Raw genomic sequence first — 143,095 nt, 5'->3', positions numbered from 1 at the left:
CTCTGTGAGAGGAGTGTATACTCCACTTGTGTCAGCATCTCTCCCTGGCTAGTTTAGACAGCTCCCTGCCTAATGGGTTGGCTTTTGTGGATTGCATTCTAAGGTGCCTTTCTCTCCCAATTCGTTGTGTAGGAGCCTTGGCACCTAACTCAGGCTTGCTGGATCCCAATGTTGTTCCAGTGACTATCTAGGGGCCTAATAGTTAGGTGCCAAATTCCTCTGTGGATCTGGACCTTTGTGGGTGGTTTTAGTAGCTCCTCATTTGTTATTCCTGGTTTAGATAAGCTTATTTGTTTGGTGTCTGAGCTTAAAAAGGAACCTGAATAAGGATACATGAATATATAATGTTCTATGCACCTATCCATCTTCACTAAAACTAAGCAACTCTGAAAAAACTTAGAGGCTAACAAATTTATTTGAGTATAAGCTTTCGTGGGCTACAGCCCACTTCATCGGATGCATGCAGCTGTAGCCCACGAAAACTTATGCTCAATTAAATTTGTTAGTTTCTAAGGTGCCACAAGTATGCCTGTTCTTTTTGCGGATACAGCCTAACATGGCGGCTACTCTGAAATCTGAAAAAACTGTTTGCATACTTGATGCATTATTAGGAAAAATATACTGTAGTGTCACTGACAAAACAAACAAAATGCTTTTGCTTTCATTCCTTTTAACCCACTCGATAAGGGAAGCCATTTCTGTACTCAGGTAAAATGGTGGTGTTGTCTGCTGTAACTCAGGCTGAATCACTCAGCAGCTGATCTGCATTTTAGAACTAGTTAGTAAAATTAATTCCCATTTTCTTTAATGGAAATTCTCTATTTCTTTCCCTCTCCTTTAGTCATTTATTTCTCATGCCTTCCTCCTCCTCTGCTAACTGTGGGAAAAATCTTCACTTTACCAGAGTATGCCATGCATTGTAAAAGTAATTCAATTTTACACCATAGCAATGACATGATCAAGGGAACTCTTAGAAGGCTTTGTGGCTAAGAGCATTTAACAAGTATGTGAAAAGCTTCCAAAGAAACTCCATGAAAGATAGATTATGACAATAGGACAGATAGTTTGATAGTAGCAAATTGAGTCATGGTAGTGACTCAAGCCAAGTTAGACAGAGAAAGAGCAACACTGCTATTCTCCCTGCAGGACTGGCTTTGGGGGCCTGCTCACACCAAGAATTGTTGAATGAAGGGTTGGAAAAATGTAATGATCCGTGTGTCATGGAAGGCCTGATCCTCGTCCAGAACAGGCCCTGCGAGACTAAAGAATGTGTAATAAAAAGGACAAATGTAGTTAGATTTGGATTTGGTAGCTTCAAAATGTAAGGCTGATCCATTAATCACTAAGCAACAATATTTTAGTTGACATCTAGGCAAACTTACAGGTGTTGAATTAGCTACAGGTAATCTTCCATTTTGTTCCCTGTATGTAATGGAAACCTAATGAAAATTGCAATGTAAGAAATATGGGGTTGCAAATGTGTAACTGAGAGCAGGAATATTCTGGCCCCACTGAAGTCAATGGCAAAACTTCCACTGACTACAATGGGGCCAGAATTTCATCCCATATTTACAAAAAGTCATGCAAACTGCACTTAATTTATTGAAGTGTGTGCATGTGATTGAGTCTGTGCAAAAACACTCACACATCTCTAACATGCAAACAAGTTTAAAAGAAGAGTTCAACTATTTTTTTTAATAACATCTATTCAAACAGCTATGTTAGAAAAATGTTTGTCTCTTAAACAACCAGTCAAACAAGGTACAACTAGGGCTAGGTTTGGTTGGGGAGAGCAGAGGTTTATAACTTGGCTCTTTTTCACATATGAAGTATTTTGGACCTGAATCTTTGCAATTGAGTAAAATCTACAGGAAGAGAAAATTAACACAGTGGCATATTGGCTGTTTTCTGCTTTATTTCCTCACAGCTTGAGTCTATTACCTAATAGAGATACTAGAAAATAGCCCATCTGTCCATGTTGAATAAATGTGCAAGGATTACTATACGGGGCTGGCTGGAAGAAGGGTTGCCTTTAAAGGACACCTCCTCTTTTTTCTCCCCTGTATGTTTTCTCAACAGTAAGTATAACTTGATACTAAAAGGCTAATTTGCTTAAGAAAACCAAATGTGACTTCTATAGTTAACTGATTATGGACAACCTGTGGGGACTGCATGCAGTCTGCATGGATTACTGAGTATGGCAACTAAAGCCAGAGTGAACCCAGATGCATCACTGGCTCAGAGGCAGGGCAGTAGCTCAGCAAACAGCTGATTAGCTCTCAGCCTGCTTGCCCTGGCTAGGTTTCAATACTGGGGTGGGAATAAGGATAAAGGTCAAAAATAGCCAGCATGGTGTTTGTTCGAACTTCACCATGGGACAAAGCCCCACCAAAGCACTGAAAAAATCAGATCTATTTCATAACATTATGAGCATCTGGAAACAGGGTTACCATGAGGGAAAATATGTTCTGCACAACTAACGGGGAGGTATCATTTGCTGGGACCATTACTGCTAAGGCCCTACTTGAATCAAGAGACGATTGTCAAATAATTGCAGCTGAGTTGCAGACAAGACATGGAAAATTGCGGAAAAGTCATAATGGGCTTTTATTAATTGCTGTAATTTGGAAAAGCCAGCCGTGCGTGGGGCTGCCGGCGGGGCTGACTATTAAAATGTAACATACACCTGAATTCCACATCAAAATTGTGGTGGAAACCTAATGTTGCGGGATCCACAATATAGTGAATTAAGTAGGGCCTTAATTATTGCCAATCCCAACTCTTCAAAAACAACCAGTCCGACCTGAAAACATGAGTGGCTTAAAAATCAGGAAGTTGTGGGGGGGTGGGTTTTTTGGTGGGGTGAAGGGGGTTAATAATATATGTTGTCTCTTGACTTGTCTCTGGGTTTTTGAACCTTTAAGCATCTCATTTTCTGCACAGCTGTAAGGGCTAAAAAACTTTTTTTAATGAAAAAGCTCTAGGAGCTGAAGCTTTAAGAATCCCACCCCCCTAAATATCACAAGACTGGTGGGAGTTAGTAACACTGCCAGAGCCAAAGACCTCAATCTGATAAAGTTGTCTCAAAAGGTTGGGAACAACTGGATTAGAGAAAAGATGCTCTTATCCATTCATATGTGTTGCCATTTTTGCTAATTATCTCACTTCTATGTTTTGTGTAGGAGGGGTGGGTGGGTGTGAGTTTGAAGAAAACAATATAACAATAAGGCTTGCACTGATTCTCTTAAATTTTCTACATGCTTAGCCTAGGTTGTTAGCTCCATGAGGCAGGGACTGCAGACAGGATATTTCAAATGTGACTAGTTATGCGGGGTGCTTCAGTTTTTGGTTAGACATCCTGACACCTTAAAGAAGCCTGACTTTCAGAAAGTTCGGATCACTTGCCCTCTGGTCCCTTTAAGATATCTCAAGTTGGGCACCCAAAATCACAGGCCAAGACTTTCAAAATGTATTAGGCTGTGTCTACACTAGCACTCTTGTCGGTCAGGGGAGTGAAAAAAACACACCCCGACTGACATAAGTTTCACTGACAAAAGCGCCGATGTGGTCAACGCTATGTTGGCAGGAGATGCTCTCCTGCTGACGTAGCTACCACCACACGTTGAGGGTGGTTTAATGATGCCAATGGGAGAGCTCTCTCCCATCTGCAGAGAATGGCTACATGGGCGTCCTTACAGCAGCACAGCTGTACCTCAAGGTCTGTAGTGTAGACATTGTGTTAGTCTCTTTACTGCATGTCTGCATAGTGGTTCTGCTGTGGAAGGACTGATCCTTGATTAGTTCTCCTATGTGCTAATTCAAATATAATAATAATGTGAATTTTTTTTAACTGCACAAAATTTGTCTGCCTTTTTATCAGCCTCTATAACAACTGCCTCTGTGCCTTCTTCCATGTGACCCCTTATGCATGGTTCATCCTCCCTGAATTGGTCTCCAAGCTCACTATCCTCTCCACTTTTAAGTCCCTCTTGAAAAGCCACTTCTGCCATATTACCTATAATGTGTCTTGGTGATTTGTATAGAAAATCCTTTTTGTTGTACCCTTTACTGATCTTTGTCTGTCAGTCCTCAGACTGGAGTCCTTGGGATAGGGATCATCCCTTCATGTATCTATTGGGTTTCCGGGAAACGGGGCGGGCAAAGCCCGCCCCATGCTAACGGATCCCCCCCCAGCCTAAGGGGAGGTTCCACAGGGCCTCAGAAACCCACTAATTGCGGGGGGACAACTAATCCCTTCATGTATGTCTGAAAAGTGCCTAGCACACATGGTGGGAGCTACTATACACAAATAATACTCTAAGCCACATGCAGAGTGTCCAGAGACTGAAGTCATACAAATGTCTGTAATAAATAAGTGAACAGTGCCACCTCTCTATCTGTAGAAAGCCATGACTTATCTCTTGTGCAGTGTGTGTATTTACACACACACACATTAATTCCATCAGCTCATTAACAATTTTAACAATGCTCTTTGTTTCATAAACACTTCTTCTGTTATGTCTCCAATAAGCAGGAGACTATCAACACTTTGAACTGTGAACTTTTATCTTCTTCCAGCCTCACCTTTGAAATGACCCATGAAAGAGGCCTTGAAGATCAAAGGACTCTCCTGTACTCCCCACCCCTCTCACTCAGATATTGATGGTATTTAGCACCCATGTGGGAATATGAATACTGGTATCCAGAGGAGGGGGAGGGGAAGAGAGGGTAGCCAAGGAGATGAATTACCTGGGGAGGGGGTTGTCCTAAACTTTCCAGTTGGGGTCTCAGTAACTGTCACAGCAAGGTGAGAAGTCAAAAGAGAAACTACTTCCTCTGTAGCAAATAAAGCAGTGGTTCTCAGCCAGGGGTCTGTGGCACCTTGGGAGGCCACAAGTCGGTTTCAGGAGGCCAAACATGGCTGGTGTTAGACTCGTTAGGGCCCAGGGCAGAAACCTGAAGCCCCACCATGAAGGATTGCAGCCCGAGGCCCTGAGCTCCAGTACCTGGGGCTGAAGCTGAATCATGAGCAACTTAGTTTCACGGTGCTCCTTGTAGCATGGGCCCATAAGCAATTGCCCTGCTTCCTACCCCTTAATGCCCCCCGTAGCTTTTATATGAAGAAAAACAGTTGTTGTGGTACAGGTGGGCTGTGGAGTTTTTATAGCATGTTGGGGGGGGAGGGGCTCAGAAAGAAAAAGGTTGAGAACCACTGAAATAAAGTGTGTGCTGCATTTTCACTCAAGTGGGTTAGTTTTTCACATATTTCCTCCTCATTCATTTTTTACTTGAAATATTAGCTAATTAATTGCTCTGTGAATTCTTGTCTTGCAAAGAGTATATCTGGAGGGCTTTTTCAATAGTTAAGTTTAGACACATGTCCACATGCTCTGTGTTTCACTGTCCAAACAAAGTGAGAAGAAAAAAGTGATTAAACAGCATATATTGGAGGGGAGGAGGGAGTATGAGGATTTTAATAATTCCTGCCTTTTTAATCATCTAGGGTATAACAGATTTGTCATTATTTCTATGATAAGAGGGGCACAGGTAAGAACAAGGGATTAGGAGTATTGCCTCTTGTGTGTTCTACTCCCATTCTGCCACTGATTTGATGGGTACCTTGGGCAAGTCACCTTGTTCGCCATGCCTGTGTCTACCCTACATTTATTCTTCTAAAATGTCCACCTGTTGCCACTGTTCTACTGGTGTTGTCAGCAAGAGCACTGGTGAAGACATTTAATCATTGTCACCTAACTCTGTCCAGGATGGACAACACAGTGGCTAAAATGCGGACAACAGCTGGCACCCTGTCTATGCTAACACTTCCTCCATTTCTACCAGTGGTAGCAACAGCTGGAAATTTTAGAGGTAGGGGAGAGTAGGCCGAAAACAGTAGAATTATGTTTGCAACCATGTTTAAGCTTGTCTGTAAGCCTTGCTGAAAGGCTTGTGTAGCTAGGGTCTTAGCTTCAAAAATAGGTATGTGTTTACATAGCAATAGCTCTCTCAGTGTAAAATTCTAGTGGAGACAAAGCATTGTAATTTTTATCTCAAGGTAAGTAGTGGAGATAAACCCCAATATGTGGATGGGATAGAGTTGACCTTGATTAGGGTTACCATATGTCTGGGTTTTCCAGACATTGCCTCTTCTTTGATCCTCTGCCCTCTCTCTGGGAGGATTTTTCAAATAACAGGCAATGTCTGGGTTTTTTGTAGAGCAGGCGTTGCAGCTCAGAAAGATTCCTGATTGGTCCCTCGCAGCTGCTGGATCCCACCCACCCAGGCCCCAGCCCTGGGGAGGGGGAGATTCCAGAAGCGAGGCACTGACTGATGGCTGTTGCTGCGTCCCAGGTCTGTACCTGCTACCATGACAGGGAGCAACACTTCCCCCACACCACACACTTCAAGAGTGATGCCCCAGGTATGCCCTCCAGCACCCCTCAAATACCCCCCAGTACACACATGCCCCTCCAGCATCCTCCAGCTATACCTCCTTTCCCCCTGTCCCCAGCAGTGTCCTCTTCTTGAGAACCTGAAACATGGTAACCCTAACCTTGACTAGCTACATTGAGGTCATAATTGCCTGTGCCTTGTCGCCACTAGAATTTTACAGTTATGACCTCAGTGTAGCTAGTCAAGGTCAACTGTATCCCACCCACATGCTGGGGGTTTTTTCCACTATCTATCTGGAGGTAAACATTACAGTGCTGTCTAGGATTTTGCATTGAGAGTTTAGGTATCTCAGTGTAAAAACACACTTAACCATAGGCTACCAATAAGTATTGTTAACGTACTTCTCTAACCCTGCCCACACGGGTCAGGGAAAACATTCTAGGATCCTGTTGGCAAACTACTGTGTACGCGGTGTTTAAACAAGGTTGAAGCTAGGATGTTCCTACTTCCTGTCAGATGCTTGGATAAAAGGTGTTAGTCAAGATAATAATATTGGCATTTCTCTATCTATTTAATAAATAGAAAGCTTTTTCTAGAAACTGCTCCTGTAAGTAAACACATAACATCAACAGATTTTTTTTAAAAAAGAGTACACAGGGAAAAGAAACCACTTGTTATTGAACAAGGAGAAATACACTGAGTTCTGCCTGGTTATTGAGATGTACTACCAGAGCTAAACAACTGGAATGGTAAATAAGTGTTAGTCATTATTTGTCTATTGTTTCAGTAACCACAAGCTCTATCTTGCGACATAGGCAAGCTAAGCAACCTGGGCCCCCCATTCACAGCACCCTAAAAAAGCTAGATTAGAACTAAGAATAATCCATGATGAAGCAGCTGTTATTATGAGATAAGGACTTTAGACTGCCAGTGTGCACAAAGTGGAGGGATGGGGGGAGGAGAGAGTTGTGCCTGGAATGCACCATCAGTGGGTTTTGGTTTTTTACTAGGTTTGTAGAATGAAGGCAAGAGAAACTCTTGGCTAGGTCTCAGTGTCACCAATAGCAAAGTAGTGTAATTTTTTAATAAAACACCTTTGTGATTAACAAATAAACCACTGTCCATCTCATACGCATCATCTGCAAATGATAAATCATCCGTAACCAGAGTTATTTTGGGTGGAGTTAATGTTTTAAATGTGATTACTATCCAAATGATCTACATGTTGTCAGAGCAGAGTGGTGCTTTCTGGTCTCTCTATTTTAATATTACTTTTTAAAGGGTGGATTAATTAGCTAATGTATTTATCCCCTTCTGTACCACTTATCAATCAATATTCAATCCTCCAAAAGCATAATGCAAAATGAAATATGAAATTTATACATAATAGTGATATCCTCTAGTTCAACCACAAATTACTGGACTTGGTGCAGGAATCATTGGGTGAATTTATTGGCTTGTGCTATGCAAGAGGTCAGACTAGATGATCATAATGGTCGCTTCTGGCCTTAATGTATATCAAAAGAACAAGAACATTTCTTAAAAATAAGAACACTTTATGGATTAAAAACTGCTTAACTGATTGCAAAAGTAATCATAAATTGGGAAACATTCACCAATGGGGGTGTTGCTGGTGGGATCCTGAAGGGATCTCTTCTTGGCCAAATGCTATTCGATATCTTTATCAATGATCTGGAAGAGGAGGAAGAGAGGAGGGTGATCAGGAACAGTCATCATGGATTCACCAAGGGCAAGTCATGCCTGACCAACCTGATTGCCTTCTATGATGGGATAACTGGCTCTGTGGATAGGGGGAAAGCAGTGGACGTGATATATCTTGACTTTAGCAAAGCTTTTGATACGGTCTCCCACAGTATTCTTGCCAGGAAGTTAAAAAAGTATGGATTGGATGAATGGACTATAAGGTGGATAGAAAGCTGGCTAGATTGTTGGGCTCAACAGGTAGTGATCAACAGCTTGATATCTAGTTGGCAGCCGGTATCAAGCAGAGTGTGCCAGGGGTCGGTCGTGGGGCCGGTTTTGTTCAACATTGTTATTAATTATCTGGATGATGGGATGGATTGCAGCAGACGTGATATATCTTGACTTTAGCAAAGCTTTTGATACGGTCTTCCACAGTATTCTTGCCAGCAAGTTAAAGTAGTATGGATTGGATGAATGGACCATAGGCGCCGACTTCCCCTGTTTTCCGTGAGTGCTCAACCCCTCCTCTGCCCCCAGCCCCACTCCCACTCTACCCCTTCCATGAGGCCCCACCCCTTCCCATCACTCATTCCAACCCCTTCCCCAAATCCCTGCCCTGGGCCTGCCTCTTCCCCGCCTCCTCCCCTGAGTGCACCATGTTCCCGGTCCTCCCCTCCGCCCCCAAGCATGCAAACAGCTGTTTGGCGGTGGCCGGTCGGGAAACGCTGGGAGGTAGGCAGAGGAACAGGGACACGGCACACTCAGGGTGGGAGAAAGAGGTGGGGTAGGGGGGAGGGGACCTTGGCTGCTGGTGGATGTAGAGTGCCCACTAATTTTTCTCTGTGGGTGCTCCAACCCCAGAGCACCCATGGAGTCGGCGCCTATGGAATGGACTATAAGGTGGATAGAAAGCTGACTAGACTGTAGTAGGTAGGTAGTGATCAATGGCTCGATGTCTAGTTGGCAGCCGCTATCAAGCGGAGTGCCCCAGGGGTCAGTCCTGGGGCCGGTTTTATTCTAGATCTTTATTAATGATCTGGAGGATGGGATGGATTGTACCCTCAGCAAATTAGCAGATGACACTAAGCTGAGGGGAGAGGTAGACATGCTGGAGGGTAGGGATAGGGTCCAAAGTGACCTAGACAAATTGGAGGTTTGGGCCAAAAGAAATCTGATGAGGTTCAACAAGGACAAGTGCAGAGTCCTGCACTTAGGACAGAAGAATCCCATGCACCACTACAAGCTGGGGACCGACTAGCTAAGCAGCAGTTCTGCAGAAAAGGAGCTGGGGATTACAGTGGATGAGAAGCTGGATATGAGTCAGCAGTGTGCCCTTGTTGCCAAGAAGGCGAAGGGCATATTGGGCTGCATTAGTAGGAGCATTGCCAGCAGATCGAGGGAAGTGATTATTCCCCTCTATTCGGCACTGGTGAGGCCACATCAGGAGTATTGTGTCCAGTTTTGGGGCCCCCCACTACAGAAAGGATGAGGACAAATTGGAAAGAGTCCAACGAAGGGCAACAAAAATGATTGGGGGGCTGGGACACATGACTTACAAGGAGAGGCTGAGGGAACTGGGCTTGTTTAGTCTGCAGAAGAGAAGAGCAAAGGGGGATTTGATAGCAGCCTTCAACTACCTGAAGGGGGGTTCCAAAGAGAATGGAGCTAGGCTGTTCTCAGTGGTGGCAGATGACAGAACAAGGAGCAATGGTCTCAAGTTGCTGTAGGGAAGGTCTAGGTTAGATATTAAGAAACACTATTTCACTAGGAGGGTGGTGAAGCACTGGAATGGGTTACCTAGGGAGGTGGTGGAATCTCCATCCTTAGAGGTTTTTAAGGCCCGGCTTGACAAAGCCTTGGCTGGGATGATTTAGTTGGTGTTGAGCAGGGGGTTGAACTAGATGACCTCCTGAGGTCCCTTCCAATGCTAATCTTCTATTATTCTATTATTCTAAGAAAATATAAAATAATTACTGGTGAAATTTGCCCATGACACACACATTTGTGAGAGTGATTAAATAATGGAGTGGTAAATAATGATGGTCTTCTAAATGACTAGATGGTTTTCTAAAACAGTGCTTCTCAAAGTCGTGCCGCCACTTGTTCAGGGAAAGCCCCTGGCGGTCTGGGCCGGTCTGTTTACCTGCCGCGTCTGCAGGTTTGGCCGGTCGCAGCTCCCACTGGCCGCAGTTCACCACTCCAAGCCAATGGGGGCTGCGGGAAGGGCGGCCAGTACGTCCCTCGGAACCACGCTGCTTCCCGCAGCCCCCATTGGCCTGGAACAGAGAACAGTCTAGATCCATCCTCTTTGGAACCCCCTTTCAGGTAGTTGAAAGCAGCTATCAAATCCCCCCTCAGTCTTCTCTTCTGCAGACTAAACAATCCCAGTTCCCTCAGTCTCTCCTCATAAGTCATGTACTCCAGCCCCCTAATCATTTTTATTGCCTTCCACTGGACCCTCTCCAATTTTTCCACATCCTTCTTGTAGTGTGGGGCCCAAAACTGGACACAGTATTCCAGATGAGGCCTCATCAATGCCAAATAGAGGGGAATGATCACGTCCCTCGATCTGCTGGCAATGCCGCTACTTATACAACCCAAAATGCTGTTAGCCTTCATGGCAACAAAAGCACATGTTCACTCATATCCAGCTTCTGGTCCACTGTAACCCCTATGTCCTTTTCTGCAGAACTGCTGACTAGCCATTCGGTCCCTAGTCTGTAGCAGTGTGTGGGATTCTTCTGTCCTAAGTGCAGGACTCTGCACTTGTCCTTGTTGAACCTCATCAGATTTCTTTTGGCCCAATCCTCTAATTTGTCTAGGTCCCTCTGTATCCTATCCCTACCCTCCAGCATATCTACCACTCCTCCCAGTTTAGTATCATCTGCAAACTTGCTGAGGGTGCAGTCCATGCCATCCTTCAGATCATTAATGAAGATATTGAACAAAACTGGCCCCAGGACCAACCCTTGGGGCACTCCGCTTGATACTGGCTGCCAACTAGACATGGAGCCATTGATCACTACCCATTGAGCCTGATGATCTAGCCAGCTTTCTATCCACCTTATAGTCCATTCATCCAGCCCATACTTCTTTAACTTGCCAGCAAGAATACTGTGGGAGACCATATCAAAAGCTTTGATAAAGTCAAGGAATAACATGTCCACTGCTTTCCCCTCATCCACAGAGCCAGTTATCTCGTCATAGAAGGCAATTAGGTAGTCAGGCATGACTTGCCCTTGGTGAATCCATGCTGACTGTTCCTGATCACTTTCCTCTCCTCTAAGTGCTTCAGAATTGATTTCTTGAGAACCTGCTCCATAATTTTTCCAGGGACTGAGGTGAGGCTGACTGGCCTGTAGTTCCCCGGATCCTCCTCCTTCCCTTTTTTAAAGATGGGCATTACATTAGCCTTTTTCAAGTCATCTGGGACCTCCCCCAATCGCCACAAGTTTTCAAAGATAATGGCCAATGGCTCTGCAATCACATCTGCCAACTTCTTTAGCACCCTTGGATGCAGCGCATCTGGCCCCATGGACTTGTGCTTGTCCAGCTTTTCTAAATAGCCCTGAACCACTTCTTTCTCCACAGAGGGCTGGTCACCTCCTCCCCATGCTGTGCTGCCCAGTGCAGTAGTCTGGGAGCTGACTCTGTTTGTGAAGAAAAAGCATTGAGTACATTAGCTTTTCTCACATCCTCTGTCACTAGGTTGCCTCCTTCATTCAGTAAGGGGCCCACACTTTCCTTGACCACCTTCTTGTTACTAACATACCTGAAGAAACCCCTCTTGTTACTCAACATCTCTTGCTAGCTGCAACTCCAAGTGTGATTTGGCCTTCCTGATTTCACTCCTGCATGCCTGAGCAATATTTTTATACTCCTCCCTGATCATTTGTCCAATCTTCCACTTCTTGTAAGCTTCTTTTTTGTGTTTAAGATCAGCAAGGATTTCACTGTTAAGCCAAGCTGGTCGCCTGCCATATTTACTATTCTTTCTACAAATCGGGATGGTTTGTTCCTGCAACCTCAATAAGGATTCTTTAAAATACAGCCAGCTCTCATGGACTTCTTTCCCCCTCACGTTATTCTCGCAGGGGATCCTGCCCATCAGTTCCCTGAGGGAGTCAAAGTCTGCTTTTCTGAAGTCCAGGGTCCATATTCTGCTGCTCTCCTTTCTTCCTTGTGTCAGGATCCTGAACTCGACCATCTCATGGTCGCTGCCTCCCAGGTTCCCATCCACTTTTGCTTCCCCTACTAATTCTTCCCTGTTTGTGAGCAGCAGGTCAAGAAGTTCTGGTCACCCCATCTCCAAAGACATATTAGAATTGGAAAAGGTAAATAGAAGAGCAACAAAAATGATTAAGGGTATGGAACAGCTTCCATACGAGGAGAGAATAAAAAGACTGGGACTGTTCAGCTTGGAAAAGAGATGACTGGGGGGGTGGGGAAATACAATAGAGGTCTATAAAATCATGAATAATGTGGAGAAAGTGACCAAGGAAGTGTTATTTACTCCTTCACATAACACAAGAACCAGGGGTCACCGAATGAACTTAATAGGCAGCAGGTTTAAAACAAACATAAGGAAGTACTTCTTCACACAGTGCAGTTAACCTGTGGAACTCGTTTCCAGGGGATGTTGTGAAGGCCAAAACTATAATGGAGTTCAAAAAAGAACTAGATAAATTCATGGAGGATAGCTCCATCAATGGCTATTAGCCAAGACAATCAGGAATGAAACCCCATGCTTTGGATGTCCCTAGCCTCTGACTGCCAGATGCTGAGAGTGGACACCAGGGGATGGATCACTTGATTGCCTGTTCTGGTCACTCCTTCTGAAGCACCTGGCATTGGCCACTGTCAGAAGACAGGATACTGACCTAGATGGACCATTGGTCTGACTCAGTATGGTCATTCATATGTAGAACCTATAGTTCTCTCCACTCCACACTTCTGCACTAAAGATGGCTGCAGCTCATAGGTGGCACTATAGATTTGTCTGCAGGTTTTTGGCCCACATTTCCACCAACCTGATGTATCTATTAATCTTTTATTCATTACGCTGTAGCTTTAATGAACTGAAATACAGTAACCAATTTTTTAGAAGATCAATCTGCATAGGTGGCCATTTCACCAGAATACTAGACTTGAGAGACTGCTGGCAGGATATTCATTCTCCATGAACCATCTCAACTCAATTTATAGTGTTCTATTGGTTTTTAATAGAGAAATGCAAGTAAGAGAGCATAGCAGTTATGTTCCTAACCCAGCTTGCCACTTTTGTGCATTTCCCCATCCCCAGCAGAGTACAATGGTTTCTCTAGCTGTGAAAATCCATGGGAAGCTGGTGGCTGACAATACTGTCCCAAAGTTGCTTTTTTTCTTTTTCTTTTTTTTAACTGATTAAGTTAGGAGTCACCATTTTTTTATCCCCTTTTCTTTTTTACCACTTTCCTCCTTCCCTTCTCCATACTTTATGTATGTATTTTCCTTGTTAGCACAGAGTTGCCACCTACCAGCTGTTGACAATTCCTTTACCCCTTCCACTTTTCAGCACCACGCCACCATGAAACACACTTAAGGGAAATTGCTTCCACTCCAGCAGGCTCCTGCCCATTGAGCTGATTTAATAAAAATGCTTTTCTCTGTCTCGCTCTCTCTCAAGCTGCCTTCTTGAAAAGCTCTTTCCTATCTTGGAGGGAAAGTTATTATATTTGCCATCCCAGCACAATTCAGATTTGCCAGTCTGTCATCCTTTAATTGATTTAGATTGATCTGGTGACTGTTTCTCACAGTCTGGGACTATTTGTCTTCCTCTCCTTCTCTCTCTAGTGAGCTGACCTCACTCACAAAGTGAACATTTGATTTTTTTTTAAAAGGTTTCTCCCACCAATTCATAAATTCAGTCTTGAGTAATTACATTTTTCCATGATGAAACTCTACCAATTATACATGCATTCCCATATCTCCAGTTAATGGTACGCAAATGAAGGCAAATTGGAGTAAAATTGCTAATCAACCAATTGCACTTTCCCATAGACACAGTAATATTGTCTACTGAAGACAGCTAGACCTGTGTGAAGAGCTAATGGCCTGATGCGGAGCAACCCCATGTCCCACTGAAGCTGATGGGAGTGGAGGTTGCTCAGTTCCTCCAAAGAATGTGCCCTTTGTTTTTTATCTGGGTTATTTATTCACTTTTTAAAGAAATTACCCCATGGTTTAATCCCTTCTTTTTCATTCTACTTCTTTAAGATGCCTCGGCCTAGTGAGATTACTTGCTCTATCTCCTTTGAGTACAAGAGACTTTGCCAGGCTCAACCCACACCTCACCAGATACACACCTAGATCCACAGTAAAGGATGCAGACTGTGTCTTCCCTGTCCGTCCTTTATGTCTGAAGCAACTTCATATATACCCAGAGAAATGAGTTATATCAGTACCAGCATAGATTCCCTTCCTCATTTGTCATGTCAAGTTTCATGTCAATCTTTAGAGCACCTAAGGCTTTTAATCCAGAACATTTTAAGAACACCAAATTCACTTAAAAACCATTAGATTTTGGGGCTTATACCCACCCTCCCCTCTGATCTGCTTACCAATGATGCCACTTCTTTCTTTTCCTATAGCTAAGGATCAAAACTAAGCATTGAAGGTTTGGTAGGCCTAAAGGTGAATGGAAATATAATTCAGAAGATATCTATGGTCAGGATAGAGCTAGTACTTTTACTGTCTTCCTTTGAAGTTATGGTCAATATCCATCATCTGGAGATGCTCCTAGAATAGAGAGGTTCGGATGCTGAATTGTGCTGTGAGAAGTAATTGACAGAGATGTCTCAGTTGTACGGTTTACTATAGTGTACCCTTTCCATAGGCTCTTACATAAAAAGATACTACTCATCTCAAGTAGTTTAATCTCCCAGTCCCTCTGTAAATTAGCAGCTTTAAATCATTCCTCGTGCTAAAACAGCATTGTTTGTTTTTTTTAAAAAGAAAACACCACCTTGGCTCCAAAGAGCAGCTTTGTAGAATTGCATTATTATTAGAAATGGAGCTGGAAATGCTGCCAGCATTCCCAAAACCAAACCTGACCGATAACAGGAATATTATAACAACAATAAGATATAGACGTTAGAGATGGAAAAGACTTATTGACACAGCTATGCCAAGGAGGAATTTTTGGTTGGGGGTTGAAATCACATGAAACTCAGAAATATTGCCCAAATTTCATGTAACAAAGTAAAACTGAGGAGGAAGGGGAACCCAGACAAGGTAAAAATAAAGATTTTTTTTTTTAAATCCTTGGCAAATAAAAACTCATGTGTTTCATACTGCTCAACCAATAGAGTCATGTAGTTCAGTGGCTCTCAACCTTTCTAGACTACTTTCAGGAGTCTGATTTGTCTTGCATACCCCCAAGTTTCACCTCACTTAAAATCTGTTTGCTTACAAAATCAGACACAAAAACACAGAAGTGTCACAGCACACTATTACTGAAAAATTGCTTGCTTGCTCATTTTTACCATGCAATAAAATAAATCAATTAGAATATAAATATTGTCCTTACATTTCAGTGTATAGTATATAGAGCAATATAAACAAATCATTGTCTGTATGAAACTTTAGTTTGTATTATCTTCGCTCATGCTTTTTATGTAGCCTGTTGTAAAACTAGGCAAATATCTAGATGAGTTGATGTACCCCCCTTGAAGACCTCTGCATACCCCAAGGGGTATGTATACCCCTGGTTGAGGATCACTGATTTAGTTCACCTTCTGGCTTATGCAGGATTGTTCTCTACAAAAGGTATGTGAGTGCTTTGTCTGTGAGGATGTGTGTTTTTGTTTCTTTAAAAATGCAGCAGGAGATAGGCCAGGAGGATGCTAGTGAAAGTTCTAAGCAGAATTTTCTCTGGTGAAGCACAGAGAGAGAGTTGCAGAGTTAATATGGTTTTCTTTAGTCTATTATTGTTTCTTGTTCAGTGTTAGTAGCACCAACCAAGAGCACTTAAAAAAAAATCATGCATCAAGACCCCAAAATCAGGAGATTGCCTTAAAAATCATGAGATTTTAAAAACAGAATATGCTTTGGGTTCTTTTATTTCCGTTCTGATTTTTGAGCCTTTAGGGCATCATACTTTCAACCTTTTCTCTACAACCATGAGGGCTAGATGCTTACACTTTTTATTTTAATAGAAGTTTAGATTCTCAAGTAATACGTGATCTTTGGAGCTGGGGCTCGAACAAAAATATTGAGTATCACAAGGGTTGGCAACACTACAACTGGGATATAAAAGGGTGATGGCATGCCTGTCTGAGAGGCAATGGAAACTGGCATTTGATAGGCAAGGCAGTGGAAAAAACTTAGAAACAAGAAAATGTAGGCTGAGATTTTTATTTTTTCCACAGTTGCTAAAAAAGCTACTACTGAGGTAAGCTGGGACTCTTTCTATAGTGCATGTGTATCTGTTTGGAACAGAATGGAAACGTCCCCTTGCTTTCAAGCATTTGTAGTCGAAGTAGTGACACTGAAACTAGATCGCTCAAGTATATTGTATTGTGCCCTGCATTAGGATGGAGTCTCCTTCCCTGTCCTGCTGCACTGCTCTTCTGGCACAGGCAAGTATAGCTGCCTGGAGCAAGCTCTGTCACTACATTTTCCCATAAGGAGGAGAGAGTTAAACAAGCCCTAAGCTGTTGGACTTTTCCTAGCCCGCGAGGCTTCGCTTCCTCCTCCCATCCTGTGAAAAGTGTAATCCACCAGCCTGCTCCCCTCCCACAACCCTCCTAGTAAACAGCATGTCCCCTGAGTGTAGGGGATCCTCAGAGGCCTCTTCAGCAGTCCTGCTCCTTGAGGGAGGGGAGAGCAGAGGCCCAGAGCCACAGGAGTTAGCAGCAGCAGCTAGGAACTCCTTGGGGACAGCAACAATGGGGCCCAGCAGACAGATATGACTAGGCCTAAAATAAGTATTTTAGGGAAGGGCAACTTCCTAAAAGTAAGCCCTGAGAAAAGCACTTCCTCTTGTTATAGGGGGAAACTGAGGCTTCCAGTAGGGAGCCCCATGCCTCATAGGCAGAAGGACAACATCAAATATATGAAAGCCGCTTGGAAACCAAATAGGATTTGGCCCACAGACTCTATTGACAGTTTGTGTTTTTGCTGTAGATAGTTCAAAAACTGGCGTTGTGTGGCAGGGATCTGATAAAATATGCAGATGCTGGACGCTATTTAATCCAGAGAGCATGATTTTTTCTTATTTCTATTACATGTATTTCTAATACATCTATAACATTATATGTAGCTTGTTGTCAGTTGTATTGCAATCTCTTGGAATGTTCTCACAATATTTGGTGGTGGTTTTCTTAAAGTCCCAGTTCTGGGAGCCGTATGATTGTGAGAATCTCAACTTGGATTTACAAAAAAAAAGAAGTTTTACTCTCATGTTTGTGGTGAAAAGCTTGAAAACATGAAGCCTAAAGGCTCAAACCAGTAGGGAAATAAAAAGGAACCCCAAATATATTTATTTTAAAATCTCACAATCTGGGGGGGCCTGACTCATAATTCTGAACATTTGGGGTTGGCAAAAGTGTATCAGACCAAGAGAAGACTATTTTAATCAAACTCATAATTCTTCTGTAGGGCCATTTATATGAGGACTTCAGGTGCTTTACAAACATTAATCAATTTATCCTTCCAGCATCCCAAAAATAAGTTTTGATTTTCGTTGCAGCTATCCTGAATTCTATAAGATGGGGCCACAATTCAGGAAAGCACTAAAGTACATGCTTAACTTTAAGCATGTGCTTATGTCTCCATTGACTTCAACAGAATTTACACATGTGCTTAAGTGCATCCCTGACCTGAGGGCTGGGTTTGGAAAACAAGTATCTTCAGGGATTGGTGTAACATCATCACATTATGAACTGTGTTGGCACTAAAGCTGGAATACTGCCAAAAAAAATCTATTTTCTTGCATTTAAAAATGAATTTGCCTCATCTTGGCTTCTGCTCCCTTTGTGTTAACTTCTTCCAAACGTTTGAATGATTGAGCTAAGGCTGTGTCTTCACTGCCAAAAAAGTGTGTGTTTACAGCGAGATAGCTAACTTGAGCTAATCCTAGTAAAGACACAGCTCAGGTAGTTTTTACCTCAGTGTAGCTAGTCAAGAGCAACTCTAGATAGCAGATTAGAGGTTCACTTACTCAGATAATCACGCCAGAAATGGTATAGTTTAGCTCTTTGGGGCAGGGTCCATCTTTTTGTTCTGTTTGTACAATGCCTAGCACAGTGGTGTCCCAGTCTATAACTGGGGCATTGTGGTAGCTGCAGTGCTACCACAAATACAAAGTATTAATAATATATGTTCTCTGAGATTGGACACAGCTTGACACAGTAGAAGACTTCCCAAACTGTTCCCCAGGGCCCTGGCAGAGAGGCATTTTAAAATAATTTCATATCGCCAATTCCGAGTGCTCAAAAATCATGAGTCAGGAACCAAAAAATCATGAGTTGAGAACACTGTAATGGAGACTAAGACCTAAGTGCACTCTTCATAGTTAGGATCATACACAAACACACAATATTGTTTGTGAACATGAGGTGAGGCAATTTTTGTTCAAGTTCTACTTCCAGATAATAAATCTTACAGTAGCTTCATTCTTCTAGGAACAACGCTACAGTAAAGACCTTGGACAAATAGTGCTAAGCACAAAGTATGAGGGATTTTTTTTCAGTAAGTGTTCAAGGAAATTAACTAATGCATCCAATCTCAAAATACTGCTATTTCCACTAGTGAATACAACTAGTGTGATGCCAACACTCTAGCCTACTAAAAAAATTGCAATATTTTTGCTAATTAAGACCAAGTTTAAAAAAGTCACTAGCAAACAGCAATACTTTTGTATTGAAACTGCAGTTTTGGCCCTTGAATGATCGTAAAGGGAGGTTTTTTTAATGGTAGAATATGGTTTGAATTAAGGAGCAAGAAAAAGCAAATTCTCTCTTTCAAAAGAGGGGAACATTTTGAAGTTGAAATCATGTTTGATTTTACTTTGCAGGTTTGACTATGAGACCATTGATAGGTCTCTTGTATTTTGTTCTTTGCACCTGGTTCCAGAAAAAAAATCAAATGCTGTTTAGATGGGGCAGCTGTTTCTGAGCTCATTTGCTAAGGTAAAAATGGGGTATTGAGGAGAGACGTAGAAGATTATTTTGGAGCTGATCCCAAATTCTTCACACAGCCACAACTCTCATTGGCATGTAGAGCAATTTGGAGTCCTTCCGGGTAAAAAGTGTCTCATGGGGTGCAGTTTCTACTTCACAGAGGTCTTGGGGTCAGAGTGTGTCCCTTTTGCTCATGTAGGTGAGCAGCTAGTCATCACACAAGTGAGTAATGAATCTCCAATGTGAGTAAGGAGTTCACAATCTGGCCTTGAATGTTTGTACATTGCTCTGAACACTAGCATTTATTAAATGTGCAGTATAAAAGTAAGATGATACTAAAAATATTTTGATATGCTAGAGCGAAGATTTGTCATCAGCTTCTTTAGTACACTGCAGTTTCTCCTCTCCCTCTATCCCCCACTATCCGACCTGATAGAATGTTCTGAATTTTCCATATCTACTTTTTTCTTTTTGCCCCTTTTGTCTTTCGGTAACAGTGTTTGGCATTTCCTGGACAGCCCGTTCTCCATAAGGCCTCAGTGTTTGAATGCTAGAACGGCTTGAACGTTGCCTGCTGAGACCGAAGAAGAACTTGAGTGAAAATAATCCTCTCCTTTGTTCCGCTTGGTTTGCTTTTTGTTTGCCTGACAGATGTTCAGCCCCTGTGCGTGTGCATGGAACGGCTCCTCCGAAGAGTCGCCAGGCTCTGTGATCAGTCAGCTTATTGATTTCTGCATATCCGTGTTGCTTATCATCACTTACACATGCAAGGGCTCCGAGGCTGAAACCTTTCTCCCTCACACACAAATAGGGAGAGCTCCTATTGTGAAGATACTGAGGAAAGCAGATCTCTCTCCCCGCTTGTACTATTGTGCCAAATCTAAACAAGCTTAGAAAAAAGGGGAACGGGATAGGAGGACGTTCTGTCAAACAAGCAGATGTGATGCTGCATTTTGATGTCATGACATGTAATGTCACACAGGTGAATGAGTATAAGGGAAGGCAATGTCCTGGGTGCCTTATGACTCTTACATTTTATTTCAAGTTTAGATTTATTTCACTTGACTGATGGGTGTATGGGTCAAAGACATAGCTAGGGATCATCTCATAACCATGCCGCTGGTATCCTTGTATGTTTTCCATTGTGTTGCTGTTTGCTGCCCCTTATTCTGATTGGCCATTGCTTCTGGTTTGTAATGACATGAGTGCTACTATTACAAGATTTACTGCACTGCCAACTTGCACTTTGAAGTTAACCAACACTTATCTACCTGTATCCTTTCCTTTCCGCTGTGTTCATGAACGGCTTGCTTAACTGTGCCACCATTGCTGGCTCTGGATTGAGACTTTTCTCTTGTCACTAGCGGCACACTGAATCCAGAGTTAAACAGTGAGCAGGGCACATCTGATTGCCTTGCATAGATACACACTGCTGGCAGTTGTCCAAGTTGGGACCCCCTTGCAAAGTTTCCTCTAGGGAATATCCTTTTTCTGTGTATGTGTATGGGGGAGTTGGGGAGGTTTTGGTTTTTTGCCCTTGTCTCTGCATGCGTTTGAGCTTCTATAGACTTTTGCATAATCCATGTAGGAATAAAATCTAACACCTTTGCCTCGGCACCGTGACCTTCTCACATGGGATAGACAAATGCTGGCTAACCTGTAAGTAGCAATCACTTACCCTGCTCTTTAGGCACTTAAAACAATCACAACTGTTCATCAGTGTCCAAGACTTTGTCTACATTATGGGTGGACTATCACTGGACAAAGTACATCCAGTCCCCAGGAAGTGGGACTGGGGACTACTCTGTACTGTGCATAGGGCTAGAAATACGGCTCACTGCACCTTTGCCTTGCATTTTTCCTGGAGTAGAGGTTAGGTGCGAGTTGCTACATAGATTTGGGGTAGGGTGACCAGACAGCAAGTGTGAAAAATCAGGATAGGGGGTGTGGGGTAATAGGAGCCTATATAAGAAAAAGACCCAAAAATTGGGACTGTCCCTATAAAATCAGGACATCTGGTCACCCTAATTTGGGATATGTTTGCCATTTTGTTGCCAACCCCTTAAAACTTTTTCCCATCGACAATGAGAATTTGCTCCATAGACCAGCTTCCCCTTGGAGGCATATCATATTCCATCGACCTCTTTTCCTTACAGCATATCGTTTATCACGAAGCTTTTAGGAGTCCCAGTATTATGATTATTTTGAAGTGGAGGAGGAGGAGGGTTTCTTTTCAATTTCATTAATGTGATTAGCATTTTACGGTCATTTAATACCGTAGTAGCTCACCATTAGTTATGAAAACAGAGTAAAGTCTGTATTAATGACCTGTTGCTTGACAAGATCTCTTACGCGGTAGAAGTAAATGCAAACATGTTTGGTGCTTTGAAGTTCATCCATTTTTTGACTGAAATGTTGTTATTGTTATGCAAAAGTCTGAATTCCATACTCAACTTTAATTCAGTCCCTTTTCAGGCAAACCTGCCACTGGCCTGAGCAGGAGTTTGCCTGACTTCATTGAGAGCTGGCCTGAGTAGATGTAATCCCTAATCCACCAGGTAGCATAAAGTGATGTGTATGGGGGCTTGAGTTCGTAGATTGGTGTGGCATTGGCCTGGTTTGTGGTGCTGCCTGGTGGCAATTGAATCTAACATAAACCATTAGTGGTGCCAAACTCTAGCTTTTGGTAGGTGTTACTCTGCCTCCAAGAAAAAATATCAAAGTGCAGTATATCTCACCTTGAAGCAGTGGTCTTGGCCACTCTAAGTGCTGACAACAGGAGAGCCACCTGTCCTTCAAGATTCTGGAGCTGCTTTTTGAATAGTCGCTGGATCCTTGAGTTCTGGCACATAGCCCCAGGTAATAGGCACATGGCAGATATTCCCAAGGCCTCATGATTTTCCTCTTCCAGGATTTCTCTCAGAAAATAGGAAGATGTCAGGTGTTTCCCTTCACTCTTGTAAGCAAAGTTGGGCCAGCATAAGTGCTCCTCTCAAGGCCTAGTCTGGTTTTGAGATTTTCCTCACCATTACTGTAAGTGCCGATGAGACTTGAGCAGGTCAGGGGATGTTAAAGAAAATAGCTGATTGTGCCACTGGGTTTTGGAGGTGACAACAACTTTCATTTACCTATAGTTGTCAGTTTTTGGTCCTCACTGAGCCATGTTAAAAACTAGCAAGGGAGGCACACTCTAAAAGAATAATAGTGGCCTAAAAGGTTCTCTACGAGAACTGAATGGTGCTTCACTGAACATGTAGGACCAGGTGACAGAAATCTTTTTAGAACTTGGATCTCCAAGAAATGGACATAGTCATTGCTATAGACTGCTGTAATGAGATCTACATAAATTGCTGTCATGCAGTTTATACATTGAGGCCACTCCCACACTAAAGCCACCGGTTGTGCAGAATGAGACAACCTGCTTATTAAGTGGAATCTTACTCTGGGAGCATGTTACACTAGTGCTTTGTTAACTGCCCTGGCTGCCAGTACATTTCTGGGTGGAGTTCAAAGTGTTGATTTTAACCTATAAAGCTTTGAATGGTTTGGGACCATGGGCTGAAATCTCTTCTCCCCCTTTGTTTTTGCTGACATGTTTAAGGTCAGTGAGGAGGCTCAGGCTGGAGCTCCCTTGACACAAATGTGGGTGGGTGGAGTGAAGGAGGACTGCTTGCAAGGCTTTATTTGTGAGGAGTCTTGACTTTGGAATTTGCTTCCCTTTTGGTTCCCCAGAGGCCAGATTTGTTCATCTTCTGGAGGCTGTGAAATGCCCACCTCTTTTCTTAGCCTTTTAGGCAGAAGGTGGGTTAAGGATTTGTAGGATTCATTCTTTTATGGGTTTATTTTAGTATGTAGCTGCTGGTGGATAGATATCTATGCTTTAAGGTAGGATGAGCAACCTTTTATATTCTTCATTGCATGACTATTGAACCATATAAATGGGATTTTCAAAAGGCTGTGAGCCCAGTTTTTTTTAAAGATACTTTGGTGTTGCTGCACTCAGCATGGCCCTGTCTGCAGGGCCAGCTTTAGGAAGTGTGGGGCCCAATTTGAACAGTTTTGACGGGGCCCCAGCAGGGATGACTTAAAAAAAAAAGCACGTGGGGCTTGTACTCACTGGGCGGTGCTCCGAGTCTTTGGCGGCAGATCCTTCACTCACTCCAGGTCTTCGGTGGCACTGAAGGACCCGCTGCCGAAGTGCCACCGAAGACCCGGAGCGAGCAAAGTACCCGTCATCGAAGTGCCGCCGAAGACCCGGGGCGCCGCCAGGTGAGTAAAAATTAAAAAGGTGCCTCTAGCCAGGGAAGGGATTCTCGCTGGGCGCGGGGCCCTCTTAGGTGCGGGGCCTGATTCGGGGGAATTGGTGGAATAGGCCTAAAGCCGGCCCTGGCTGTCTGAGTCTCGTTTTCAAAAGGCATTTAGGCACTTTGGAGCCTAAATCTCTTTTGAAAAGTTTTCACTCCTAATTCAGTTAGGTGTTGCAACGCTGAGTGTAGCAGTGCGTAAATACCTTTAAAAATCTGGGTCATGGTCTAACTCTGCTCCAGTTGAAATCAGTGGTAATTTTACCGCTGACTTCAATAGGAGCAGAGTTAGGCCAGCACCGAGTCCTTTTTGAAAATCCCACCACATATATGTGCCTGGCGCGTAAGCTGACACACATTGAGAGTTATTAACTGAAATAAAACACATACATCAGACACTGAATTAAACTCCCTTTTTGTGTTTAGATAGTTCAAGGAGGAAGGAAGGCTGGTAAAGGAAAGAAAATATCTATAAATCTAGAGGCTATGTTTTGTGGGGGGGTGTTAACTTTATCTTTACATAAATCTGCAATATGGTTAGTAACTGATATTCTATGACTTTCAGTGTTTCTTTGAAAAACTGTACTAAAACCAGAAGAATGTGGTCTCTTTTGTGTAGCTGTTGTGATGTTTCACCAAGCAATTTGATTGGGTTATTTCAGTAAATGGGTGAATTTAATAGAGGTGCACCATCCTATGGCCCACTCCTACAATTAGATCTTTGTGGGCAAATCTCTGTGCTGGTCAGGAGTGACAAACTCCTAAATGGGTGGGGGGAGGTACCAGTGCCTGAACAGTGGCCCCGCCACCTTGTACCACCTCTTTCCCCCAAGACCCTTCCCCACACTGCTTGCCTTTATGGCGGGTAATAGTGATGGGGTCCTGGGCCCCTTGGCCCCCCATTCCAGCACCCCTGGTGCTGGTCCAGAGCCCCACTGGCTTATGTGGAGCTCAGTGTAGATGGCATGGATCTGCTGGAAGGAGCTAGTTGATTATATCTGTACAATCATTCCATCTTGCTGAGGTCTGTGACTCCAGGAGTAAATGGACCGATCCTGGCCTCACGCCAGCATTAAATGGGGAGGTGACATCCAGTCTGTGTGACCGCCGAGCAGCGGAAAGCACATAAGTAAACAGACAGGTCAGTCCTGGTGTCATGCAAAACAGTGGGGGACACCAGTTGGCGGATTGCTAGTGCAAATGAGTGGTGTGTGCAAACAAACATTAGTCTGCACTAACTCAATATGCAATGAAGTTAATTCACTTTCAAAGTAGAATATAGAATACATATTAACTGGCCAGTTGGTCCACTTTAAGCTTTTGGGACACATAGACACAGGTTATTGGAGTGCAGGCTAACTAAAGCTAGCCCAGACTCTGCCCTCTATGTAGACAATCCCTAAAACTATTAAGTATACATGATATTTTGACTTTATTTTAAATTGCCTGGATGTTGCCAGTAATGAGAACTACTAGCGTACTGATACAATACAATTTTAAAAAGGGGGGGTGGGATTCAATTTGAAATAAAGGCTAAAGGCCAAGATTTTCAGGAGATGCCTTTCTGAAAATCAGGCCTCTTCAAGTGCTGAGCACAACCCTCTGAGAATCAGATACCTGGGGATGTCCCAACATGACAGGCCTTAAAGAGAGAGGTGCCCTTTAATCACTGTTGAAAATCTTGGTGTAAAGTTTTAAAATTTGAAGGAAAAGAGGCTGCAAGAAATGGGCTAGTTTGGGCATTTACTAATCCAATTCAAATGAATGGGGTAACTCCAAATTGGAAGCCGTCTATTAAAAGGGACAATACATGGCATAGGTTAGGGCTTTTCAATAGGTGATGTTAGAACAGTTTAAGTTCAGGTAGTATTTTTTTTTTAAACAAACGTCGTTAAACTGGTGCAAAAGGCTGAATGGACACTTCTATTTCAGTTTAAACCAGGCTTATTTCAGTTTGGTGTAAGTCAGTTGTGAACGGGTTACAATAAGTAAGCCAGTCTTATTTTGATGGAAGTGTCCACCTTGGAAGTTTGCGCTGGTTTAGTTAAAGCAGTGGAAGTTTGCCCTAGTCACTGTGACTGCTCAGAATATAGTGCCATGGTTTCCAAGGTCTGGTCTAGGTATAATTACATCACTCAGGGGGCATGACAAATTCACACCTCAAAATGACATTGTTATACCAACCTAACCCCCGTGTAGTCGGTACCATGTCAGCGGCAGAGCTTCTCCTGTTGACGTAGCTACCACCTCTGAGGGAGATGGATTAAGTATGCCAATGGGAGCATCTTCATTTAAACACTACGGTGGTGCAGCTGCAGCCGCACTGATGCAGCATTTTAAGTGTAGACCTGCCGTGAGTGACCAAACAACTTTGGAATAGGTTATTTCCTTGCTGGGAGAGAAATGTGTTAATACAGCCAGAGGGCACCATGTCCTAAACTAATTTATTTACAACTGTGTACGCTCATGAACTGGGCTATTAGATGACAAAGCACAATACAGCTTGTAACTCAAATGTAGTGCACTGCTGCAAGAACCGACAGTCGGGGCTAGATTAAGCATTTTACAAGCTGTGCTGAAGGTGAATGAGGGGAGGGCCGGCCCATCAGCAGTGTTCTCCTGCACTGCCTCTCATTGAATTTCTATGAGTCAGGAGCTCTGTGGGCAATATGACAAGGTGAGTGGTTGAGGGCTGCTGGCCAGAATGCCTGGTATGCACTAACACAATTCCCTGTTGGGTGTTAATGGATGCAGCTAAACCAACGTACAGTGCAATTTAACTGCAAGTGGAGCCAAGGTCAAACCATGTCCAGCATTGATTTATGTGATTGGTCCTTAGCTGCATTTGCACCTAAACTCTGAGCACCATTTCAGCTGCATCTATCGCTAATGGTGTGAATAATTTTACTAAGGTTAGACAAAGCTTTCCTGGTCCTGTACATTAGCTCAAGCACTGAAGGGGAATTATTAAACTGAAATATTTTTGTTTTTTCAATTAAATCTGACATAAAACCCCATCTAAATGATGAGCCTAAACCATTCACCGGTGTTCCTTCAAATATTGTTTTCACCCCAATTTTATGAATTACGCGAAGGGAGAAGTCTCTCTGCTTTTGTGAAGCAACACAAAAAAGCCAGAAGTTTTTGTGGCTTGCTTGAAATCAGTGAATGAACACATTCTGCAGAAACTCCCTTAAAAAAAAAAAGTCCCTCTAATTCTGGTTAGTCAAGCAGCTCCTAAGTACACAAGAGGAGAGAGAAATGAAACATTTTGACTCGAACAACTGTCAAAACTATCAACCAGTTTCAAAATACTTGGCAAAAGTTGTAACTATAGCACAACTAGCAAATAAAAACCTTCCATTCCAAAAGGTTTGTTGCTGTGAGTACTGACGGAGAGTGTATTAACTCTTCTGCTCTTAATCTTCCATTCCATTATACTATATTTAAAAGGACACGTCAACATGAACAAATCAAGTGTAAGGGCTGCCAACCAATGCGATCCAAAATGCAGCTTCACTTACAATACTGTTTGTCTAAAACCTCATAAGAATAAAAATCTTGTAATGTTTTTTCTAACTTAATGAAAGCTTCTTTTTTATTTAAAAAGTGTTATTAACCCAAATGGGAGAGCGGTGTGCATGGCAATAAGAGGGAGATAAAGATAAACAGAGTGACATACACCAGTTTTGTTTCACTAATCAGGCTGACTGAAGTGTAAAAAATATAACAAAGCACAAATCCAATTAAACTATAAAGCCTTTGGGCCAGTGGATTGTGTTATACCACCTAGCCCAATGGGGCCAAAATTGTGGTTTAGCTTTTGGGGACTAACACAATACCCCAAAAAAAGGGTGAAAACTAAGAGCCAGATTGTGTCCCACAGATCCAGATGTGTATCTCCCAGGTTTTGGATGGAATAGATGGAGCATAGCTATTTCTGCAACACTCCCCTCCCCCGCCCCAACCCTTACACCAGATCCTTGTGGAGAGCTCTCTGTGGGATGGGAGGATCCCAGCGTGGGGAAGGGACATTGATGCATCAATCTTGCAGGGATTCCACCAAAAAGTTTGGGCAGCTTGAATCTGCATGCAATTTCCAGCGGCGCACACGCTGTACTGTGGAACCTCTCCCACCTTAGGGCGGATTCTAGGAGCAGTAGTAGACCACAATGCTGCTAGTGAACGGGTGCAGAGGAGCAAGGGTTACAAAATAGAAAAAGCTACGCCAGTGATCTTGGGGAATCCCCAGACCTCGGGGATCCATGGGCTTGGATAAGCCAAATCCCTTTATTTTCAAGAAGGAAAATTCCCCCTTTCCCTGCTGGAACAATATCACCACAGTTTTCCACCTCCTTCCCCTTTCCCACATCTCCCTCACCAGATGGGGTATTCAGATCAGACATTTTATATGTACAGTTCTGTTATCTTTAATAAATGTGAATAACAAAGACACTAACACAGATTTATTTTTGTGCCATAATTCTTTGCAGATGATGCACAAATTGGGGGAGTGGTAAATAATGAAGAGGACAGGTCACTGTTACAGAGCAGTCTGGATCAGTAGGTAAACTGGGCTCAAGCAAACAATATACGTTTTAATATGGTTAAATGTAAATTAATACATCTAGGAACAAAGAACGTGGGGCATACTTACAGGAGCGGGGACTCTATCCTGGGAAGCAGTGACTCTGAAAAAAGATTTGGGGGTTGTGGTGGATAATCAGTTGAACATGAGCTCCCAGTGTGATGGTGTGGCAAAAAAATGGCTGATGTGATCCTTGGATGCATAAATGGGGATTTTGAATAGAAGTAGAGAGGTAAACCTCTGTATTTGGCACTGGTGTGACTGCTGCTGGAATACTGTGTCCAGTTCTGGGGTCCGCAATTCAAGGATGTCGGTAAATTGGAGAGGGTTCAGAGAAGAGCCACAAGAATGATTAAAAGGTTAAAAAGTATGCCTTACAGTGATAGACTCAAGGAGCTCAATCTATTTAGTGTAATGAAGAGGACAATGGCTGACTTGATTACACTCTATAAGTACCTACATGGGCAACAAATATTTAATAAGGAGCTCTTCAACCTAGCGGAGAAAGGTATAGCACAGGGGTTGGCAACCTTTCAGAAGTGCTGTGCCGAGTCTTCATTTATTCACTCTAATTTAAGGTTTTGCGTGCCAGTAATACATTTTAACGTTTTTTAAGAAAGTCTCTTTCTAGAAGTCTATAATATATAACTAAACAATTGTTGTATGTAAAGTAAATAAGGTTTTTAAAATGTTTAAGAAGCTTCATTTAAAATTAAATTAAAATGCAGAGCCCCCCAGACCGGTGGCCATGACCCGGGCAGTGTGAGTGCCACTGAAAATCAGCTCGCGTGCCGCCTTCAGCACCCATGCCATAGGTTGCCTTCCCCTGGTATAGCATGACCTAATGACTGGAAGTTGAAGCTAATTTAGACTGGAAATAAGGTGTAATTTTAATAGTCAGAGTAATTAACCATTGGAACAACTTACTGAGCATTGTGGTGGATTCTGTGTCTGGATGTTTTTCTCATGGATACGCTCTAGGAGTTATTTTGGAGAAGTTCTGTGGCCTGTTATATGACATGGTCGGAATAGATGATCATAGTGATGGTTCCTTCTAGCCTTAGAATCTCTGAATCTTGGCCCTGTTCCTTTAACCTTTCTCTTTTTGCTGAAGAGTTAATTATTGTAAGTTACAGTGATGGGCTCCTTTTAGGAGACCCTTTCTCCCCACCCCTTTCTACTCCTCTGAAATGATCAGCATTGGATCTGAGACTTGCCAGCAAAGGGCCAGGAGCACCCAAACAAAAAAAGACACTGATAAGTTATTTACCAAAAAACCCAATTTTTAAAAACTCCTGACTGTTTTATTGCAGTGTCACACAACAAAGTGCCTACAATAGAATGACAACTTAGCAATGCAGTAGGAGAATGCAAAGCCTTGCCCAATCCTGCAGTTCTTACTCAATTAAAACTGCCTAGCCCATGTCGGTGGGAGTTGGGCCTGAGAAAGGAGTTCAGGACACAAGACTCTGTTAATGTCAGGCCCATACGTGCCATCTTGTCTGGTTTATGACTGCTCCAAATAGCCTGAAAGCATTAAACAAAGCAACTGATGAAGAAAGGAAAGAAGCGGGGTGGGGGAGAGGAAAGGGAATTTCTTTTTCATCTCCAAGTCCCAACACTTCATAGTCACTCTCACTTACGAGGTCTAGTCCTGAGCAGTGCTCAGCATCTCACAGGAGCAGGCCAAGAATAAGAAAGAGACTGTCCGTTTGTTTCTTAAATTGATTTTTGTTTAGATCTGGGGGAAACGTGACTTTCATTTCGCAGGGGTTTGTTCTGCAGTGGTTCTTGCCCCCTCAGTTTTAGGTGTAAACAAACCCCAAATCTCAAAGGTCAAACTCAGTTGCCCCCACTGAATTTCCCTGGCTTGATGACTGTTGGACTTCTGTTAAATGTGGGTATTTCAAGTTTGTAACTCACTTGGTATCAGGTTGTTTCATCCAGTTTCAATGGGAACATTTCAAACGGCTTTACTTTTAATGGCATTTGACAATTTCTGAGCATCTTATTCATCCCAGGAAATCACAAGAGAATGGAAGCAGTCCACTCATATGTCCCTGTCCCACAGCAGCTAGGGCATGGGCACAGGCACAGATTCGGGTTAACTGTAGAAGAAAAGGAAAAACTAATATGGGGACTGCTTAGTATTGTCCTCAACTTAAAAAAATAAACACCTTAAAATTCATCCCAGGAAAATCTTGGTTTTAGTTAAAATAATTAGATCAGCTGCATGGTGTTGTCTTTTCAAAGGACAAGGCAAAGAAAGATCTGTTGGGGGGTAAATAGGACATACGTATAGAGGTCTCAATCCTGCAAGGTGCTGTGTACTTTCACCTCCCACGATTTTAACCCCCCAGTATGCAAAATGTGCGTGCAGTGTATACAGTGTTTCCCAGATGCCTTTTCAAATCAGTCAAGTCTGTCTGTTTGTTTACTATAAAATTTTCATTACAAACATAGTCTTTGGGCCTTGAGGCTGATCTCACACAGACATTTATCAGTTGCTGCTGTACAAGCTATGCAGCAATATGCATCCATATGTCTGAGATCAAAATAAGGCCTTCAAAATTAGTAAGGCAAAGAATATCGCAGTAGGGAAGCCAGTAAAATACTCAATGGCTATTTTTACACACACAACATAATTGTTTTGAAGCCTGTGACGGCAACTAAATATTGCCATCTGATGGTTCCTCTTAGCACTGCCCCAGATGCAATCAGTTCAGCTCCATGTCTGAGAGCTGCTTCCCAAAACACATCTCTGCAATTTGCAGGCTCTGAGCAATGTGGCTAGAACCTGGGGGGCTGCTGGAAGTGTTGGGACCCAGCAAAGTGATCAGCTCAAAGAGCATTCGCTATCCAAAAACTAAAAGCACATACTTTAAAAATAAATAAAAGTTGTTCCAGTCTTTCTGCAGAAAGGGAGGCCTCGGTAAAACAGGAATTCTGCAAGATAGAGAGGAAGCAAATTTCCCCCTCTATTCATTTTGGTAAATAAATCTAATCCCCGGGCTCAAATAGTTAAATCTAACCCAGTCCTCTGCTATCAGCAAGCACTAGCTATATTCTGGTGCTTGATATGTCTTATCTTATTGTTACTCCTTTATGAGTACTTGTATTGCAATAGTGCCCCACAGCCTCCATTGCCTCCGTAATTCAAGGTGCTAGTCAAAGCACTTTATAAACATTAAACGCTTAACTAACACCACCATGCTGTAGCTGACAATTTCTTGTAGACTGAGGGAGAGAGCTGAGGGAGGCCACAGAGGACCGCGTCAGGGCCAGAGCTGCGACTAGAACTCAGGAGGTTCCTACCTTCTAGCCCAGTGGTTCTCAAACTTTTGTACTGGTGACCCCTTTCATATAGCAAGCCTCTGAGTGAGACCCCCCCCCTAATAAATTAAAAACACTTTTTAATATATTTAACACCATTATAAATGCTGGAGGGAAGCAGGGTTTGGGGTGGAGGCTGACAGCTCATGACCCCCCATGTAATAACCTCATGACCCCCTGATGGGTCCCGACCCCCAGTTTGAGAACCCCTGCTCTAGCCCTGTGCTCAGACCCATGGTTTTTTATTGCAGATACTTGAGGCACTATGGTCGTATAAAGGCCCCAGGGAGGATTGGAGATCCAATGTGTTGGGCATGGCACATAAATAAAAGCCTGCCATGGGAGACGTAAAATCTAAGGTAACTGAATAACCTTATGAACAAATTTGTTTTATTCAGTAATAAAAAGTGTGTGGGTGGCTGGGTGTGTTAGAAAACATGCTTTATAACTGTGATGAAATCGCTCCAGTGTTTACCTATTCTAGGATGAATGTTTAAATACAAGCAATTCAGACAATATAGCTGTTTATCAACCAGCTTTGTTTAAAAAGCAAAGGAAGCTGATGCAGCAGCTAGCCCCTTTAAGCAGGGCCCGCCCACAACATTTTGGCACCTGAGGTGGGGAGCTCAAATGACACCCCCATATCCCTTTGCTTGGGCCAAAACTTTGAAAGGTCTCAATTTTGCCTTCTTCCTATTCTACTCCTCTCATGGTACTGCTCTGCTACCTACCCCAATAAAGGAGAACTAACAACTTAAAATGCCTTGTTCAAAAATGTTAAGTAACACTTAACTTTCAAACTCCTGAACAGCAAATGTATCTTTTCTTGTCTGCATAGTAAACACTGGCATGTTTATCTGTTTGAATAATCGAAGTGGTGCTTTCCGTGCCTTCTTGGTTGCAAAGATTTGAACTGCTTCCTGAAGGTCCACAGTCTGAGCCAGCTCATGCTCTATTGAGATGTTGCAAGGCCGACCAGCCTCTCCTGTGTCATTGTGGAGTGTAGATGTGTTTTTATTAACTTCAGCTTGGAGAAGCTGCGTTCTCCACTGGCAACTGTTACAGGAAGTGTTAGAAGTACGCACAGAGCAACAAAAGCATTTGGAAAGAGGGTGGTCATCTTATTTGTGCACATATATTCCAGAACAGCCTTTGGAGTTGATCCTGCTGAAAGGTATTTTGAAAGGGCCTTCAGTTCATCACCTAAATCACTCGCATCGATATTGCACATCATCATGTGTCTACACTGTCTCTAGTGCCCTGCACTGATGGTGTAGGTCTTCTTCAGGTATAGTGAGGAGTTTTGGAATATCATAAAACATCCCAAATATACTGCTGTGTTCCTTGAGCTGCATGAAACGTTTTTCAATTGACTGTATTGCACAATCTAGCACCTGGTTAAAGAATTCAACTCTGAATTGTTGTTTGGGGTCTCTTATGGGATTATCCCGTGCCTTGTAATCAAAATGTCGTCTTCGGTGACTCTTGTATTCTTGAATGGGTGGGAAAATAGCTTCAGTGTGAAGTTCCTCTGCCAACTTCTGTGCACTCTTCAGAATGTTTTGAAATCCCTCATCTGACCGGTAAGACTGTAGATATGACTTTGCTTTGTCCAGTTGTTCCATTGCTCCAGATATATCAAGGTCAACACCTTGGAGTCTCTTGCTTACAACATTTATTTCAAACAGTATGTCATGCCACAACACTAAGCCACACAGAAATTTGAAGTTATGTATGTTTCTGGTGATTCCATTTCCCTCTGCCATTGTTCTCCCATGAACAGTTCCTGTCATAGCATTATCCTTCATAATTGCAACTATGGCATCATCTATCTTCCCAATTTGGTGTTTGATAGGCTTTATCGCCTCCACTTGACTTTCCCATCAGGTGGCACTCAGTGGTTTCAGTGTCAGAGAGGATGTTCCCAGATGTTGTTTCAAAATTTGCCATCAATGAGTTGATGCAGAGAAAAATACAGAGATGCTTTGAATTACATTAAAAAATTCAGCAGCCTCACTAGAAGCTGATGCTGCATCACTGACCACCAAGTTCAATGAATGAGAACTGCATGGGACAAAAAAAGCTCGAGGGTTTAACTCTTGGATCCATGTCTGCACTCCTCTGCTCTTTCCTCTCATGTTGGCACCATTATCGTATCCCTGACCTTACATGTCAGCTATCACAATTCCCGTATCTTCCAGCTTTTTAAGAAGCACATTTGTCATATCAGCTCCTGTAGTATCATCAATGTCAATAAATTCTAGAAAATGCTCTCTGACAGTCACCATTGCAGCGACATTTTCACTAGGTTCTGTTGTTGTTACAAAACACACCATTAAAGTCATTTGTTCCGTATGTCTGATGTCAAGTGTGCAATCCAGAATAACAAAGTAATACCTTGCTGACTTCAGATATGCCACAATCTTCTGTTTGACTTTTGTTGCCAGTAACTGTATAATCTCATTTTGAATTGTTTTTCCAAGGTAGTGGTATGTGTACATTTCTTAGGTGGTGACTCTTCTTAGATGCTCCTGGAGTACAGCATCAAACTGAGCCATCAGCTCCACAATTTTAAGGAAGTTTCCATTGTTTGGCACATACAGCTGTTCTGAATGGCCACGCAGTGCTAGGTTTTGGGTAGCAAGCATTCTCACAATGGCAATGAGCCTTTTCAGAACATTTTGCCAGTAAAGAGACTCTGATGCAATCTTCTCTTGATGGTGATCATCTATGGTGGCCTTTAACCTTAGTCTCATCTCAAGCTCTTTCCACCTATGGAATGCTCTCTGGTGATTTGCTGCCTTCTCATGGCATGCCAGATTTCTAGCCAGATTTTTCCAGTCCTTTGTTCCTGTAAACCCAGTGTGGCTGAAATGTTAGACTGGAAGAATTTGCAACAAAAACAGTATGCAGCATTCTGGGTATTTGAGTACATAAGCTATGGTCTCTCCACTTTGTCACTGTTGGGGATTTCATGCCAGTAATGTGTTGGATGGAAACTTCTATTTTCATTGTCTTTGGGGAACATGAAGTTTTTCACTTGCTGTGAACCATGCAGTACAAGGAAGTCCCTCAGGATACTACTCAAGTGGGTCCACAGTCCTGGATCATGTAGACTTAAGAAACTAAACTCAGCAGCAGCTGTTTCTTGTGCCTCCAACAAACTCTTCTCTGATCTACACTTTTCTTCAGGAATGTGCATGGTTACATCCATTTGAGATGGAGATATGGATGCTGCAGTAGCTGCCAGGTCACCTGCAGTCTGACTAACTGGAAGATCAGGCATCTCCTCACCACTCACATCCTCACTTGGGCCGGAAGGCTCACCGTGAACATTTGTGTCTATGTATCTCAAGAGAGCTCCTTCCTGCTTAGATAGAAAAGCTTCCTTTGCTTTCTTTCTTTTTCTTAATGCTGCCCCAGAGGGGCGTTTTCACCTTTCACTCATGACTGCTTTTCTGTGCCAGCTATAGTGGCTCTCAACACTCAGTTGAAGGGGACAAATAAGCAGGCTGGTAGCAGGGCCTGAGTGAGGGAAGATATCAGCGTCTTAAGGGCCTAGCTAGCTCCTACTACTTCAGTTGACTGCCTGTTCTCCTCAAATGGGTTCAGGGAAGCAGCAGGAAACAGGAAGCTCCCTGAGAGCTGGTGTTAATCAGTCCAGGCTCCTGGGGATGCTAGAGAGGTACATAAGAGGCTCCTCCTCCTCTCTCTCCCTGCAGCTCCTGCTGCTTTCTGTTATTGCCTCTCACCTTTTCTCCTGCCTGCCTGTTATGTCTCTTGTGCCCCAGGGCCGCCCAGAGGATTCAGGGGGCCTGGGGCAAAGCAATTTTGGGGGCCCCTTCTATATAAAAAAAGTTGCAATACTATAGAATACTATATTCTCGTGGGGGCCTGGGGCAAATTGCCCCACTTGCCCCTCCCCCCCCCGGCGGCCCTGTTGTGCCCTCCTTCCTCCAGCACAGCACTCCTCCATCCTTGTGCATCTAGAGCAGAGAGAATACATATGCACCAGCAGCAGACACAATTTTCTACACTCTGGGTCCTAGTGGAGCCCCCACACAGTCTGGCACCTGAGGTGGCCGCCTCAGTTCACCCCATGGTAAGGCCAGCCCTGTCTTTAAGGGATTTATGATCAGTGGATTATATATTGTAAATTCTTCTCTTGCTTTATTGTGTGTTTACTTGTATTGCACGCATACAATCTAAAAACAGCTGTAATCCAGCAAGGTAACCAGCTCACTTTTCTGACTGAAGAGTAACTTATGGAGTCCTTTCATTTACTTTTTCCTGGCAAACCTGTAAAAGCTTGAGCACGAGTGGTGATGTCATCAGGGCAGGGCTTGAACAGGGAAGCCTGACATGGTAATGTGATAAAAGGCCTTTCTACGTTACTGGATCAAATACTTCCTATAGAGGGAACAAATGCAGTGTTACCGTTTCCTGGCTGCTCAGCAAGCAGCATATGTGAAATGAGTTTGGTAGTCTCAATCCAGTTACCAGTGAATAAGCATCCACCACAACTGGTATCAATTGGTCCTTAGTTGAGCATTCTCAGGAGACTGGCTAAGGACTGAATGTGCATAGTTATTTCTAGAGATGAAGGGAACTGGATGTTCCCTGCTGGTGGCAGGGAAGTACAGTGAAGCTTGTGTACCACTATCTCTTACTGTATTTGTTCTCAGTATAAGCAGAACTTTAGGCCTTCTCTAGATCATCTGTTCTCAACCATGGGTCCGAGGCCCCCTGGTGGGCTGTGAGCAGGAACGTGCAATACAAGTAAACACACAAGCAGGGCTGGCATTAGACTCCCTGGGGCCCAGGGCAGAAAGCCAAAGTCCCACCTCCCCAAGTCCCACCACCGAGGCCTGTAGCCAAAGCCTGAGCAGCTTAGCTACGTGGGACCCACTGTGGCGTGGGGCCCTGGGCAATTGCCCTGCTTGCTACCCCCTAATGCCGGCCCTGGTTTTTATATGCAGAAAAACAGTTGTGGCACAGGTGGGCCGTGGGGTTTTTATCCCATGTTGGGCGGGGTGGAGGGAGGGCTCAGAAAGAAAAAGGTTGAGAACCCCCATGTCCAGATGACAAAGTTGCCCTGATATAATTTACGGTGCAAATTTAAATGGATACAGGTAAACTGGCACAAACATTTATTTCAGTATGAGTGTCTTATTGCAGTTCTGCTTAAATCTATTGCATACAAGTTTCAATTAATCCAAAATAAAAGTATAAACAGAGTGGTTGCACAGATTTTAATATATTAATTTACAAACCCAGTTCAGTTAAACCAGTGCAACTTTCCCATGTAGCCAAGGTCTTAGTCCCCAAGGCTATCAGGCATCTTTAATGCTCATTAAGTTAATTAATATACCATTTAAACAAGGGGAAACATTCCTTTCCTTCTGTCCTCACCTGTTTTTTATTATTAAATTATTTCAATATCTTAACCAAGGAAACAGACTTCTAGGTTACTAGTCATAGCAGTGTGTAACCCTTTCAACATGAAGCCCAGGTACATATGAAACTCACCTGGGTTTTGTTACAAACCTAGGATCCATCCAGCCCCAAATCATCAGTGTTCACTAAACTTTAATTGAATCTTCAATGATTTATGGTTTAATGTGAAAATTACACAACTCACTATTGCAGATGGATTAATATGAAACCACATAATGCTCAGCTGCTTCAACTGAATTGCACTTGGGTATTGGAGTTTGAATTTGAAACTCAGGTTAAAAAAAAAAACCACACTAATCATTGGTTCAAAACTCTGCAAACAAATTGTTACAGCTCTGTCCTAGCCAGCTGCATACATCAAAAATTATTGCAGTAACTTTAAATATATCAAATCCTTTCAGATGACTTTATCAGAATTAACTTTAAGAACCCTATTAACTTGCTTTATCAAAAGCTAAAAACCATATGTTTCAGTGAATAAATACTTGAAAGAATGTTTTTAATTCTGTGGCCATCTCCCCGCCCCACCAACACACATTTAGTTGTGGTAACATCAAGTGACCTGAGCTCTAGTATATTAGTCAGGTTGGTTGTCCTCCAGCCATAATATCCATGGATGTGAAATCTCTGCTTCTTACAAGGAACAAGAGTGGCACCCAGTGGTCAAGTGTTTTAATGAACTCCTTGAAGGATCACTGCATTAGTCAGACTTTGCCATTCACTAGACCAGGGGTTGGCAACCTTTCAGTAGTGGTGTGCCGACTCTTCATTTATTCACTCTAATTTAAGGTTTTGCGTGCCAGTAATACATTTTAAAGTTTTTAGAAAGTCTCTTTCTATAAGTCTATAATATATAATTAAACTATTGTTGTATGTAAAGTAAATAAGGTTTTTAAAACATTTAAGAAGCTTCATTTAAAATTAAATTAAAATGCAGAGCCCCCCAGACCAGTGGCCAGGACCCGAGCAGTGTGAGTGCCACTGAAAATCAGCTTGCGTGCTGCCTTTGGCACGCATGCCATAGGTTGCCTACCCCTGCACTAGACTTAAATATAGTGTGGCTGTGTTAACAGTTGTGGATGGGGGACTAGGCCAACATTCAGACTGTGACTTGAGGAGGCTGATAATGGGTAAAATGAATAACAAGAAACAGGGGAGTGAGTCAACATCAAGAGCAGGCAGACTAGGAGAACCAAGGTGTTTTTCTCTGTAGGGCAGAGATGTGCTGGCAACTGTGTAAATTGAGCAGAGCACAGCAATGGGAGGAAATGAGAATGGCTAGATATAGGCACCACCAAGAGAGACAGCAGAAAGCAGAGAAGTGTCATTCCTTTAGTGTTATTACTTTGGGTGTTTGTCTACCATTTGTGGACTAGTCATAGTGATTTGAAGGCTATGAGAAGAAACAACCCACTACAAACTAATTAAAACTTAAATCCTCAAGGCACTCACTTCAAAATCATTAATTTTGTATAATAATGGCCATGTCAGAGAAAGGAAAGTCAGGCTCTAGCTTAATGGATGTAGTTTTCTGTAGGAATGTGATATAGTACCATGTATTCTTTTTTTACACTGTCATTTTTCACCTGTATTTGACTGTCTAGTACTCACAAAAAAGCCGAAAGAATATGGGGGGGGGTAACGTGACAATCTGATCCTAGTAGTGCTAGTCTCACTTCATGGGGGGAGAGTACAGCTAATATTCAGTCCTGCTACATTTGACAAGAAACCTCCATTTTTAATTTAGAGGTAGGACATGGTCTCAGCATATTTTAGTAAAAGCACAGGCCATGGCCTGGAAGAGCTGTTGGCAAAAGACCAAGTTTTCATGTTAAGCTAGTCTGAAATTACTGCTTTGCTGACTCATACAATTCAGGTCTGCTATTGTTTACCTAAGACCTAGCAGCAGGTAAATGAAGAAATTCATTTCAGACATAAATGTAATGTATCAGTCCAAACTACTGCACTGAATGTGTTGATGTAAAGAATGTATGGATTGTGAAAGCATCCAAGAACATGCATGGTACACTGGGCTATATTTTGCCATTGAATATGCAACCTTCCACTGGAGGACAGAAGATTGAACTGCTCAGCCTTCAAACCAAATCATACAATTCCAGTTAAGGTTTTTGTCCCAGTAATCATTCCCAGAGGCTTTCACTTTGCTTGAAAGTATTAGTGAGACCACATCTGTGTCTTGCTGATTCATGGAGTCAGGAATGCAACAATCCTTCCTTAGCCTACATCCACACTTGGAGCTAGGGGTGTGATTCCCAGCTCATTAAGAAATACGCTAGCTCAATGAGAGCTAAAAATAGTAATGTAGCCATAGTAGCATGGACATCAGCGAGTGGCATCACAGGCTAACCACCCTGAGTATGTGCCCTCAGGGTCCAGGCAGGTTTGTACTCAGGGCAGCTAGCTTGGGCCATTGGTGCCCATGCTTATTTAGCTAGCGTATGTCTCTGCAAGCTGGGAATCACCCCTAACTCCAAGCGCAGATGCAGTCTTAGTTTCAATCTGTATACTGGATTGACCACAGAAGAGAAGTTATAACACGAAATACTCTGCTGTAAACAAAATTATTGCAATTTTAAATGCTTTTCAGAAAAGACTGAAAAACTCAAGAGTCAGCTCCCAAGTGGGTAAACATTTACAACTAATGATTTTTTTACATTGCACTAGTTTTCACAGTACTACTCAAACACTCTGTATTTACTAAATGTTATAGTTAGTCTGAGGAATCAAGCCTGGCACCTCACTCATTTAACCCAGTAAGTTTCCACAAGGTGGAACTCAATTTGGATGTTCAAACTTATTGAAAACAAGAACAGTGACCAGGACCACCACTGACTCCTTCATAGTGGAATATTGATGAGTTTGTCTAGTGCAGTGGTCCTCAACCTTTCCAGACTACTGTACCCCTTTTTAGGAGTCTGATTTGTCTTGCATACCCCAAGTTTCAACTCAACTAAACTACTTGCTTACAAAATTGGACATAAAAATACAAAAAGGTGGCACAGCACACAAACTGAAAAACTACTTACTTTCTCATTTTGTCTGTATGAAATTTTAGTTTGTACTGACTTTACTAGTGCTTTTTATGTAGCCTGTTGTAAAACTAGGCAAATATTTAGATGAGTTGATGTACCCACCTGGAAGACCTCTGAGTACCCCCAGGGGTATGCGTACTCCTTGTTGAGAATCGCTGGTCTAATGAAGTCATTTGATTGGAAAGACTAATGCTGATCAAGCCTGTATCTCACTTGTGTATTCTTTGAAAATACATTTGGAAACCAAAGTTGCAGGTGAAACTTTTTTTTTAAATTATAGCATGCAGTAATTGCAATATTTACTGTGGACCCAGACCAACATCCACAGGAGGCAATTGACAAATTCTTATTAACTAAAATTAGCTTTGCATTGGGTTGGGTTACCATAGGTGAGTTTGGAAATAAATGATGGTCATTTTAAACATGGATTAGCATCCTTATAACTGTAAAATGTTGTTAACCCTAACAAGTGAGAAGGTAATTCTTTGTTATATTTATGCTTTCTAGTTGATAGAGAAATTCTAAATTATACCTATCATTTATTAAATTAACAGAATTTACTTTAAAGCACTACTAAAATATCTGATTTTGTGACTACGGAGAGCCAAAGCTTGAAAAATCCACTCACTCCTGAAAAGTAGGATTCTTTTCCAGGCTAGTGCCATCAACATCTTTAGAACCTAGTTTTTGTTTAAAATTTCCAAGCCCTACCAGCTGTGAAGAGAACCTTCCAAACATGGACTTATTGTTAAACAATACAGTGCCATCTTCCAAATTCTGCAGAAGGTTGAAGTGCCTCTGCTGATGCTCAGAGCATTCCCAAGTTGCTGCAGAGTGAGAACACTAAACAGTCTCATCAGCTCCACTGATGCTATTCAGCAGGTAAATCAGTTGCTCTTTGGGAAAGCTCTGAACAGCAACAGGTGGCAAATGGAGCTACTTATGAGATAGGAGAATCCAAAAGAGAATAGTTTAGGACGTGTGTGTGATTGTGGAGGTCAGTGGTGGGCTTCAGACTTTGAATACTAACTCGTCAGAGGCACATGTGAAAGATGAGCCCCTGAGCAGGGTCAAGGAAAACACTGTTATGAATCCCTGCATCCTTCTCTCTTTCCAAGCAGCAGGGAGAACTGGCTTCTGGATAACAGGTTTACTCCTCTAGCTATCAGGTAAGATTTCCAAGCCCTGTATGGATGAGGATGGGCAGGAGAGATAAATGGCATAAATTAGAGGAGTAGCAAAGAGATTTTAGAGGAAAAGCAAGTTATATGGGCTATGGGGAGAAGGGGGAACACTGAAATCAATCCAACAAAGAATGTCATGATAGAGGAGGAAGAAAGAGGATAGATAAGTTTTTCATCCTGAGTAGTAGGCTTACTACTCTAACAACTGCAAAGTTAGCTCACAGAGTAAAACTGGCAACTGTAAACTGAATGGTAATTCAATCTATGACATGCTGTCTGTCAAATATTTGATCTGCTGTGCAGCATTCTTTCTGGTTTTTCCATTTATCAAACCAAACCCATATCCCAACCAGTGAACGCATGGGTTGCCCCAATTTCATTAGGAAACACTATCACTTTTCAAATCCCTTCAGTACTGTTTGAAGACCACAATCAACATTTTGATAGTTAACTTTTGTTAAGTTCTTTTAATAAGACAAATGTCACCATAATACAAGTAAATCAGACCGGTTACAACTTAGATTACATAATGCAGATTTAATTGACAAGTATTCAGAATTAGTCCTTCCGTAACTGAAGTGACTCCTCCTTAATACCATCTTTTGTGACAATGGTGATCTTAAGTGCATCTCCAGTGTATACATCTCTCTCAGCTGCAGAAATAAAGACATCTTTAACTAGTTGCATAGCCTTTTCCAGGGACAAAGGTACATGCTCCACATTTTGCATATTCTTGAAGCCAACCTAGGAAAGAAAGTGACATTGGATTACTTTTTGTTTCATGAGTTTTTAAAAATCCAAGTAAAGAGAAATGTTAAAATTAGTCAGACATCAGAATTGCCAGGCTTAAGTGCGAACAGAAATTCTAAAACATAGATCAATCTCTTCTGAACACCCAAACACTTGCAAAGGGATTTTGTTCAACAATTTAAACTTTGATGTAAGGCTGCTCAAAAGCTGGTGCATAAAGGGAGGTGTGCTAATAATTCTATTATACCTACTGAGTAGAGAGAGCAGGAAATTGGGCTCAGAATAAGGCAAGTATGTTTTTTCTCTTCTCCACTTAATATAGAGTAGTTTTATAGAAACCACAATGAACATTCAAACTGAACCAGTTCGTACAGAAGCTTCCCATTCTAGCACTGCTCAAGAGAGCTACCACACTCACAGCATTCTATACCGGCTCATCCAATAGAGCACAATTTGTTTACACGTTGCTTTGCAGTACTCCAAGAACATTAAGAATTTGCACAAGTGTGAACATTCGAGTTTCTAAAGGTTGTCCAAGACTTTCACTCTGTTACATTTGCCCTTAATAAAATGGCTCATGGAAAGAACCACCATTCCACAACTTAACTATGTTACAGACCTATTACACGGGAGCCATGGTAAAATTGTTCAGAAGGAATGAGACATAGGTTACCGAGATGCAAAATAAATACCGCCCCCCCCCCCCAATAAAAATCAAGACTTCTTTACCTGGTTGTCAAGTAGGGGCTGTAGCATGGCACTTGCTGAACCACCAGCTTTGAAAGCATCTCTCTGGTATGAACCTACTGGGTCAAAGCTATACACTGCTCCCTTCCCTTGAAAAGAAAAAAGTTTATATTAAATCTACATGCCAGAAAGTTATTTTCTTAATGATATACAAGATCTACTGCAAAAACACTACATATACTAGTTTCCAAGCCATCCTGAGACAAGATTAATAACTTGACCTCTGAAGAAAAGGTGATTAGAAGGATAAAGACCAGCTCTGATTCTTGGTCAAAGGGCTTGGCTACACTTACAAATTTGCAGCGCTGCAGCAGGGTGTGAAAACATACCCTCTCCAGCTCTGCAAATTGCGGCGCTGCAAAGCGCCAGTGTGGTCAAAGCCCCAGCGCTGGGAGCGCGGCTCCCAGCGCTGTACGTTATTCCCCACAGGGAGGTGGAGTACAGACAGCACTGGGAGAGCTCTCTCCCAGCGCTGGCGCTTTGACTACACTTAGCGCTTCAAAGCGCTGCCGCGGTAGCGCTTTGAAGTGCTAAGTGTAGCCACAGCCTAAGTCATAGAATAGAGGATCCTAACGGTATTGTGACTGGAGCTCAACGAAATAATTGGAAAAGCTTAAAAGCCAGTGATAAGAAGCATGCTTCTGAGGTGCTAAAAGTGACAGTTACCTTCCAAGTTTTATTGAACTACTACTTTTATATAATCTCCAAAGGTTTTGATTTGAAACAGTGTATTTGTTAATTTCACAGGCCATTTAGAAAAGGAATATGCTGCTGGAACAGCCCTGCCTACCAATAATGATGATAAAGGATCTGAAGGTAAAGTTGGCATTAAGATGTGAGTTGATAAATCATTTCACTAAAAATATCTCATCTTTAAACTAGATGTATATGCTTGGCCCCCAATACAGGCAAAGTCCTGTGAACAATGGCAATCCACTGTTCTGTACTGTTGCTTTTCCAAACAGCCTGAAAGACAAGCAGCGTATTCCAATCCACCTTAAAATATTAAACATGGAGACAGAAAGGTAGAAGTGTTTTAGCAAAGATGTTATTCCAGCTGTTTAAGTCATTTGAAAAAGTAGGATTTAGCCATCTTCAGATTTTGGAGTTCATACACACACAGACTCTTCAGAGACTGACAGCAGTAATATATCAAGATGATGATGAAAATTAAAGATTGTTTTAGTTTTCCTACTAAAAAGGGATTATAATACTTACCAAAGCTAATTTTATAAAGTGCTTTGAGATCCTCAAAAAAAAAAAACTGCAAGTGAAGAGCAACATTATTTTCACGTAAGAGAAGCAAGCATACAAACTTCAAACTGCACCACCAGTCTGCTTCAGCTGAAATGACTGCCCTTCACCTGCAGAAAGTCAGCCGCCTCTCCCTTTCTTGTGGAGAGCAAAGTCTAAGTCTTTACCTTCTTCATCGAGCCCACCAATGATGTTGTAAACGTAGTAAGGAAAGAAGCGTCGAGAATACAGGATTGTAGACAGCATCGCTGCAATAGCCCCAGTAGTCATGGTCTTGTTATTGGAATGCTTGTACATCTGCAATCACCAAGTGGTGCAGCACACAAACAAGTGGGTTAAACAGTAATATTAGAATAGTAAATGGACATAACCACTATTTTTATAACAAGTAAATTTCAAACTACATCTCACCAAGAAGAAAAGAGTGCATAGCAGGAGTATAATTCAAATACATTTAATATTATGGAAATTCAATTAGTAATCTAAACACTATCACGATTAAATGTTTGTGTACATATTGGGTTTCTTAAAGTAGTTTAGGCACAACATTTAGGTTTCATACAGAAGTTTTTATAAAAACAGGTGTCATCTGGTCACCAACACCACCAAGATATTAAAATTGGGGTTTTTTTAAATATGCCTTTACTCTTCACAATTTGTGTGTTCTAACTGGCTTTGCATTTTACTCAGTTTAGACAGTAAATACATATAAGTACACTTTCCCTTTCTTGTTCTTTCACTAGCAGTGCTACAATGTTTGGCGTATAAACACTTTAGGGGAATGTTTGAAACAAAACAGTTACCTGTACTTTGTTACATTTTTATTTGTTTCTTCACCTGGTCTAATTATTGCGCTCTTCTCTAATATTTTAATAAGGGTTTATTACTTTCATTTATACATAAAAATATCAAATTTAGCTACCTTTAGTCTTGCTTCGATAATTTTAGTCAGTGTAAGGCAGTCTCCATGAAAACCACTGCATCCAATGACTGTTTGATCTGTTCTGTAAAATGCAAAATTTGATATTTCAATAAGTTCATATTTTTAGTGCTTTCAACTACACCAGTTTCTTACATTGACAAAGACTAGGAAAGTACTGAATGTATTCTTATTTTTTAATGCAATGCATCACCGGGTAACAATGATCAGCTAACTCTCTATAGACTATTAGCAAGTGATTTGCAAATCAATATGGCTCTGTATACCAGTTTGGGAACCACTTATCTAGCAGTTAAGTGCAAGACTGTGAGAAAGGAGAAAGATTCTATTCTCAGTCCTGTCAGCTAATTTTGTAATACTATGGGTATGTGATTTAACCTCTGTGCCTCAAACTGTTCCAATCTAAGATTGGAACAACAGGATTTGCACACCTTACAGAGCTATTGAGAGGTTTAATTAACATTTTATAAAGTGCGTTGAGATCTCTGATTGAAGGAGCTATAGAAATGCAAATCAAAATATTAAACTTTTATATAAAAACGAGGGTCGATAGTCATTTCAAACCTATTTACAAACGATACCATCTAAAAATTGACAATATATTTTATTCAAAGCTGTTAAGTGTTATTAACTTTAATAACCTAAAGTGAAAGCTTTTTCTCTTACTACAAGATTACATTAATGATAAGCAGCCACCATATTTCAGCAGATTGAGATGGTACCAAGGTAACTCACCTCTGGACACTACCAAGAAGTTACTGATATGCTAAGGGGTTAGCCAGGAGAAACTTGAACTCATGTGAGCTGTCAAAGAGAGGATTTGCATCTGTAGCTGGTGGCAGTTTTGGAGTGTAAGTGAGGCATCTGTCACATTTAAAAGCATATAATAATAAACTTTTTAAAAGGGGACACACTCCAGGAGCACTGAAGGAAATATAGGAGGAATGTAAAAGAAGATTGATAAAGGAATTGCTGACCGATTCACTGCTGATCTCTGCTAGGGAGCTCTTTGAGGTGCCACATGGTCTACTGAAATAATAATGGACTACTGACATTCCTGATATACAGCCACCAAAGGAAACACTTTCGCACCCCAACTACTGGGTGTCAGGAACAGGCAAAGATATTCACAACAGCAACTCTAAATGCTGCTACAATTAGCTGAGCACTCTTAGGGGTGCCCATCAAAAAAAAAGCAGATCTACTTACCTTGTGTTTAGGAAATCAAGAACATCAGGTGTCAGTGAAATTCAAGCAGCAAAATACAAACGAAGAAACTTGATCTCATTTATAGCATCATAACAGAGCACAAATTAAACCCTTACAAATTTCCTTCCTGTCTTACTGGAATTTTTTCTGGGAGAGCAAATGAAAATTCTGGTCATTCAATCTCCCCAAGATGCCATACTACAAGATTAAAACTTACAGTTTATAGCATTTTGGACTATCCCGGCTGTGAATTGCATAACCTTCACTCAGTCGCGTGTCTGAGGCAACAATAGAAAAGTCTTCTCCAGCAATTGCCAACACCGTCCTTAAAGAAAACAAAGACTAATGTATAATCATGATTTCTAACACATTTCCCTATCACCTAAGTGAGTATTTAACTAGTGCTTGGTTCTCAAACTGATCTGAGAAGCTTTGTCACAATGATGGAGCTTCTTTCAGTCTTTAAGCAGTTATGTTTCCTGCTAGAGGTCATACTGTTGAGGACTCAAGATTTCCAGAAGGGTTTTTAAAAAAGAAACAAAATATACATTCATTCACTGTAAGTGGCTGCTTCATGTCTATATACTTTGGGTAGCGGTGGGTTTATCTGTGTAAATTCAGTCACAATCAACTTTATAAACAACACGGAGAAGGGCAGCACACAAGTAGGATGGCAAAAACTTTAATAGTGACCTTTGCAAAGAGGCTGAGGATGAGTGGAGACTCAATCCTAATAAAGGTAAAGTCTTACACAACGGAAATGAAAACAGCTCAGACAATTAAAACAATTAAGCACCAATACCTTCACATTTGAGAGTTTCATTTTCAACTTGTGTTAACACTATCCTAGTTTGTTTTTGTTTTTTTCAAATAACCAACTGCAACAGTTCCCACAAGTTACAGATTCAGAAGACTAGGATCGGTGGTGGGAAGCCCAAGGATCTGTTTTTAGAAGTGGTCCAACATTATGAAAAATTCTGTGAACCAACAAACTAGCGTACCATGCCCAGATCCCAGTCACCTAAGAAAAGTGTATTGATAAAATGTCTAATCCACTGGTAAGTTATCCCCAGGTAGCTTTCAACACAGTGGTTACAACTTTTATAGAATGATGTTGCCATTGTGCTTTCTGAACAATTAAAGGTGGTTTACCTTAAGAATATTGAGGATAACAGAGTCTAAGATGCACACGTTCTAGGAAGACAGTGATAAAAATCTGCCAGGATAATTTGCTATTACAATTTCAGAGAAGGGGGATCACAAATGCAAGCCAGGAGATCACTACACCTTGCTTTAGATTTAAATTAGAGCCTCTTGTTGGATGATCCCTTCTAAGTGTAATGGTGATTCTAAAAAGGTGGACACAACACATGCATTTTTCATCAGACTAAATCCTGTCTTTCAACGTCCCTTTGTCATGAAAGCCGCTGCACTGCCCAGCTCCAATATAGAAAAGCAGTTTCCAAACCACCTTTCCTCCACATCAGTCTTTCAAACAATATTCAACTGCACGGACGGCATTCGTACGCCCCAGCATTGTGTGCGGCACCCAGAGATGGGGACTATCAGTGGAAACAGTAAGTTACACGCTGCCACTGAGATGTTACAGCCACGGGTCCTCTTTACATGAGGGTCTTTTCTTCACGTTGTTCGCCTCCCTTCTCTGCAGGCAAAGGGGCCACAAACGAGCAAGAGGGGAGGCAAAACCCCCCACACCGAGCAGCTCAGCGCAGGGAGCGGGGAAGCCGCTGCGGGGCTCCGAAGGCACCAGGGTTTCTGTGACCCCCCCCCGCGGGCTGGTTCGCGGCCGGGCTGCGGGAAGCAGCAGCGGGAGGAAGCTCGGGACTAACGTGCGGGCAGGGGGAGCGGGGGCTGGTCCCCGAACCGGCGCCGCGCTCGCAGGCCCGGGGAGGGACAGAAAGTGAAAGCGACGGGTCCGGCCGCGCCGCGCCGCGAGCGCCCGCAGGGGCAGAGGCGGGATCGCGGGGCTGAGGCTCCCGGGGGCGGGCCCGGCTCTTTACCCGCCGTTGAAGGTGTAGGGGGAGAACCGGTGCTGCACGGGGGCGCCGAGCTGCTGCCTCATCCCGGGCCTGGGCTCCGCGTAGCCGGCTGTGGACAACATCCTGGCGCGGATCCGGAGCCGGTTCGCCGCTGCTGTCTCACGGCAAAATGGCGGCGCCGGAAGCGGAACTCCGCCCCTTACTGACGGCGTCCGCTCTAGGCTCACGCTGGCCTGGTCTCCACTGCTCCGCGTTCCCCCGGCGCCGGCAGCGCCGCCTGCCGGCCGGAGGAGTGAACGCCGCGCGCCGCCTGCAAGGTTCGGCCTCTGCAATGAGCGCTCCGCAGTAGGGGCGGCCGGGGGAGGCGTCCACAGGGGCGCGCTGCCTGCACCGACCCAGGGGCCTCCCCACATGCCCCAGAGTCTCGGCGTGACACAGGCCGAGGCCGTAAGAAAGTGAACCGGCACAGCTTGAAGAGCAGCTGCCCAGACATTGGTCCTTTCACTGAGCTGCTTTGGTTGGGGGAGAGTTTGTTTGGGCAACAGCCCCTAGTCAGGTGGCATGCTGGAGTTAAAGGGCCCGTGGCTGTTGGTCAGATATGGGACAACTGAGGAGAACCCCATGTCCCACCTCTCAAAACACCCACCCCTGTGTTTAGGAAAGTAAAAGCGTTCAGGGTTAAATCCTAGAAAGAACAGGAGTGTCATGATGTGGTTTCATACTGCTCATCCCATACTTTTAAGTAGGATAACTGAACCGACGTGATATTGCTGCCTGCCTATATATTTGATACAATCTCAAGAAAAAAGAACAGGAGTACTGGTGGTACCTTAGAGACTAACAAATGTATTTGAGCATAAGCTTTTGTTAGTTTTGTTTTTTTGTTAGTCTCTAAGGTGCCACCAGTACTCCTGTTCTTTTTACAGATACAGACTAACACGGCTGCTACTCTGAAACCAATCTCTTCTCAAAACCCTATCACACCCCATTTAAGTAAACAAGCATCTCATCAGTCACTCTCTCCCCCTGCACAGAGCACACAGCCACTAAAGTCACTAGCATCAAATTATATTTTTCTTATTGGGTGCTATGATAGTGTTTGCCACTATCCTTTTAAAGGATTCACCAACAGCAGACAAGTTTATTTTACCTATATTTCTAATTTGCCACCATGTCTGGATGCATTCTCTAAGGCCCCAGCCTTGCAAAAATTTACACGTGCTTAACTGTAGGCTGTATGTAGTCTCATTAACTTCAATGGAAGTACTCACCAGTCATAAAGTTATTAAGCATTTGCATAAGTCTTTGCAGGGTCGTAGCTTTATATGTCTGATCTGATTTTCTCTATGGTATTGCCAGAACACTCCGCAATAGGTTACAGTGCTCTTAGTGATATGGAATAAATAATTTTTTTTATAGTAGCCTTGCTATGATTTGGGCTGCCCCAGGATGATTAACAAAAGGTAATCTCTAACAGTTGCTTCTGCATTACTGTGGCAACAAAACCTAACTGCACTGGCTGTTGGCTCACACCTCAGTTTAAAAAGACAACATTATTAATTGTGTAGCTAGGTAAAACAACTTCAACATTTTTTTGCAAGGTAATATAGTTGACTATCAGGCCTTGCTGGATAAATTTGGCATGGTGACCAGTGTGGTGCACCCCAGCAAAATGGCAATATAACACATTTCAAGACCAAATTGCTCCCAGAAGTGCACAGACTATTACAAGTCTATTTTGAGTAGACTTGTTCCAAACAAGCCATTTCCTATAGGGACACCATGAGGCAGAAAATATGGAGAAAACTAATGTTAAAAATAAATTTAATCTAATCTGGGACCACAAACAGCAGAACACCCTAATCATAGTTGTACAGCTATTGTTTGACATCAGAGTTGAGGACTAAGTGCCCTAACTCTGCATCCCACTTCCATAATATATATAGATTTCTTTTAAGTTTAAACTGAACTCTGAATTTCCTTGGTCTGTAGTGCTTGCTCTTTGGATAATTACAACATCATGGTAATGTTTTTTACTATTAATTTTTACTTAATTTATGTACTTTCAACCTTAATTTTATCTTTACTTAGCTTTTGTCTGGAGATTTATGAATTGGCATGTGTGAATAAGACTACTGAACATTAGTTTCTAGCTTTAATAACATAAAAATTATGCTATAAACCCATCATTATTTTCTGAAATTTGTATTTGCTTGAAAAAAGACTAGGGAGTATGTGGTGGGGAGGCAGAAGGTTAATGCAGCTAAAGGGGGATAAACATGGGATTATATATCTATTTCAGAGAGGAAAGGCCTGTCTAGGTGGGGCGGAAAGGCCAACTGGATAAAAGCCATCAGGAAGCATGGCTTTTGCTAGGTGCTGTAAGGGATATCCAGCCAAGGTTTTTAAGACAGTGACAATGAATCATGACCAGTCTGTGGATTAGAGGAAAAGCAACCACCCAAAACAGCATCAGTTGGATCAGTTTACACTCAGGATGAAACCTGTATTTACATGATCCTTAAATTGAAAACAAAATAATCTTGAGTGTTGAGTTTCCACAGTAAGACACTGCTCTTGAAAATTGCTCAGCACATGCAGTAACCAGAGGCAGCCTGGAGTGCAGATAATTTTGAAAAGGAGCATAAAAGTGAAATCTCTGGTGAGCTTAAACACAAAAAGGAAGCTTATAAGAAGTGGAAACTTGGACAGATGACTAGCGAGGAGTATAAAAATATTGCTCGAGCATGCAGGGGTGTAATCAGGAAGGCCAAAGCAAAACTGGAGTTGCAGCTAGCCAGGCATGTGAAAGGTAACAAGAAGGGTTTCTACAGGTATGTTAATAACAAGAAAAAGGTCAGGGAAAGTGTGAGACCCTTACTGAATGGGGGAAGCAACCTAGTGTCAGATGACGTGGAAAAAGCTGAAGTACTCAATACTTTTTTTCCCTCGGTCTTCACAGACAAGGTCAGCTCCCACACTGCTGTTCTGGGCAACACAGTATGGGGAGGAGGTGAGCAGCCCTCAGTGGTGAAAGAACAGGTTAAGGACTATTTAGAAAAGTTGGATATGCACAAGTCCATGAGTCCAGATCTAATGCATCTGAGGGTGCTGAGAGAATTGGCTGATGTGATTGTAGAGCCATTGGCCACCATCTTTGAAAACTTGTGGTGATCGGGGGAAGTCCTGGATAATTGGAAAAAGGCAAATATAGTGCTCATCTTTTAAATAGAGAAGAAGGAGAACCTGGAGAACTACAGACTGGTTAGCCTCCCCTCAGTCCCTGGAATAAGCATGTAGCAGGTCCTCAAGGAAACCATTTTGAAGCACTTGGAGGAGAGGAAGGTGATTAGGAATAGTCAACATGGATTCACCAAAGGCAAGTCATCACTGACCAACCTGACTGCCTTTTATGATGAGAAAACTGGCTCTGTGGATATGGGAAAGCAGTGGACATGATATACTTTGACTTTAGCAAAGCTTTTGATACGGTCTCCCACAATATTCTTGCAAGGAAGTTAAAAAAGTATGGATTGGATGAATGGACTATAAGGTGGATAGAAAGCTGGCTAGATTGTCGGGCTGTGGGCTCAATGGGTAGTGATCAACAGCTTGATGTCTAGTTGGCAGCCGGTATCAAGCAGAATACCCCAGGGGTTGGTCATGGGGCCGGTTTTGTTCAACATCATTATTAATGATCTGGATGATGGGATGGATTGCACTCTCAGCAAGTTCGCAGATGACACTAAGGTGGGGGGAGAGGTAGATACACTGGAGGGTAGGGATAGAGTCCAGAGTGACCTAGACAAATTGGAGGATTGGGCCAAAAGAAATCTGATGAGGTTCAACAAGGACAAGTGCAGAGTCCTGCACTTAGGATGGAAGAATCCCATGCACCGCTACAGGCTGGGGACCGACTGGCTAAGCAGCAGTCCTGCAGAAAAGGACCTGGGGATGAGAATCTGGATATGAGTCAGCAGTGTGCCCTTGTTGCCAAGAAGGCTAATGGCATATTGGGCTGCATTAATAGGATCATTGCCAGCAGATTGAGGGAAGTGATTATCCCCCTCTATTTGGCACTGGTGAGGCTACATCTGGAGTATTGTGAAGCTACATCTGGAGTATTGGGGGGTCCAGTTTTGGGCCCCCCAGTACAGAAAGGATGAGGAAAAATTGAAGTGAGTCCAACAGAGTGCAACAAAAATGATTGGGAGACTGAGACACATGACTTATGAGGAGAGGCTGAGGGAATTGGGCTTGTTTAGTCTGCAGAAGGGAAGAGTGAGGGGGTATTTGATATCAGCTTTCAACTACCTGAAGGGGGTTTCCAAAGAGGATGGAGCTTGGCTGTTTTCAGTGGTGGCAGATGACAGAACAGGAAGCAGTGGTCTCAAGTTGCAGTGGTGGAGGTCTAGGTTGGATATTAGGAAACACTTTTGTTGGTGACACCAGGCATGACCCAGTGTTGGCAGAGGGGTGGAAAATGACAGTGCCAATGAAGGCTCCCTGTATTAGGCCTCTGCTTGTCCGAACCGCGTCCATGTTTAGACTTTAATTAACCCCACAGGCTAGAAAAAAAGAAAATGTGTGTGTGTGTTATCTATCAGTTACCAGGACCAGGAGCCTGCACAGCCTGCTTGCACTAAGGGGGTGAAACAAAATGAGAAGTCAAAAAAAGACTAAAAGTACTAATTTAGATTTTTTTTTTTTGCCAAGTATTATCTAAATTGCTGCTTCATAATGCTGTTTGTGTATGTATTTGCTGGGAAGGAAAGGAGGGGAGGGAGGGGGAGGGGGGGGGGGGGGGGGGGACATGGGGAGCTAGACATAAAGAGCTAAGATAGACTATAAAGACAGAGTGCTTGATGTGAGAGTGTGGTGTGTGTTCCTCCTGTGAGATCCCAATCAAATTTTTTTTTTTTTCTTTCACCTTTTGTGTCTTTTGGAGTCTGTCAACTCCGGGCGAGCAGCACTGTTGCACTGTGTATCCTGTGCTGTTGCCTCAGGCCCCCCAACACTTTCACTAGAAGGGTGGTGAAGCACTGGAATGGGTTACCTAGGGAGGTGGCGGAATCTCTGTCCTTAGAGATTTTTAAGGTCAGGCTTGACAAAGCCCTGGCTGGGACGATTTAGTTGGTGTTGGCCTGCCTTGAGCAAGGGGTTGGACTAGATGACCTCCTGAGGTCTCTTCCAACCCTGATATTCTATGATAGGACACTATATTGCATGCTGCCCTGCTGGAGGGCCTGTACGGAGTAGTGTGGCATCAAGGACTGTGGTTTTTATGGTTTCCTCTCCTTTATGGAGCCATTTATAGAGAGAAAATAGCACTGACTGAGGCTTCTCTTCTACACCACACCACCCAGGAACCAAATCTACAGAAGTCCAGATTGTGGCATTATTTTGGCTCCCCCCCCCCATAAGACTGCCACCTGTCCAGGTTTTCCCAGGATCCTAGCTGTCCCACTCCCAGGGGAGCTGTAGGGTTCTCAGGACAGCTGCCAGCTGTCCGGTTTCATGGGCTAAGGATCATCCCGCATTGTCCCAGGTGTGGGCAGAGTTGCCACCTCTGAGGTACGAACCCCAGGCTCTGTGGGGCAGTGGAAGCTGGTGCTGAAATGCAATAGCCCCAATGCAGACATGGCGGGGGCTGCAATGGCGGGGGGTTGGGCTGCGCCCCGGGGCTGTTTGCGGCGGAGGGTTTTCGCGCTGGGTTCTGTGGCGATAAACAACCCGCAGTGGGGCCCCGCGCTGGGGCGGGATCGGGGCCTGGTTGATCCGCCCTCACTCAACATGGCCACCATGGAAAGAGCAAGGGCAGCTACTGGCGGAAGTGACGCACTACGCGCGCGCCGGAGGAGGGCGCGGGGGCGGGCGGCAGCAGGTGGGGTCGGCGCCGCCGCCGGGTCTGTGCAGCGCCTGGGAGGGAGCTGGAGCGGCAGGTACCGAACCCCCCGGGCAGAGCCGGCGGGGCCCCGGCGCGTTTCTCCCCCTGGCCCGGGCAGGGTCCCGCCGCCTGGCGCGAGGGCCCCGTTCCCAGCCCGGCTGCCCCCATCGCCCGGGCTTCCTCCCGCCTCAGACCCCGACCTTCCTGCGCCGGGCCGGGCCCGCGGCCGCTTCTCCCGCCGGGCTGCTCCGGCCACACTTCGTGCCGGGCGGCCCGGGCCCGGACCCGGGCCCAGGCTCGGCCCCTTCCCGCCGCCCGGGAGCGAGCCCGGCCGTGCCGCGCCGAGGCCGGAGCGTCAGAAGCGGGTTCCCAGCCCGGAGCTGAGCGCGGCCTTTCGGGGGCTTTCCCCGCACGGGCTTGTCGGAGAAGCGCCGTCTTGTAAACCCGTCTGTGCAGAAAAGAGGAGCTGCGCGTCCTTCTGTACGTCTGTTACCCGGCCCTGCTGCGGTGCTCCGGCCTCCCCGAGCCGTTTGGCGCGGCTGGGAGGGCTGGAGACGGCGGGGAGGGGGGGGGGGCACTGATGAGTTCAATGTCGTCCCGATGAGCCAAGCACTGTAGTATGTTGGCAGCGGGAATTCTGATTTGTCCCGTGCCACTGACTCCCTTGGTGTGATGTTGGGCAGGTCACTAAACTGCCTTGTCTCTTTTCCCATCTGCAAAATGGGAACAATGCAGTATTGGAAAATCAGCCACACCCAGCAGCCTGCGGAGATTAGTTATTTGTTAGCCAAATAATATATCCTGGGGTGTTCATGATCACCCTTATAGTGAAAGGGAGGGCAAATGAGGTTTCATTACAGTTTTGCAAGGTTGGGGTAACATAATTATGTATATTAAGTGCTTTGAAGATGAAAAATGGTATGCAGTTACACCTCTACCTTGATATAACGCTGTCCGTGGGAGCCAAAAAATCTTACTGTGTTATAGGTGAAACCGTGTTACATTGCACTTGCTTTGATCCACCGGAGTGCGCAGCCATGCCCCCCCCCCCCCCCCGCCGCACTGCTTTACCGCGTTATATCCAAATTCATGTTGTATCAGGTGGCGTTGTATCGAGGTAGCGGTGTACTAAGTATTATTACATAGCCAAACCTCCCGTTGAAGTTAGTGGGATATTCTTCCATCAGAAGTATTGGTTCAGGCTCTCTGCAAGTACACAAGTTCCATTCATGTTTAAACTGTGCCTCTTGCTGTAACTTTGTATGCATTATTTTGTGTTAATGCATAGTACTTAGGTGGCGAAGCTCAGTGGCACTGAAGGCAGGGTATCCTCAGAAGTCCCTTGTCTGTGGAATTTGTTCCTCGCACAAATGTAGCTAAACTCAAAACAGGCCATATTTACACTGTGTTGCAAGACCTTGGTCTAGTCTTTTTACTAACTGTGGGTCAAGGAATCCCTGGTTTAAAAAAAAAAAAAAAGGCAGCTGAACAGGTTTTCTTCAAACTTTCAAAACACTTACCTCAGGGCTGGAAATGAGTCTGAGATTTCAGCCCAACAGTTAATCGTTTTAGGAACCTGAAAGTTACTAGAAGTGTTTAATGGGGGGGTGAGGGAGGAGGAATCCTATTTTAAGCTTCTAACTGCCCTTTTGTTAGTGCAGCACTGTAATTTGGGAAAATCAGAAGATTGCTATGTGCATTAAAGAGATATACCTATATGTCAATTGGAAAACTCCAATTATTTTCTCACTTTTTTCTTCTCTGTAAGGTGCATGTAATTCTTTGGTGATATGTCTCAGTGCTTCATTTTTTGTCTGGGGTTGGCAAAGGAAACTTTTTTTTTCCTTTCTGATTTTAATAATGTTTTGCTGTTAAATCATTTCCAGCAGCTCAGGCTTCAAGAACAATCCCACAACAACAAATGAATGTACAAGCACAAGGACTAGAAATCTTGGTATCAAACCAGTGAAGTTACTGTAGATTAACAAAATAATGTTAAAAACATTGGAGCCATTTCAAAAAAATCAGACCAAACTCTACCCTCTGTTGTACCAGGGCACTCTGACTGAAATCAGCTGAGCTGAACTGGTGCAGTTCAGAATGGAGTTGGGTCGGCTGTGTTTTGAAAGCACTACTCAATATATGATGAGCTATAAATATCAAATTAACTTTATTTAGTATCTTGGTAAAATTTGTGCAATACTTGAGTATCTCATTAATTTTAATGCTAAGATGTAATCTTTTAATGGACTGTTAAGACACAATTTTAATATTATATGAATGAATCTACAAACATTGATTTCTGTTACATTATGTGTAAGGCTTAAGTAAAACATTGTGTTTTGGTGGCAAAGTTTGGAATCATTATAACTAAAGGCTCAGCCCTGCGAACACTTAAGGTATGTCTACATTAGAAATGCTACAGTGGCGCAGCTGCACTGCTGTAGTATAGATACTAACTACAGCAATGGAAGGAGTTTTTCCATCACTAGTAAATCCATCTCTCTGAGCAGGGGCAGTTCTATGTATTTTGCCACCCCAAGCACAGCAGTCAAGCGGCTTTCGGCGGCATGCCTGCGGGAGGTCCGCTGGTAATGCGGATTCAGTGGCATACTTATGGGAGGTCCACGGGTCCCGCGCCTTCAGTGTACCTGCCGCCAAAGCTGTGGGACCTGTGGACCTCCCGCAAGCATGCCGCCGAAGGCACTCTGACTGCTGCCCTCATGGCAACCGGCAGGCCGCCCCCTGCGGCTTGCCACCCCAGGCACACTCTTGGTGTGCTGGTGCCTGGAGCCGCCCCTGTCTCCAAGGGGCAGTAGGTAGGTTGATGGAAGAATTCTCCTGGCGACCTACTGCTTTCTACATCAGGGATAGGTGTAGAAAAGGGGAACTGTGTCTTGGGTGTGAATTTTTCAGACCTTCGAGCAATATCGTTAAGTCAAACTAACTTTCTAGTGTAGACCAGCCCTTAGGCATGTGTGTAGTCCTACTGAATCCAATGGGTCTGTTCATGTGAGTAAACACATACGTAAGTTCTTGGCGGGAGTGAAGTTTCAAAGGCAGCATAATGTGCACAAATTTATTTAAGGACTGCTATGTTACATGGCAGCTGGATGTAATCATGCGAGTTTTTTAAACATATGGTTATCAAGAGCCTACTTTTTCCCTTTCAGGTTTTGGACTGTATTTTAGACTTACTACACAAACTTTTCTGGAACTGATGTTTTCATAACGCTTCAAGAGTCGCTGAGAAACTAGTTGCTGGAATGCTTTAGGGGGGAAAAAAACCCATGAGGGTGTGGAATTACTTTTATTGAATTGGTGGAATTATTTCTATCCCGACCAAAGAAGTAATTGGAATCATGGATCAGAACAACAGCATACCACCCTACGCCCAGGGGTTAGCATCCCCTCAGGTAAAAAAAAACAAAACAAATTATTTCAAATTTACTCGTGAGATGAATTTCTTTGTAAAAGAGATTTCAGTGTCTTGAGTAACAATATGGATGTTTATGGATATGAAAGATTGTTTAGAATGTAGCAATATTAATGTGCTTATTTGCTAGAGAAGGGTCTAATATTTGTTGCTTTTGGAACTACTTTATATGATAACAGGTACTAGGATAAAAAGTAGTTAGTTGTAATCTCTGGAGAATTTTCCTCCATTTTACCTTCAAACATGTAAATTACTATTTTTTTGTTTTAAATTAAACTATTTCATTGCAATTGGGTGTTTAACAGTATTCTCATTTTCCCGATGTTGAAGTACAATTGTTCTACAAATACCAAATTTTTCTTGTGTGAATTGCTTATCTAAAACAGAAGAATATTAACTAAAAAAAAATCCAGTTGACAATTAACTAATTAAAAAAAGTCCACTTTGTGGTAAAGCCGTCTTTCATGTGCACCCACAAAAGAGAGAATTCTTCAGGGTTTTTCTACTGCCCTGTTAATGTTTATAAGAATCTCTTCAGTATGGGAGAAACATTCATTCTTGATGTAATTCCATCGACTTTAATGTAAACATGTTATGTAGTGGAAAGGGTGAAACTGATTATTCAGATGCACAGTGTAAGCAAATTAATTAAATAAATATATTTTTGTAAACTTAAGGTTTACGTTAATGGAGATTTCAGAAATATATAAATATGTAATTTTCATTCTTTATCTTTGTTTAGATTTAAGTAAAACAAATGTTTAAGTCCATTTTAGTGGTAAAATTTGAAATAATTGAGCCTGGAGTGCCCATCACTCCCAAATATCACTGCAGTTGGCCCCCCAATTAGTTTCTTTGCTCAGACAACTGAGCATTAAATTAACATGAGCCTGAACTCCCTTTTAATTTCTGGAGGTTCTCTCCGGGTCACATTTTGAAGCATACCTGCAAGGTGATATGAGGAAGCTGCCACTGCTAATGCTGTATCTCTTCTGTTTGTAAAAGGACAATTTCAGTCTCCAGAGCTTTTAAGTAGGCATTTTCCACAAGCACCAAATTCACTGGGTTTGTTTCCTTTTTTTAAGTGAGAGCTATTAGATGTTAGCATATCCTTCAGGAAAACAAAGCTCCGGAGTATACACTGAAGAGAAAACTCCTTCACTAGCTAGTGAAGAGGAGTATTGGACTGGACAATTTAATGGAGATAAAAATAGTTCTAAGTACTGTGCAGTAAAATGAGCTTCTAAGGCCTGGCTTATGCTACAGAATTAGGTTGACGCAAGGCAGCTTATGTTGACCTAACTATGTAAGTGTCTGGTAAAATTTCGCTCCCGCTAACGTAAATGCCCTGCTAGGCTGACCTCCATGAGAGGCATAGAATCAATGTTGATGTAGCTACGTCGATGCAGTGTCAGTATAGACGCTGTGTTGCTTACATCGACTGTTACTGCCTTTCAGAAGCTGTCCCATAATGCCCCACACTGACTGTACAATCAGTACGAGCGCTCCTGGTTAGGATGCTCACTGCTGACACAAGGAGTGTAGTGTGGACAAGCAAAAGTGATTTAATTATTGCGGCAGTGGTATGCCAACATATGTTAGGTTGACATAATTCTGCAGTGTAGACATGCCCTAAGAGTATTAATTTCTAACAAATCCCCACTCAGGCTGGAAAGGTACAAACCACCATTTTTGTTCTTAACCTCATGCAACAAATGTTTGATTTTTCTCATAAAAGTAAATGGACTCGACTGAACTCAAGCTCTATTCTTTATACTCTCTTCCTTAGGGTGCCATGACTCCTGGAATTCCAATTTTTAGCCCAATGATGCCCTATGGCACTGGACTGACACCACAGCCGGTCCAAAGTACCAACAGTCTGTCTATTCTGGAGGAACAGCAGAGGCAGCAGCAGCAGCAAGCAGCACAACAATCCACATCACAGCAAGCAACACAGGGAACATCCAGTCAAACGCCGCAGCTCTTCCATTCACAGACTCTTACTACAGCTCCTTTACCAGGAACCACGCCACTCTATCCCTCTCCAATGACTCCTATGACCCCAATAACGCCTGCAACACCTGCATCAGAGAGCTCCGGGATTGTGCCACAGCTGCAGTGAGTGTACTTGGTATATTTTTATTATACAGTCTCTCCCTCCCCTACAATGAGCCTTTTAAAGATTTAGTGACTTAGATGATTTATAACTTCTGTTAGCGTGGCGGTTCAGTAGTAGAAGTGGGACTTCTTGCTGATCTTTGTTAGCCATAGATCTAATATGCACTCTGTTGGGCTGCTTAATGTCATCCTGTGTCTTCATGTGGTAGCTTTATAATACTGTAACTGTTTTTGGCTATATGCAGTTTCAAAAGTCCAGCAAACCTGGAGCGAAATGTAATCCAAATTGACAGTCTAATATGTCAAAATACATATAACCTTTAAATATATTCTCAGCTGTAACCTATTGAAATGCTTGCATATTGTGACTGTTTTTAAAATAACCTCTGTTTCCTGGTTATACTAGTTTTATTAATGAGAGGCTTATTAAAATTGAAAATATAAATATACAGTGGAAAGGGAATTAAAAGGGGAAAAAACCCTGTTAGTCACCTATAGATGGAATTGTCCCTAGTATCTTGTCTTGTTTGCTAGTGGGCTACTGCTTATGAGTTTGTTCAGGGGAGAAAAATATAGAATTAGATCAAGGTATTGGGTGTGAAAATCTTTTTCACTGTACTTTGCAATAAAGGGAAAACACTAAAGTCTTTCTTTTATGGCAACTTATAGAAAAAGTGCCAGTGGGCATTTTGTACTCAAAACAACCTTATTTTTGAGTACAGATGACATTCTCATATGCTGTGATATAAATTCAACTTGGCTCTCTAAATTTAAACAAAAATCCTTTTTGTTTTTAACTGTTGAGGGGAAAAAAAGGGAACCTTTAATATACAAGTTCTCTCAATTTTCCCCAGGTATCACATCAGTTTGATCGTTGCTACCACTCCTGTAAAATAATCCTTGGTGTAACTTCATCACCGTCAATAGTGTTAAACCATAGATGTATCTGACCCAATCAAACATGCTTGAACAGCAAAATCTCAGTATCAAGTCATGTACAGTTTAAAAAAAGAGAGATCCCAGGAATCCTTCATTAAATCTAACCTTACCAACTAATCTCTCTAACTTGTCTTCAGGAATATTGTGTCCACTGTGAATCTTGGTTGCAAACTTGACCTAAAAACTATTGCGCTTCGAGCCCGAAATGCTGAATACAATCCCAAGGTAAGAGAGATGTATTAGATTTGAATGGGGGACAGACTTTTCACTAGCCATCAATGAAACAATGAACAATATGTATATTGGTTCAGGAAGTGAAATAAGTTGTACTGGAAAAAGTGTTTTTATCCTGGTATATCTGTGACTACAGTGGAGCTTTTGCTGGTATAGAAACATCGCCCAAAAAAAAAAAATTCACACCCCTAGCCAACATTGCTAGATTGGCAAAAGCTTCTTGTGTAGACCTGTCTGTAGTAGTTTAAACAGGGAATCGTGCTTCCTGCTCTCGGGTTCCTCTGTCTCCACCCCCTACTTCTTTACCATCTCCATCCTCCAGTGTAATTGTAGAGTCAAATGTATTTGTTTCCATTGTGGGTCTGTGTAGATCAAAGCCAAGAGCCATGGCTTTTTAGAGCGTCTACACCAGCGGTTCTCAACTTGTGGGTCAGGGTCGCCAGTGCAGGCTCAGACTTGCTGGGACCTGGAGCCAAAGTCAAAGCCCAAACCCCACCACCCAGGACAGAAGCTGAAGCCTGAGCCCCACCACCCAGGGTTGAAGCCAGAGCCTGAGGGTTTCAGCCCTGGGTGGCAGAGCTCAGGTTATAGGCCCCCTACCTGGGGCTGAAGCACTTGGGCTCCCCCCCTGCCTGGAGCAGTGGGTCTTGGGCTTCAGTCCCTCTCCTTGGGTCATGTAATAATTTTTGTTGTCATAAGCGTGTCGCGGTGCAATGAAGTTTGAGAACCCCTGCTCTGCGCTGTGAATTAACAATGTTTGAGCACAGTTGTTAACATGGCTGGAAGCTTCACTTCACTTCTCTTTTTGGTTCCATGATATTCAACTGAGATTTGCATTATAGTAGCAGTCAAAGGACCAAATCAGAGCCCCATAGTGCTAAGTGCTATGCAAACCCATAAGAAGACAGGTGTGTCAGTTTCAGGGCAACTGCACCTGTATTCCCCCCTCCATGGTCCACCAAGGGCACTGATTTACAGGTTTCCAGTACCCATCCATCAGGCCTCCTGGGTGGAGACACATCTCACTGCATTCTGACCAGGATTTTTAAGGCTGCACAGCTCCCTGATTTACACTGATATCTCAGCAAGCCAGTCTGCCTACACAAGTACTGTCCTTTTTGCCGTCTCTTTGATGGGTATGACCAATGCATTGCCCGCAGTTATAATTTGCCACACAGCTCCTACTATGCTAGCACATTTATTCTTAAAGAAAAAGCATTTACAGAGAAAACATATTATAACACTAAAAGAACTAAAATACATGCTAAAAAGCTTACCAGAGGTCACTCCCAGCTCTAACCTAGGGCTCTAGTATGTTTTAATCCTTCAAAACCCATAACTGGGTTTTCCCCATGGTTACAAGTTCATCTGTCTTAGATCCTGAGCCAGAAAGCAGATCAGCTGTTCCTTATACAGATCAGGCCTTTGATACTGGCCTTTTGCAACAAGTGATCAGCAGACAATGGACCCATTCCTCAGAGCATAGCTTCAGAAGGCTGGGTTTTTGCATAAGTGGCACTGGGGAATTTGCATTAACCTCTCCATTTGGATTCCCTAGGAAATCCATTTAACACTTATTGTCCCAAATGTCCATACTTGTCTGGCATATTTTCAATAGTGTTTTGAACTCCCTGGTCTCACATATGTCACATCTTTTCCCCCAGAGAGGTTACATACAATCCCAACCCACAGTAATGAATAAACTTGATACAATAATGTCAATCAAGGGTGTTTTGGGAAATTACTGTATCTGTTACAACCGGGCCCCTGCTCTGAAGGCCTTGTCTTCACTAGTGTGAGGCAGGGAGAGTGTCTAAAAATGTGTATTAGCTAATTCACAAGAATGGCCATACTAGGTCAGACCATTGGTCCATCTAGCCCCGTATTTTGTCTTCCAACAGTGGCCAGTGCCGGATGCTTTGGAGGGAATGAACAGAACAGACCAATTATCAGGTGATCTGTTCCCTGTCATCCAGTCCTAGCATCTGGCAGTCAGAGGCTTAGGGACATCCAGAGGATGGGGTTGCGTCTCTGACCATCTTGACTAAGAGCTATTGATGGAGCTATTCTCCATGAACTCATCTAGTTCTTCTGTGAACCAAGTTATAGTTCTGGCCTTCACAACATCTCCTAGCAAGAAGTTCCATAGCTTGACACTGTGCTGTGTGAAGTACTGCCTGATGTTAGTTTTAAACATGGTGTCCATTAATTTCTTTGAGTGACTCCTTGTTCTTATGTTATGTGAAGGGGTAAATAACACTTCCTTATTCACTGTCTTCATGCCATTCATGATTTTATAGACCTCTCTCTAAACTGAACAGTCCCAGTCTTAATCTCTCCTCATATGGAAGTTGTTCCTAATCATTTTTCTTCCCTTCTCGTTACCGTTTTCAATTTTAGTATCTTTTTTGAGATGGGGCAACCAAAACTGCACGCAGTATTCAAGGTGTGGGCATAGCATGGATAGATAGATAGATAGATAAATAGTGGCATGATGATATTTTCCGTCTATTAGCTATCTTTCCTAATGGTTCCTAACATTCGGTTAGCTCTTTTAACATGTGTTAACAGGGCAATTAGTATTCTAACATCTTAGCTGGTAAGGTTCAATCACAGGTGCTTTTCTGTAGTTTACCCTCTACCAAATAACTCAGGTTAAAATAAAAATTTCCCTGTTTACACTAGGAAGTTGGTGTGTGTATGTACACTCCTATTCTAATGTGTACATATATGAAGGATATACAGTCTTAATTAACGATGGGATATGTGAGTGATTTTAACAAACAGCAAGAGGGAGGGAGGTTGATGGGACAAGAGTGACTGTAAAAGACCAGGTTACTCAAGTTGTATACACATTTGGGTAAGAAGGTTTCTATAATGGTGTGGTGGAAACTCTCTCCCTCCACATTCCAAGCTGCTGGAAAGCGGGGGTTGCTGTTCCTGGACAATGATTGGGAGTTCCATCTTTCATATTATTCCGTGGAGAATACATGTCTGTACTTTAATCCCTCTGCTCCATCTATCTGTGGGAGAAGAAGCAATGCTTTTTCTGTGCTTCACTGCCACCTCAGGGACTTACGAATGTGCACGGGTCTGCCCCTCCCTCAGCATGGAGTGGGACGGTCTCTGTCACTTCACCTCCCCTCCAATCTCCATTTTTGGGCCTTCTTGCTTAGTAGCTCCAGTGTCCTTCTGAGCTGATGGTCAGAGGTTTCTGATGAAGCAGCAAAACTGACAGTACCCTGATCTCTTTTTTTTTTTTTTTTGGTTTGTTTTTGTTTGTGTTTTTTTGGGTCCATTTTGCTCTTGTCCACAAGATTCTGAATATCAGCAGTAAAAATTGGTGGCTGTAGTTTACTTTCTCTTTTCTACGGCTTGGGAAGCTCTGAACAGCAAGTAGAGGACCTGGAGCTGTCCTTTAACTGAATCAGGAAAATATCGTTCTTCATCTTTTGTACTCAGTTCTTGTTAGGAAGGTTCTTTGCAACTACTTAAAAAAAAATCATATGAAAGCTTAAATGTTGCAGAATTGATGTCTCTTGCCTTGGGGAAAAGTTCCTACTTGGTAGGGGGTGTGTGGATTTTTTTTAAGGCCCTGGACAAGGAAATTGGTAGTTTAAACTCTAGTCATAGAACAATAAAAGCACACATTTATGTAAATGTGAGATGGTAGCCATAATTGTACTATAGCTTATTTCCATAAAGGCAAAAACATTAGTTACACAACCACATGTGAGTGGGATGTGACTTCAGCAAGAGTAGTTTTGGGCAACAGCATGATGCTTGTTGGTTTTTAAGGTAAGTAGGCTATGTAAAGTTTGTGAACTCAGGTAATCAAGATGATCAGATTCCCTAGCTGGGGGGGAGAGAGGGATTTGTTATACACTCTGAATTATCAAAACAACCTTTATCAACCTTTATTGTTTAATCTAATCTAAAAACCTTTTAAGGAATTTATAGTATCTCTAGCTTTCAAGCCATTCATCTTCATTTACAAGGAAGTGTAGTGTGGTTGTAGGATAATAGCTCCACGTTAGATTGGGTGAATGATGGTTTTAAATTGAGTTTGGATATTAGCATGAGCAATAGGCCCAAAGTAAGTGACCAAAAAGAATGAGCTCAGGAGAAAGAAGAAGAGTTGTGTTGATAATACTGTTATCTTATTTAAGGTTTGGGTTGAAGTAATAGAAATAAAACCTGGTTAATTGGGTACCAGGTGCAGTAAATCATTGGCTATATAAGAAACTGCTTCATTTGGCCTTAGCTAAGGTCTGATCATTGGCAGTGACCTCACTTGTTTGTTAAAGGATATAAAAAAGTAAACTCTTAAAGAGGTTCATATATTGATCAAGTTGGAGGTGACCAATAGGGATCTAAGCACCCCTGGGTTTAGTCCATTAGTAAGTAACTTGATCAAATGTTTCATTACTGCTTGGATGTAGTAAATTGCTTAATATTTAGGCATTTTAGGAACGTTTAGAGCAATTGTATAAATACCATTTGGCCTTTGGCTTTAATAAAGGAATTTATGGTTAAATTAGTGTTGTGGTAATACCCTGCATAAATAATAATTAAGCAGTGGTGTTGGAATTTCCTAATAATCTTATTAAGGTTTACCACAAGTCAGTTTCCATACAAGCATTCCTTTATTAGTCAAAACGCCACATGTTGCTGGTTACAATCAAAATACAAACATAAGCATATCTACACAGCCATATTCTATACCCTACCACGATACAATTGTCTAATACACTCACAATCGGATCATGCCCGGGAGACCCCTTCCCTTCATGGCATGGTTCCAGAGGGTTAAGGAAAAACTCCAACAAAACATCTAGAAAGCCTTGCTTTTTTTATACATTATAACTAACACGTGACATCACTGCTGGTTATTGGGCCTTAGCTGAAGCGGTTGAGGGCTTCACTCTGTTTTATTCAGAGTGATTTCCCTTATCTCACTTTCCCATATTTTTTCCAACTACTGAACTAGGCATTTCTAACCAATTATTTACTGCACCTGGTGCCCAGTTAATCATGTTTTCTTTATTTCCCAAATGTTAAATAAGATAACGCTGGTAATCTGCAAAGGGTCAATACAAGTTGAACACAAACAATCCTTCTGATGAGTTCATTTTTTCTGGCCACATGCGTTAGGCCTATTGCTCATGCCAATAGCCAAACACCATTTAAAACCATAGTTCACTCAAATGTGGGCTAAATTCCTACACATGGAGATTAGAGCCCAGAACTATGACTAATGATGCTACGGGAGTATGTTTTCAATAATTCAGCTGGTTTCTACCCATAACATAACCAACATTCTGAGGTTGGACAGTCCTTCAGTTTTCCTGTTTTAGTTTCTCATCAGTAAAATGAAGATGTAAGAGTTGTGTACCTTGCAAGGGTGGGGAGGCTTAAATCAAACTTCTGTCTGGAAATTATTGGTTGTTACAAGTAATGTTAGTATAACTGAAAGATTGCAGAGAGCCTGTTCTTTATTCACATAATTTACTTGGTGCATTTAACAACATGCTGTATAGAATAATTTGTTCCTTTTTTATAGTAAGATTTCCTTTCTTTGTATCGGTCTTTCACGCAGTAAGAGAAACATTTTAATAAAAAGACAAAATGTGATTGTAAAAGCCCATTTTTGCGGGAGGTGGGAGGGTCAGGCATAGTATTTAAAGCTACATTTCATTCATTTTTTTAAAATGGTTTAGATCTCAAGTTGGCAGAGCTTTCAGAATTTAAGAAGGCGATGTAAGTGGAAAGTTGGTTAATACTGTTTAAAATTTGGTAATGCATTTTTGTATAGAATTCTTCCAGCAATAATATCACTAACAGCTTCAAGTTATGCATTTCAGCGTTTTGCTGCTGTCATCATGAGAATAAGAGAACCACGTACTACTGCACTTATATTCAGCTCTGGAAAAATGGTGTGCACAGGGGCGAAAAGGTTTGTGTAATTGTAACTTGTAACTGCTCATTAGTCAGCTTGTAATTCAGGATGAGTTGACCATTCCAGTCTACAGTGTTCACTGGCACTGGATATATCTTGACATACGAGCAAGCTGGCAGCCCAGACACTTCTTTCCAAATAACTGATTAAGTTAGAACAGCACTTTTGGTGCATGTGCCATAGTCCAAATGGGGTGCAGGCTTTAGAAATGTCTGTGGTTTCACCTGTTCTCATTAAAACAAAGCCCTCATTTTCAAAATGGAATGGTACAGGCACAGAATTGTAGGTGTGCACTAATGCCTCTTGAGAAATGTGTGACTGGGAGGAGGAGAGTGAGAATAGGAATGCAATTTGACGTCAGTAATTTCCTTCATCCATCCCAAATCAATCACGATGACCCTCACAGGTTCCCATGTTCAGAGGCCCCTCCTCCTGGAGCTTGTCAGTGCTCCTGCACTGGCCAAAGGGGATCCAGGGCAGGTCCCAACCCCCCCCTTTCAGGAGACCGAGCATGCCCTGGGAGAGCCGAGCTCGCTCGTCGCTGCTGAGGCCTCTCCCGCCGGCACGCGGCCGGGTCCAGTCCAGCGCGCGCCGCGCCAGCCGTACCGCGCGCGGGGAGGTAATGCCGGAGGTCGGAGTCCCCAGCCCAGCGGACCTCCACTGCATGACTGCGCGAGCGGAGCGCGGCTCAGGCCAGCAGCCCAGGCCAGAGGCGGGGCGGGGGGGGGGGGGGGGGGCCGGCGCGGCCCCGCCCGCCGCCAAAGTGCGCAAAGACCCGCGACCGGCGCCGCGCGGGGCGGGGCGGGCGGGGAAGAAGGCCCCCGCCGGCCCGCCGCCGGGCTGGGCGCGGATGGCGGCGGCCCCCCCGCCCCCCCCCCCCGCCCCGCGCCCCCCCCCCCGCCCCCCCCCCCCCCGGCCCCGCCCCCCGGGCCCCCTCGGGCCTCTCGGCCTCCCGGCGCTACGGCTCGCGCGCCTGGGCCCCCTGCTGAGGGGCCCGGGGCTGAGGGGGGGGGGCGGGGGGCCGAGCTCCACGCCGAGCGCCCTGCCGGCTCCCCCCTCCCCCCGGCGGCGCGGCGGGGCGGGCCCAGGCCCCCCCCGCCCCGCCCCCCCGCACCGCTCGGGGCCTCGGCGCTCGCTCTCGCGGAGCGCGAGGGCGCTGAGGCGCGAGGGCTCGGGAGGGGCGGAGGCGGGGGGGCCCCTTTCTTCCCGGCCCCTCCCCCCCCCCCCTCCCCCCTGCCCCCCCCCTGCCCCCCTGGGGCCCTGCGCCTGTCGCCGGTCGGGTGGTGGCCGGGTCGGCCCGGCGGATGAGGGGACGGTGGTTGGACCACGGCCGGGAGGGACTGGTGTCCTGCAGTGGTGCTCTCTTTTAAATGGTGGAGGCTGACAGCTCACTGCCCCCCATGTAATAACCTTGTGACCCCCTGAGGGGTCCTGACCCCCTGTTTGAGAACCCCAGCTGTAGAGTGAAGCAAGATAGGCTCACTCCATATGCAATCTGGGCAGAGCATGATACCTGGACAGTGTTCCCAGTGCTACCCTCTGATTTTCCATTAGTATGAATGCATGGCTTAACAAAACACATGATACATTAAATCCAAGCAGTGAGGGTATTATATTTCCCCCCCCCAGTCAATAACTAAGACACACCATGTAATACTGATAGCTAAGTGACTTCCTAGAGAGAGTATTAGGGTTCTTCATGGAATAAGCAAGCACTGAAAGTATTTTTATAATGGCAATGCACGTATTGTTGAATATAAAATTCCATTAAAAGGAAAAGCCTAGTTTAAAGAAAAAGCTGAAGAAAATTCCTAACTTACTTGACTTTAATGTTTAGCTCTAACAATATGGTTTATCTATATTGTGTTTTGATGAATATCTAGCTAGAGATCTGCAGTGTTGTGGTAGCTGTGTCAGTACCAGAATATTAGAGAAACAAGGTGAGGGAGGTAATATGTTATTGGACCAACTTTCATTAGTAAGGGAGACACGCTTTTGACTTACACAGAGCTCTTCTTATTGGACAAAAATCCACTTCAGATATTAACCTTGTTTCTCAGGTTAAAAATATAACATATACCCATTTTTACTGTAAAAACTAATGACTGAAGGAATTGAATTTACTAAGCCAAGTCACTGCTTGAATAAGGTATATATGTGTTGTCACATTTCAAGAGATCAAGTGGATTACCAAAATGTTTGGGCTCTACTACTACTGACTGAGTGCATCTGTTCAGTTTTTTTTACACAAATTTAGCTTAATTTTAAGGAAGCATTTTTTACTATTGACTTTAAAGCATGTTTAAAATAATTTAAATCTTGAATAAAAACAATCCATCCTGTCTAGTTTCTACACTGACTGATCACTGATTCATGTGATCTTAGGCACTTAACCAGTATGCCTCAGATTCCCCATTTGTAAAACTATCATATTTGCCTTACAGCGGTGCAGGGGGTTAATGTGCTGAGCACTTGATGGTGAAGAGTTATATTCGGGTTTATATTTATTTGCTTATATCAGAGATACTCAGGCTGAGGCTCCCGAGCCACAAGAGGCTCTTTAATGTGTCTCTTTGCAGCACATGATATTAAAACTGGTTGTTAATTAAATCACACCTTATCAGGATGCTTTTACTATGTTGTTAACCAGTTGTAATTGATAAGTCATTTTGATGTGAGACTATTTCCCTTCATACTGTTTGAATATATAGTACTATAGTCAATGAAACCATGCATTCACCCTACTGTGGCTCTTTTGGGTAATCTTGATTGCTAATTTGGTTCCTCAGGCACTGAGGACTGAGTACCACTGTCTTATATAACGCTCATCACTGCTTCCAGATGCTTTACAGAGATTTAAAAATGCCGTATATATTCAATCATAATCCAGTTCGTTTATAAGCCAACCCCCCTCCCCCAAGATGGATAAGTAAAAATGGATTTTTTTTAATAACCCGTTCGTAATCTGACCCTATAATTCAGGGGATCAGCAAACTTTGGCTCCCAGGCCATCAGGATAAGCCGCTGGTGGGCAGAGATGGTTTGTTTACCTTGAACGTCTGCAGGGAGGTAAACCTAAGTAAACAAAGTGTCCCAGCTGCTTACCCTGATGGGCTGGGACAGCAACTGGTGGGGAAATGTTTTACAGGGGGGAGAAGTTGGGGGTCAGGGGAGTAACCCATATGACCATCCCCCACATGACCCCACCCCTAGCCCAGGACCCCCACACTCTCCTCATCCCATCCCTTCCCACCTTTTCTGGGGAGGGCCAGGGAAGGATGTCTCTGGCCTGGCTGGAGCTGCTCTGGCAGGCCAGACTGGGAGGCGCAGCCACAGCATGTTTCAGTGGGCTGGGCTGGGCAGCGTGGCACGGCTGCAGCCTGCCAGTGCCAGAGCTGCAGCTGCTTTGGAGGCTGGGGGGAGAGCAGCCTGGCCAGAAGCGGAGAGATTCTGGCCCCACCTCTTCCCTTCTGGCTCTGCTGCCTCTCCTTGCTCCCTCTGTTGGGGGGAGGGGCTGTGTCCCACCTCTCCCTCTCTATACCTGTAAATAAGCTGAGCCCCTTCTCTGATGCTTCCCTTTTTTACTAAAAAAAATTTGGCTTATGAACGAGTATATACAGTAATTAAAATAGACCTAGATCCAGTGGCCAAGAAAGAAGCTTTACTCTCTGAAAAGAAGAACAAAGAACAACCATCCAGAAAGGAAGAGCTAGTAAAAAGGGAGGACAAAATAATCAGACCAATGAATTCAGTTACAAGGTTTTACCAGGCCTTGTAGAGTAAGCGTGGGCAGAGGAGAACAGGACGCTGGTGGCATACTGAGAGAGGGATTTGTGCAGAATGAATACTTTTATTGTTAATTACATAAACTGTAAAGACCAAAGTGTAAAATAATTATTTTGAGGCTTCTGAAAGGATATTAACAGGATAGAAAGCAAAGTTAGTAGTTGCTAACTAGGTATACAAGTATTTTGGTATACAACCTTACACTCCTCATTCCCTTCAGTTTTTCCACATATATGCTTTTTAAAGCTGGTCACTTCAAGTGATACTTACATGAGGGAGTACAATCAATGTCTGTCTTTTCTCCCTTCAGTGAGGAGCAGTCCAGATTGGCAGCAAGGAAATATGCGAGAGTTGTTCAAAAATTGGGCTTTCCAGCAAAATTCTTGGATTTTAAGATTCAGAACATGGTGGGAAGCTGTGATGTGAAATTTCCTATCAGATTAGAGGGATTGGTACTTACACATCAACAGTTCAGCAGGTAAATAAAACAGCTTAATATGATTCATTATTGCTGAATACTTGATCTAGTGATCTCAAAGGGTGTACTGTACTGGTTAGATTGTTCCTTTGCAGATTGGGAGTATCCTACACCTTCATTCTTGTTCATTTGCCTCTGGTTTTGTCAGCCAGATGCTAATCCACCACAAATGCCTTCCCCACTAAATCTTTGTGGAGCCCCTTCCTGGTCAGTAAGTTTTGCAGTGTTGCATGTGGAAACACAGGCAGATGCAACTCTAGCCCCCTGTTGAGACATAGGCAGGTGGATTTGCCTGCCACCATGCAATTCTGCAGGGAAGTTGTCAAGCACAAAATGACACCAAATGAACGAAACAGGAAAGACTGGCATATCATAACATTCAGCATTGAAAGGGCGGTAAGAATAGCAACACGTAAAATTGTCTAATTTAAACAACAAAACACAAACCTTTTATTCACTGTATGTGTTTTTGTCCAAAATAGATGAAAAAACATGTTTAAACAGATACTGGGTTATTTTATCTGAGCCAACATGGGAAATCATGGACACCTAAAATGCTAGCTTAGAAACTGACATAAGTTAAGCAATTAAACTTAAGTCATTTAATATTTAGGCTTGCACTTCTTCTAGCTCATTCCTTGTGAGTATATTTAACTCTTGGATACCTCTGGTTTTCAGGCATCAGTTACTAGTGCTAAATTATGCCAGGAAAAGCCAATTCTTAAACACCCTTCTCAAAAGAGGCAGAGGTGGGATAGCTGTTTTCTGTTGCTAAACATGAGAAGAGTTACTCTGATCAGCTAATGTCAACTTCAGATTAGTTTGTTTGTTTGCTTCACCGTCTCTTTCCTTTCAGTTATGAGCCAGAGTTGTTTCCTGGCTTAATCTACCGAATGATCAAGCCAAGAATTGTCCTGCTTATTTTTGTTTCTGGAAAGGTGGTTTTAACTGGTAAGTAACCAAGCCAACAATATTGATGCTTTTAACAGTCTAAGGTTAGGCTACAGCACCAGGAACATACATCTTTCTTACTGAGAGTGTCTTTAGAATGCTAAACTACACTAAATGAAACTTCAGAATTTAAAACCTTTCCAAATCAGAGAAGCGTATTATTTATTAGTCAGTTCGTTGGTGTGGTGGACATGCTGAGAGCAAAAATGGGTTATACACGATCCTTATTTTTACACTGTTATAAAAGCCTTTCTTCTGAATGAAATGATATGAAGTTATAACTCATGTTTACATAAGGAAATGCCTACAGGAAATCTATGAACTACAAATATTCAACACTCGGGTATAAATACAATTATACTCTATTGGAAGTGTGAAACTATATTCATCATATGAAATACATGATAATAGAAAACAAGCCAACAAAAATTGTAAATCTAAAGCAATCCCAATAGTGTAGGGAAAGAGGGCAAACAGGGAAGAGAGAGAGAGTGTGAGATTGATCTGTACAGTACCTGGATCAAAACTAATAACTAATTGTGAAACATAAGTATGTTATAACTTTCAGAAAATGTACTTTCTAATTTTTCCTCTGTTTCTAGGTGCTAAAGTCAGAGCAGAAATTTATGAAGCATTTGAAAATATATATCCTATTTTAAAGGGATTCAGAAAGACGACGTAACAGTTTTTACATACATCCAAAGAAATTTTTGGGATACATTTCAAAAGGTATTGAGTATGGATGGCACAGTAGTAACAAGAGATGGACTTTCAGTTACAAACTGCAACACCAAGACTCAGTGTTTTCCAGTTAGTGCCTACTTCCCTGATACTCATGGGAAACTATTATTTTTATGGATTATGTCTACTGAGTTACAGTGAATTGCTTTATTGAGCTGTTCTTGGAGCACCTCTTTCAAGTTTTATTTATATTTTAGCTTTTGATTAATTTTAATGTCAATTCTTTTAGGCACCCACAAATTGGTAAGTTGGTTTGAGATAAATGCAACCATGACACCCCAAATGTATAAACCACTTCAATCGCTGTTTTAACTTTTTCATAAATGTTTTTTATAATCTTACTTCAGAAGTTACTTTTAAAAGTTTTTTGTTCTCCATTTGTAGAATTTTTTTTTGCGCCAGACATTCCCTTTTTCCAGTGTTCAGCAGGACAGAATAAATTTATTAATGAAAATGGCTGGCTGTATATATTCCTCTTTTTTGGGAAATGAATGTCATGTTTTTTCAGCTCTATATGTATATTAAATACTGTTTATAAAACTCTATGGGAAGACCCTTAATGACTTTTAAAAAGTAACCCTGCTTGACCTTTGCTGCTGTTAATGTGGTAAGTGCATGCTGTAGAAATATGTAATGTACTGAATACTTGAGTCTTTTATATAACTTTCTTAATAACAAGCCAGTATTAAAGCAGTGCATTTGCCATGTGACTTTTTGACCCTATTTTCTTAAAATCTGGTTTGGTTATAAGCAGTTAGGTATTTTAGACACCAGGATTAACACTCTGATTTCAGGTTTCAGAGTAGCAGCCGTATTAGTCTGTATCTGCAAAAAGAACAGGAGTACTTGTGGCACCTTAAAGACTAACACATTTATTTTAGCATGAGCTTTCGTGAGCTACAGCTCACTTCTTCGGATGCATAGAATGGAACACACAGACAGGAGATATTTATACATACAGAGAACATGAAAAGGTGGAAGTATGCATAACAGGAAAAGTCTAATCAATTGAGATGAGCTATCAGCAGGAGGAAAAAACCTCCGATTTCACTGGGTTTCTTGAATATTTTTACTTATCTTCTCTTCTGCTTAGTGTTAAAGACTTAGTATGAAGTCACTAATCAGTTTAGGTCCATGTTCTGTTTTCACTGAATGACAGTGATTTGTGCAGACCAAATATATAGCTACTGTTTGGCTGAAAATGTGAATTGAAATCTTGCTTAAATTAAGTGGTGATGGTAAAGAGATTCTGCTAAATTCAGGCCTAAAATCTTACCTCGTCAATAGTTCTGATCTGCTAAAATCATGTGTAATGTCACAATAGAGCCTTTATGATTGCAGCAGTGCTATTCATAAACCGATGTTTTTCTAAGTACTTTGTTCCAGTGCAGTCTCAAAGCCCTCATGTCCCAAATTTCAGCATATAAATAATGAAACTTCCCTTTGCACTGCAGCTGGAGTTCAACAAGCTGAGGGGCTGAAGTTAGGAAGATTCCAGCCTCCTCACAGCTGAGATGGCTCAGTGCAATTGTGATGGTGATAACCCTTCCCATCAAGCTTTCTGGGTGACTTCAAAGGTTTAAAGATAAAATAGACAGGACACAAGAATGACAGGCCTGGCTGAATTCATGTTTGCTTAGCTTAATTAAGGGCCAACTTTTTAAACTAGATAACTCAAACTGCTGTTTCCACATAGGACCAGACAAAAGGAACAAAATTGTGAAGCTGCAGTTCTCTCTCAGAATATTGTTGTTTCAAAAACAACCACGTGGGAAATCTAAACTTAAGGTTGGCCATGTCTCTTCCACTCCTCCCTTCCTCCTCAAAGTTTTGTATACTATCTTTAGTAAGATTTAAGTAATTTTAATTTTCACAGATTTTGAGAATGGTGGACAACCAACCACTACCTTTTATTAAATTTTTGTTTGGGGTTTTGTTTAGTGATATGCCCTATTTTAACTGCACATTTTAAAATGTGTTTCAGTGGAGCTATGGACTTCATTATTGATGTCTGGACCTGTAATTCTCAACTGCTACATCTCCTTCAGTGGATGCTGTAGTGTAGACAGAACGTGAGTGGTTTGAGCTGCATCCTTTGGGAACTACAGGCCTAAGAATAGCAGACAAAGCACCATCAGGTAAACTTGAATGGATTTCACTTAAAGGGAATGCCAGAACACTTGGTTAATGTTTTGACCTGACTAATGCAAGGGCTAGAGGCTTCAGGGATGCTACAACTTCTTTAGCAGCAGTTTCCTGAATCCTCTGTGTGGCTAATAATTTACTTCTGCAGAGGAACTGCATGATGGCAGACTCTGAAAGATTGGGGGGGGATAATCAGCTGAGCACGAGCTCCCACTGCAATGTTGTGGCCAAAAGAGATCCTGGGAGGCATAAAAAGGATTCTTGAGTAAGAATAGAGAGGTTATTTTACCTTTGACTGCTGCTGGAATACAGTGTCTAATTCTGGTGCAATTCAAGAAGGATGTTGACAAATTGGAGAGGGTTCAGAAAAGAGCCCTGATAATTATTAAAGGATTAGAAAACATGCCTTTTAGTGATAGGGCTCAAGGGGTTATTTGATTACATGTTGTAAGTACCTAGCTGGGCACCAAATATTTAACAAGGGGCTCTTCAATTTAGCTAAGAAAGGTATAACATGGTCCAATGGTGGGCATTTGAAGCTAGCCAACTTCAGCCTGGAGATAAGGTGTACATTTTTAATGGTGAATAATTTACCCTGGGTTGTGGTGGATTCTTCTTCACTGCCCATTTTTAAAACAAGACTGGATAGGAAAGATCTGATATGGTCAGACTCACTGGATGATCACAGTGGTCCCAGCTGGCCTTGGAATCTCTAAACATGGTTTGTGAAACTTGGCAAAAGAGGTCAGGAAGATTAATTTTATGAAAATTGCCTAGTAGCTGTCAGTCTGTGAGCTTTGGTAGGAGTGCCCAGAACTTGAAATTTCTAAACACCAGTATGTTGTAAAGTAACTGACCAAATATCTTACCCTGTTCAATCTGGTGTCTAGAAAAAGAGTTTGTATAGCATAAAATACTCCATGTATATTATCATAAAATTAGTCTCAACTTGAAGAGGATATAAAAGTACAATCTCCTATGGCACGGATCAAGCTCTTCTAAATAAAGCTGTGGGTAGGATAGGCTTGTGCACAAGACAGGAGTAGATATGAAACTATCAGATACCTTGGGTATATGGGTGCTGTTTCCAAGGGGACACCTCTTGCTATGAGCCAAGGTGCTGCAGAGGGGAAGTTGTTCTGAGATATTAATACACCAGGACAGCCTGACAGAGTTGAGATTCAGTTTTTTAAATAACTAAACACACATGTGAATGGGAACTATTTTTGCCTCAGAATAACATCGATGCAAATGTAATTTCTCTTAAGACATTGGAGAAACATTTACATCACACCATTAAGCGCGCTCTCTCTCAAAACAAATCTAGAAATCTTTTTAAAGCCCCTGTAACAGGTGGGGTAATTTTTCAATTTACTTTGACAGCACATTCAATTGAGCTACCACTGCTGCAGAGTCTTCACAGGAATGGAATATTTCTGCTCTCTGGATTTGGTGTAAAAATAGGCAGCTAAAGAGGAATTTAACTGCCAATGCTAAAACACTATAGAGCTGGAAGCCAAATTAAGTTCTATCACTTAAATATTTTTGAAAAAAAACTAAAACATACTATAGAAGCATGTCATTTAATTTATAGTGTAAGTAAGAGCCCCAATGTTATGCACAGAGTGTAACCTTTGGGCAGGGACTAAGTTTCCCTCATACAATAGAGTCAGATTGCCACGCCACTGTTCAACCAGCTGGACTCTAGCCCCTGCAGCAGTAACTGCAAAATATTACTGTTTCTGGGCCTCTTCTCATTCCATAGGCAATTATATAAAGTAAATGCACACTGTCAAACAAACACTGAGTGATAAAGTACGTTAACTAAGCTGGCAGTTTACCAAGTAAAACATGCAGTCAGTGATTGGGTTTCAGATACAATCACTCTGCTTATCTCTTAAGAAAATGCTGAGACATTACTGACTTAAAGGAAACAATGTCTGAACAAGCCTAAAATTGACTATAAAAGACAGTTTACTGGCTCTAAGAGCACTAGAAAACTAAAGATTGCTTTTTTAAAAAATGCTGAGAAAAAATGAAATTTTCAACCATCAGCTTTTACTTCATCTTGGATAGTGAAACCAAACAATGGGTAGGAACCTTAAATGCTCAGGCTCATATGTACTGGTGACATGCACAAAAAATTTCAACCAGGTCTGTTTTAATGACTTAGCTATAATTTAATTACAATTACACATTAAAGGTGATACAACTCTGGGCTAGTTCCACAGTATGAAATAGTTCATTTACCTTTTTTCCTTCTTGCAACGTGTAACACTTCAGTACATGTGTATAAACTCAATTAATTTCTTTACAGAAACTAAAAATAAATGTGTAGTAGTTAAGTAGAGTCTGCAGTAATGTCCTGCTTCCAGATGAACTCCTCCATATATCCATTTGCTTGGTTACAGTTTTCAGCACACGTGTAGACTACCAGTGTTCCCCAGTCAATACTTTCTCCTAGGCTATCAACCTTCAGGTGGTTCAGGAGTTGTGGCATAACCTTAGGAACACAAGACATGATTTGTAAGACAGGTCAAGAACATGGCTCTGGCTGTTTTGTTTTGGAGTGGGAGAAGAGATATAGTGGTTGATGCACAGTTTGAAATGTATAAAGGCCAGTAAAAGTATAAATGAATTTTAAATCAAAATTTCTTCGTTTGCTAACCTGAGCAGTTCTCTTGGGCTACTTGTGAAACAAAAGATAACAGGGCCTCCACTACTACATGTCAACACACACCTCAGGGATGGTCTAGATATACTTAATTCTTTAATCCTGACTGAGCCAGGAGGGGGTGGGTGGAAGGATGACCTCTTACAGTCTCTTCCATCCCTACATTTCTGTGACTAATAGATTTCCCATCTTTGAATGATCTCTGGTGCAAGAGTTCCACCTTTTAGTCTGAGGATGGAAAACCATAATCAAGCTATTACAGCTATGCAAGGAGACATAATTAACTAGAACATCCATTAATATTTTATAAGTAGAGCAGATTAGTTTCCAAAGATTATTTTGTTGGAAAATGCTGATTCAATAATCAAAACATTCAACTGCAATGTTCTGATTTGGTCAAAACTTTTGCTGGAAGTCAGGTAGGTAATGTGGGAAACTTGGGCTCCTAAGCACCTCACCAGGCAGGCTGGAGCAGAGCTGAGACTGGAAATGTTCCAAAATGGATTTTTTTTTTGAGTTTGGAAGGGTTTAAACTAAACCAAATAAAGCCACTCTCATACCAAAATAAGCATGTCCACATAGGGAGTTATACATGTACAGTAGTTTCTGCTTGTAAGCAACCCCTCTATCGCCAACAAAAGGGAGGTTTGGGAGGCAGGCAAGGAAGTGCCAGGACATGCCTTCTCTGGCTGCAAACCTTCCTCAGGAAAGGGAGGCTGCAGCCCAAACATCAGGGCCTTCAGACTCATGGAGCTGAACAGTATCTCTCCCTGGGCCCTCTACCTATTTCCTTGGGCACAGCCCAAAGAGGGCAGTGAGAGGGACCATGCAGCTCCAGAATGCAGGCTGCAAACTCTTCCCACACCCCCTTATCTCCCTGTGTATGCGAAGGCAGATATGCCAGGCTGCAGCCCCAGAAGGCAACACTAGGACAGGCTAGCACCAGCCACAGGTAGGCTTGCGGGACTGCCGAAGAAGGCCTGTCCCAGCTGCAGGCTCACCAAAAAAAAAAAAATTGCAAACAAGCAGCATGCCATTGGCTAATAACTGAATTTCATTAACATTTATACTAATGGAAAAGGATTGATTCCCAGCAACATGTTGCCACTCACCAGAAGCTGTTAATATCAGGATTGCTTTTAAGTGGAATCTACTATATAATTATACCAATTTAAGTGGTAAAACTTTCCTGTGTAGACAAGTCCTAAGGTCCTGTAGCAAGGCAAAGTATAGTATAGACAGAATTAATGTAATGGCGTGAGCTGGTGAAATGAAAGGACTTTCCACTTCCATCCTGCAGCCAAGCATTCACTTAGTAAACATTCTGAAGAAATCGTAAGTGACACTGTTTTAAATGGAATGTCAAGCTTCTTATCTTGTACATGAAAGATTTTGATAAAAAAAACAGTTAATGTTATTCACTGAATAGGTGTATTTCAGTACCAGGAAAGAAGTTGTTTTTCATTCCAGCATTCCCTCACAGTTGGGTTCTACCACTGCAAACAGGAACCATATTCCCACCACACTGAATCTGCATGTAGAGGCACCACTGGGTAGTAACTGACAAGAGATTTTCCCCAACAGGTGACTGGGCACATTAGCTACAATGAAACCTAACACCAGATTCCTCTTTCCCTCAGTTTGTTTTCTCTACTGTCAGCAGGGTGGCAGAACACTCCCTCACACAAATGCTCCCCTCTGGCACAAGGAAGACTGGAGGAGCATGAGCTGTTTGAACTTCATGGTGAAGGCATCCGTAACTGAAAGTCTGGCAGTCCACATTAGAACATTTTTCTCTTTAAACAATGCAGCAGTATCAGAAAGAGTCCCCCCCTTCACCCATTACTTTTTTCCATAGAATTCCACATTTAGAAGACATTCATATGACCCTCAACTGGATAGAAAAAGTGTACTATTTTGTTGGCTACAAACAGATCAGGAGGGAAAAAAGTGCTATTTACTGTGTGATAAAAATCTCATAAGGACGGACTGTTACACTAGTAATTAAGGCTTCTACACTTTAGCACAGCTATCCTGTGAATTCAAATATAACTCCTTTCTCTGCAGCCAGCGGCTAACACCACTATTTCAGACTTAATAGGTTTTTAATTATACACAAAAATATCATATCCTTGGACCAACTCACGTACTTGGAATTCAAACACCCTTTGGGCACCACATGAACAATTTGGGATATCTTTCATCTGAGGAATGTTTTCACCTGAGATCCATATGGGACCTTCTCCTCCTCGACAGTATCTGAGAATCTGAAATTGAATAGAAGTGTTAAGTAACTGACAGTCTTTTCAGTTGTATTATTAATAACCAATCACAGATAGCTATGTTTAAATAGACATTGATCAAGGTTGTTTTTCCTCCCACTAAAACTTGTTAGCAAAGTCCATTGTAACTGGGTATAGGTTTTCTTAAACAAACAAAAAAAGTCTTTTATATGATTTGACTGCTTGAGGAAACAAAATGCCAGAATTTCCCCAAGCCATCCAGCATTGGTCCAGCAACGAACAGTAATACTTTGCATTTCCATAACAGAATCTCAAAGCCCTATAACAATTTTAGACTCAAAGCTCCTGTTTGGGAGTAGGGAAAGTAGACTGATTCATCCAAGATAAAGGAAATCTGTAGCAGGTACCAGAGCAGAACCCAGGCCTCTCAATTCACAGTTCTGTCTCTTTAACAAGACCCCCCTCCATCCCCCAGGACTCTCATGCTTGAGTGATCATGATGCAGTTTCACCTTGCAACTTGGACACTGGTTAGAAGGAAAAAAGAAAAACAGGAAGGGAACCTGCAGGGGATGGGGAAAAAGAGATGATGCTACTCTACTTGCTTTCTCCCCTTCCACAGAAGGGCAGCAGATCCCCCTCTCCCTGTAGCTCCCAGCCCCACTCAACCCTCCCACCTTAGCTAAATTTCTACTTACCTTGGGTAAGTAGATTTTTCCAAGCCCTAGACGAGTTTCTTAATTTGTCAAACTTTAACAAAGCTGGTCTAAGTACAACAGAGGCTGACACCTTGCGATAATATCAGGTAGGTCTTGTATCTGGGGACTTTTATTCTATGTTGGTCAGCATGTGGACTGGATGATCTAGTGAAACTTCTCTCCATCTTTGACCTCAGCTATTTAAGATATTTGTGCCAAAGAGGCACACTTGATAGAAACACTATCAGGATGCTATGTAAGCATCAAGGCTGCAATATATGCTCCAAAAATAAAGCAGGCATCTGTTACCCGAAATTGGGTCAGCTAGTAAGCTTAGGGAGGACTAATGACTCACCAGAGTTTGGCAGAAAGCAGCACCTTTATTGTATTGATAGCTCAAAAGAAGGGGGTGAGGGAGGGTGTCACACACACGCTCATGCTCCCAGGACAGGCATGGCACTGGAGATGTCAGGATCCTTCAAGGTAAGTGTCCCACAGCACAGTGATGGCTGGTGCGATGAAGGTAAGTCTTCCCAAGGCACGATGGAATGCAATGCAGCAAACCACGGGCCAGGTGGTCCCAGCGAAGGGCCTCCATGGGAGGTACAAGCTTGTGAGTGCACTCCTGAGCACATGGCCCATTCCCCTTTTAAGGACCTGCTCCTCATGGCCTGCGACTAGAGATGACTTAGTGTGACCAACCAGACGCAGCTATCTCAGCCAGTGTCCATGCACTGGGTGTGTGAGTGTTGCTTAATTAGAGTCCCAGACATCTTGTCTATCTAGTACAGGGGTAGGTGGCACTCACACTGCCCGGGTCCTGACCACCAGTCTGGGGGGGCTCTGCATTTTAATTTAATTTTAAATTAAACTTTAGACATTTTTAAAACCTTATTTACTTTACAGACAACTATAGTTTAGTTATATATTATAGACTTATAGAAAGAGACTTTCTAAAAACATTAAAATGTATTACTATCACGCGGAACCTTAAATTAGAGTGAATAAATGAAAACATGGCACACCACTTCTGAAAGGTTGCCGACCCCTGATCTAGGAGCTCTTCTGATCTTCCAGCTGTTTAGGTAGCCCATTCATCCCACAAGCATTCCAGGAAGGAAGTGTGGGGGAAAACCACTTCACAGGTATTCAAAGGGGGGGGGGGGGGAGTGTAACAGACCTTTTGAGCATACAGGTTATACATAGCATACAGATCACTGCTGCTTCTACAACAGCATCCACCTTTTGACTATTAGGTGATTAGTATTTTAAAAGATACTTTTCTTTTTACCTGTTCTGGCTCTGCAGCTATTCGATTTTTAAACTTTTGGAAAATCTTGTCTTCTCGAGTCTCATGTTTTGCCATTGCCTCCAATACCTCCTCATCTAGTGACTCAAAACCATCACCTAAAGGGAAAAAAGGCAACACAGGGTAACATAGTATGGCTAAAGTTAAAGTTTACAATATAATATTTGTGTCTCTACCGTCATCTAAAATCAGTTCAAGCATCCAATGTTCAGGAAAGGAAACTGCAACATCAGAGACAAGCTTCAGCCTGTTTGGAGAGCTAACGGATTTAGCCAGTTGTGTGACCCATTAGTTCTGTACTATTTTAAGCATACATTTAAATATTAGAGAGAAGTATGCAAGGAAGACAGGCAGAATTCATCTGGGAAAGTATGTCTGAAACATGGAGCACAAAACTGATGTACTTTCTGAATCTGACACTAAAAAAAGACCAATGAAGTATGCACATGTGGGAGTCAGTAAATTTACAACTTCAAAAATTTAACAATTGAAAAGACCTGTGTTTGCATCCCTTATACAATGCTCATCACTCATGCTCAGTGTGGTTGTACCATTCTGTATCTTTAATACACCCCACCCACAAAGTTTTAGACAATGTTAAATTACAAGTTTAAAAATGGGCAACATTTTGTCTCATCACAAACTTCAAACCACACTATATCTGAATTCAAGTCCAGTTATGTGGATATAGTTTCACATGATTCACTCACCCTTCATGTAAAAGCTCTAGGATTTCCCGTTTTTCATTCAGAGTTAAGGATACTCCTGGGGGAATTCTGCACCAACAAATTAAAAATTCTGCACTATGTTTTAAAATTCTGCAAATTTTATTTGCTAAAATAACACTATATAAATCACACCAGTTTCAATTATTTTAGAAATGTATTTCAAAATACTTGTCAGCAAGTATGTAACAATACAGACAACTCCTCCCCCACCCCCACCGGAGCAGAGAGTTAAAAAACCCCTATGACAACACAGTTCCTGTTTCTCTGCCTCCTAACCCCCAGAGCCCAGCCACAAGGTGCCCCCCCAGTCCAGATACTTGCACTACCTCCTCCCCTAGAGCCCAGCCACAGCCCACCCCCAGCCCAGACACTTGCACCCCCTAAGCCCCAGAGCCTAGTTGCGGGGTGCCCTCCAGCCCAGACACTCAGACATACCCCCTACCCCCTCAGAGCCCAGGGATCTAGAAGGAGAAACAGCCTGATCCTGGGCTAGTGTGGAGTTTCCTGCATACTGCCTCCTTCCTTTAACGCATGTGGGGAACTGTAGCTGCCCAGAACCCTCTAGCTTTTTCCCCTTCTCCCCCACACCACAGTGTCTTCTATTTCTGAGCTGGCCTCTGCTGGATCCAGCACCCCTAGTGGTGGCCAGCAGCTCTACAGCCCACTTTTGGGGGGAGGGGGGGTAGAGAAGAGGAAATTCTGTGCAGAACATTGATTTCTGCACAAACTGCATTGTGCAGTGGTGCAAATTTCCCCCAGGAGTATATGGAGAGTTTGCAAACCCATTTTCAAAACAGGTTTAAGCTTTCTTCTAGCACAGGCCAGATTTTAGGTACAGCCGGGTAAGCATTTTAAAAGCTACTAACTACAAGTTTTCTCCAAAAGTAAACCTAGAGACTAAGGCCTGGTCTACACTAGGGTGGGGGGGTCGAACTAAGGTACGCCACTTCAGCTACGCGAATAGCGTAGCTGAAGTCGAACTACCTTAGTTCGAACTTCTTACCTGCCCAGATGCCACGGGATCGAAGTCCGCGGCTCCCCCGTCGACTCCGCCACCGCCGTTCGCAGTGGTGGAGTTCCGGAGTCGACGGGAGCACATTCGGAGTTCGAACTATCGCGTCTAGATTAGACGCGATAGTTCGAACTTCGAGAAGTCGAACGCTACGCGTCGACCCGGCAGGTAAGTATAGACCTACTCTAAGAGAAGTCTTCAAGAAATTCCCCTACCAAACCAGAACACTGGCACAGTGCTATGAATCTAGTCACTAGTTACCTCATTACCATGCTTTCAATAAAATTTAAAAATAGTAATTTAAAATGACTCATATATACTTTTACACACATCATAAATGACATGCACATAGTGATGAACTGTAGTTAACAGAAGCAGTAGCTACAATGGGTTTTTTCCATTTTCTTCAATGATGATTTGTAGACTAATCCTTTGTAATATGTAGTTTATAGTTAACACTTGATTTAGAATCACTGAATATTTCAATTTGTGAAGCAACACACAATGCATATACAAAACTCTCTCAGAAGCCCGTTTTATTTCTTACTTGCACCGCCTGCAGCCGCCAATTCGTCATGTTTCTCCAAGTTCTTTTGTGTATCTGCATCTGTTTGACTGTCGCCAGGAGTTTCCATTTCCTCAGGTTCTATTACAATTTCATACTCTGGAAAAAGGAACTTGTGATCTGGAATTGCAGTGTCCAGTTGAGCTGCAACACACAAGAGAACTACTGTTTTTATCATTTCACTGCTTAATGCTATATTTCATGTTCTCTCCCGCTTAAAACTTGCACTGTCAAGGTTGCCAAGGCAAATATGATTATTTATATAGTGGTAGTGTCTTGAGGCTCCAATCAGGATTGAGGCCCCAAAGTGCTAGGCACTGCACAAATGAGTAAAACAAGAACAGTCCCCCCCCGAATGAAATCACTGATCAGGAGTAATGACAAGATGCAATAGGCAGATGAACAGACAAGTTGGGGGTATGATGGACTGGAACACAAAACAGAGAGTCAACACAGACATGTTGGCCTAAGTAAGTAGTTCTTAGTGGTCAAAGTATGAAAACATTCTCTCACTTCACAGTGACTTGTTCTAGTAGTTTATTTTTTAAAATATCAGTTATCTGGGCTAAGAGAACAGAAGTAGATTTATTAAAACCAGCTAACACATTGCAGAGATCTTTAAAATTAAAAGCCTTCTTTCTGACTGGTGTACTCACGTGAATCAAGCACACAGCACCTAATAATTCTCCACTAAATGCCTATTTGTTGCAAGTAGGAAACAGGAAGAAAAATGTAGGCATGCCACTGTGTGCACCAGAGCCCACATAACTGTAAGAGGACCACAGTATCTGATGAGAAGATGAAAGAACATTTTCAATAAAAATGATATGAAATATATAAGAAATCCACTCTCTGCAGCATTCAGTTCTTGTGTCACTTTACCTGCCAACACGAACTTGTGAGAAAAGCATACAAGTAGGGGTAGAGTACAAAAGAAAATGTACCAAGTGCACCAATACCTGCTAGCACATTTTCTGTCTACTAACCTTGACTGTATCCCTTTAAGAATAAACTTGTATAGACATGATTCATTAAATACACTTAGATCCTTACCATTTTATATGAGGTAAGTTCACCTAATGACTCTCATTCCCCTTACATTAACAATCACTTCCCAACAATAAGTTCCTGCTGCAGTCCCATTTTGGACTGCAGAAGGAACTTATTCATGGTTAAAACACAAGGGTTATGTTGAAGCCACAGACACCCCGTCATCATTGAATTTGTCCTATAAATAGAATTAAAACTTAGTTTTCTCTTTATACTAAAACAATACAGCCTTTGATTTTTCCTAATTGTTTACAGAGTTTTATGGCATAATAAAGATGTGGACATGCTTGTCTAGTCAATTTCGAAGGCAATACAAATTAGTGTTATTTCTCCTGTGCAATGTACTGTCTCTAGCAAAAGGAACAAGAATAATGGTTGAGTCTTCCCTTGCTAGAGTATTAAGAACGTAAGTAACTCTTGTTGGACTTGTTCCATACTGCACTACATTTTAAGAAGTTCTCTTTAAAATACAAAAGGCAAAAAAAAAGAAAAAAGAAAACAAGCAGCAACAGCATTGCTTTGTCTTTCAGACAGAATCTCCCCAGGTTCATTTTAAATTCCACTTAACTCACCTGACTGCGCACAAGACAGTTTGTGTCCCAATTTCCAATCTACAGTCTGATGATCTTTACTACAGTAATGGGCCCTGTGACATTTGGAACATGCCTTTGGCCCTAAACAGCCACAGACTCTGCACAGATGAACTCCACATTGAAGCTGGAGGCTCACAGGGGGATGCCCTTCAGGAGGGGGCGCTTCAGGTGGTGGATCATAGGAATAGGTGTCATTCTTCCTCGGAAGCTGGTTCCTAAAAACTTGAAAGAAATACAGGCGTGAAGGGACCAAACGCCATTTGTGCAATGAGCAACAGCATAGGGCAGTTCCCAAAAGCCCCCGAGTGATGGTTTGGATTATTATTTTCTGCACGGTGGTGGCACCTAGGGAACCTACCCAGGGGCCAGGGTCCCCGTGTTAGGCGCTGTACAAAGGCATCACAGACCTTGCCCCAAAAAAGAGTTTACACGTCACGGGTTGGGGGGGGGGGAGGAATCACCTGTGGAGTGAGCCGCGGGGAGGGAGACGGGGCTGTGGGGGGGGGGGAGGGGCAGGGCCCCCCGCAGGTGCCGGGCGGGGGTCTCAGCCCGGGGCTGCGGCGGGGCGGGTCTCTCACCTCGCAGCGGCCCCTGGGCCCCGGGCCGGTAGCAGGCGGGCCCGCGGCAGCAGAACACGAAGAGGCCGCGGTGGAAGGCGTCGGGGCGGCCGGGGAGCGGCGCGTAGAGCTGCAGCAGGAAGGCGCAGGGCCGCCCGCACCGCCCGCAGCGCAGCTCAGCGGGGCCCGGCAGCCCGGACTCGCCCAGCCACGCCGGCCGCCCCCCCACCTTGCTGGGGAACTGGGCGCTGCGCAGGCGCCACGGGGCCGCCTCCTCCGCGAACCCCAGCTCCACGCGCGACCCCATGCGCGCGGCCAGCGCCCGGCGGCACAGCACGCGTGCACCGGAACTGCGCGCCGCCAAAAGTTGTCCGACCGGCTCCCATACCGGAAGTGAGGATGCGAAACGCGTCCGATCGGCTCCCATACCGGAAGTGCGCGCTGTTGCAATTAGCACGGGCCCCTGTCAAGCTCCGGAAGCGCGTTCGCCAGGCTCGGGGGAAGCTCGGGTTGTTTCTTTGCTCCAGTGTCAGACTCGACCGCGGAGCCGCCTCTCCCCGTTACCGGGGCCCTGCCCATGATCCCGGCCCTGGAAACCATCATCACAGCAAGCTGTGCCCCAGGAAGGGGGAGGGGGTGTTGCTGTTGGCCCCAGACCCAGCTCCTGGCAGAGGAGGGCTGATTTGAGGGGCCTCAAAGAAAAAGGTTTAGAAGCCCTGACTCTGTACTATAGTAACTTCCATGTACACATCCTACACCATTTACACATTAGTTACCTGCTACATACCTGGGTGTTTATGCAATTAGTTTTACATGTACCATGCTCTTCATTTAAAAAAAAAACCCCTCAAATTACAAGCTCTGCTCCTCCAGTGACAAAGTTAACTCATGGGTAGCAGTCAGCTGATAACACCTGTAGCAGAGAACATTTTAGATACAGAGGTATATTAAAAAACTAACTACACACAAAAATTAAACACTCAAAAGTTAGGAGATGCCAGAATTAAGGTGGCTAGTGCCTTCCCCCCACTAATTTGAGTGTGCAGCATTAATGTTCAGGGGTAGGGGTGGGTGGGGGTAATTTCCTAGGGTTTTTTTTTTTTAAATTTGATCAGTCAGTCAATCATCATATTGACACCCGGAATGATCAGCTAGGTTAGAACCCACTGAGCTAAAGGAGTGTTGTCATCCTCTCCGTGAACCAGTCCTAGAGAGGGATGAGACACTTTAGCAGTGAGTTGCACAGATGTTTACTGACAGCAGAAGAATGGTGAGACCCAGGATCTTGGTTACATTCCAGGCTTTTTGTCCCAATCTACTCCCCTACTCCTAGTCCACCTCTTGTCCCCTCTGAATTCAAATAAGGCGCCTTCCTCCTTTACACTGCCAGGCCCAGTAAAGAGAGGCAATCTCTATCCTTTGGTTCTGTGTCTAGGCACCAGAACGGAATGTGGTCCTGAGCAGCTCAGAACTAAAACTGCAGGGAAAGTTCGGATTAGCTCTGGCTGGAGCATGCTCAGAATATTTAGGGAACGTAGCTAAGAAACTGTAGCAAGTCTGTACTGAGCACGTATGAACAGATTTTTTTCCCCAAAAGCTTAAAACTAAACTGAATTTAGTCAGATTTCCATGGGACAGCAAGACACATCCCTGATACAAACACCACCTTAACAGGTGGTGGTGGTGATACCAGAATACACACGTATTTATACAGTATACACACAGATCACACGGTAGTTGAGAAGAGCAGTAACACTGACAAAATGCATTTATAAAGCCTCATTCACAAAGAAACAACAAGGCATTGCACAATAAGTACTGATACCAATATTTTAAAAATTGAAAACAGCGCAAACTGCTTTAAAATCAGTTTTAAATGCTAAGGCAGATTTTGTGCAGAAGCTAAATACTTGGTAGTCCCAGCTGCACATAAAAATAAATATGTCAAGGTTTCCTCCCCCACTTTGAACTTTAGAGTACAAATGTGGGGACCTGCATGAACACTTCTAAGCTTAATTACTAGCTTAGATCTGGTAACGCTGCCACCAGCCAGAAATCAGTGTCTGGCACACTTTCTGTCCCCCCAAAACCTTCCCTGGGAAACACAGATCCAAACCCCTTGGATCTTAAAACAAGGAGAAATCAATCAGGTTCTTAAAAAAAGAAAGCTTTTAATTAAAGGAAGAAAAGGTAAAAATTATCTCTGTAAAATCAGGGTGGAAAATGCTTTACAGGGTACTTAGATTCATATAGCCCAGAGGAAACCCCCTCTAGCCTCAGGTTCAAAGTTACAGCAAACAGAGGTAAAAATCCTTCCAGCAAAAAGAAACATTTACAGGTTGAGAAAACAAAAATAAGACTAACACGCCTTGCCTGGCTAGTTACTTACAAGTTTGAAACACGAGAGACTGATTTAGAAAGATTTGGAGAGCCTGGATTGATGTCCCGTCCCTCTCAGTCCTGAGAGCCAATGAACCCAAAAACAAAGAACACAAACAAAGAACTCCCTCCACCAAGATTTGAAAGTATCTTGTCCCCCTATTGGTCCTCTGGTCAGGTGTCAGCTAGGTTTACTGAGCTTCTTAACCCTTTACAGGTAAAAGAGACATTAACCCTTAACTATCTGTTTATGACAAAATACCAAAGTTATAAAACAAGTGATAAAGATCAAAGCAGCATTTTGGCAGTTACAGGACATTTATTCTATGAAAGAAGAGCACAATGGCCATATCATAGATACAACAACCAGTAACATTTTTGTCTAAATATTATGTTTAATGTTAAGTCTTTAGTTATCAGTTACAGTTTCACATTGATGAAATAACCTATTTGAAACAAAACATTTCCTTGTAACAAAAACTAAAAAAGTATTTAAAGTAGATGTTTCTGTGCATTTTTTCCTTAAATATGTATCCAAAAAGATGTTTAAATTTAGTTTAAAAAGGAACACAGTAAGCATCAGTACTGACAAAGTTCAGTACTGGTAATGAAAAAATTCCAATTGAACAACCTTTGCCCACCATCTAGTATAATACATAGGAAAATTCCCAAATGGAAAAGGCAAGATGTATATTTCTGTACCTAGCCATACTTCAGTTGAGTACTTGTCAGTGTTCTTTGCGGATTATAGTGCACACAGTCAAGTAATTCAAAGCCTTTTGATTAATATTAAAGTCTTGCAGTCATAAGTTTCCTTATGGGTATCCGAGAATCTAAGGATGAAAGAGAAGCACATAGCCTTCTAATCAATGTATGTCCAATGCCAAGCTGGAGTTAATCATGCAAACAAGAACATTTTAAAAAACAGTTTATTTTTCATTCAGATCTCACATTAGTATTTTTACTGCATATATTGTACTGCGATACCAGACATAATGTGACTTTCAATGGGAATTAGGTATCTAACTGTTCTTTGTGACTTTGAAAGTCTCCCCATAAATACATGTTTAACTAGTATACCAATAAGAAATACACTTACCTAACATTTCGGCTGTTTTATTGAATTCCTCTTTGTTTACAGTGTAAGTAAATCCATTGGTCCTAGATAAGGGGGGGCAGGGAGAGAAACAGTAAAAAGGCTGTTATTGTAGGATGGGAAAATGAATATTTAAAAAAAGGATAATACTTCAAATTATCAGGAGCAAATAATGTTTTCATTATTCTTCCTCCATCAATTTTACCCACATAATCAGCTCTGAAAGGTCTGCTGACACATCACAGATGCTCTTTGAAAAAGCCATACTACAGAGGGATAAGTATGCTTCTAGAACATATTTTTTCTCCTGTATTTCCCTTCCCCTGTTTTATTATATGAGTTTTAACTACCCATCTGAAATGGAGTTAGATCTTGAGCTAGTGTAAATCATCATAGCACCATTGACTTCCATGGAGCTACACCAGTTTACTTCAGCTGAGGATGTGCCTCTTAAAAGTTTATTTTTGTAACATCACAGCTAGGTGCGGTAGAAAGGCTGATACCACAATAGCAACAGTACCTCGCACTGATTTATTCAAAGTGCTCTACTAGTCTTAACTAATTCATCCTCACAACACCCCAGTGATGTGGGAAAGCATCCCTATTTTACACTAGCGTTCCCTCCAGAAGTAGTCTGTTGGTAGTCTTTATTGAAATCTGAGTGTTTGAGCTAGAAGGTCACCCAGTCAAAGAACTAAGATCGCACACAACTAAGATCGCAGAACAAAGACCAATTACTCACAATAAATTGGATGTGTCATTTGGTCAACTGTGACTAGCATGCAAGTTTGTAAAAATGTGTCTATTAACAGATTATTCATAAAAGGGAAAAGGACAAAATTTGCCAGGTACTCTGCTCACTGCAAACTGTTTGCCCTACTAACTAATACCACAGGAAGATCCATAATATATTTGGAATTTATAAAATGAACACATTTGTGTGTATACATACACTATTTTTTATAGCATTAGCTGGTTTCATATTTTATCAGTTAACCCTAGTATTTATTCACAATTAGAAATGTTAGACAGTGTAGCTTAAATTCATTTAATTTGCAATGCTAAAGCAAAAGTCAACACTATGGTATAGTCAGAATGAGCCGTTTAGTACATTGCCTGTAACAGTCATTTGTGTCTCCATTTTAATAAAAAGGAGATTAAAAAAAACCTAGCTATTTTAAAGTGTGTTACAAACAATCTACGCAAACAGAGCAGAATCCTGTTTATCCAAAGGTCTTGGGGGAAAACACCTCAAACCTCAAGATAAAAAAGAAATGGGGTCAAAAGATTTAGAAGCCAGCTAGTGAACTTTGTAAATGCTGTATTTCAGATCCCATAATCCTAATATAGAATTCAACCATTAAGATATCAGATGAAAGAGTCCGATGGTGCTGTATGTGAATTATGATATACTAACGGAAGTATCTCCAATGTATAACCACTCATTGCAATTGATAATTATGCTAGATCTCATCCTCGGATCTAATCAGACTCATAATAACAACACATTGTCTGCATTTACCTTCCAACTTTTGTGTTGAGACCCCAGCAAAATTCTTTTACTAATATTCTTGTAAATCCGAGGGCCTCTTGTATTACTTACGTTTTCATCTTCTTCACTACATCTAGGCGCACAAAAGCTGCCAAGGCATTTTTCTGCAAGTCAGAAGACAAAACTTCATAACACTGAGTGCTTCCTACAGAGAAAGCATAGGGGCCAATTAAACGTCCATTAATTACTCATCAAACTATTACACACATAAGGTATCACAGCACCAACACCACCACACAAAGCAAACATACCAGTCTGAAGAAGCTGAAAAGCAAAGTTACGGATTCCAAGTATAAACTGCTTCTCGGTAAAGGCCTCTTTTGTTTCTTTTGAAAGATATCTGCTGATTATCTAAAAAAATAAAATTTAAAAAAGTGTTTGAGCTTTTCCTCTTATTCTGTAACTTTAATTGGTCTTTAATTACAAACAAATATTTTTAAGGAAATAACATCTCCTCCTAATAATCAATTTGGAAGATATATTTTTAGCAGGCTGACAAATATAACATTATGCAAAGCATTAGAAAATTTTAATATTGTTTGGGTAATCATAACAAGAATCTTAGTATTTAAAACAAGACTGAATAATAAATCATATTAGAAACTGGTTTATGGTCCTTGTCTTTGAAAAAGTTGCCTCACTGTCAAAAGTGACATTCCTTTTCAGCAACTTCCATTTCACAGATGGGGAAAGTGAGATACAGAAGTGAAGTAACCTGTCCTAGGTCAACAGTGAGTCAGTGGAAGAGCCATCAATAGACCAACAAGCATGTGGACAAGGGGGATCCAGTGGATATAGTGTATTTAGATTTTCAGAGAGCCTTTGACAAGGAACCTCACCAAAGGCTCTTAAGCAAAGTAAGCAGTCATGGGAAAAGAGGGAAAGTCCTCTCATGAATTGGTAACTGGTTAAAAGATAGGAAAACAAAGGGTAGGAATAAATGGTCGGTTTTCAGAATGGAGAGAGGTAAACAGCAGTGTCCCCCAGGGGTCTGTACTGAGCTCAGTCCTATTTAACATTCATAAATGATCTGGAAAAAGGGGTAAACAGTGAGATGGCAAAATTTGCAGAGGATACAAAACTACTCAAGATAGTTAAGTCCCAGGCAGACTGCAAAGAGCTACAAAAGCATCAAACTGGGTGACTTGTTGATAAATGCAAAGTAATGCACATTGGAAAACATAATCCCAACTATACATATAAAATGATGGGGTTTAAATTAGCTGTTACTACTCAAGAAAAATCTTGGAGTCATTGTGGATAGTTCTCTGAAAACATCCACTCAATGTGTAGCGGCAGTCAAAAAAGCAAACAGAAAGTTGGGAATCAATAAGAAAGGGATACATAATAAGACAGAAAATATCATATTGCCTCTCTATAAATCCCTGATACACCCAGATCTTGAATACTGTGTGCAGATGTGGTGGCCCCATCTCAAAAAAGATATATTGGAGTTGGAAAAGGTTCAGAAAAGGGCAACAAAAATGATTAGGCATATGGAACGGCTGCCGTATGAGGAGAGATTAATAAGACTGGGACTTTTCAGCTTGAAAAAGAGATGACTAAGAGGGGATATGATAGAGGTCTATAAAATCATGACTGGGGTGGAGAAAGTAAATAAGAAAGTGTTATTTACTCCTCCTCATAACATAAGAACTAGGAGCCACCAAATGAAATTAATAGGCAGCAGGTTTAAAACAAACAAAAGGAAGTATTTTTTCACACAACGCACAGTCAACCTGTGGAACTCCTTACCAGAAGATGTTGTGAAGGCCAAGACTATAACAGGGTTAAAAAAGAACTAGGTAAATTCATGGAGGGATAGATTCATCAATGGCGTCCTGAGCCTCTGTTTGCCAGAAGCTGGGAATGGGTGACAGGGGATGGATCAGTTGATGATTACCTGTTCTGTTCATTCCCTCTGGGGCACCTGGCATTGGCCACTGTCAGAATACAGGATACTAGCCTAGATTGACCTTTGATCTGACCCAATATAACCATTTTTATGTTCTTATGACCCTAGCCACTATGATCTAGCCAATAACTGACACGGTTTCAGTGGTGGGAATTTGCTATCCTCTTCTAGCATATTTATTTTATTTAAGAAGTGTAAAGAATTCATTTAGTTTTGGTAGGCTTAGTGGGTGGGGAGTAGAATTAAAATAGACATTGACAGGTCAAAGAATTCCCATGCAGGCTTTGGCCAAACATACAACCAACTTCTGCAGATTGCATACTATCCACTTACATATGCTAAAGAAGTCCTCCTTCTAAGGACTGACAATTAGCTCATTAACAACAGATTCCCTGAGAACTGAACTTTATAAATCCAGAGGGAATAATCTGCAAGGGAGGGGGCTCTAGCTAAGGGAACCAGGCAGCCTACCCTTCTCCTCTTTTGGCTGAAAACTTACTCATTTATTTTTGACTTGGGCACTATTTGTGCTGGGACCTAAACAGGACAAGGTGTTTGTTACTCTGGATTGCTCTTCTTAAATAAACTGAACTTCACAGGGCCAGAACACCAATCCTCACATGCAGCTTCACTTATATAAGATACCACAGCTCCAACTAGCATGTCACAAGAACCTTAGCACTACCACATAAGAAGTTAATTACCCTGTATTTTTTTTTAAATCTGTGTCACGAGAGGGAACCAATCTCTTCACATCGTTAGATAAAACTTACTATTGCTATGTATCGTCTCCCTTCCACTCCCACCCATGCTATCACTTAGTGTTTCTACCATAGAAGAACCATGACTCATGCCATTCCCCATAGAACTTATGAGTGGGAGGACAGGAGAGAGTAGGTGCGAACTTTGTGAAGAATTGTGTACCTGGTAACCTTCCATAAAAGGCCTGAACAGAGCTGCCAAAAAAACTGCTACAGAATTTCCTCTCTCTGTAACTAAGATTTCCTGGGGAGTCACTTGAATTACATCACATTTTGTAAGCAGAAAACATCCTTCTTCAAAGTCCTGTGGGGCAAAGCAAAAACAGTGTAACTGGTACTTTTCCCAACTAGGACAACTGCAGCTAAGTCTCCTCATGAAAATAAAGCATACAGCTACCATCAGGCTGCCACTGAAGTTTCTGAAAGAAGTTTTCTAGACAATCTCAGGTATACCAAGAATCAATTTCTAAACAGGTATGGAGTTCATATTTTCACCAAGTTTATATTCTCAAACTGGGAGGCCTCATAATATAATGGCCTCTCTATCTGCACAGGAAGGCATCTGGGACCTTGTCTCGTCTAGGAAAGAAGTTGCCATTACATTAGCCTACATCACTTAATCCGGGACTTTGCCCCAGTATGATGGTTGTTAGCTGGTCGTGGTCAACCCTAGGCACTCCGCTAGCAACAATGACAACCATCGAACATAAAACATGTTAAAAGCTCTCTAAAAGTAGAGACCATGCCATGGTTCAAGTGGAGTTAGTTATAAGGTCAAACAAAACTTCTTTTCCTACTTAAGGGGGAGATTTTCAAAGACATAAATAACATTTAAGCACCTAATTCCTATTGAAAGTCACACTGTTAAACAATAATAGAATACAATTTAAGTATTATTGGATGTTTTCTACATTTTCAAATATATCGATTTCAATTACAACACGACTACAAAGTGAACAGTGCTCACTTTATATTTATTACAAATATTTGCACTGTAAAAAACCAAGAGAAATAGTATTTTTCAATTCTCCCATTACAAGTACTGTAGTGCAATCTCTCTATTATGAAAGTTGAACTTACAAATGTAGAATTATGTAAAAACAATAACTCCATTCAAAAATAAAACAAAGTCCTACTTCAGCCAATCACTCAGACAAACAAGTTTGGTTACAATTGGCAGGAGATAATGCTGCCCGCTTCTTGTTTACAGTGTCACCTGAAAGTGAGAACAGGTGTTCACACGGCACTGTTGTAGCCAGCCGTTGCAAGATATTTATGTGCCAGATGCGCTAAAGTTTCATATGTCCCTTCATGCTTCCATTCCAGAGGATGTACGCCCATGCTGGTGATGTGTTCTGCTCAGTAACAATCCAAAGCAATGCGGACTGATGCATGTTCATTTTCATCATCTGAGTCAGATACCACCAGCAGAAGGCTGATTTTTCTTTTTTGGTGTTTCGGGTTCTGTAGTTTCCGCATTGGAGTGTTGCTCTTTTAAGACTTCTGAAAGCATGTTCCACACCTCGTCCCTCTCAGATTTTGGATGGCACTTCAGATTCTTAAAACCTTGGGTCGAGTGCTGTAGCTATTTTTAGAAATCTCACATTGGTACTCTCTTTGTATTTTGTCAAATCTGCTGTGAAAGTGTTCTTAAAACGAACATGTCCTGGGTCATCATCTGAGACTGCTATAACATGAAATATATGGCAGAATGTGTGTAAAGCAGAACAGGAAACATACAATTCTCCCCCAAGGAGTTCAGTCACAAATTAAATCAATGCATTTTTTTTTAAAACAAGCATCATCAGCATGGAAGTATGTCCTCTGGAATGGTGGCCAAAGCATGAAGGGGCATGGGAATATTTAGCATATCTGGAATGTAAATACCTTGCAATACCAGCTACAAAAGTGCCATGCAAACACCTGTTCTCACTTTCAGGCGACACTGTAAATAAGAAGCAGGCAGCAGTATCTCCCGTCAATATAAACAAATTTGTTTGTCTTAGCGATTGTCTGAACAAGAAGGACTGAGTGGACTTGTATGCTCTAAAGCAGGGATCGGCAACCTTTGGAACACAGCCCGTCAGAGAAATCCACTGGCGGGCCTGGACTGTTTGGTTACCTGAAGCATCCACAGGTTCGGCCGATCGCAGCTTCCACTGGCCGTGGTTCGCTGTTTCAGGCCAATGGGGGCTGAGGGAATTGGCGTGGGCTGAGGGATGTGCTAGCTGCTGCTGCTCTAAGGTTTTATATTGTTTTGGTTTTGAGTGCAGTTATGTAACAAAAGAAAAATCTACATTTGTAAGTTACACTTTCACGATAAAGAGATTGCACTACAGTACTTGTATGAGGTGAGCTGAAAAATACTACACCTCTACCCTGATATAACGCGACCCAATATAACACGAATTCGAATATAACGCGGTAAAGCAGTGCTCCGGGGGGGAGGGGGGACTGCGTGCTCTGGCAGATAAAAGCAAGTTCAAAATAACGCTGTTTCATCTATAACGTGGTAAGATTTTTTTGGCTCCCGAGGACAGCATTATATCGGGGTACAGGTGTATTTGTAATAATATAAAATGAGCACTGTATTCTGTATTGTAATAGAAATCAATACATTTGAAAATGTAGAAAAACATCCAAAAATATTTAATAAATGTCAATTGGTATTCTATTGTTTAACAGTGTGATTAATTGCGATTAATTTTTTTGAGTTCATCACGAGAGTTAACTGTGATTAATTCACAACACAAATTCTGAGTTCTCCAATATATACAAATTTTAGGATTTCTTTCACTGTATTAACAGAATCTTTAGAAATTTAAGACTCTCTCTCTTTTCTGTGTCAAAATATAGTCACATTTCTAGGGGACTTACAATGTAGTTAGGAATTAAACTTTCTGAAGACTTTTGAAGTGAGAACATCTCAGGTCTGCACTCTAAAATCCAAAGCATTTCCGACACACCATATAGCCAAAGGATTGAAGGGACTGTACGAGCTGTTCTTTGTAGTTTCAACAACCAAATACAGAACACTTTAATCTGTGTTTCCAGTGTAAACACTTCCTTCAGGTTTGGTGCTCTGGTGTATGTTTTTTGTTTTGTTTTATTTTAAGAAAACATTACTTGAACCTTTAAGTTAACATATGCAGTCCCATAAGCAACCTGGAAGGCTTTCTTTTTTCCTTTTTGTATTGAAAACCTGTGGCTATTTTAAAATAGTACAAATGCAATGTAATAATTTGTTACTTTTGTCTAAAGTGTTTACATAACTTATTTTTTGATTAAAATTAAACTTGGGCAGCTATTTGGGCCCAATCCCTGAACTATTAAATATCAAAACTTTCATTCACTTTAACTTCAGTGGGAGCAGCAAACATATAGCATCACCTAATCCTTCTTGGTATTTTTTTCTTTTGAACTAGAAGTCTCAGAAGACATTACATTAAGTTGTGTTTACACTATTGCGTACTTTATGTACTGTATATAGTTACACAAAAGGGCCAGTCATGACCACATTGAAAGGGCAATAACTAGTTTTATTAACAATGACTTTTAAAAATTCAGTAATATGCACTGTATTTATGCAAAACATGAATCAATGTTGTGGACCATGATAATAAAGACATAGTAGTAAAACATTAAAATAGTGAATATAATTTCTGCTGAGAACAGAGCACTCATTCTATTCTACACCACAACCACTACTCTACCACAAAAGCTTTTTAGAAGTAAGTGAAATATACTAGACTTCCTGGGAGCATTTATGTAGGCAAATGCAGCCACTGCACACTGGAATTTAACCAGAGCATCAGGATCAACACAATTTACTCTCATGAAAAACAAAAAACAACCACCACCACTCACCACAATTTCTTTCACAATCCACAAGAGGTCAGGACAGTAGTTTTCCCATCTCACCTGAAAAGGTGTTCTTTCAGCAGCACAAGCCCTTTAATGCTATGTGGAGAAACTGCTGCAAAGCTTACTCACGGTTGAACGTGGCATTCACTGAATGACCTACACTTGGGTTTCCTTTGAGATGTTCTTCCCAACTCCTGGTTAGTTGAGATCTGACAAATCTCAGGCTCAAAGAATTTGCCACAAAACTAAAGCTAAGCCATCATATACCCAGATAAAAGTGCATGTACCTTTATTTATTTACACAGGATGATTTTACCTTCAGTGCAATGCCAGGGAAGAAGATGAACTCATCAGAAAAAATGTCTCGCAAGAAGATGAAGCAACTATAGATTTCCTCTGGGGGGGGGGCGGGGGGAGGAGAGACGGAAGAGATAAGGTTAAGGATATAACATTGTTCATTTAAGTCATTTGTAAAATAAGGGGGGGAAAGCCTTCAGTGTAAGAGGAAACTTCTAGCACAAATGTTTGGGACAAAAAAATATGGCATGTACACAGAGACTGATTCAACTTGAAATAGTATCATCTATATACTTTATGCAACTAATCTTAAAAAGGGGAAAAGTTGGTTGTATTTGTGCAATCTCCCTGAACATACAGAAAATACTGTAGATGTTTAAAATTAATCTTTGCCACACCAAACATTTTCTGTTTAAAAAATAAAGTTATCCCAAGTACTAAACAAGGGAAAGTACTGACTGCTACAATATTTCACAGACACGAGCAAGGAGATGGAGAGAGCTTTACAACTAACTGCACTCTGTGGGAATAAATCTAGGCTGCAGGTAGTGCATACACTCAAACACCTGAACAGTCAGAGCAAGGCCACGTCCATACTAAACTATTCCACAACCCTATTAAATAGCATTCAGACCCTACTAAAGGAAGTAGCTTGTTTCAAATACTGTTCCATATACCACAACTGGTGTGTGGAAAACTATTTACACTGTTTCCAGTAGTTGATCCTCCCAGGCAAGCTCCAAATGCAAATCAGAATGCCAACAAGAGAAAGGCCTGCAGAGTATCTACTTTCAAGTAAGTAATATGTTCCAGATCAGTATAAATAATGTCAGGAATCACGAGAGAGTCACATTACCTTGTCCTGTGACTTAAAACATTGCAAAAACATCTGCCGTGATTCCCGGAGGAATGCTGTAACGTGGCTGTGAAAACGGATTAGCTTTGTGCTAGTGTGAACAGGGCATTAAAAAAAAGCTGCAAAACAATAAAAATCACAAAATCTGATGCCAGTGGGCCTCATTCTGAATGTTGGTGTAAGTATTCAATTTGATTAGCACCCTGTGACATCAGCAGGCACTCCAGGTGCCCAACACTTCTGAAAGTCAGGTCAAACTCCTTTATAATACTTTAATATTATGAAGTTACCTTTTCTGAAACTTTGCGTCATCTGCAATGCTACTGCCACCAGAGATGGGCGCACAAACACATTCAGCAACTGGTTCCTGTAGGCTCCACACATGAGGATGGAGAGGGCCTGTTTAAAAATAAGCTCCTCCGTAGCTCCATCTTCCTTTCTCATGTCATTTAAAACCACTTGGCCATTGACAAGGCTCACAATGTTGGAGTGCAGGGCAAGGCTGGACGTGACTGCTTTATTGGCACATAGGTTATCTAGTAAAAAGACATAACACTCAGGCAAATGCTAAAGGAAAAGGTAAGTGCAGAATGTATAATATGACATTCTATTTTGCAACCTAGAACAATGTTTACATCTAGGAACACACAAAAAACTGTTCCAGGACGATCCATGTTGGAAAGAGGCAGAAAAAAAAGCATAGGGTGAGGTGGAGAGAATAATTTCAGGCATTCCTGGAACTACAACCTAGACCTTATCATTAGGGTCCTACCAAATTCATGGTCCATTTTGGTCAATTTCACGGTCATAGGATTTTAAAAATAATAAATTTCATGATTTCAGCTATTTAAATCTGATATTTCAGTGCTGTAATTTTAGGGATCCTGACCCATAAAGGAGTTGTGAGTGGGTCACAAGTTTATGGGGGAGGGGGGAGAGGAGGAGGAAAAGAGGTGGCAGGTTGCGGTATTGCCACTTTTACACTGCTGCCTGCAGAGCTGAATCCTCAAGTCAGCTGCTGCCACTCTCCGGCTCTGAAGGCAGCAGTGCAGAAATAAAGGTGGCAGGGTATGGTATTGCCACCCTTACTTCTGCGCTGCTGACGGTGGGGCGCTGCTTTCAGAGCTGGGCACTCTGCCAACAGCCACCGCCCTCCAGCTCGAAGGCAGTACAGAAGTAAGGGTGGCCATACTCCCCCCTAAAATAACCTTGTGACACCCCCAACTCCCTTTTGGGTCAGGACCCCCAATTTGAGAAATGCTGGTTTCCCCCATGAAAATCTGTATAGCATAGGGTAAAAGCACACACAAAAAACAGATTTCACAGGGGGAGTCCAGGTTTCACAGTCCATGATATGTTTTTCATGGCTGTGAATTTGGTAGGGCCCTATTTATCACCTCAGGAAATAAGAAGTGGTCTCCTTCCCTCCCTGCAACCAAAAGTGGATAACCACTGTTCTAAACCTCTCAATGGAGAACACAGAGCTACACTATTAGACAGGTACCTTTCATAGCTCTGTTCACCACATTTATTTTAGATTTGCAAATGTACATTTTTAATTCTCATCTATCCCTCTGTCAAGGTAAGAGCAAAATTTGCCTCTTAGATCCTCATGGTTAATCTCAATTCAGATATTGTTCTACCGCTTAATGCACCAATATTACATTAGTGTCAATGGGAATTCTGCACACATAAGGAGAGAAAGTCACATCAAAATTAGATGGATAAGTATTTAAGAGGAGAATTTTGATTTAAGACTAGCTCTTGTTGCAAGTGGCTCATCTTCCTAAGCAATTATCAGTTAGACCCTTATACCAGTTTGGTTGGGGGAGGGGGTTGGAAGGGGAAGATATAGTTTTCAAGAACCTGCTTATTATTATCCAATCTGTAAGAACATTTGTATTAGAGAAACTTCCTTGGAGTAGTGACGTAAGGATATGTTAAGCAAATAAGCCTTGTTGACTAAGTAGACTACGGCTACAGAGGATAAAGAAAAGAGTTACTGAGAGGTAAGCTTTTTAGATACAGCAATCTTTCACACTGAATCAGCTAAAATAACTTCGGATAGATACCATTCTTTTGTTGTGAAGTCTTCTGATATTGTAACCTTTGAATCAGATCTAGGAGACTTGACAAAGTTTCCCTTAATTCCCACAAACCAAAGATCCCTCACACTCACCTTAAACTAAAAGAAGTAAAAATGGGACCATCATTGGATACCACACTTGCTTACAGTTAAGAGACTGTACCCAAGCTCAAAGTTCTACTTGCTTCATAAGACATATCCCTGGCACACTTTTTCAAGAACGGTTTTACTGAGAACACTATTCAAAGACATAAATGAGTGTTTGCAAAGCTGAGGTTATAGCAGATAAGGAAAAAAAAATTAAGATAAGCACACCCCAGAACTTGTGGTATGAGATCAAAAGTATACAACATATGCACAGCCTCTTCCACTCACAAAGCTTAGCTTGAGTTATTCTACTTTGACTAATTCAGATATTTTAATTTATTTAATCAAACTAACTGTTTCAAAACATTCTCAATGTAGAATATGAGACAATATTTTTTCTCTGACCAGAATATACTAACAAGCAAGGGAATAGACAATAACCTTAAACTGAACATAAAGAGGTAAAACATATGATCATAGGACTCTGTGCATGCCAATCTACAGGACATTAAAAGGGGTACATTTGTTTCTTTTAAAATCAATTTTAACATAACTTTCATCCCCAAGCAGCTAGTGGCTTATCTGCTGCTTCAACGTCTCTTGTCCTAACTTTGCCAGTGCACTAAAGTTGCTCAGCAGGGTGAGAAGTGGTGAGGCAGATAGGTTGTTTAGCAATCCTTTAATATAGTTTTCTTACACACAGGTACATTTCAATGATAAATAAGCCCAATGTATTACAAACAAACAGCTAGTACGACCAACAGAGAAACAACTAGGAGCTAAAGGTGGGGTGGGGTTGGGAAAGGGCTATGTGGTTTACATAGACGACAAACCACAGACTTTGATGGAGTGTCCAAACTGTTTTTTTTTTACAAAAAAGGTGCTAACTACTTCAAATTAATAACTCAAAGTAAAAAAACAAAACAAAACAAAAAAACCCGAACGTATAATCATATCCAGGTCTTGTCTATGCTATGGGGGACTATACCAGCATAGCTACATCACCATGGCTATGCTGGCATAACCTTGTAGCAGAGATGGAGCCTATACTGACGGAAGGGGTTTCTCTGTTGCTGTAGGAACACCATTTCACAGAGCAACAATAGCTACACTGATGGAGGCATTCTTCCATCAACCTAGCTGCGTCTACACTGGGGGTTAGATTAGCATAATCACATCACTCTGGGATGAGGATTTTTCATACCCCTGAGTGACACAGCTATGTCAACTTAAAATTTAAGCATAAACCATGCCCCATAAAGTGGCCAGCACAAAACAGCGGAATCTGCTCTACCATCAGTCCTTTGTCTTACATTTTGACAATATAGGCTGCTTATTTTAACAGTAAATGATTCTGCCATTTAGTTTTACAGAATATGGGGGACCAAAGAGACCTCTGCTAGCAGACACGGTCTAGGGGATGAGTACCATGGGCCAAGCAAGGATCACAGTTTTTGCCTGCTGGGATGCTACCGCTGCTGATCTGTTAAAAAAATATTGCTGATGTGCTACCATAAATGCTGCTTAAACACCTGGATATCTTCAAAGCATCATGACTAATATATATGCATGTATATATCAGTCATATCGTATATTAAAAAAATCTGGTTGCTGAGTGTTCCAGATCACAGAATTTCAGACCACATCTGGAGGTCTGAAAACTTCTGTAAAGCAACCAAGGCCTCCAAAGATACAAACCCCTAGTGGAAGAACTTTTCAGAATCCAAAGTACCACATCAAGTTTAAGGATAAACTGATGGGGAAAAAACAAGAGCAGGAAATTGAGAATATGTGGTTTGACATTTTACAGCAATTTAGATTATCTGCTTTATTCCTGATGAACTACAGCCCTCGGAGGGAGGGAAGGATCATCAGCAGAGATTGTTATTGCTTATTATTTACATTACTGTAGCATCTAGTGGCGCCAAGTGAGATCAGGTATTTGCTTCACTTTGCAGAAGTGCAACAACATTTTAATGGCAGCAAAATTTATGAGAGAGCTCATGTACAAGAAAATGTCTATGTTCCAGTACCCAGATTATACTTATAACTAATGTTAAGATTATGTATTTTTTAGTAAAAGTCAGGGACAGATCACAGTCAATAAACAAAAATTCACAGAAGCCCGAGACCTGTCCCTGATTTTTACTAAAAATACCCTGGGGGTGAGGGAAGGACAAACAGAGCGCTGCCGATGGCTTGTACCTTAATCAGTGGGCGGGGCATTCACTCAGGCCATTCACTCAGGTGCTGGGGTTGCCTCTCGCACTGAGGTTGCCTCTCCGGGGGAGGGAACTCCAGTTTCTAGGAAAAGGCAGGTGTTAGTAATGGGAGATTCGATTATTAGAAATCGAGATAGCTGGGTCTGTGATGACCGGGAGAACCGTATGGTGACTTGCCTGCCTGGTGCGAAGGTTGCGGATCTCTCGAGGCATCTAGATAGACTTATGTGTAGTGCTGGGGAGGAGCCGGTGGTCGTGGTACATATAGGTACCAATGACATAGGTAAGGGTAGGAGAGATGTCCTGGAAGCCAAATTTAGGCTGCTAGGGAAGAGACTGAAATCCAGGACCTCTATGGTGGCATTTTCAGAAATGCTCCCAGTTCCACGCGCAGGGCCGGGTAGGCAGGCAGAGCTTCAGAGTCTCAATGCGTGGATGAGACGATGGTGTAGAGAGGAGGGGTTCACGTTCATTAGGAACTGGGGAAACTTCTGGGATGGGAGGAGCCTATACAGGAGAGATGGGCTCCACCTAAACCAAAGTGGAACCAGACTGCTGGCACTAAACATTAAAAAGGTTGTAGAGCAGTTTTTAAACTAGGAGATGGGGGAAAGCCGACTGCTGCAGAGGAGCGTGTGGATCGGACACAGACTTCTCTTAGGGGGGAGTCTGATGATAGAGAATCTCCAGGTTATAGTCAGGAGCAGAGGACTGAAGAGTATAATGTAAGGGCCGGATCAGATGATAAACAGTCACATAAAAAAGAATCTGGCATATCAGAAAAAGGCAGGCTAATAAACAGGGACAAGTTTTTAAAGTGCTTGTACACAAATGCCAGAAGTCTAAATAATAAGATGGGTGAACTAGAGTGCCTTGTGATAAAGGAGGATATAGATATAATAGGCATCACAGAAACCTGGTGGACTGAGAGCAATCAATGGGACACAATCATTCCGGGGTACAAAATATATCGGAAGGACAGAACAGGTCGTGCAGGGGGAGGAGTGGCACTATATGTGAAAGAAAGTGTAGATTCAAATGAAGTAAAAATCTTAAGCGAATCCACATGTTCCATAGAGTCTCTATGGATAGAAATTTCATGCTCTAGTAAAAATAACACATTAGGGATCTATTATCGACCACCTGACCAGGACAGTAATAGTGATGATGAAATGCTAAGGGAAATTAGAGAGGCTATCAAAATTAAGAACACAATAATAGTGGGGGATTTCAATTATCCCCATATTGACTGGGAACATTTCACTTCAGGACGAAATGCAGAGATAAAATTTCTCGATACTTTAAATGACTGCTTCATGGAGCAGCTGGTACGGGAACCCACAAGGGGAGAGGCAACTCTAGATTTAATCCTGAGTGGAGTGCAGGAGCTGGTCCAAGAGGTAACTATAGCAGGACCGCTATAGTGACCATAATACAATAGCATTCAACATCCCTGTGGTGGGAAGAACACCTCAACTGCCCAACACTGTGGCATTTAATTTCAAAAGGGGGAACTATACAAAAATGAGGGGGTTAGTTAGACAAAAGTTAAAAGGTACAGTGACTAAAGTGAAATCCCTGCAAGTTGCATGGGCCCTTTTTAAAGGCACCATAATAGAGGCCCAACTTCAATGTATACCCCAAATTAAGAAAAACAGTAAAAGAACTAAAAAAGAGCCACCGTGGCTTAACAACCATGTAAAAGAAGCAGTGAGAGATAAAAAGACTTCCTTTAAAAAGTGGAAGTCAAATCCTAGTGAGGCAAATAGAAAGGAGCACAAACACTGCCAACTTAAGTGCAAGAGTGTAATAAGAAAAGCCAAAGAGGAGTTTGAAGAACAGCTAGCCAAAAACTCCAAAGATAATAACAAAATGTTTTTTAAGTACATCAGAAGCAGGAAGCCTGCTAAACAACCAGTGGGGCCCCTTGATGATCAAAATACAAAAGGAGCGCTTAAAGACGATAAAGTCATTGCGGAGAAACTAAATGGATTCTTTGCTTCAGTCTTCACGGCTGAGGATGTTAGGGAGATTCCCAAACCTGAGCTGGCTTTTGTAGGTGACAAATCTGAGGAACTGTCACAGATTGAAGTGTCACTAGGAGGTTTTGGAATTAATTGATAAACTCAACATTAACAAGTCACCGGGACCATATGGCATTCACCCAAGAGTTCTGAAAGAACTCAAATGTGAAGTTGCGGAACTATTAACTAAGGTTTGTAACCTGTCCTTTAAATCGGCTTTGGTACCCAATGACTGGAAGTTAGCTAATGTAACGCCAATATTTAAAAAGGGCTCTAGGGGTGATCCCGGCAATTACAGACTGGTAAGTCTAACGTCGGTACCGGGCAAATTAGTTGAAACAATAGTAAAGAATAAAATTGTCAGACACATAGAAAAACAAACTCTTGAGCAATAGTCAACATGGTTTCTGTAAAGGGAAATCGTGTCTTACTAATCTGTTAGAGTTCTTTGAAGGGGTCAACAAACATGTGGACAAGGGGGATCCGGTGGACATAGTGTACTTAGATTTCCAGAAAGCCTTTGACAAGGTCCCTCACCAAAGGCTCTTACGTAAATTAAGCTGTCCTGGGATAAAAGGGAAGGTCCTTTCATGGATCGAGAACTGGTTAAAAGGACAGGGAACAAAGGGTAGGAATTAATGGTAAATTCTCAGAATGGAGAGGGGTAACTAGTGGTGTTCCCCAAGGGTCAGTCCTCGGACCAATCCTATTCAATTTATTCATAAATGATCTGGAGAAAGGGGTAAACAGTGAGGTGGCAAAGTTTGCAGATGATACTAAACTGCTCAAGATAGTTAAGACCAAAGCAGATTGTGAAGAACTTCAAAAAGATCTCACAAAACTAAGTGATTGGGCAACAAAATGGCAAATGAAATTTAATGTGGATAAATGTAAAGTAATGCACATTGGAAAAAAATAACCCCAACTATACATACAACATGATGGGGGCTAATTTAGCTACAATGAGTCAGGGAAAAGATCTTGGCGTCATCGTGGATAGTTCTCTGAAGATGTCCACGCAGTGTGCAGAGGCAGTCAAAAAAGCAAACAGGATGTTAGGAATCATTAAAAAGGGGATAGAGAATAAGACTGAGAATATATTATTGCCCTTACATAAATCCATGGTACGCCCACATCTCGAATACTGTGTACAGATGTGGTCTCCTCACCTCAAAAAAGATCTTCTAGCACTAGAAAAGGTTCAGAAAAGGGCAACTAAAATGATTAGGGGTTTAGAGAGGGTCCCATACAAGGAAAGATTAAAGAGGCTAGGACTCTTCAGCTTGGAAAAGAGAAGACTAAGGGGGGACATGATAGAGGCATATAAAATCATGAGTGATGTTGAGAAAGTGGATAAGGAAAAGTTATTTACTTATTCCCATAATACAAGAACTAGGGGTCACCAAATGAAATTAATAGGCAGCAGGTTTAAAACAAATAAAAGGAAGTTCTTCTTCACGCAGCGCACAGTCAACTTGTGGAACTCCTTACCTGAGGAGGTTGTGAAGGCTAGGACTATAACAATGTTTAAAAGGGGACTGGATAAATTCATGGTGGCTAAGTCCATAAATGGCTATTAGCCAGGATGGGTAAGAATGGTGTCCCTAGCCTCTGTTCGTCAGAGGATGGAGATGGATGGCAGGAGAGAGATCACTTGATCATTGCCTGTTAGGTTCACTCCCTCTGGGGCACCTGACATTGGCCACTGTCGGTAGACAGATACTGGGCTAGATGGACCTTTGGTCTGACCCGGTACGGCCTTTCTTATGTTCTTATGCAGCTGCTGCAGTCCTGCTGTTGCTCCTGTGGCACAGGCTGACTGCTGCTGCTCCGACCCCAAGGGGGCTGACCCAACCCCAGCAACTGCTCTGGCATGCCAAGGACCATGGCTCCGGCAGCCTTGGGGCTGGCCGCTGTTCCAGCAGTTGCTGCTCCCGCAGCCATGGAGCTGACGCTGCAGCGGCCCTGCCCAGAAGTCACGGAATCCATGACAGAATCGTCTCCTTATTTATAACTAAGGACCTACTTAAACTGCGATATTGCAGAAATTGCGGATCCCGCAATATTAGGCTTCCACCACAAATCTGTTAGCCCAGGGAGGCTGACAGTGGGAGTTTCCTTTGTCAGCCCCATGCATTCATGACTAATATAGTTGCAGCAAAATGTCTGGTTATAAAAAAAAAAATTGCAGTATTCATATAGCTTCAGCACATTTTTTTTAAACAAATAGGTCTACTCCAGCTTTTCCAAATTACTGCAAATAATAAAAGGTCCATTATTACTTTTCCACAATTTTCCATGTCTTGTCTGCAACTCAACCACAATTATTTGACAAATCAAGTAGGGCCTTACTTATAATCCTACTAAAACAAAAATTCATTATGTTTGCTTAAAAAAAAAAACAAAAAACAAAAAAAAACCACTCTGCAAAATGCCTATATTTGGAGTATTCTTTAATTCACTCTGCAATGAGGCTGTTGGTTTGGGACATATACCATTCGGGTAGTTATTTTTACTGGGTTTACAGAGGCAGAGCTTTCCTTCAGCCAAACAACTGAAAGCGTCTGGAAGGAAGAGAGATGGGTGTTCTTTTGTGATGGACAGAGTTCTGTTACAGTGTAGTAGGTCTATTTTTTTTCGTGCAGTTAGGGCTGGATTAATGCAGGGACTTTAGGGGCTGCAGCCCAGGACCCCGGGCTAAAGGGCTCAGCAGGACTCAGGTAGGCTGCATGCTGTGGCCCCACGCCGTTCCTGGAAGCGGCTGGCTGCTGGCTCGTCTCTGCAGCCCCTGGCTGGGGGGGAAAGAGAGGGAAGCGGCTCTGTGCACTGCCCCCACACCCAGCAGCATCCCCACAGCTCCCATTGGCCTGTTCCCATCCAATGGGAGCTGTGGGAGCGGTGCTTATGGACATGGCCAGCACACAGAGACACACTGTCCCCCTCCCCACCAGGGGTGCGCAGAGACGTGCCAGCTTCCGGGAGCAGCATGGGGCTATGGCAGGCAAGCAGGCAGCCTGCCTGAGCCCTGCTGGCCAGGAGCCGCCTGTGGTAAGCACTTCCCAGGTGAAGCCTGCACCTCGCACCCCCCTCCTGCACCCCAACCCCCAGCCCCAGGTCAGAATCCTTTCCTGCCCCAAATTTCCTCCCATAGCCCACACCCCTCTCCTGCACCCCAACACTCTGCCCCAGCCTGAAAGAAACTAATATAACAGCTGTTCTAAGATAAGAAGTAGGCTATTTTGAATTAACTTAATTATTTTCTATATGTTTTAAGACTGAAATGTAACCACAGAACGGCTTTATGTTAATTAAAAGGCAAGTTTAGTATAATGTTAATAGCCTCGATGCCATAATTGTGATAACTTTGTTTTAAATGAGGAAAAAGACTTGTATACGGTGGCCCCACAAAATCTAATAGCCCCAAGCCACTGGAGAATTAATCCAGCCCTGCCTGCAGTGTGTAAAAATATTCCCCCTTTTTATTATGTACAAATGAGCATTAGAGTAAAGACCTGCTTGGACTATAGTTTATATTTGAGAGATTTTAAAGGGAAAACTGTCATCTTAATCATATAGTGTAAACAAAGTTTTTTATGTATGTTACTAATTATACACTGAAACATGAGACTGGATTTCCCTCATCTTTTTGGCTTGCATAGCTCTCAGTGGCTCCCCATATGAAGTATCACGAGCCACTTTAAAAACAGGTTAAATATAAAGACTGGGCAGGAGAGCAAACCCTGAGGCAGGTGTAAACACTCTCAAACTATGGAATAGGAGAAAAAAATAAAAATCAAAGATGTAATGTGACTTTCTGTGCATGTGTTTGGGAGGGTTCTTGATTACAGGGGAAGTTTACATTACACTGGATATCAAACTTTAGACTCAGTACTATACGGAGCTCCTGTTGCAGCTTAGATAACGTTCTGTGAAATGTGCTTTCAAAAGTTAGGGTTTGGATAAAGAAACAATATTAGGCAAATCTCAGCACTATTTTAATATAATATACTGGAGTTTCTCCCTCTTTACCCCTTCACATCTCAAAAAAGTAGCACATCTCTTCTGTCTCCACATGACTGGATTTTCAGTCAAAATCTCTTGATCAGGACTGAAACCCCTACGCTTGGCTTTTAGTACTGCTTCAACATAAATAAAACTCACTTCACAGTGTAAACTTTCCTTAGCAAAAGGAATATAACTTTCTCTGCATACCAGGCCACTCGAGGAATCCTCCAAAAGCCTGCGTTAAGCCTTTCAGCCAAAGTGTCTTTTCAACCAGAAGTTCAAAATCTATGGCTGGCAAATTCTGGAGCAGGACAGAAGCAATTAATACCCAGGGGCTCAGAACCATGTTTTCTATCTGTAGAAGCTCCATTTTGTAGGCTACATCAGTGACAAATTCCTGGATATCCTCAGATAGCCTTTGGGGAAGATGCCTGAAAGGAAAAGTCCAAACAACATAATATATTACAAGCAAGAATAAGCTCTACATCCGAGGATATAATTTATATCCTAATCCCACTAGTCCTGTACTGTACCCATATATGTATGTTCTCTCTTGTAGATATTCTTCTGCCCATTTTACCCACAGTACAGCACCTAACACATTTGGGCAATTATGCAAGTACATGAGACCTAAATTATGAAGCAAGGCCTCCAGATCTAAGCAAGAGTTATGTTCACTGATTACAAAAAATAATTCAAAACCTTCCACTTTATTGAAAAGATTCCAAAAATATCATACAATGTGAAAATATATGGCTAATGCATATTATTTGTTTGCATTATAGCAAAGAAATATCACACCTGCCGGGATAAAGCAGCTCAGAAGGAGGGGAGCCTTTCTGGACTCTGTCCAGCTTAGGGAGAATGGTTGTTCTTGTGGATTTATGCAATATAAACAGATATTTGCAACTCCGTGGGAAAAGGTAAATTTTGCAGTTATTAATGTGGTTACATACTTGCATTATGTATGGGGCTCTGATTTTGGGTGTTAAACAACGGTAAAAACTCTTCGCTCTCTCCAGAATGCTCGCTCTATTGCACAAACACTCTCTTACACACTTAACTCCTTAACTACACTACACTCCCATCACACCACCTCTTTTAGACATTCTAAATGATTGGAAGCCAAAGTTGGTTTGTAAAGAGAATGTAGTAAATTTCCAGAGTCGGCCTAAGGTTCTTTCTGCCCCCATGCAAAGTAGAAAAATCTTTCCTCCTTACAGCTATAGTGTCTGCTTTCCCCATGTGTGGTGGAGAGAGAGATGTGGATGAATATGAGCTGGAGGAAGCAGAGTCCAGACAAGACAGAGGTGGTGATAGCATGCAGGGGGAAAAGCATCTAGATGGGCAGGGTAGCAACTGTATTCCCCACTATTGTGGGGATTCATCCATTCTTTGCCCAAGAGGTGCTTTTAAATATCCAATTTCACATGGATTTTGAGGGGAAGTGGGCAGCTAAACACTGAAATCCAAGGTGGATGAGAATTGATTTTAAAATTCATTTTTGAAAAAATATTGGATTTTTTAAATTTAAATAAGAAGTTTTTCTTTTAAAAAATAAATTGTTTAATATTAAAATTATTAACGCTTAAATTTATTATAATCTCTTAAAACACTGAAGCAGAAAATGGATATTCTTAATCCATGAGCCTCATCAAAACGTTTGAGCTAAAGGCTGCTTTTCCAATATAAAGAGAATCGGGGGGGGGGAGGGGGAAATCTAACCTTTGAGGTCAAGCGTTATAAATAGGTCATGTACCGTCTTAAAGGCTTGATCCTGTGGGGGATGCAGAGGCTGTTCATCTGAGTGCAAGAGACTGGCAAAGTGATCACCTGCATTGCGACCCAGGGCCTCTGACTCCAGAAGGCACCATCACGTGTCTCGACAGGATCATCGGTTGAGCTCACCTGGGTGGTCTCATACTTCTGTTTTATAGCTTCTCTCTACTTGAGCTCTGATTGGCTCAGTTCTCAATTGAAAGAAAGTCACACCACTGAACTGGGAGAAGTCACTAGCTAACTACCCAGAACCAGAGTTTGTTGAAGTGCTAAACCAGCTATTGACAGCAGTAGCTGCTTCCGCAGGCACAGAAAGAATAAATTTTCTTCATTTGCGCTAATTCATTCAAAGTTGAGAAAAATCGATTGGCAGTTCAAAAAGCAGGAAAACTTGTCTCTCTTCCGGTCTATGAATAAAAATGAAGATGAAGGGGATGAGATCTTCTAGTTTTAAAAGACTGGAGGACAGTGTAAGTAACTTAGGACACTGTCTAATTTTCAAGCGACTTAGGCAAGTAGGAACTTGAGCTCCAGTCACTTCCACTTAGGCATATTTGAAAGTTTTCCCAGGCTGACCTGAAATAATCAGTTTGTTTAATTCACAGACCACAGTTAATCTTTCCGTTTAATAAATCATTTAGTTTTACATGTGATATATGTTTTGATAAGAAGTTTATGTACCCAAAATCTCACATACTAAAAATGTACAATTAAGTATCTGAAAATATTAAGGCATATAATTGCATATAATTATAGTGTATAGTAGCAAAAAGATGTTCCAAATCTAACCTAAAAGCTCTATTTAGTTGTAAATCAACATGGTTTAATGGTTATATCAACCAATGAAAATGCACCTTTAAAAAAAAAAAAAAGAGTCACTGAAGTACAAATGGAAAAGTTGATTAACATTAATGGATTTAAATCAAGGCTCTCCACTTGGTGATTTAACTCAATCCACCCTGCTTACATCTGCACCCAGAAATGCAGTTGTGATTCTCTCTCTCCAGCGCAGACTTTTCCACACTTACCAATGCCACTGGGACCTCTAGTTTAGACTATCACAACATGCTGTATGTGGGGCTCTCCTTGAAGGCCACTTGGAAGATACAGTTGATGCAGATTGCCGCTGCCAGTCTATTTGGTGGTGCCAGACACAAGGAACACAGTATCCCAGTTCAAAGACTGCAGTGGATTCCTAATTGCTCCAGGATACAGTACTGATCTCACTCTATAAACAGGAATCCCTACATATCAGAGCACTATGGTATAAGGGCATATAGGGAGGGTTGGACCTGCCACCACTCCAATTCCTTCTCAGTCACGGAAGTCCAACATGAGACTCTGAGGCAGAAGGGAAGGAGAGTGGGGAGTGGAGCACCCAAAGAGACACACACATCTCAAAGATCTCCAGTTACTGTCCAAGGTAACCTCTCCTCCTTCCTGAGCAGTGCCAGCACAGAGGAGGATGCCGAGAAGGTGGATTCAGTACAGATCACAGAACAGCATCGTCGAAAGCTGCGTCAGCTCTGGAAGCAGTCACAGGAGTGTAGTGTTGGGAGAATATGTGTACTGAAGATCAGACTGCAGATGGCTTGAATAGATGTGTTTCTCAGCAGGGCTACGGAGATAGATTGAGCCCTGGTGGAGCAAGCTACAACTCTTGCAGAGGGGCAATCCCCTGCGGCTTTGTCACAGGTTAAGATGCATCCTGCAGCCCCTTTGGACAGTGTTTGAATGCAAATTTCCTGTCCTTTCACACATTCTACAATTGAGATAAAAAAAAATCTGAGTGATGCCCTAAAACGACCTAATCCTGTCTAGGAAAAAGGCAAGAGCTCTTCTTATATCCAGTGCATGAAGGCTCATTTCTTCTCTTGAAGAGTGAGGCTTGGGATAAACACACCAGTAGGTGAATCTCCTGGCTGATGTAGAATTCTGAGGAAACCTTAGGGAGGACGAGGGTGTGGACATAGTGTTACCTTGTCACAGAAGAACACCATGTGCGGCAGGTCAGCTGTCAAGGCTCCATACACGCCTGCTCTCCTGGCTGAGAAATGAGGTTTTATGAGACAGATGGAGGAGGGAACAGTTCACCTGACAGGTTCAAAAAGGGGTTTCCTCAGTAGGACTCGATCTCTGTTCCACTGACTGGGCCTTCCCCTCAATGTGGAAAAGGCTACTCTCTCATCCACTCAACGAATAGACTTAATCAGGACCACTCCGGATTCCTGTACCGTCAGAGCTTACCTGCCCAGGAACAGATTCAACACTATGTCCAGCCTCATCTGAACAGTACAACAGAGCCCACAAACCACAGCAAGGGCTTGTCTTCGAGTTCTGAGCCATATGGCAGCCAGTACATTTGTAGCATCTTTAGCAAGACTGCACTCAAGGTGTCTTCAGTTCTGGCGCTCAACCATTTACACACCCAACAAACACAACCTATACAAGCAGATGTTCATACCTCAATTCTCTGACCCGGTGGCACATATTCAATAAAAGATGAGAATTTGAAATAGTTTGTAAAAATTGGACTTCACCATCAGGGCTTGATAATTGCCTGCTCTGAACTGCAGCATGGCAGAAGAGTAGATTTTTTGTCCCAAAAGATCAAGTCTTTTTAGTTCTTTATCGGAAGGCATAGAATGGAACTGGTGTTGTCTGTTCTGCTCATTGATGGGTGCAGGATGGGAGAAGAGACATGCCCATCCTTTGAGTGCTATGCAGTATTTTTTATCTGCCCATTTACATGTAGATGGTATAATAGCTAGGGTTTGCCACACAAAACATGCAGGTGCCAGAAGAGTATCATCAATGGGTAAGGCAATTTTGCCAAGGAGGTGTGTAAAGAATGTCCAGCAAGGAGTATTGGGGCTCCTATACCTCCTCCAACAGAATGTGCAGGGTCTCAGCTGTAAATTACATAAAGTCCTGAAAGCCCTTGAAATTGTCAGCATACGACAGTGGGGGAGGCATGACAGCCTTGTCTGGTGAGGAGAAAGATTTGGTGATGCTCCTTCTTCTGCAGTTGGCTCTTGCTCCCCTGTACGATCCTGCTGTGTGGAAGGACCCAAGGATGGCAGTAGTATTTCTTGACATGCTCTCTTATGAGATGGGGCCGTGTATAACTGGTCACCATAAAAGGGCCCAACAGTTCCAATAAGCCCACTGCGGTGGAGCACAAAGGAAGGAGCAGGACCCAATGGTTGTCCTTGCCAGGGTTGTTGGGCGCATCCCCTACTAGGACTTTCATCAAGGCGTACCTCAAGCAAAAGAGGTTGAAAGGGGAACCTTGTATAGACACTTCTGAATTGGATGAAGTGTCATCTTCTGTGTTAAGTGGAGGGGAAAATGGTGTTGGTACTGGTGGTCAAGCTAGTATCAGGGCCTGGAAGGGATTCTGTAATTGCTTTGATACTGGAGCTTGAGAAGAGTGCTGAGTTAGTATCAACCGGAAGTGTGTCTGTGTACCCTCAAAGAATTTTGAGGGATCGGAGGCCCTGGCAGTATCAGAGGGTGAGACACAATTTAAGAGGCTAACATAGGGTAAGTAGGCTCTGGAAGGTGAGACAATACCGGTGTGAAGTGTCTCTTGGTACCCCTCAGCAATGGTGATTCAGGCTCCTCCAAGATCTTAGGGTTTTCCTGGGTTAAAAAACTGCCAGTACTAGAGCTCCAGTTAGGAAACATTTGGAGCCAGAATGTGTGGTGGTACTGCAGATGGTACCAAAATATGATTGGGGTATCCTTCACCTCTGGTTGCTGGAGACAGTACTGATGACAATTTCAATTTTGTTTCTGGAGTCCTTGTGTCTTGGAGAGACAGAGTCTGGTGCCAATGCAGGTACAGTTTCTCAATATGCAGTATGATAGTCTTAGCTGGTGCCGTCTCAGTACTGGAGGGGATGGGAGCCTCAGCTGTACCCATAGTGGGATGCAAGGTCTCCTGAGACCCAGCCTGAGCGGGTGACTTTCCCCTTCTCTTCTCCCTTTCTGGGAAATCAGATCTTTTCTGTTTTGATGGTTCCGAAGGGTCGCCAAGGTTTTTGCTGTTTGTTGCAGTAGAGAGTCACCAGGGCTCTTTGTGGATCCAGTGTACAGAGGGGTGACTCTGATCCTGAGGGTCTCTGCAAGCGCTCAATAAATACGAGTTTGAGCCTGTCCTCCCTCAGTTTCTCATATCTGTTCTTAAAAACCTGAAGAGATCTTACATTTGGAGAGGATGAGAGACTCCCTGAGGCAGCTTGAACGTCTGCTACTGTGTGGGAAAGAACAGCAGGAGGTCTGGCAGGTCCTGAAGCCCAGGGTCTTAGGCATAATCCACACTTAGACACGGATGAAGGCCCATGAAAAATAAAGGCCCAAATCAGGCAAAAAAACAAACAAAACCAGAATGGAAGGGGAAAATTCCCCTTTTAAAAGCACAAACTGCTAAAAATAAAGAACAAATAAAAGTACTAAGAAAATAAAGATATTTTTTAACGAGAGGTGTTGCAAGCCACGAGGCTAGCTGACAGACACAGTGACACTCCATCTCAAACCACAGGTGGTTGAGAAAGAATTGGAGTGATGGTGGGTATGCCCATCCTATATGCCCTCATACAAGGGCCCATATGCCTAGACACAAGGATATCTAGGGCGCAGGTGCAGACCCATGGACACTGCTGACAAAAGTCTCCAATCCAAGTGCATGGGCGTGAACATATCCTGATGTGAGGCACTCTGAAGGATGCTACTTGAAGAAGCGACGAAGAGTCCCGTGGCACCTTATAGACTAACAGACGTATTGGAGCATAAGCTTTCGTGGGTGAATACCCACTTCATCAGATGCATGCCATATTCACCCACGAAAGTTTATGCTCCAATACATCTCTTAGTCTATAACAGGGGTCGGCAACTTTTCAGAAGTGGTGTGCCGAGTCTTCATTTATTCACTCTAATTTAAGGTTTCACGTTCCAGTAATACATTTTAACATTTTTAGGTCTCTTTCTATAAGTCTATAATATATAACTAAACTATTGTTGTATGTAAAGTAAATAAGATTTATAAAATGTTTAAGAAGCTTCATTTAAAATTAAATTAAAATGCAGAGCCCCCGCCTCCTCCCCGGACCAGTAGCCAGGACCCTGGCAGTGTGAGTGCCACTGAAAATCAGCTCACGTGCTGCCTTTGGCACACGTGCAATAGGTTGCCTACCCCTGGTCTATAAGGTGCCACAGGACTCTGTCGCTTTTTACAGATCCAGACTAACACGGCTACCCCTCTGATACTTGAAAAAGAATTACCATCTTCCAGGATTTTATCTAATGAGCATGATTGTAAGGTTAGCAATTTGATTTTTGTCACATGTTGTGGATCAAAATACTATACACAAACATTTTCTAAATCAAATAAAAATGAAGTAGGAAAGCACAAAACTATATCAAATATTCCACTTTTTTTGTTATATCAGTGCAGAGCGTGCAACATTCATAAAAATACAGTTAAGAATATTTTGTTAAATCTTAATGCCATTAAAACAATAGCTTCATAAAGACACTAACTGCTTGGGACTATAACATCTGCTATCCTTAAACAAAAGCCATGAAAAAATCTTAAATTCCAGATATCAAATTGGGAAACCATTCATCTTGTCAGAAAATTACCACTCCTTGACACAAGGACACACACTGTCTGCAATGATGAAGAAGGCAATGTGGGGGGGGGGGGTAGGGGAGGGGAAGGGGAAGATTTAAAATGGTGAAACAACTGAGATACTTCAACTAATGACAGCTCTCAATGGTAGAGCCCAGCATGGCACATGCATGACCATGATCTTGAATAGGATACTCAACAACATTCACAAAACAAGCAACAAATAATGAGCTTCTTCAGAAATACCTGATCACTTAATAATAATAATAGGAGATATACCTATCTCCTAGAACTGGAAGGGACCTTGAAAAATCATTGAGTCCAGCCCCCTGCCTTCACTAGCAGGACCAAGTACTGATTTTTGTCTCAGATCCCTAAGTGGCCCCCTCAAGGATTGAGCTCACAACCCTGGGTTTAGCAGGCCAATGCTCAAACCACTGAGCTATCCCTCCCCCACTTGAGTCACACCACCCCCTGACTTTTACAGAAACATGGCTGAGCTGCCAGAATAATCAGATCAAGTACAGGGGAAGAGAAAGAAAGAACCTGACTCAGAGCATGGAAAAGAAAAGAAAAATGCTACTCTCCAGCCTTAGCTATTTTACATGAGTCAAAAAACAAACAAATGATAGATTTGATCACAAACTATTGGGAGATCAGATGTTCTGGTACCTTGGGACCAAGCGATAAGGACACCGATCGATTCTCCCAGAGGCCAATGTTCTGAGCGACACAGGCTGCCCAAAATACACATGTATGCTTCCAAAATTGTCATTGAGGATTTTTCTGGCTTTCAACAACCCCTGAAGTGCGCAGAGGGGAAAAATGTGAGTTGATATTACAGGGGTACACAGACAGGCAAATACACTATATTATTATTGAATATATTTACATACAGATGTAGACTCTTTTGGCTTAGGGACTCCTAAAAGTTCATATGCATAGAGGGATTCTTCTAATATCCTCTCATAGCTGATGCTGATTGGAACAAGGTAGGTGTCAAAAACCTCTCGTTTAAAAAATGGCTCCATCACAATACTGAGAAGACCTGTAAATAGGTGGGTGACGGGGAAAAAAAAAAAAACCATTCTGAGTCTTCTGGAAAGGAAATTAAGTTGAATTGCAATTGAAAGGCGGCATCTGGTTGTGTACTAATGGACAAAAACTATGTTATAAGATATGCATTGTGCTCACACTATGCAGACGCAAGCATAAGCCAAAGTTGCTATGTGTGCTTTAAAACAATGCAAATGAAAGTTACATTTGATCAAATACCTGTGCTGTATTTACACAACAATACTACTGCTTTGCATTCACATAGCATATTCCACCCAGCGATCTCTCAGCACTTCTACAAACCTAAGTTAAATTTCACAACACTTCTGTGATGATAAATAACTCTTGTTACACCCATTGCAGATGGGAAGCAGGGAGAGGTTAAGTGATTTGCCTCAGGCTACACAGGGAGGCAACGAGAGAGCCAGGAATCTTGTTCATTTCTAGTATTTGTATTGCGGTACCATCTAGCAGCCCCAGTCATGGACCAGGAACCCCTTGTGCCAGGACGTATACAACACAACACTAACCAGTAGAGTAGGCTGGTCTGGAGGCCTACAGGATGATTCCATGCAGCTCCTGAATTTGTCCACCCCACAACAGACCTGCTCTACAAAATGTTGTCCTCTGTGCAGTGTGATCTCACACACACCTTATGTGCGATGTTATGCTGTTTGGAGGACACCCTATTGCTTCGGTGTGTGGCCCGCAGAGGTGCCGCACAACTACACGTGGTCACTGAAGATGTTGGACCACCTTGCTCCTCTCCCACGTTCTATTGTTTTGGTTCTCCCCTCCCCCCACAGCAACACAATAAGGTACTCTGGTGAAAATCCCCAAATTCAATAAAGATTTTAACTTTTTCAACCAACGTACCAAACTTTGGAGTCAAAGTCTTTGCGGTGCGGCTTCTGGTCCCCTCGAGAAAAAATTCAATTGGGGCATAGCCATTCTTCAAAACAAAACAAAAAAATAAGTTGATCATAAATCAATATGATAATGTTTCATCTTCTCTCGCCACAAAGTAAAAAGGCTTATTTTAAGCTGGAAGCCACGCAAGTCTAACATCAGGCATCACTAAATCTACATTCATCCATCACCTCCAATACAGCATATAGTTAAATTAACCAAATCAAGTTTTTCACATTAATGTATCTTTCATAGAACGCATGTGCCAGTAAGGTCAACTAATGCTTTAAAATGTACTTTTTAAAAAATTGTTCAGTAATTTATTTACCCTTAACATTGTTTTTACATATTCAGCAAAAACTGCCCAATAGAGTCTGTTCCCACCGAACGTACGTCGCATAAAAAAGGCACCTGACCTTCGTAGCAGCTCACCAACTATTTTCATTCCTAGGAAATCTGGGGGGAAAAAAAACAAACAAAACTCATTGATTGACTGTGCCACCTAATATTAATCAGTTTCCCTAAAGCTCTGACCTCAGATATTGCCATAAAGAACTAATGCTTTGGGGATTCATTGTAAATATCTTCTATTAGCTTTCAAGCACCGCGCGTGCGCACACAATCTACAAATGGTGAGTCAAGTTTTTGAATTCTGCATTTGTATGTGCAAAGGGGCACTTACAGTCACAATGATCTCTTCTGACATTTAGATGATCAGACTTGAAAATCTGGTCATTGTTATACTGACTCAAAGTCCATAGTAGTTTCAGGCTTGGTCTATGCTACCAATTTATCTCCGTGTAACAACATCGCTCAGGGGTGTGGATTTTCCACACTCCTGAGCAATACAGTTATACTGATTGAACTCCCACACAGCACTATGTTGACAGGAAGGCTCCTCCTGTTGACATAGCTACCGCCTTTGGGGAAGTGGCATACTTATGCCAATAGGAAGAGCTTCTCCCTTCGGTGTAGGTAGTGTCTCCATTAAGCACTGCAGTGCTGTAAATGTAGACAAGCCCTCAATAATCCTGAGAGGGAGCAACACGTCCATTTAAATATATTCTAATAGCTCCATAGCTGATGTAAGTTGGCCTAGCCCTATTCAAGTGAATGAAACCAGGCCCATTTACAATAGTTGATATCTGGCTCATCAACTTTATGAGGAAGGGAAAATAGGAACTCGAAAGTACAGCTGTTATGTGTTTCCTAATCTTGAGGAATCAGGATTACCTCTTTATGGGTTTTGGCAAGTTATTTAGAACACTTGCATTATAACAATGAATTGTTTGGGAAGCCACATAATGCAGGAGAGTTTGAAAAAAGTTTGATCTGTTAGATTCTTGGATCTTCCTCTGACACACTATATCTGGGAACCTTTTAAGGTTGCACAGTGAATGTCAGAGTCAGTAAATACAAAAGTTACAGTTCCAACAGCAACATGAACTTGGTTGCCGTGAATATCTTGTATAACTTTATAGTACAGTACAGAGTAAACTACGATAAAACACATATTAAGCTACACATCTCACTAGAAAGAGAGGAATAGAACATATACACATGCAATACAGTCAGCTCAAAGTTTCAACCTTAATTTCTGGTGATTAATCTTAACATATTAAAAATACATTTGGGATTTAATGTCTTAGGTTTAATAAAGAACAAAATCTGTAATCACCATAAGTGCTTAACATACCTTAAAACTTTAGGGTGTTGTAAGGCACAGTAAGTTCTTAAAACAGCTGAGGATCTAGTGTATATTGTGGTGCCATAAGTGATTTGGGGTGCATTCATTTTGGTCTAACTCTGCTTCCATTAACTTCAATGGGAGGAAAGTTAAGCTAATACAGAGTACTTTTGAAAACTTTGTAAGACAGTACCACTACTATCATACAATGATAGATGTATATCTAATATATAAAGTAATTGCCACATCTACAGCACCTTGCATGTGAAGAGCACAAAGTTAAGTCCCTAAGACTGACTGGTACCTACTGACATACTGAAAAGTGCATAATAAGGTCTCGGCTAAAGCTTGTTGAAAGTTCTCTCATGGAATATTTTTTTCTGCTGGAAAATGCTAATTTGTCAAAAGCAAAATGTTCTGTGAGAATGTGTTGATTTTGACAAGTCTTAACAGAAATCAGAACAGGTTTCCAATTAAATCTTACGTTGTTCCCTGCCAGCTCACCTGTCCGTCCCTCCGCCCCCTCAACTCCCAAGCAGCCTGCCTGGTGGGCTACCAGGGAGCCCAAGCTCCCAGTTCTCCACAATTTGCTTGTTGCAGAGCCATAGTTTCCAGGCTCCTGCCTCCTCCTCCACAGCTTGCCTGCTTCTCAGGGCTTTCCAGATTCCCAGCAACCCACCTAGAGAGCTACTTGGGTGTCTCATGGCCTAAGCTCCCTGGCTCCTCTGCAGCTTGCGTGGCGGGCTGCTGTGGAGCCAGGGCTCCCAGGCAGCTTGGCATTTCCTTTGTACAAAAATTGTTAAGATTTTGGATTTTCATCACAATTAGAGATTAATTTTTTTTCCAAAACCTAATTTTTCTCAGGAGCAGTCTGCACCTTGCACAAGGTACAAGGTACTTCACAAGATCAGATGCTTACAGGGGCACTTTAAAAAAGCCACACACAGCAAATCTAACTGCAAATAGATACATGAAAATGTTCTACTGCACATATGCAGCTGCCAGTATTCAATCATACCTAATCCTCCTCCTCAAACCAATTTTCCCCCGCAACTTGGTCAAGTAGGTACTCTTCAGTAAGTAATATTCACATACCAAGTTTCAAAATCCAGCTATTTCAATTATCTGCATTTATGGGAAAAAACATGGCAACTTTTTAAAATGACATAAATATTTCCCCCCACCATTACAGAGAAGCGCAGTTAGTGGGGTTTTGCTCAAACGTGCTATAAAAAAAAATGTCACCATTTGGGCAGATACGTCTGCCCAAATGATGCTTTTCAGAATGTTTTAACCATATGAAAATGGGGCATTATTACAGAAACTGTTTCAGCCTTAATGGTGGTAGCTAGTACCAGGTACCTGCTATAATAATATCTCTGCATCTTGAAAATGGATTGTTAAAAGAAATACTTGCCCATTCCTGCAGCAATGACAGGCAGAGCCAAGTCATATGTGTATAACAAATAAGATAGCATCAGAAAATCTATATAGCTTCGGTGACTGGGCAGCAGGACAACTGGATGCTCCTGAATGGCCTGTTGTAACTAAGAACAAACACAAACAATATTTATGGGAACCCCTTTCATGGAGGCCATCACGGCAAATTCCAACAAGATCTCAGACTAGAATGTTTTTTGTTTAAGTCTACATTATAGTGAATTTCATTAGAAGGTGACCCTGGTGTTTATCAGTAGTCTGTAATTCTTTCAGTTTTTGCTGACAGACAACTTGGAGCTACAGTAACACTAGCACTGGACCCCATATCAGTGTAGAGTTTCTCAAAGGAGAACTCCCCTTTAATCATAAATCTAGCAGGACCCCTGGACAGTGGGAGAGGAGTCATGGAGGACTGCTGACAGTTCACATGCATTCTGATTGCCTTAATGAGTCACTACATTTCAGTATTTTATTTTTGGGGCATTCTTACAACATATGGAGAAACATGACCTTTACTTTCTATTCCTTCCAACACCTCTCTGAAGTGCTTTAATATATTTTAGATATTTACTGAGTTAGATACAATAGATATAGATTTATAGTGAAATTCTTTGAAATACATATTGATGAGCTAGCTTCTTATTCTCTCAGGCATACCATATACCTATCACCATGGTGTAACTCCAATCAGGTTCCCATGTTTCTATTATTCGCAAATCCCATTCTTCAGTGCTTATGACCATATCCCTCTTCATCATGGGTCCAAACTTTACTTCTAGAACCTTTCTTTATTAGTGCCTACTACTAAAAGTAAATTAAACAAAAAAATGGGCGTATGCCTTTTAGAAACAAAACTTCTTTCATAAAGTTTCCCCATCCCCCAAACACCCTAGAGAAGTTACTCTTATGCTATTTTATTTTATTTTAATTTAATTTAATTAGGAATTCAGGCCCTGTTCAGTAAGACTCTATACTGACCAGAGAACTAATAAAATAGTAACATCACAAGAGAGTGAAAACTGAACAACTGAGGGGAGGAAACTATTTAGACAGACGGTGTCTTTGTTTTGTTAACTATTTAACGTCAACGACTAATTAATATTCTGGAGAAAGGAAATCTTCAATAAAGATTCCTCCCACTATTTCAATAAATGCATGCAAAAGCTCACACACAGCTTCTGAGCCTGCCAACAAGTCCTTGGTGGGGGGCATGGGAGAGGGTAAAGAAAGATCAGACTTGACATTCTTGATATTTCCCAGGGAAACAACAAGAAAAAACCCAGTTAGGCCTTTCTTTATACACAATCAAGGGTACAAGCACAATTAAAAAAAAAATCTTTGTAGGTCAGCTTTAGGAGTTTTGTTTTCTCTGTTTCAAAATTTATCCCAGTCACAAGCCTACCCAACAGCTCTGCACAATGGGATAAAATGCATTAATTATTTAAATCTGTGATACTTGTGTACTGAAATTACTAATTTAGAGTCTCCTTTGAATTTTTTATTCACATCTAGGTTTCTCCCTTTTTAATTGTTGAAAAGGATAATCCTAGTTAACACAGGCCTTGCTACTTTTATGCTTTACATCTTTTGGAACCTTAAATTTGGGTGCAGATTGAGAGTCAATGCCTGAGTGAGTAGTATAACCACCAGTTATGTCAGCCTTTATACCAATACTTACTTTTTGAATTCCTTCTTCATTCACACAAACCCTCTGGAAAAGGCGTTTAAATATTTTGCTCAAACTAAAAGCAAAAAATCGAATAGCTCCTATGTGTAAATTGTGACCCATCTCATCCAGGATTTCAATGGCTTCTTCTTGTATAATATCAGTGGACTCACCCATCTCTTTTGATAGCTAAATAAAAAGCAACAATAAGATCAAAAGTCATTTCCCATAAATTAAAAAAAAAAAAAAAGATTGTTCCACAAACTATAACTATTATTCTGTCAAACTAAGAGGAAGGTATTAAAGTCAATGCAATGCAATACATTCTAAAATGTTTCAAACATTATTTTAGGGAAATGTGGGTTCTGCTTTATATGACAGGCATAAACCTAATGTTACTGGTTCTGTTTTATATCAACAATAAAAAAAAGTAACGCGTTAACGCCTCTGAAACACAATAATTTAAGTGAGCATCTTCTGAAACATAAGTTTCATACAAAGGCTGTATTTATATTTATAATAAGCCATTAGGATCCATTGGCATATATATGTTGTATTAGATTTGAATTTTTTAGGAAGCTTACATTTTAGAAGAGGATTTATTAAATTGCCTTTCTGACAAATGCATGCTTTTGTCTTCTTTCACTGATTAATAAAGTTAATTTTAAAAAGCCAGTATTCTTATTAGACACATTTGTAGAAAAATTTTAAAATGCTTTTGGGGTAAGCTTTTAGAGTTACCCGAGGTATATCAACTCCCTTACTCATGCACCTTTTTGTAATGTATCCTTTTGGCAATGGGTGGCTGAAATGCGTACAAAGTACCATCACTACAAATGTTGCATATTGATGTTCAGTTTTAATTGTTGCAAATCTTTCATTTGGGAGATTGTTACTAAGGAATTAGAGAGAGTGGGAATCTCCTTATTCAATATATTAACTCAAAAAACATTTAACCTAAAAGATACTCTTTATGATTAAACAACAACTAAATAAGGAACATGCATGTTATAAAAGCATGGAGGATGTAGTGAACATCAGTGAATAAACCATGTCTCAGCTTAGAGAGGTGTACACTATTTACCTTATTAGTTATGTTTTCACTTCCATAACAGTCAAGAAATTTCTCTTCTTCCACCCTCCTCCATCCCAATCAAGTGGCCAGTTCACTGTCAAATTGATGCATTAAAACTTCCTTCTCTACATAATTTACTTCATCCTGAATAGTTTCAAGCCTAGCAAAGCCTATTTTAGCAACACAGAAGAAACCAGTGACTGCTCTCTCTAACCCCACCAAACAAAAATCAATATTTAACAGGAAGTATATTTTTATTATTTATTCAGGGCAGGCACTTTCCTCTCATTGATTCGTAAAATGCTTACCAGCACACTTCTTATCCTTCATGAATAAATAATTGTTAATGTATAGAATGCATATCTCCTACAGCAGCTAGTTACTTATTCCATAAAATTAGGAAACAAGAAACCCATATAAACCACAAAAACCATACAAAAACTAAATCAGACAAATGCAACTCAGCTCATACCCTGAAACTTGCTAGACCAGCTCCAGCTACTTGCCAGGGGAGAAAATTCCAAAGATGTGGGGTGGTTAATTCAAGTGAGTAAGTTTTCCCCACTCAAACATGAGGCTGTTATGTTCTACACCAGCTGTAGCTGGTAGGTATATTACCAAGACAGCCCCAAGTAGAGCATCTTGCAATAGTCTGAAGAAGAAATGTTTGAGACTGGACTGTAACTGGCAAGATCATTAACCTCCAAGGATAAGTCAACATTGCAGCTGGGAGTATGCCTCCTAGCCCAGGTAGACAGACTCATGCTAGCTCTGCTCAAGCTAGCATGCTAAAGTAGCAACCTGGACGTTGCTGCAGGGGTAGCAGCTTGGGGTAGCTGTCCAAGCCCACCGATCCCTGGGTCTGAGGTTGAGTGGCTAGCCCAAGCCACCACATCCATATTGCCATTTTTCGTTCACTAATTCAAGCAGAACTAGTGAGAGTCAGTCTCCCTGGGCGGGGAGGATCGCTCTCAGCTGCAGTGGAGACATACCAAGTGCTTGGGGAGGGTGGCGGCGGGGGGTGGGGGAGGGTGTTTCTGAGCAAGGACTTCACCACCACTTGTTTCAGCATTGCTGGCAGCTTGCCCTCCTGAAGGGATGGTATTGAAATTAGAGGAGGAGCTGCTTATGTTTCAGCTGCTTAACACTTTCCACTATAAAAATAGTCACAAGAATCTTTTAAAAAGAAACTAACAGCTCCATGGTTTGCAGCAGGCCTTTAAAACGCAGCTGGGAGAAAGACGTTGAGCTAGAGAAGGTCATTTTCTTTGTCTCATGAAATTCCATGCAGGGTTAATATAAGAACGGCCATATTGGGCCAGATCAATGGTTCAGCTAACTCAGTATCCTGTCTCTAAGAGTGGTCAGTGCCAGATGCTTCAAAGTGAATGAACCAAACAGGGCAATTTTGAGTGATCCCTCCCGTCATCCAATCCCAGCTTCTGGCAGTTGGAGGTTTACGGACACGTGGAGCATGAGGTTGTGTCACTGACCATCTTGGCTAATAGCCACTGATGAACCTATCCTCCATGAATATATCTAATTCTCTTTTGAACCCAGTTATACTTTTGGCCTTCACATTTCCTAGCACGAGTTCCACAAGTTGCGTGAAATAGTACTTCTTTTTGTTTTAAACCTGCTGCCTATTAATTTCATCAGGTGACCACTAGTTCTTGTGTTACATTAAGGGGTAAATAACACTACCCTATTAACTTTCTTCATGCCATTCATGCTTTTATAGACCTGTTTCATAACCTAGTTTAATCATCTCTTCTCTAAGATGGTCAATCCCAGTCTTTTAAACCTTTCTTCATATGGAAGCTATTCCATATACCTCTAACCATTTTTGTTGCCCTTCTCAGAAAATAATATATTAGAAATGGAAAAAGTAGAGAGATGAGGTAACCAGAACTGCATGTAGTATTCAAGGTGTGGGCATATCATGGATTTACAGAGTGGCATTAGATACTTTCTTGTTTTATTACCTATCCCTTTACTAATGGTTCCTAACATTCTATTAGCTTTTTTGACTGCTGCTGCTGCTCATTGAGGGAACTGGCCAAGATGACTCCAAGAATCTCTTTCTTGTGTGATAACAGCTAATTTAGACTCCATTTTGTACATATAGTTGGGATTATTTTTTCAATGTACACTACTTTGCACACTTATCAGCATTGAATTTCATCTGCCATTTTTTTGCCCAGTTTAGTGAGATCTTTTTATAACTCTTCACAATCAATTTTGAACTTATCTACCTGGTGTAATTTTGTATCATCTACAAATTTTGCCATCTCACTGTTAGAACATAAGAACATAAGAATGGCCGTACCGGGTCAGACCAAAGGTCCATCTAGCCCAGTATCTGTCTACCGACAGTGGCCAATGCCAGGTGCCCCAGAGGGAGTGAACCTAACAGGCAATGATCAAGTGATCTCTCTCCTGCCATCCATCTCCATCCTCTGACGAACAGAGGCTAAGGACACCATTCTTACCCATCCTAGCTAACAGCCATTTATTGACTTAGCCACCATGAATTTATCCAGTCTGTGCGCTGCGTGAACAAGAACTTCCTTTTACGTATTATTTTATGAATATGTCAAACAGCACAGATCCCAATACAGATCTCTCCATTGTGAAAAGTGACCATTTAGTCCTACCCTTTGTTTGGTTAGCAGTTATAAAGTGTTAAAAACTGCCATTTCCCCTACATTGCCATTTGTCCCTATCACCATCCCCTCCATGGACCTAATACATGATCCAAGTGTTCTACCCCACCCGGGAGCACCAGACAGGGGAAGAATTCCTTTAACTTCTTGGGAGATGTGGGAAGGAGGCAGCCAAGCCAGGTTTCCACTGACAGCCTCCTAGATCCAGCAGCCCACCCCAGTCTGGGACAACTGCCTTCTCTTGCTGCCAGCTAATGCAATGAGTCCTGTAGCTCAAGCAGTAGCAGGCTGTGCTGAAATGCTGAAAGTTCAGGCTTCAAAACCTGATGACGATGATGATGCATGATAGGAAGGAGTTGTTACAGTTGTTTTTACAATTTTTTTCAATTTGTTTTTACCATTCTCCTTTAAAGCAAGCTAGGAAATTACATAAAATGTATGCTTATGTATTTCATAATGTTGCTTTTTTTTTTTTTCTCAAGACCCATAAAAAAAGTCAAGCAGAGTGGATAAACAGTGCAACATACTGGCATGCCCGCAAAATCAACACTCTGCTTGGAGATCATCTACCATACCCCTGTGGGTAAATCAGTGTATTTATTTTGCCTGCTAGCAAAGTGTAGTGTTCAAGTTCTTGATTTACTGGTCTTTCCAACAACAAAGAACCTGTCTGACAGAGATCAGAAAAAGGATTCTCCCTCCTCCCACACAGTGTCTATCTGGATTTCACATACTATGAATTAGAGACTCTGTGTGCGGTCTCACCTGTTTGATAACATACTGAACTTGCTCAGACTGCAGAACACTATCTTTAATGGCACTTGGCTTGCAAGCTGAAAGTCCTTTGTAAATGACAGGAGTGTAACATTTCATTGCATATCGCAGGTCACTGGACTGCCGTCTCTCCTCCAAGATATCTTCAAACTCATCCCTTTTCTTTGATCTGAGTTCTTTCTGCTGGGAATATGCAAACACAGAATGAGACCATATCTTAAACCAGCCAATGGTATTCTTAGATATACCAGTTAAGCTTTACTCAGCTGTCATGTAATACTTTTGCAATGTTTATTTGAATTCTTGAACAAATTCCAATGCTTTGAGTGCATATACAGATATTACATAGATTTAACCTTCCACACCAAAAACAGCTTGGCAGAACAAATGGGCTTTGAAAGTCGACAGGGACCACAGCAAAAGTGCCTTGCCTCCAGCATCTTCTTAATTAAACTAATGGGTTGTGACTTAAGCACTTCTGATTTCGACTGTTGCAATTACATGCAAGGAATGAGGTGAGCTCTGTGATATCCAAGATGCAACCCATCTAAGGCTAAGGATAAAAATTAACACCTGAAATTATATCCCAAATCAAACTGGAAGACAATGCAAATCAGGGAACATAGGTGTAAAAGGAGTCCTTGAAGGAAACACCCTTTACCTGGTGCAAAATGCAATGGCCAGTTTGTTAAAGTTTCTGGGTCACTTAAAGCATAGACTCATGCAGTATATATTACATTTATCCATCTGGCGGTGAGAAAGGCATGGATCACCATGGTAAGCTCCACACATAAAAGAAAAGGACCTGACCACAGCTCTCCCAGTGACAAAGGAAAACCATCTCAAATGAGGGGCTGTAGCTTCGTTACCAGGAGCACAGGTCCCGCTGACAAATTTCTGTCCACACCAGTGCTTTTTGTCGTTAAAACTTTTGCCGGTCAGGGGGTGTTTTTTTTACACCCGTGAGTGAAAATAGTTTTAACAACAAGAGTGCCAGTGTAGACATAGCCTGAATCTCTACCAGTTGTTAAATACAGATGTGGCCATTTAAAGTTCCTTACACTTGATTTTTTTCAGTGAAATTTAAAAGGATTATAAAACTTTCAATCTTTGCTTCTCCCTCCAGTCTCCAATTGATCAGTGTGCTACAAAACCTAAGTAATCTAAGAACATATGTGCTATGACTGGTATTGGTGTGTGTAGTGTGTCAGCTGTTGCCACTGATCTCTCTGCATCAATCCTCCTGCTCAAAAATAAAGCAGGAAAAGAAGAATCTATAAAAGGGGCTCCAAGACCTAAAATAAGAGCAGCAGGAGAGTGAAGGGGCGAGAGGATAGGGCACAGAATAGTGCTAGTTCATATATTAAATATATGTAAAATGACAAAATATATTGGTACATAAATATAAGTTAAAGTGAAGTGTGGCAGCAACCCCCAGGAATTCTCCACAGTGCAGTGGAGTGGCCCTGGCCAAGGGGGGAACTACAGAGATGAGACAATCTTCACTTGTTCTTGAACTCAAAGCCAGGAAGCAACAGCAGGTGCCTGGGCATATCAGAAGAGGGAGTCTCCATGAGCACAAACAGCAGTCAAAGGGCTTTTGTTGCTGTTATAGAAGGGCAGGAGATGGGAAGAGAAGGGGCAGATCTTCAATTCCCAGGACACTTGCATGGGAACTTTTGTGGTGGGAGTGGAGAAGGGCAGTCTTCGCTTCACACGCCAAACTTTGATGGTACCAGGGAGTGCTAGACACAGCTGATACAGAGAAATCTGCACTCGCAGCAACCATCCTTGGGGCCAGGAGAAAACTCCCATCTCTTCCATAAAGCCAGAGAGCAGCTGCTGAGTGCCTGTGAGGGTCTCCCTTCCAATAGCCTGGGAGGAGAGAAGCAGCTGCAGGAGCCAAACAGGTGCAGAGGATCAGCAGGAGGTTCTTCTCTGAATCCTGCCACAGGCCTAGATGGCTGAGGATTGATTACAGTGGGAATCGGGTGAGAAGTAATGGAAGGCGGGGAGGTTCCCCTTTACTCTTCTTCGGGTCTAGGAGAGGTGAGGAGCTCACTTTCTCTCCTTTTCCTCCTCCTCCTCTCCCCAGCCCCCTAACAGCATTTGTTTTAGTCCAGACGGTACTCCATGCTCATTCACAGCACTACAGCATAGTCCTCACTAGCTGTGAGCTTCAGGTCCGCACACACTTCTGTAATTCACACACAAAAAACTTCACTAACAGGGATTTAAGGTCTTAGGCCTTGAGCACAGGCAGTACTACTCCTATATGCAGCCACCCAGTCTTGGCTCTAACTTCTTTGATCCCTTCCTTAAGGAGCTCATCAGGGCAAACTCAGTACCTTATCTCCCTCAGCATCTGCCAACCAGCAGCAATACATCCCAGACCAATAGTCTGCATACAGCATGGTGATAGTCCATGGAAGTGTATGACTAAGATTGCTGATTTGGCGTTGTGGTGGGCACAGTGTAAGTGGTAGGTTTGTTTATGGATGGCTATGGTACTGTTATATTCCTAGTTCCTACTGCTGTTCCCATAAGGGCCAAGTTAGGGTTGTATTGTTGGGGTGTGTGAGAAGTGCCATGTTAACACTGCACTTCCTGGTTTTCTTATGTCTGAGTTTGGGGAACTCTTACACTCTGTCAGGGCATGAGGAACAAAAGGCAAGTGCTGAGCGCCTACAAGCTCAACTTCATATTAAGGATGATGTGTGTGTGTACATTCCTTGGTTTTTGGGGAAATTAGGAGCAGTGAGGAGGCCACAATTAAGTAGGGGAAACTGCAGTATTAGTAACTCTTCTGAGTTTATCACAAGTCACACTATTCGGTGTCTCTCAAGGCTGCAGCTTCTGGATTCATGTGATTATGTCAGAAGCTCAGCTTTCATTTTTTAAAACGTTAGTTTCTAGCTCTAATGTTGGCAGAGAAAGACCTTGAAAATGTCAATGCTAAAGGCTCCAACAGCAGAAGATAAATGAAAAGAATCCAATTTTGATGGAAAATAAGTCTCTTGTAAAGGGTAAGGAACTGAAATAAGTAACCACCTTCAGATTTAGGAGCCTATAGAGATGTAGTTGATGGCTTCTGGACAGAACCCATACAGCAGAGCCACAAATTTAGTGAATGTTAATTAACGTTTAGATGATAGTAAATTAGTGCTATTTATTGTCAATTTAAACAGCAATCATACTTGCAAATCTCTTTCTTGTTTGAACCTATTTTCTTCCATTACTAAGTAATTGCCACTAGCGTGTGGGTGATCAGATTAGCCCAGTGGTCCACAATGCAGTGTCCACGGGTGCCATGGCATGGAGAGGTAGGAAGAGAAGAGGACACTAATTTCCTGCCTCAAAAAAATCCCCTCTCCATCTTTCCTAGTGGGAAGACCAGATGAAGAGTTTATAATACACAGCAAAAACCTACCCGCTCCAGGACAGAGAGCAGCCCCAGCTCCCCACTCTGCTGCACCTGAGGGCTGGCAAACATGACCACGGTGGGTGGCTCACTCTCTACCTGAGGGGAACTGGCCGCGCACTGCGGGCTGGTAGCGGGCACAGCACCGCGGCTGTAGGTGGCAACGCGCGCGGCTGAGCAGCCAAACGGGAGCGCGGCCATTTGGCTCGGAATCGTTAGGGTTCAGAGTGAACGGCGGCGAAAGAGCCCCCTCGCGAGCGCTCTGCGCGGCGTCTCCGGAGCAGTTCAGCTCGCCCCGGAGCGGAGCGGGCTAGCACAGCCCCACCCCGCCAGGCGGCTGCGCAGCGCCCCCTTCCGTTCCCCGGGGTGGAGACCCGATACCCGCCCCCCCAGCGGCTGTCCGCGGCGCCCCGGAGCCGGGTCGAGCCCAGGCGCGAGGGGCAGCCCGCGCCCCCGGCACTTACCGAGTACATGGGGGCCCCGAGCCGGGAGCTCCCCGCCGCCATCCTGCCCGCGCTACCGCCGGGCTGAGCCCGCCCCGCCTTATCGGCCTCCGCCTCCACCTGCAGCGCCCATTCCCCCGGCCGCCGCGCTCTGCCTAGCGGGCGCCTCCGCGTGGGGGAGGGGAGAAGCGACCCGTGGGCGCCGCCATGTCGGATACGACGGCGGCCGCATGTGGCCAAACCCGCGCGCGTTCGTTCATTCTTTCGTGCCGCGGCGGGGTCGGGGGAGAACGTGGCCCCGGGGATGAAGCGGAGCCCGGGCGGGTGCGAGGAGGAGGAGGGGGAGGCTGCGCGCTGCAGCCTGCTGGACGCCGTGCTCAGCTCCCTGTATGATCTCGGTGGGTGAGAGCAGGAGCCGCGTGTGTAGGGCCGGGCGTTACCGTCCCCTAGGCAGGGCTTGGGGCTGCTCGCTCTGGGGGCCCATTGCAGACACTGTGCCCCTGCTGGGAGGGGGCAGTGCAGCTCCTGCAGTTCCAGTGACCCCAGAAAGTTTGTCCGTAAGCCCTTCATCCCCCTAGAGACCCTCGAGCCCCCGTAGGCTTCCCCTTTCAGGCAGCAGTCGATCCCTCCCTGGTCCACCCCAGATCAGGAGCTCAGTCTCTCCTTTGGCTGTAAATTTCATGGGCTCCTCAAAATAGTTCTATTATCTCCTTCCCCACCCTGGTATCTCTGCTTAGCATTTAGCCTTCATTAGGCTAGCAGTCCTTTACTATGTGTCTGTCATGTGCCCATCATCACTGTGGTCCGTAAACACCCTGTAGTCTCTTGTGCAAGTAAACCTGCCTGTTGATTGGGGCTATACCAGTGGCACTCAACCTTTCCAGACTACCCTATATGCCTTTCGGGGATCTGATTTGTAGTGGGTACCCCAAGTGTCACCTCACTTAAACACTACTTGCTTACAAAATCAGACATAAAAATACAAAAGGGTCACAGCACACTATTACTTAAAAATGCCTTATTTTCCCATTTTTATCATAATTATAAAGTAAGTCAACTGGAATGTAAATATTGTACTTACATTTCAGTATAAACAAGTCAGATTTTAGTTTGTACTGACTTCACTACTGCTTTTTATGTAGCCTGTTGCAAAACTAGGCAAATATCTAGATGAATTGATGTACCCCTGGAAGATCTCTGCATGCCCCCAGGGGCATGCATACTCCCTGGTTGAGAACCACTGGGCTACACAAAAGAGAGTGGAAGGTTGTGAGGAGAAAACAAACACTAAATGTCTTTAAAGTCTGATTATTGGGTACAAGAGAAAAGAAAGCTGAAATGTTTGTTTTGAAGCACAGGAGACAAGCCATTAGATAAAAATGAAAAGAAAAAGACCCAAAAGAAAAATGTGGAGAACAAGATGGGGTCAGAACCTTCCAGAACAGTAATGGAAGATAGAGATGCATGCCCTGATTCAGCAATCCCAGGCAAAAGGAAAAGTGCTTCCAGTTTCTTCGAAAAACTGAAAAATGAGATGCATCATGACTCTGATTCAAAACAAGCCACCCCAGAAACCAGGGCTTCTAAAGCTGTGTCACCCGAATCTACGCAACAGGGAAAGACAACAGAGGTGGAAGTTGTGACATTTCGTGGTCGGAATAAAAAGAAGAAACCTAAAGTGGAACTCACTCAGGACAGTGTTTCAAAGGTAATGAATGGGTCATTCATTCAGATCAAAGGAGGTGGGCCAGGGCTCTGAGGTGGTACAGAGTATTCTCTCTTTCATGTGCTTGGCTGTCTGGTGTTGTTCACATGCTCAGGGTCAAACTGATTGCCACATGTAGAGTCAGGAAGGAATTTCCCCCCACATCAGATTGGCAATGAGGGTGGGGGGGGGCGCGGTCTCCTTCCTCTGCAGCATGAGGTCTGGGTCACTTGGTTCATCTGGGTACATCTCAGTTAATCAATTTCCTGCCATGTCAGGAGCCTCTGGCAGTGGTACACCTCAGTCGCTCCTAGTCTCCTGAGGAGTATAATACCTTTGTCTAATTTCGGTGGTTGGGTTTAGTGTGCGGGTGCTGGGTGATGTTGGTGACTGTGATATACAGGAGATCAGAGTAGATGATCTGGTGGTCCCTTCTGGCCTTAAGTTGTACGACTTTCTGAAGTCTTGAAACAGCAGAGACTATACTAGGCCAAATCCTTCCCTGGCAAACTCCATTAATATCAAACTAGATTAATTTGATATTTTTTAAAATACTAGCTGGCTCGGCTCTGATCTTGTGAGGTGGCATAGAAATGACATCCATAAGGATTCTTCCTCTTCTCTGGAATCACAGTCTTCTACAGTCAGTACTGTTTGCGCTCATATACAAGTTTGGAGAATCAGATAGCTCAGGGAATTGAGGATGAGAAAATGGAGCCTTTTAGGTTGTTGGCTCAAATCCAGACCTGGTCTGCAGTTGTCTGGTGGTCTCAGTCCATTTCTTAATGGTGTTCAGATCCCAAAAGTCACCATCATAACTGGCCCACTTGTCAACAGAGTGAGCAGAGACAAGGATTGACAGAGCCTGGCAACTGAACTACCTCCCATGCCTAGAAGAGGTTCCCTTCAGTTATTAATTAGTTACAGAGTTTTGGGGTAGCTTATGTTTCTGTTTCAAAAATAGTGTTTATTGCCATAATCTCTAAGGTCCTGATGCGAAAATTAGCTTTGCCTGGGTGGACCCCTGTGCCCGCATGGAGTTCCACTACCCGAAGCAGGACTCTATGCAGGTCCAGGGTTCTGCTGAAGTGGAGCTTGTTGCAGAATTTGGACCTTAGTCATGAACAGCTCATGAGAGCTGCAAACTATTGTCAATTTTATGATGGGTTCTGATGTTCATCCTTCTGTTTCTAGGAATCTCTTTGCATTGTTTTTCCCCTCCCCAACACACTCTTCCACCTCTTTGTGTTCATGGTTTTTTGCTTATGGAAGATTTTTGCAAATAGCATGTTACAAAGTGTTCTGGAAATGACAAACAATCAGATGGTTGAGTTGTGACGTTTCATATCTGAATTTTGCCAAAGTTTAGGGGTATTTGGGTTTGATGTGTTGAGTTAACTTGATACAGAAAGGAGCTGTGGCATGAAATTCAGGTTTAATATGAAAGGGGGTTAAAACTCTGGGGAGAAGGTAAGCAGGAGAAGAATCCTTTTGCATTTAGACAGTAAAAGTTGAGTGGACGCAACAGTGAAATGGCCTGAATTTTCTGATCCAGAGTGCCGCCACGCTGCATCAGCCTGCTTAGGAGCTGGCTGAGTATTGGCCTAGAGAGGTTCTGCAGTTTGATGTGACGGCTCCCTGATTGCCAAACTCAAGAATTAAAAAAAAAAAAAGAGAGACACTGAAATAACTCCATGAGATTTTTTACCAATCTGAAGTGAACAGAGAAACTTTCAGGGTCCAACATGAATGCATTACACACCTTTACAAGTAGCACTGTATCCTGAAAAGAGCAGAAATCTTGCATGAAAATAGCCTGTGTAGAGACAGTTAATGCCCTGTTCTCAGTTTGTCAATTTGTGCTGCTTCATACCCTGCCATGACATCTCCTTCCTCCAGCAACTGAACCATCTCAGAGTTGTGAGATTTTTGGTTAAGTCCGCAACTGTAGAACCTCAGGCAACACAGCCTTCCAGTCACAGCTGAGGCATGTTGGCAGGGTAATGTGGAGAAGCATGCATTGCTGCTGCCTCTGCTGTGCCAGTTCTTTGGTTAAACCAAGTTATTCACTTTCCGGGACTGTCCATCCAAACTCCTTTCACAAGCATGAACTTTACCTTTTATGGGTTGGGGGGGATCGCACAGAGCCGAGCAGATATAGGGCTCTGAAATGATCTAAGCTTTGGGTGCATGACTTGCTTAGCAGAAAAGATGTAGTTTGTACTGTTCTCATTGTGGGCAACTAATAGTAGATTTCTTTATTTTTTTTAAAGTGTGTTTTTATTGGCCTGCCATTGTTGACTGTGCTCCTGCATAAGATTTTTCTCTTGTATCCATCATTTAAGATGGCTATATACATTAATATATTTGTTTGTGCAAACATCTATAAATTGAGCATTGTCCTGCATATTACCACAAGTTGTCAGGCAGATACTGGTACCACTGTTCCCTTGAGGGATACACAGTTTTTCCATGGCTGATGTACAGTTTGTTTTGACATTCTGTGTATCCCATATTTAATGTGTGAAATAAGTGATTTCAAGCTTGTATCCTCTTCTTATTCTTTCTCAGTAATCTTATTACAAATCAGTAATAGAAGTACGTAAGGTAAAGATGTATTTTGCAGGCAGTATTTTTTTTCTTTCTGACAAACTGCAAATTAAATTTGAACTTTTAAAGCAAGTCTGCATTGCAACTGTTATGCAGAATGTGGCCTGTATATTTTTAAACAGTGAGTAATTGTGGAATACCAGTGTCCACACAAGATGAATAGAGTCTGCTTTTAAAATGGATTATTTTTCTTGTGTGACATTCACAGTGGTAAAAGAGTATCAAACAGGAACACACACACAGGATAAAGAAATATGCATTTTTAGATTTCATACTCTGGACACTAAACAAAATTGTTCCATATAAAAGTCTAAAATGTCTACATATTGTAACAGAGACACAAGAGATTCCCACTGAAAGGCTCTATACTCTTTCTAGCATTTTATTACCGTTCAAATAACTCTCGCCATTGGCACACATTTTACATCGCTGCTAGTTGTCAGATTTAAATGGAAACATTTTCTTTTCTTTATAGACAAAGATGGCTATTCCAGAGAAAAATGTGAATGGACAAGAATTTAATTTAGAAAAAGTAAGTTACTCTGGTTTATCTAATCCTGATGAATGGGGTGTGTGTGTGGGAGAGAGAGAGAGAGATTGGGAAAGTTAAAGTTGAGGCTAATTTGGAATGTTCTTAGATAAATTTATCTTTTGCAAACAGAGCATTCCAGAATATATTGTTTGGTGCGGGCGTGTCAGAGGACTGCTAGAGCTGTTGTGTAGGGCAACCTTTGAAGATAGATGTATCCCAGTTGTTCCATGTCCTCTTTTTTCTAATGTATTGGTAGCCAATAACGAATGGTCACTGGCTCACTCTGTGTGAGCAGGGCCAGCTCCAGGCACCAGCATTACAAGCTGGTGCTTGGGGTGGCAATCTGCAAGAGGCAGCAGTCCCTGTTGTTTTGCCCCGAAGCAGCGCGCCGAATTGCCGCCGCGGGCGGTGGGGGCAGTCCGTGCACCATTAGGGTGGCAGGCGCGTTTCCGCAGTGGCGGCAATTCGGCGCCAGCTTCTATGTTTAGCTGTCCGCGGCGGCTTCAGCTAAACATAGAAGCTGCCGCCGAATTGCCACCACCGCGGAAACGCGCCTGCCGCCCTAAGGGCACACGGACTGCCCCCCCCCCCCGCGCCCGTGGCGGCAATTCAGTGCGCTGCTTGGGGTGGTGAAAACTGTAGAGCCGGCCCTGTGTGTGAGCTTCTTATAGCTCCTCTCCCTCTATTTGTTCTTTAGTTGTAGTATTAAAGTAAAAAAATGTGTATTTACTAATTTCCTCTCTGCATGTGTACCCAGAGACTGGGTGAAAAAAAAATAAACAGGCAATGATAGATGTTCCACAGTAGTACCAAATTTGATTAGTCTTATTTTATAACGTTGATTTGCCAAACATTTGTTAAGCATTCTCTGGAATAGATATCCTTTGTGGCGTGCCAACCATTGTTTTGTGATAGCTCATACCTTCTCTGAAATGGTTTCAAATTTCTGTAACGTTTTAGGCCCGTCTGGAAGTACACAGGTTTGGAATCACTGGATATGAAAAGAAAGAACAGCGGATATTGGAACAAGAACGTGCCATCATGCTGGGAGCCAAGGTATATAAAGATGGTACAAAACGTTGGTTTTTGTCTCTTTCTAAAACACTTTTTTTTAATCACACCCCTGCTTTTGTATACGTTGGAAGAGTCTATGGATGATGGGAGAATTAGTAGGTGTATGACATCAGAAATACCCTGGAAGTGAAAATATGATTGAGAGGGAAAGTGATTTCTGTGGAGGTCATTTGAAATTTAGTTTGTGAATTTTGTGTGTGTTTTTAACCCTTACTTAACTTGTTTTTCTCCCAGTGTTTCAGTTAAGGCCCCAGAGAGCTTTCCATCTACATTTCCGAGTGATCCAAGAAACCACCACCAAAAAAGGAAAGAAAATAACAAGCAGAAACCCTTTTTCTTTTAGGGTTTGTTTGATTTTTGGGGGGTTCTTTTATTGGGGAGGAGTGTGTGGAAACCTTTTAGACTTTCTTAATAAGCCCCCCATGTCCACTCCCCAAAAAGGACACAAACCTATTTATTCTGTTTCCCTTTGCAGGCCCTCATGGAAGCTGATGCAGTGTAGAAACATGTAGATTCTTTAGAATATGTTTGAATTTTTCTTGCAATGATAGCTTTACTCATCTGTTTCACTGCAGCCTCCCAAAAAGGAATATTTGAACTACAAGATTTATCAACAGAAAATTAAAGAGAAGAAAACAGTGAAGAAAGAAGATTATAGTATGGTTTGTATGCAGTGTTTCCTATAAAATAACAAGGGGCAGGTTGCAACTAGCCCAGTAGCTTAATGGGATAAATGATCCAGGTTTCATTACCAGGTCCAGTCTCTTATTACTTGGGCTGGCGCTCTGCCTTGAAGATGGAAGGATATTGTTCCAGTCAGCTGCAGCCCATTAGATTGTACTGTGGTATTGATCTTCTACAGAGCGTCCCATCCTATCAGAAGGACAGCAGCTGTTATATCTAGCCTCAAGAGTTGGGGTTGTAGAGGATTCTAACAGGAATAGAGAGGCTGTCACATGCTTCCTGTCCCATAGATCTCATCTCTCGCCCCCTACTCCCCCTAAGGTTTTGTGGCAGGGCTGGGAGATCCACTGAGGTTTGTAGTAAGCTTTACAGAGATTATACAGTAACTCCTCACTTAAAGTCATCCTGGTTAACGTTTCGTTGTTATGTTGCTGATCAATTAGAGAACATGCTCATTTAAAGTTGTGCAGTGCTGCCTTATAATGTTGTTTGGCAGCTGCCTGCTTTGTTCACGGCTTGCAGAAAGAGCAGCCCATTGGAGCTAGCTGGTGGGTGGTTGGATCCAGGGTGGACCGGCAGCCCCCATATCAGCTCCCCTAAGTTCCCTGTGTGGCAGCCGCCCCGCAGGCTATCAATTGCCAGCAGTTCAGCTGTCCCTCCCGACCACTGCCATGTGTTGCTCCTGCCCTCTGCCTTGGAGCTGCTCCTGGGAGCCTCCTGCTTGCAGTGCGGGGGGGTGAGGGGGAGAGGGGTGCTAATGTCAGGGTGTCCCCCTCTTCCCCCACTCCTTTACCGCATCAGGCCATTTCCACAGAGTAGGGTAGGGTGGACACGACAGGGCTCAGGAGGGAGCTTGCTGGCAGCAGCTGCTGTCTCAACTTGCTGATCTACTTAAAAAGGCAATGTACTTGAAGTGGGGTCAGCGTACTTTAAGGGGCAATGCGCATCTCTCTCTCTCACACAGGGTGTGTGTCTCTGTCTGCCATGCTGTCTCCCCTCCCTCCATTTGTGCTGCCTTGTAGAGTGTGAGGCTACATTAACAACAATGGGTTAACCCCTGAGGGCTCAGCAGAGTACTAATTCATCATTTAGCAGTAAGACATTCTCTGGGAAATATCCCACCCTCTCACTTCACCATCTCAACCAGGGTTCACAATCATCATTGCTGTGTACCAGTATTAAATTGTTTGTTTAAAACTAATTTTCCTGGAACCTAACCCTCCCATTTACATTAATTCTTATTTGGGAAATTGGATTCGCTTAACATCGGTTCGCTTAAAGTCACATTTTCCAGGAAGATAACTACAACATTAAGCAGGAGTTACTGTATATGTAAATTCCAAAAGGTGTGGGAGAACTTCTTGGTAACTCAGTGGAGCTGCCATTGATGCCTGTCAAATCCTTTTCCTTGGTCTTTCCAAACTGCCTTGTCCATTTGTGGAATTGTGAAACAGATTGCCATATTAGGGGAGCCTAGAGTTTTACTCCACTTACTCCCATGAGTTATTTGTGCTGATTCTAGCAGGGCTGTTCCCATCAGTGAGGATTGTTCACATGATTATGGAGGATGCAGATTTAGGATAATATATTTGGTTTAATTTCCCACCCGCCAGCCCCCCCTTAAAGTTGACAAACTGTTTAAATCAAACCAGCAGTATTGCTTTCACCTTTCAAAAGAAACAGAATTAACTTTAGTGGATTTTTACTGCACGTTGCCTAATTACATTTGGCCAGATCCTCAGCAGATGCAAATTGCATAGCACCATCAAGGATCCAGCCCATTATTTAAGCCATCATGAAACAGTCCGCTCCCTAGACACACAATATGCAGGAGCCTTTATGTTCTGGACTGCTGTTTAGCCAGGAGCGTCTGTTCATTTTCGACTGAAATATTTATCTTTAAATCTGATATCAGGAATATAAATCTGATTCTATCAAGAAAAAGAAGAAAAAAGGTCAGGAGCAGAGGTGAGATATTTTAACTAAGAATTGATGATAAACTTGCTTTTGCTTAAGCTTTCCTGGTGAATTGCGTGTAATTAAAAATGCAGTCTTATGGCAAAGCTGTGCATATCGAAATAGAGTGTATTTTTCATATACATTGTAGAAACTCCTATCTGCAACATTGTGATCTTGTTTTGTCTAACCTTTTAAACTTGCTAATTTAAGCATTCTCAATTAAACTGCCTTAGTTCTGCCCTGACTTGTCAAAAGGTTTTGAAATAGTGGTTTGAGTAAAGGTGAGGCACTTGATGTGAAATCTAGTGCCTTCCACCCCATCTTACAAAACAGGGCATTGTTTTTGTCCCTGAGGAAATGTTTTATAGGATAAATTTTAAAAACCACATGACATGCTCAGAAGGTGTAATTGCATTTTTAATTACAATGTAGTTGGTTCACTGGAACTATTTCTGTATTTCTCTAAGAGCCTTTATGCTTTCTGATTTTATTTATCCAAATATCTGTGTATGGTTAGTTAATAAGACAAAATTTAATCACATGTATGTGTTTGCAGGATTGGGCTATATATTTGTAAAACTTTTCAAAACATATTCATGGCATAACTAGGGCCATAAAATAAGGAAAAAGTACATGAAAAAGGCTACTTTTGACCTAAATGAAATAATGTACTCCTAATATTTTTCTTATTTTTGTATATATTGTTCCAAGGGTGGTTGATTTAAAATTATAACTGTCTTTAGGGAAGGGCTAACCCTCTAATTTTAATTTTATTTTTAAAATTTTTATCCTATTTTTGGAGTTGGTGTCAATTTAAAATGTGTGTTTATTTAATGTATTAGATTCAGTGGCCTGTAGCTCAGACTCTATATTAATAAACTTCAAACTACTATTGCATAATTATCAGTTATGAAACAGGTGTATTTTCACCTTAAATGTAGCATTTTTTGCAGATATTTTGGGTGCTTTGGATGATGACTTTTCTTTATCCTAATTTTATTTTATTTTTTAAACCTAGGAAATCCAGAAAGAAAAAATCAGCAGTCAGTGTTTTGCCAACAGGACAGGTTGGAAAATTTACAAATGGGACATTGATTCTTAGAGGTAGTGACCTAAAGAAAATTAAATTGTCAAAAGCGGTTAAATGACGTTGTTACACCACATCAAAACAGAAAGTGAAAATGAGCTAGAATTAATTTCCTAACTGAAAAATGTCTACATAGCCAATGTCTCTTTGCTGTATTTTAATACCTGTCACAATACCTTGGGTTTTTTTGGTTTTGTTTTTTTTTTTACCTCAACAGCACTGAGTTTCCACTCTGGGGAGAACATAAAATGCATTGTTACATCATACATTCTGAGTAAGAAAAAAATAAGTTATTTTTTCCTATTGATAAGTAACCTAATTAAACTATTACTTTCATTGACTAACAAAGGTATTGTACTTTATTAATCTGAGAACTGTTCACTTTGCAAGCTGAAAATTACTCGGGTGTTGTCTCAATGCAAAAGTGACTTATGTTTTGTTTGCGGTTTTTTTAACTGAAGCAAAAAAGTTTAGCTGTTTGTGAGTATGTGGACAGTGAGGAAATAGCCCAAGATTTTCTATTTAAAAATAACATTATTTGGATGTTTGCACTTTTTTTTTTTAAAAACAGCTCTTGCACTGAAATACAACCATAGGTGGGCAACTCAAGTTTAGCAGGGAGAATAGCCTTCACTATGGAGTCCATGCTTCTGAATGTCCTGGTGACAATGGGCAGGCAGTTGGCCCAGTAATGACAGTTCATACATGCACGGCACTAGGGATGGATTAAGGCAATCTCGGGCCATGTGGAAGGTATGACAGAGCCCTCCAGCATGGCTCTTCTCTCCTCACAGAGAAGCAGGGGCATCAGCATGGGATTCCCTTCTCCCCGGGAGTGATGTTGTATGTTGTCCTCTCCTCAGCAGAGGCAGAAGGGGTTCACCCACTTCTGCCTCCCCAGTGAAAGGACAGCAGCCAGGGCTCCCCAATACTTCATCCCAACAGCCAGGGCATATTTATTAATGGGTTGTCCTCTGTGTGGGTGGTGTTGGGACAGTCCCCCAAAGTAGGGTCTTGGCATTAATGCCCCATTGAAATGCAAGGGGCAGTTCAGACCTCTTGTAGCTACTGCTTAGGGTTCTCAGCTAACTCAGGCAAACATAAGAACGGCCATACTGGGTCAGACCAAAGGTCCATCTGGCCTAGTATCCTGTCTTCCAACAGTGGCCAATGCCAAGTGCTTCAGAGGGAATGAACAGAACAGGTAATCATCAAGTCATCCATCTCCTGTTGCCCATTCCCAGCTTCTGGCAAATAGAGGCTAGGGACACCATCCTTGCCCATCCTGGCTAATAGCCACTGATGAACCTATCCTCCATGAACTTATCTAGTTCTTTTTTGAAACCCTGTTATAGTCTTGGCCTTCACAACATCCTCTGGCAAAGAGTTCCACAGATTGACTGTGCGTTGTGTGAAGAGCATCACTGCATTAATTACTCTGTTCACGTTTTCAAGGGCTATTTTGCAAACCTAAGGGCTAGAATTTTTTTATTATTATTATTATTTTATAATCTTAAAATGAGTTTTCCGATCTTAACAATTGCCTGACTCCTGAGGTGGGGGTCACAG

The 143,095-nt window shown here is 42.3% G+C and overlaps 5 protein-coding genes and 1 long non-coding RNA gene across 14 annotated transcripts; 3 read left to right on the top strand and 3 right to left on the bottom strand.

Moving 5' to 3' along the window:
• Positions 1-8,550: 8,550 nt before the first annotated feature.
• Positions 8,551-43,542, top strand: LOC120402387. Its single transcript, XR_005597208.1, has 3 exons — positions 8,551-8,604; positions 28,057-28,130; positions 43,423-43,542. It is a non-coding gene; the product is annotated as an uncharacterized LOC120402387 (long non-coding RNA).
• On the bottom strand, positions 41,617-48,301 carry PSMB1 (proteasome 20S subunit beta 1). Its single transcript, XM_039533006.1, has 6 exons — positions 48,100-48,301; positions 46,296-46,403; positions 44,852-44,933; positions 44,097-44,226; positions 42,658-42,764; positions 41,617-41,922 (listed from the first exon to the last, which is right to left on the bottom strand). Exons 1-6 carry the CDS (start codon positions 48,198-48,200, stop codon positions 41,737-41,739), a joined length of 714 nt encoding a protein of 237 aa, XP_039388940.1. The 5' UTR covers positions 48,201-48,301; the 3' UTR covers positions 41,617-41,736.
• A 5,575-nt stretch (positions 48,302-53,876) lies between these two features.
• LOC120401988 (TATA-box binding protein) lies at positions 53,877-73,310 on the top strand. Of its 2 annotated transcripts, none has more exons than XM_039532290.1 (8): positions 53,877-54,020; positions 57,139-57,381; positions 59,191-59,519; positions 60,596-60,683; positions 66,557-66,648; positions 70,748-70,915; positions 71,772-71,866; positions 72,469-73,310. In XM_039532290.1, the coding sequence occupies exons 2-8, from the start codon at positions 57,328-57,330 to the stop codon at positions 72,546-72,548; spliced, it is 906 nt and encodes a 301-aa protein (XP_039388224.1). In that variant the 5' UTR covers positions 53,877-54,020; positions 57,139-57,327; the 3' UTR covers positions 72,549-73,310. The 2 variants fall into 2 exon arrangements, with proteins under 2 accessions (XP_039388224.1, XP_039388225.1); XM_039532291.1 differs by lacking the exon at positions 53,877-54,020 and adding an exon at positions 54,041-54,445.
• A 3,601-nt stretch (positions 73,311-76,911) lies between these two features.
• Positions 76,912-86,545, bottom strand: PDCD2 (programmed cell death 2). 2 transcript variants are annotated; one of them, XM_039532101.1, is made up of 6 exons: positions 86,202-86,515; positions 85,603-85,845; positions 83,963-84,124; positions 81,658-81,773; positions 79,577-79,693; positions 76,912-77,255 (listed from the first exon to the last, which is right to left on the bottom strand). In XM_039532101.1, exons 1-6 carry the CDS (start codon positions 86,485-86,487, stop codon positions 77,094-77,096), a joined length of 1,086 nt encoding a protein of 361 aa, XP_039388035.1. In that variant the 5' UTR covers positions 86,488-86,515; the 3' UTR covers positions 76,912-77,093. The 2 variants fall into 2 exon arrangements, with proteins under 2 accessions (XP_039388035.1, XP_039388036.1); XM_039532102.1 differs by lacking the exons at positions 76,912-77,255; positions 79,577-79,693 and adding an exon at positions 82,386-82,451 and having other exon boundaries at positions 86,202-86,545.
• Positions 86,546-88,762: 2,217 nt separating this feature from the next.
• On the bottom strand, positions 88,763-132,058 carry GNPAT (glyceronephosphate O-acyltransferase). 4 transcript variants are annotated; one of them, XM_039531893.1, is made up of 16 exons: positions 131,442-131,734; positions 128,003-128,194; positions 123,509-123,685; positions 121,808-121,937; positions 119,032-119,159; positions 118,671-118,746; positions 117,635-117,786; positions 117,411-117,541; positions 109,532-109,755; positions 99,191-99,436; positions 98,064-98,143; positions 94,047-94,187; positions 91,459-91,558; positions 91,259-91,352; positions 89,659-89,720; positions 88,763-89,392 (listed from the first exon to the last, which is right to left on the bottom strand). In XM_039531893.1, exons 1-16 carry the CDS (start codon positions 131,631-131,633, stop codon positions 89,349-89,351), a joined length of 2,169 nt encoding a protein of 722 aa, XP_039387827.1. In that variant the 5' UTR covers positions 131,634-131,734; the 3' UTR covers positions 88,763-89,348. The 4 variants fall into 4 exon arrangements, with proteins under 4 accessions (XP_039387827.1, XP_039387828.1, XP_039387825.1 ...); XM_039531894.1 differs by having other exon boundaries at positions 128,003-128,191; XM_039531891.1 differs by lacking the exon at positions 131,442-131,734 and adding an exon at positions 131,897-132,058 and having other exon boundaries at positions 88,765-89,392.
• Positions 130,432-141,883, top strand: C3H1orf131 (chromosome 3 C1orf131 homolog). Of its 4 annotated transcripts, none has more exons than XM_039531896.1 (7): positions 130,432-130,493; positions 133,229-133,583; positions 136,666-136,722; positions 137,683-137,778; positions 138,372-138,458; positions 140,396-140,448; positions 141,458-141,883. In XM_039531896.1, the coding sequence occupies exons 1-7, from the start codon at positions 130,447-130,449 to the stop codon at positions 141,585-141,587; spliced, it is 825 nt and encodes a 274-aa protein (XP_039387830.1). In that variant the 5' UTR covers positions 130,432-130,446; the 3' UTR covers positions 141,588-141,883. The 4 variants fall into 4 exon arrangements, with proteins under 4 accessions (XP_039387830.1, XP_039387832.1, XP_039387829.1 ...); XM_039531898.1 differs by lacking the exon at positions 130,432-130,493 and adding an exon at positions 131,393-131,511 and having other exon boundaries at positions 133,234-133,583; positions 141,458-141,872; XM_039531895.1 differs by lacking the exon at positions 130,432-130,493 and adding an exon at positions 132,064-132,273 and having other exon boundaries at positions 133,234-133,583; positions 141,458-141,876.
• Positions 141,884-143,095: the final 1,212 nt, after the last annotated feature.

Source organism: Mauremys reevesii, linkage group 3, assembly GCF_016161935.1.
Source record: "Mauremys reevesii isolate NIE-2019 linkage group 3, ASM1616193v1, whole genome shotgun sequence".
Lineage (NCBI taxonomy): Eukaryota > Metazoa > Chordata > Testudines > Geoemydidae > Mauremys > Mauremys reevesii.
The sequence above is the reverse complement of the archived record's forward strand: the minus strand, read 5'-3'. Positions and strand labels throughout refer to the sequence as shown.

Bases quoted from the DNA above. Each gene is read 5' to 3' on its own strand.
- LOC120401988 (XM_039532290.1), top strand. From the start codon at position 57,328: ATGGATCAGAACAACAGCATACCACCCTACGCCCAGGGGTTAGCATCC. The intron at 59,520-60,595 runs GTGAGTGTACTT...ACTTGTCTTCAG, and splicing joins GGGATTGTGCCACAGCTGCA to GAATATTGTGTCCACTGTGA. The intron at 66,649-70,747 runs GTTTGTGTAATT...TTCTCCCTTCAG, and splicing joins GTGTGCACAGGGGCGAAAAG to TGAGGAGCAGTCCAGATTGG.
- PDCD2 (XM_039532101.1), bottom strand. From the start codon at position 86,487: ATGGGGTCGCGCGTGGAGCTGGGGTTCGCGGAGGAGGCGGCCCCGTGG. The intron at 84,125-85,602 runs GTGAGTTAAGTG...TGTGTGTTGCAG, and splicing joins ACTGTCTTGTGCGCAGTCAG to CTCAACTGGACACTGCAATT. The intron at 81,774-83,962 runs GTAAGAAATAAA...TTTTCCCTTTAG, and splicing joins GGCGGCTGCAGGCGGTGCAA to GTGATGGTTTTGAGTCACTA.
- PSMB1 (XM_039533006.1), bottom strand. From the start codon at position 48,200: ATGTTGTCCACAGCCGGCTACGCGGAGCCCAGGCCCGGGATGAGGCAG. The intron at 46,404-48,099 runs GTAAAGAGCCGG...GTTTTCTTTAAG, and splicing joins CCCTACACCTTCAACGGCGG to GACGGTGTTGGCAATTGCTG. The intron at 44,227-44,851 runs GTAGCTAAATTT...TGGTGATTGCAG, and splicing joins TTATCGAAGCAAGACTAAAG to ATGTACAAGCATTCCAATAA.
- GNPAT (XM_039531893.1), bottom strand. From the start codon at position 131,633: ATGGCCGCGCTCCCGTTTGGCTGCTCAGCCGCGCGCGTTGCCACCTAC. The intron at 119,160-121,807 runs GCAAGTATTTCT...TTTTCCCCCCAG, and splicing joins TGTCATTGCTGCAGGAATGG to ATTTCCTAGGAATGAAAATA. The intron at 118,747-119,031 runs GTAAATAAATTA...TTTGTTTTGAAG, and splicing joins ATGTAAAAACAATGTTAAGG to AATGGCTATGCCCCAATTGA.
- C3H1orf131 (XM_039531895.1), top strand. From the start codon at position 132,180: ATGAAGCGGAGCCCGGGCGGGTGCGAGGAGGAGGAGGGGGAGGCTGCG. The intron at 133,584-136,665 runs GTAATGAATGGG...TTTTCTTTATAG, and splicing joins CTCAGGACAGTGTTTCAAAG to ACAAAGATGGCTATTCCAGA. The intron at 136,723-137,682 runs GTAAGTTACTCT...GTAACGTTTTAG, and splicing joins AAGAATTTAATTTAGAAAAA to GCCCGTCTGGAAGTACACAG.